This window comes from Fusarium falciforme, chromosome 2, assembly GCF_026873545.1.
Source record: "Fusarium falciforme chromosome 2, complete sequence".
Lineage (NCBI taxonomy): Eukaryota > Fungi > Ascomycota > Sordariomycetes > Hypocreales > Nectriaceae > Fusarium > Fusarium falciforme.
The window spans coordinates 1,531,232-1,659,232 of NC_070545.1; the positions used below are offsets into that span (position 1 = coordinate 1,531,232).

The window sequence follows — 128,001 nt, forward strand, 5'->3', positions numbered from 1 at the left end:
GACCCAGTGGTTGTGCGTATGAGGGCACGAGCACGCCTGTCCGAGTGCGCTGAGAAGCAGAAGCCAGTCTGAGTGGATTTTGCAAGGGCATGGATAAACGACAGCCACTGTGAGCAGCCACCACCACCACTACCAAGGGCAAGCAGAGAGGTTCTGATCGCACAGATCTTGGAATCTGGTCGCTTCAGTTGAATCCCCAAGTACGCCCAATCACGTACCGCCAGCGTGAGAACTCTACTCTTCTTACCCGGGGCTAGGGCACTCTCGCTCGCAATAGACAAGTCACCAACCACGACGACCAACCCCAATGACGACAAGGTGAACAGCAGCGGGATCGCTGCCGGCCTTCGGTGACCTTCGAACGGCAACGAAGCGGCCCCCCCCCCTAGGGCATGGCATGGCATGGGCGCGCTTTGCGTTCTGGGCGGTGGGGGGCACCATCAGCCCAGGTGCCAGGCGAGGAGGCACCTCCTGCAGCCTCTGTCGTTGCACTGGCGGCGGCTCTCCAAACGGGACACGGGAGACAGGCTCCCCGGGGACGGGATTCAAACCGACTGCGTTCCAGAGAGCCCTAGTGGACAGCCGGAGGACTTCGGCAATGGTCCAGCACGCACAGCTTTGGAGGGAGAGGCATCTTGACCAGCTCAGTCAAGACACAAGGTAGGAATACCCAGGTCATCCACCAAGCCGCTAGCTGGGATCACGTACCGTTGTCTTGGATGCTAACACCAACTCAGCTTAGATGGAGGACCACCTAGCTGCACGGGAATGGGGTCGTCTCCGCTGACATTCGTCCACACCAACAGGTTATCGTCAGGCCTTGCAGCATCTAAAGTGATTGTTTCTGCACAACCATGTTCCCGAGCATAAACAGGAGAGAGACAGACGGTAAGAAAAAGGAGATCCATCAAGCTGCAACTCTAGAGATGCCGGGATGCATGCTTGCCCAAGAATTGCCATCTCTCGTCAGCCGTATCTCGCTCGGTAGCGTGTCTTGGCTAAAGCTTCGATCACACGGCGTCCCCACACGACCAGGCCTCGTCTGTGTGACTTGTCTGCGACTTGCCTGTGACTTGTCCAAGGGTGAGGGAGCGAGTTGATTTGAGGTTGGCCCATGCAGGCCCAGCTCTTCTCTCCACGAGCCCGGTATCAGCTTGTCCACTAGCAACTCGTCGTTCAACATGTCAACTTGCAAGGCACCTTGTTTGACCGGTACTGTGGTGATCGATCATCATGGACGGGTATGTACTTGAACAAGGGAGTCGGCTTCCAGCATCGCGAGCTGCTCAAGGGAGCCGGCATTCTTGGGTTTGTCTGTGGCGGGACAGGGTCTGGACTGTCGAACGTGCGCGCCTGCGCGTCCTTGCATCCCGTTGATTGCTTCAGTTGCCGCCTCGAATTCCAGTGGCTTTTGGCTCTGCTCTGTTCTGCTTTGCCTTGCCTTGCCTTGCCTTGCCTGCTTGCCTGCAGCTGAGAGAACCGATCACGAGCCACGCCACTCGCAGGCACATATCCCTGGGGACTCGTGGGTCACATCACACAAACGGTATGCGTGCATGTCCAACAACGCGAGGCTGGGCATGCCTAGGCCCGGAACCTATCTGGGTGTGTCGAGTAGAGATTGCAACTGATGAATGTTCCTTGTGCCCCTTGATAACTCAAACACCTGTCTTTTGCCGTGGAGGTATAAAGCGAAGCCATGACTAGTGGAGATGCAGGCAACACGGCAGTCAGATTCATCAGATGTGACCATGTCTCAAAATGTCAACATTCGTACCAAAGACCCCTCCAGTTTGGTACCACTGAGTAGCCCAGTTGATTCGAGGCGATCCGACTGGTCCAGCATTGGGTCTCGGAGTCTCTCATGGCTGTCCGTGAACTTCTGGGCGTGCTGAGAAGCTGCCACGACAGCATGAATAAAACAATGCTAGACAATGCTGATGCCTGTGCGGACATTACACCGTATTCCTGTTGCTCGGTGAATGGGGGATGTGATATATACCACCCCTTGGATATCACCCGACCCCTGGCAGATGCTGTCCTCTGACGACTGAGAGAGTTCTCACTGGCCATTGTCTCGTTGTGAAACGGCACATCATCTGCCGGCTCTTGATTACAGCTTGCGCAGACTCAATCAAAAGAGCCGGCCCAGCACCCATGAAAACCATTACAGGGGAGAAGCAATTTAGTCTAGCAAAGGTTGCGTTCCTCAAGATCCTGGCCTGGTCTTGTACTGCTTCAACCCCTGCCCTGCACTCCCCGAGTTGGCATTCCCCTCTATCCGTCAGGAATGGCCTCATTGACTTCTTTCCTTCTCTCGCGTTAGGGGTTATATATCCGAGGCTTTGTCTACTCATTCACGGCGCCTTGTTGGTTCGGTCAAGCTTTCTGGTTACACATCCAGACGCTCGGCGTAAGGCTGACGCCGCAAAGTAAACGTCCACTCGCATCGGTAATGGGGCCTGTTTGCACATGCAGGTTTCTATGAGGTGAACTCGAGATTGTGTGTCATTAGTGATTATTATCCTCATTCTGTCCTGTCTATCCTTGTTGTCTATTCCCTTGTATCCGTACGCCTGTGCCTCAAACATCAACGATAGACTTCCCTCCTCCCATCATCTGCATACACGATTTCCTGTGTTGCCCCCCTTGGTTGTTCAATAAAGGCAATGTCCTCCCCACCTCTCATCGGCTGGTTGTAGTACCGCTCTAAGGGCGGACGCGCGCTGTACTCGCGTCTCACTGCCCCTTGTTCCACCGGCAAGGTGCCATATTCTCGTGCATAAGGCTGCGCAGCCTCACGGCGACTCTCCGGGTGAACACTGGTTGCATATTGACGTACGGCTCCCTCGGGGCGTACGCTCTGCACCCGTCCGTAATCTCGGGCAACCTCATACCACACGGGTTCTGCTGGTCGCACGCTGGCCGCCCTTGTTATGTAGTCTCTTGGGCCTTCCTCCACACGCCGCCTGCCTGGCGGTGCCATCAACTCCACAGGTTCCCCTGGAGGTGCCATCGGCCTTGTCGGATATTCACGTGGCCGATGGTCCCTGTAATCCTGCGAGATGTATTCTGGTTGTGTGACGACTCGCCTGGGTATATACGTCGGCGAAGGTCGCCTGTAGACCGTCCCCCCTTCTTCATATGTCTCCATGCCCGTCTGTTTGGGCAATGCTCGAGGCGCGGCTCGTTCGTAAATGATCTCGGGATCACCGGATCGAGCGGGAGGGGCGACTGAGTGCCGGATTACCGTTGGTCGTGGTGGTTCAATATACTCACGCCCAAAGGCATCTACAATAATCCGAGTCGGTGGCGGCCTTGGAGGAGCCATGAAGACATCTCCATCTGGCCTGGTCGATAGTGATGTCTCATAGGACCCGTGATATGGCCATGGACGTTGATGACCCTCGCTTGGCCGAACCTGTGAGCTTGCTCTCCCCACTGACGGTTCTCCTGGATGGTGAGCCGAAACGAGTGGAGGTTGCTCCACTGAATACGGGCCGCCGGGTGCGTAGCGATCATCGGTGTATTCCCTCCTATAGACAGTGCTGCCAGGAACCGCAGTGCTTACCGCACGTCGAGAAGAGAGGCTCGGTCTGTCGTACCCTATCGGCATTCGGTCATCTGTTCCTAGACGGCTCGAGAGGGGTTCTGGGGGGTAATCGCCAGTCTGGCGCTCATATCTGACATCTTCGTAGCTGGGATCCTCTGGTTGACGCTGTGTGTACCTTTGGCGCTTGTTGGGGCGGATGTAAGAGGGAGCACTCATGGGAGATGGAGATCGTGGCTCTGGCTTGATGTACGGAGTTGGCTCGGCCTCGGGCGCTTGCCTGTCCGCCTTCCGCTTCTTCTTCTTTCCCTTCTTCTTCTCGGATGCTCCTCCGCCTTGGGGTGAGCTTTCTGGGCTGGTCACAGTGATAGGCTCGTTTCTAAGAGCAGCAACTTGTGCAGGTGTACCTCTGGATGAGTTTGAAGTTGCTTCAGCGGCCATGGGCGCCCGTCTAGCTGCTGTCAATGGTGATGCTTGAGCAGACCGCTCATGTGCTCTCATGAGAGGAGAAGGGGGACGGCTGTCAATGTAATGTTCACGGGGCTGCCGGCGGGGATTGGATCTATTGCTGCCCCTATGCCGGTCGATCTCCGTGTTGCTCGAGTCCTCAGAATGGCTTGGCCCAGCACCTGTGTCCTGGGCTGAAACAATCCTGTCCTCGGCAAACGATGTCAAGCCCGGGACTCGCCCAACATGTGACGTATTGTTTATGCTCGAGGCACCATTGTTGGTAGATGGGTTGGCGTAGGCTTGACGCGGCCGTGTCGCGCTCGGCTCGCTCGTCTCCAGATCAACATCAATGGGATGGATTCGCGAAGTAGCGACATTGCGGGCGCTGCTCAGCGGCTGTGAATCGATAGTGTCTAGGCCTCGTGCCTCTTCGGACTCGTTGCGGACGCGGGACGTGAGAACCGAGGATGGGGTGTTGTGCTGGGACGAGTAGAAGGTGTTGTCGTCAAAGGAATCACTTGCAGTCTCGAGGTTAGTAGTAGCAGGATTGTCATCATCAGGAGCAGGCCCGGCAGTGGCTTCGACGAGTTTCAGAGCCTTGGTCAACACGTCATTAAGGTCGAAGTCGGGAATAGGCTCTCCCTGAGCAGCATTCTTGACTGCCGCCCGCCGTTGCTCAACCTCGTCCCTCAAAGTACGCTCCAGTCTCTGCCGCTGCAATTGAAACTCTGCCTTGACAAGATCGTCCGACTTTTCTAGGAAAATAGGATTGATCTCAACAGTCCCAGACCCGTAAGGTTTGCTGACTTTGGTTGTGCTAGGGGGTATGGCAGGCAGGCCAGATCTTGACGCGCCCGGCTGCTGGGTTTTCGCGACAGAGTACTGCGACTCGTCTGGCTGATAGTTGGAAGCACCATTTTCGATGGTGACATCTATTGGGTGGATGGAAGATTGCACAGATGCAATCAGATTAGCCGGAGGCTTGATGCTTGGGTGTTTACCAGATAGAATCGTGTCTGAGAATCGCACGATCTTCTCGTACTGATGGAATCGATGACGCTGGGCGCTAGACAGGCCGAGGAGCTCATCCCCGCCAGCGAGCTGCCCGTGAACAACATGTCCCTGTGCCATGTCGGCAAGAAACGAAAAGCACACGTCGCGTTACCCAGTGCCTATCCAAAGCAAGGGCGCCTTCAGATCGGCTATGCGTAAGCAAAAGATCGACGAGCAGCGGCGCGAGACGCGGAATTTAGCAGATGCTTCTTGAAATGCGAGATGGACAGTTGATGTTGTTTGGAGGGGAGGGATGGCAGCTCGTGGTCGGCTGCGATAAATTAATTTAGGCGGTGTGACTGGCCGGATGTGGCAGAATCGACGATCCCAGGTGGCACCCAGCCGTCACCGACTGCATCGAAGAGCTTCGAGGGCTTGATGTATCCCCACTGAAAAAAAAATACATAGAGATATGAGGAGCTCTTTTTGATCTAGGGCATATCGCATTTATATGGTTCACATATACTTAATCCAAACACTCGATTACGTGTCATTCCATACGCCATCAAGGTTCACCGTCATTATCACCTACAGGACTGTTGGGAGCCAGGCCTACCTACCTACACATCTCTCAAGGATAAAGATAAAGCCCCCTCGAGACTTGCAGTTTAGATCTTAGTTCCAAGGGCGCGAGATGTCATAATCTTGAAGCACGGCACTTAAAATGTTTTATGTAAGGGGGACACCCGGTCGTAAAAAACATGAGACGCTAAACCAGCCATGCCTCTGCAGTTATCACGGCAAAATAAACTAAGTCTAAGGCAGAAAAATATCACAAGTCATTAGATAGTATTAGAAAGCAATTGTATTATTATTTCCCTTACTTATCTCTCATTTTGCTTATGCTTACACTATTCAGTTACACCTTTCTACTCTCTCAGCTAAGCGCGGGCGTCTTGGTGTCTCAAGTTTTGTTACGACCGCGTGGGGGACTTCCTCACTGGAGATGACATCCATACCATTGACTTGACCATGGGAGACAGCTCCACAGTCGTACTCGGGCTCCCATTGTGGCGTCCCCTGGGAGCGAACCGATCATTGAATCCTTCTAGACTAGATGTAGAGCTATGTATCTATGCATATATGTCTTATTGCTTATACAAAGCATCAGCTATATTTCAAATGGGGCAAGAAAACCTATTTCATTTGTTTCTCTATCATGGCTCGTGCTCATGATGACTTGTAGTTGCATGGAGCCTCCGCTCCCGTCATCGGAGATCGGAGCTGTCCACGCAGGTACGGTGGGGATTATTCAGCTACGCCGAAAGAGTCATTGGTGGGCTACGACGTCAATATCGCTCCTATCATCGATTGAGCAAGTGCTAGTCTTCGCTTTTGGCTTGGATCGCCCTCAAACATTTAACTCGGCTTTTCTTGTTGATGAGCCATTCAATGTTGCAAAGACGACCACGTGTCTCAGCATTTATTTCACTCAATCCCGTCTTCAGATCTTTGGTCCTTCCCCCTTCACACCGTGTCTCATACCCGACATCGCACCTTCACTCTTCCAACGTCAACAGTCGCCTTACCAACACAAAGATCCGTGCCAAATCAACCATGGGCAGTACTAACGGCGTGAGCACCGGGAAGCCGGTTTTGTTCTTGTAAGTATCCCTTTGCCATGACGTTAAATGAATGACTTGAGCTGACACGTGCGCAGCGACATTGACAACTGCTTGTATCCAAGAAGTGAGTTTTTAGAGAAGGGTCTATGATGACCACAGGCTAACCGAGAATCGAGGCGCCAAGGTTCATGATCTTATGGCAAAGCTTATTGACGAATACTTCTCGAAACACCTGGAGTTGCCCTGGGATGAGGCTGTGAAGCTGCACAAGGAATACTACACCAGCTATGGCCTAGCCATCGAAGGTCTTGTGCGACACCACCAAATTGATCCTCTCGACTACAATGCCAAAGTGGACGATGCGCTACCTCTAGAGGGAATCATCAAGCCCAATCCTGAGCTTCGGGAACTCCTTGAGGACATTGACAAGACCAAGGTCACCATGTGGCTCTTCACCAATGCGTATGTGAACCACGGCAAGCGGGTGGTTCGTCTTCTTGGCATCGACGACCTTTTTGATGGGCTCACCTTTTGCAACTATGCCGATCAACCCTTGATCTGCAAACCTGACCCAGAGATGTACAAGAAGGCCATGCGCGAAGCAGGTGTGGAGCGAGTGGAGGATTGTTTCTTTGTTGGTATGTTTGTTATCTCGCGTCTCGTCTTATTGAAATTGTGCTAACGAACTATTAGATGATTCTGCCTTGAACTGCACACAGGCCAAAGAGTTTGGCTGGACAGCTGCCCATCTCGTTGAGGAGGGGGTGCAGGCTCCCGAGACCCGGGCATCACAATATCAGATCCGCCATCTCAGAGAGCTGCGTGACATTTATCCGCAATTTTTCAAATCGGCAGCAGGTACCGCGTAGGTGTTGACTGGGTTAGATTTGGACGAATGAGAAGAAATCGCACATGGAATATAGACAAAACCCTTGAGAGGTGGCGTTCAAGGCACTTCCCGGAATGAGATACCATTTGCGTTATGCATTCATTAACAAGCTCGACTAAGCCTGCACGGATCAAAGCCCTGACCTGTCGTTGCCCAACCTGAACTCCTCGCTATGTATGCAACCATAAAGATGTTGGCACGTGGCACCAGAGAAGCACGGAAACACTCAAGGACGTCGGATGCTGCTGATCACAGAATCCAGCTCGGACAATATTTGGTCCTTCTCCTTGATAGCTTCTTGGCGTTGGGCCTCGGCGACCTTCAAATCCTCCTCGAGTTCCTTGATGTATCTTTCCTGATCCATCTCGCTGTTGTCCAGGCCTGGGAGGGAGGAGATGAGCACTTCAATCTGCTGTTCCTTGAGAATCAAGTCTTGCGACAATTCGACCATTCCAGCTCGAAACTCGTCTGGGGGTAGGGAATCGACTGCAGATATGGTTAGTATCTAGGCGCATTTTATATGTAAAAATCGGGATGCCGCACCCTCTTTCGGGGCATCTTTAACGTCGCGAATCTTGTCGTTGGGACCGAAGGTTTCCAGATCATGTCGCTTGTTTACATAGTGCAAGCATGCAACGAATTGCTGCGCAAGCTGTTTTTATATGAGTTAGCTATAGTATTAGAGAGGACGGAGAAGAAGCGCAAACCTGATCAACAGCATCCTGAAGTTGAGTCAAGCGGTCGCCCATGGTGGTGGTTGTCGGGTTGCTGGACTCCCGCGATTGGCAGTCCACTAAAGTGCTGCGCGGAAAGTCGACGTCAGTTCACTACCGATGCGCTATCACGTGAAGATAAGCCGGAGGGCGGGGAATCAACAATTCCGGCCGGCAATTATTGGGGCTCGATCTTGGGAAAGTGAAGTGAACACCGTTGTCTCTGGGTGAGCTATGACATGATTGGCACAGTGTGGTCCAAGTGGCAGTAATATCATGTTCGCTCTTTCATAATAAACTCCCAACCCGCATCTCTCTAATTCACCACCGTGCTTGTTCGTTTTCCTCTTTTTCTAACTCTTCTCTACACTCTTTTTATTGAACACCTTGCACAATGTCCTCTCCACCCCCTCAGCCCGGGCCGGGCCAGATTCCCATGCCCATGCCTGGCCAGCGACCGACGCCCGAGCAGATCCAGGCCATGCAGCGCCAACTCGCCATCGACGCCGAGAAGGCCGGCATGACTGTGCCCGAGTTCATTGAGCACATCAAGAGGCAGGCGCAGGAGCAGATGCGAATGCGCGCCCAGCAACAGGCACAGCAAGGAGGCCACACTCACGGCCCCGATTGCAACCATGATCACGACCACGACCATGACCACGACCACGATCACGGCCACGGCCACTCTCACCCACAACAGGGTCGCCCTCAGCCTATCACTCCTGGACCTCCCAACCCCAAGGCCATCGCTCTCGCCAAGTTCCTGCGAGGCCAGGAGCTCAAGCTTCGAACTGTCATCTTGAACGGCGAGCGCAAGGACATGTTTCGAGGTAGGTTGGCTTGGCGCATGAAGCTATTCACATACTAAAACGGCACAGTTAAGCGAGCGCTCCGAGCCCTGCAGTCCCCTGCGTACGAGAAGGCCCGGAAGAAGAACCCCCTTCTGCCTGAAATCACCGACCGAGCTTCCCTCGAGAACACCTTTAAGCTGCTCCCCCTGAGCATGCTCGCCCTGCGGGTCTCCAAGATTGAGCCCCAGGCTGGTCCTAACGGCAAGAAGCCCAAGCGTGTCAAGGGTCAGTGGACTGTCAAGATCGAGCAGCAACAAGAGGCCAGAGACGACATGTACTACATTTGGCTATGGGAGGGTAGTCAGATCAAGCGCCAAATTTACGCTGGTCTGGCTCTTCTCGCCATTTTCGCTATCGTCCTGTACCCTCTTTGGCCGCTGGTGCTTCGCCAGGGCGTCTACTACCTCAGCTGGGGTTTGCTGGGACTGCTTGGTTTGTTCTTTGTGATGGCGATCTTCCGTGTTATTCTGTTCTGCATTACCTATTTCACCACACCTCCCGGTCTGTGGCTCTTCCCCAACCTTTGGGAAGACGTCTCGTTTGTGGACAGTTTCAAGCCTGTGTGGGCTTGGCATGAGGTCAGTAGAGGTCTAGTGGAGGCGAAATTAGAGGGAATGCTAACTTGACCACAGACGGAAAAGAAGAAGAAGAAGAAGAAGTCGGCGGCGGCTGCTCCCGGAACCAGCCCCAACCCTGCCTTCGCTGCTGCTACAGGACAAGTTGCGCCTACAAGTGCGACGACGACAGGCACAGATACCCAAGTCAAGACTGGTGTACACCAACGGCACTACGAGGCGCCAAAGGTCGAGGAGCTGGCGGACGACGAGTAGGTCTTGTACAAAAAGTTGTGAACCCGGGTGGTTGGCGTTTTCCGGAATTGTGTATCAACATTTCTTGCTATTTGTGCAGTCATTGGTAGTAATGGAGCAGGATGTCCTTGATATAAGACATTAGTCGATACGAGAATGCAGCCGATAGTCGTTGGTGCTGTGTTTCTTGATACCTACTTGGCGTTCATATTTCCCCCGAAAGCTGGCCTATATACATGAGTAGTTGAGCTTTCACGCTTGAGTGCGGTCACAGAAGGATTTGCTTCACTGCTGGCATAGACCTAATAGTAGGCTCATTTCACAAATCATTTTCTTTTCGGGATCTAAAAACAAACCAAAGCTCCTCGCCGGCCAGAATCCATGAGAACAGCAAAATCGAGTCGCCTCGCTCTCCGACCCCCTTTCCTGGAGGCTCTACAGTACTACCTATTGAAACAAGCAACAAACCAATTCTCGCGCCTACAGCTCCTCTCACAGGAACGCCCCTAGGAGCATCATGGCTCACAGTTGGAGATGCTTGTAAAAGAAGGTCCCGTCCTTGAGCTCCCCTGTTGGACTCAGACCGTACCTGGGGATCTGGCCGAGCTCGACGTAGCCAAACTTTCTATACACCTCCTCTGCGACACTTCCAGCTTCGGTATCGAGGAGCTGTATTTGAGACCAATCCGGTTAGAACGTTTCTTCCGACAACACAGGGGGTTAACTTGATCCAACTTACCAGTACCGTCCTGCCGCGCCGCGCCGCCTCAGCTTCGAGAGCGGAAACCAAAGTCCTGGCACCTCCTCTGCCGCGAAACGTCTTGTGGACAAGAAGTTTCTCTACGACGCCGCGGAAGGGTCCCGTCTCGGAGGAGGGCATGGCAAGCATGACAACGCCCATAACATCGGACCCCTTCGGCCGAGAGCCCGGCTCAGATTCGTTGAGGAGGATGAAGATGAGACGCTTGCCATCGGCAACCTCTGCAATGCGTTCCTTCCACCAGGCGAGGAGTTTCTCGTGGGATAGAGGGGGGAGGAACGTGGCGATGGTGCGGTCATGGGTGATGCAGGATGCGTGGATGGCGGCGAGATAGGGGATCAAGTGGCCGTGCTGGCTCGGGGAGAAGAGAGCTACCGTTCCTGCGCCAGACATTTTTAACAAGTAACTCGTACGAGTTGAAAGTATTTGGAACACAAGCTGCGTAGTAACGGACGTGGTAGGTGTGAATAAGCCGTCAAGGAAGGGTATAGATGGATGTCAATGCATAGCCCACATGGGGGGAGGGCTTGTGGTTGTCTTCAACTTGGGCCGCAACAAGTCTGGTTTCAATTGCCCAAAGGCGATATACAGCGAGTTGCAGAGGCTGGTCGAGCGATGTTGACGGTTGGTGAAGCTGATGCTGGGCAAGATTTTAGAGGCTTATTGATGAGGGGATATTGGTTCGTTCTCCGATCAAGCGGACCAAGACCAAGACATCCCAGGTTAGACTCAGATCCAGGAGAAGGCCGAGTAAACTCAACTCAATTGACTGGTAAACGACTGGGCAAAGTAGAGCTAGTATGAGGGAGAGGGAGAGGCAGAGTAGAGAAGAGACTCTGGTGTTATCAAGAGGTGACGGTTCGGAGAATATCGGCACAGGAAGTTAAAGGGTGAATGTCGACGGAATGGGTACTCCGTCAGTAGTCCAGAAATGACGGGAATGAATGAATTCACTGATGAATCCTCCGTCCAGCAAGAAGAAGAAGAATCACAACCCATCCACCATTTGCAAGGTTTCGTATGGAGCCGCCAGGAAAAAAATCATCCGAATTTTCAAGCCCCTGCAAGCCACTGCGGCGAGCCCTGGAAGACAGCGAGTGCCAGCACCTTCCAGCGTCTCGGCGCCGGTGCCGGGCCCCTGAGTCTGCTGCCCAAGGGGGACTCGCCAGGTGGAGTCGAGTTGCCGGCGGACGGGGGTGACTGCACCTGCCGGGACCCTCTAGCTCCCGCCGCAACGGCTCCGCTGTCCTGCCCTGGGCTGTCCTGCACCACCTTTACACGCAGCGCAGCCCTCCATCAACCGAGCACGACACACACCTTCAAACGTGGAATCCTGTCGAGGCAGCGGAACCGGGAGAGGGTTGCACGCCACCGTCGTAGCAGATTCACGGAATAAATGGCGCACCTACGAATCTGGCAGTTGGCAAGCTGTTGAAACGTGTGTGGCTTTCTTGGACGTGCGTGTCCTGGATCGTCTCTTGGGCACTGAGACGATGTCAAGGGACGAGATGGGCATCAGTTGCATTCATACAGTTGCTCATTGTCCCAAACATCCCCCATGAGCCGCAGGAAAAGACCCAGCGCTTTTCCAAACTACACACGGCCATGTACAAACACCGTTGCCGCTTGGCCTGTAAGACGGTGCTGCTGTGGCTACACGTTGAGTGTTGGGGAGAAGCAGCAAGAGGACCACGAGAGTCGGTTACCAGGACGAGGAGGACGCACGACAACGGGTTTCAGATATCAACATCCTCGGCTGTTGAGAGGTAAAGTCGGTGAAGAAGGGGCTAACTGGTCACCTTGCTCACTCGGGCCATGGTGGTCTTTAAAAGAGGGTGGTATACAGCAAGCAGCCTAAGTGCTGCATCCCGTCAAGTGGCGGAAGGCTTGGGGAGGGAGCCCTATGGACGAGCTTCCATGAACCCGGGAGCAGGGCCCGGCATTCGAGGAGGATCGGCCAGGATCCATGGATGCTCTTGCTGGGCCAGGCACGCGACAATCCGGGGCTTTTAGGTACAGCAAGTAGTGTCTATGCTTAAGAACCTGCCCTGACCGAGTTGTGGTGTTTTCGATAAGCGAGAGGCCGCTGGTGATGGAAATGTGGACATGGCTATGGATCCATGGATGGCAGCGGAACTGGTTGGTGAGTGATGAATGCTTGGCGACCAACTTAGATGCAACTAACAATTCAGCCATCATTCCTGTTTCAATTGAAGTTGAAGCTGCTCTGGATAGGTACCTACCTACCTATCTACCTACTTGATCACTTATTACTCGTCAGCTGTCACGGTTCAAGCTGGCCCTGTTTGCAGATTACGTAGAGGCCGTGATGCGGGGTCCAGAAGCTCTCAGGGTGTTTGTTATTGAGCGGAAAGTCTCAGTCAGGCACAGCCAGGCCTGGCCGGGCTGAAAGGCATGTGGATGCCCGTCTATGAATGGCAGCTCAGCTCAGCTCCAGTCAATTCGATTGATCGATCCATTGCTTCTCCGCTTCATGCATCTTCCGAGAATCATCATCTTCCTCCACCCGCTGACTTCGGGCCGTTCCATGGCGTCAGCTTGTCACTGCCACTGCAACCTCATCTCGTCATCTGCTTGATTACCTGCATTTTGGATAAGCTAGTCAGCTACAGCTCGAGTTGCATTTATCCTGTCATCTTGCCCCATCACCAACCGTCTCTTGATATCCCTCTCGGCCTCTGAACATCAGGTCGCGTGCCCCGTCGTACGACATGGACTTCTTCAAAAAGGTCGGCGAGCACGTCGAGGGCCTCAGCCAGCAGGTTGAGAATGTCTTTGGCGGCAAGGAAGAGCAGCAGCATTCTGAATCTCACGGCGGAGGGAGCCACAGCTACCACGCTCAGCAGACCGCCAACAACCGCTACCAGTCCTTTGCCCCAGAGTCTAGCGGCAACGCCAAGTGGTATGTTGATGGCGCCTCTTACTTCTGGGCCGTCTCGCAGGCGATTGAGCGTGAGTCGCAGCAGCCATCCCTACTTGCAGTTATCCAGAAGCGGTTATCTGACGCATGGTAGAGGCCCGGGAGAACATCTTCATCCTCGACTGGTGGCTGAGCCCTGAGCTGTACCTCCGTCGTCCTCCGGCCAAGAATGAGCAATACCGCCTGGACCGCATGCTCAAGGCCGCTGCCGACCGGGGTGTCAAGGTTTATATCATCGTCTACAAGGAGGTTGAGGCAGCCCTCACTCTGAATTCGGCGGTGAGCTCTGTCGGGCCCGACGGGCCATGAAGGTATGCTAACATGTCTGTTGGTAGCATACGAGGACCTCTCTGGAGAAACTCAGCGACAATATCCGCGTTTTCCGGCACCCTGACCATCTCCCTACTGGCTATGACCTCACCAAGGAGCTGGGCAAGTCGTTCAAAGCCTTGACCAACATGGATCTGGCCAAGGCTTCTGGTGATGCCATCAAGGCTGTCTACGGTACTGCAGACGGCATTGTCCTGTATTGGGCACACCACGAGAAGTTGCTCGTTGTAGACAATGGAAAACTGGCCTTTATGGGTGGACTTGATATGTGTATGTGCAATTACCAACTGCTGATTTTCATCAATTGCTAACAACAATCCCAGGTTTCGGACGATGGGACACCAGCAGTGAGTTACTTGGGTACTGCCCCTGCTTCTGTTACTCACATCAATAGGCCATCCGATTGCCGACGCTCATCCTGGTGACTTGGACGCTATCATCTTCCCCGGACAGGACTACAACAATGCCCGAGTTTATGACTTTGCCGATGTTCAAGACTGGAACCAGAACAAGCGTAGGGGAACCATGTGTCATTTCTGAGTGTGTCGTCCTGACCTTTGACAGTTGACCGTACCAAGAGCTCTAGAATGGGCTGGTCTGATGTGGCTCTGAGCATGAACGGACCCATCACCAGCAACCTTGTCGATCATTTCGTCGACCGATGGTAAGGTGCTAACCTCACTGTATAGAGCCCGTTGCTAACCCCTGTAGGAACTTCATCTTCAAGGAGAAGTATGCCAAGAAGAACCCAGGCAAGTATCACAAGCTCGAGCTACCACCGTCGAACTTCTCTGGTCACCGGGGTGGGCACTCGGGAGAGGACGATGACTACCTGGGCGGCTTTACGGAACATTTCAGCCGCGGCATGAACAAGCTCATGTCGTTTGGAGATGATGATGATGAGCCGCGTCACCGCAGACATCGGTCCCGCGATCGTGATATGCCTCGAATTCAGCTGACTCGAAGGTATGCTGAGGAAAATCCCACCTTGCTGCCCCTGCCTGACTTGTTGTAGCTGCTCTGAGTGGTCTTCTGGCCATCCTGTCGAACACTCCATCGCCAATGCATACACCGATGCCATTCGCAACGCCAGACACTTTGTCTACATCGAGAACCAGGTATGATGTTTAATACTGTTTCTCTGATTATGCTAAGTATGTCAGTTCTTCATCACCGCTACCGATGACAAGCAGCGTCCTGTTAAGAACAAGATCGGTGCTGCCATTGTGGACAGAATCGTTCGCGCCTTTCAAGAAGGACAGCCCTTCCACGTCTGGGTGCTCATGCCAGCCGTCCCCGCATTCGCCGGCGATCTGCAGGCCGAGGAGGCGCTGGGAACTCGCGCCATTATGGAATTCCAGTACAACTCGATCAGCCGTGGTGGCTACAGTATCATCGAGCAACTCCGCAAGGCCGGTATCCGTGACCCTGGCAGGTACATTGGATTCTACAACCTCCGCAACTATGACCGCATCAACACGTCTCGAACTATGGCTGATGTGGAGGCCCGCGCCGGTGTGTCATACGAAGAGGCTAGAAGGGAAAGGGACCAGGAGCTCGGCGGCTACCCCGACTCAGACTATCGTGGCGGCGACGAGAACCGTGGATACTCCGAATCCAGGGGATATCAATCCGAGTCCAGAGGATATCAAAGCGAGAGGTCTGGTGGTAGATATGATCGAGATGACGATCGTGGTGGATATTCCGATTCCAGATACGGTGGTAGGCCAAGGGATGATGACTACCGTGGAGGATATCAAGACAACAGACAGGGCGGTAGGGATCCATACAGCCACCCGAATGCCGATCCTCGGTTTGAGGGCAGACCTCAGCGTCAGGAGTACCAAGGAGGGTACTCTAGTCCTAGCTATGGCGGTAGGCCACATGATGACGATTATGGCCGCCGGCCCGACTCTCAAGGCTACGGCCGAAGACCTGAGCGTGACGACTACCGTCACCCCGGCGCGGACCCAAGGTTCGACGGAAGACCGGAGCCCGGTCGGTACCAGGGAGGACACGAAGAGTCGAGGTACGACAGTCGACCACAGCGCCAAGAGTATCAGGGCGGCGGATACTCTGAGCATTCGAGATATGAGTACTCGAGATACGAGCAGAAGACGACGACGTACGAGCAGCAGTCCGGCCACTCTCGCCCCTCGCACGATCGATACGACAGATATCAGCAAGAGGCCCACAAGGTTGCGGATAGGACTCTCGACACCATCAGCTCTTGCTACATGGACCAAGGTCCCAGGGTTACCGACCTGCGCTGGGACGGCAACCCTGAGGATGAGATCAACGCTTTCGTGACTGAAGAACTCTACATCCACAGCAAGCTGCTCATCGTCGACGATCGCCTCGTCATCTGCGGCTCAGCCAACCTGAACGATCGTTCCCAGCTAGGCTCTCACGACTCCGAGATCGCTGTTGTCATCGAGGATCCCACCCCCGTCGAGTCCTACATGGACGGCCGCCCCTACACGGCCTCCCGCTTCGCCTCGTCCCTTCGGCGCTACATCTTCCGCAAGCACCTCGGCCTCATCCCCGACCAGCGCTGGGATCAGCCCAACCAAAACTGGACTCCCGTCGACCGTGACCCCAACGTCTACGACTGGGGCTCCCCAGCCGACCTCCTGGTCCGCGACCCGCTGCACCCCAAGTTCCAGCAGCTCTGGACCGACACGGCGCGCGTCAACACCGAGACCTTTAGCCGGGCCTTCCACCCCGTGCCCAACGACCACGTCCGCACCTGGAAGGACTATGACGAGTTCTTTGCCCGCCACTTCATCATCCCCGGCAAGAAGGGCCAGAAGCCCGAGGAGGAGGCCAAGAAGGGCAAGGTCGAGTACGGCCACATCGTGCGCGAGGAGTTCCCCGGCGGCGTCAACGAGGTCAGGCAGTGGCTGTCACGCATCCGCGGCACCCTGGTGGAGATGCCTCTCGACTTCCTTGTCGACGTCGACGATATTGCCAAGGAGGGTCTGACGCTCAACGACCTCACTAATGAGCTCTACACCTAGATAGTTGGAGGGAGGAGGAAAGGGCAGATTGGATGTGGCACATGGATGGATTGGACGCGGATGGATACATCTAACGCCGGTACTTTTGTGTCTTACTGGATCATATCAGTGAATGCCACCTTGTTTCTCACTAGTTGTACTCTTCCATATTGTCGTCTCTGGCTTCACCCAAGCACCATGACAAGTTCCAGGCTGTTATCCCACACGGCCCGCCGCGACGGATGCAAGCTTCCAGGCCGTCGAACTGCATGTAACACGCACATCAATCAACGACTGCACAGCCGAGAAAAGAGACGAGAGAAAAGGGCCAACTTGTGTAGCCAAGCGAGCAACGCAACGCACAAATGAGCGGGCGAGCGAGGGAACATGGCATAACGGTAACTGACATATGCAAGCAGTGCGTTTCCACATCAACTAGTATACAGGGTGCCACGCATGGGGATCCCAAGCACCAAGCAAGGTAAATACCAAACCCAGAAAACTCCGTAATTCGACAATATCAACCAACTAATGTGAACCCGTCCATCAACCCCTTACTTGCTTTTTCACCAGGCCACACGACCTGACTGCGGCCACCGCCGTGACTCTCAACCCCGGACGCATGTCTCGGGACACGGCAACGGCCCAAGGAGCCACATCCTGAGCGTCCTGGTTCTAACCTCACACTGCTGTCATCCCTCACAGTGCCCCTTAGTCAGACTTGGCGTTGCCGTTCTGGCCAAGCAAGCCATCCTTGAGACCCAATGAATCATCCATGCGGAAAAAGGTGCCACGAGCCCGTCGGGTGCGGTTGCGGAACCAGTAGTACACGCCGAACACGATGGCAACGACGACGCTGCACGAGAGGAACGGGCGGTCGACAAAGCTCATCTGGATGTCGAAGAAGAACTTGGCGAACGAGTTGATGGTGTACTTGGGAGAGATGGGGTTGGGTCCATACACAATCTTGTCCAGAGTGTCCATGATGGACGTGTGGCTGATCATGATGTGGTTACCCGTGGGAGTCGTGTCCCAGAACTGGTGTCGCTGCATGCCGTTAGTAACTGATGCTATCCGAAAGTGTCAGATATAGAGAAATACTTACATCTTCCTCGTTGATGATGACACGATCGCCATCCCTCACATCGATGCCGTAGGTGCTGGCAAGCCACCTCTGCCAAAAGATTCCGTCAACCCAGGCGAAACCAACCTCTTTACGGCGAGTAGAATCCATATCGATCTTGATGGCTTTGGCATTGCGGAGAGCACGTTGGTCATCACGCTCCTCGGCCTCCTCGATCCTCATCTGCTTAGCGTCGCGGAGCTTCTTACGCTCCATCTGGAACTCCTGAACTTGACGGTCCATCCACTCGTTGGCCGCATTCTTGAGCTCAAAGATGGAGTTCTGGAATCGGCCCTCGTCCTCCCGGTTAAGGACGGCGAGCACGACGAGCCTGTGGTTCATGATCTGGCGGGCGTTGATGGCAGTCATCTCAGGGACGAGCGGCAGCCACGTCGACTTCATCCACGAAACCAGCTCATCAACGTTTCTCATCTCGTCAGGAGTGATGGGAGTGTAGTAGGTCGCACGGCCTTCTCTCGAGACCAAGAGCCTGGGCCAGGTCGTAATCTTGAACTTGGAGCAGAGCTCGGGGTCGCTCGTCTTGACAATCTTGCCACGCCCGATGAGGTTGAGCGGCAGAGCCTCCAGGGCCTTGAAGTCCTCGGTTGTGGTAGCATGGTCATAAAAGTAAACAAAGACGACCTCCTCGGTCTTCTCAAGCTCAGCGAACGAAGCAGCATCCACATCAAGGATGCCACCAGAAACCTCGAGCGCTCCCTCGGCATACTCAACGAAGTCACCAACACCGCGAAGGCCCTTATACTCCGCTCGTTCATTGCCCTGCATGAATAGAATGGTGGGGAACGCCGAGACGCCCATTTCCTTACAAAGCTTGTGATCGGCTTCGCAGTTGACCTCACCAATGCTGAGCTTTCCCTGCATCTTCTTGGCCAGCTGTTCCCAAGTAGGGGCCATCGCCTTGCAATGAGAGCACCAAGGGGCGTAAAACTTGATGAACCAGGGGTCCTTCGTGTTGGTGACAAGACTAGGGAAGGTGTCAGGAGTCAAGGGGGTGCTAACACCATCCAGGTTGTATTTTGGCGTTGAGTCCTTGGGCTTGGTCTTCTTGAGCATCTGGCCAGTGCTGGGGACCTTCCAATCATCGCCGAACGACGACTTCTCGCTTTCCTTAGCGGCGGCGGACTCCTTGGGGCTTTCCGGCGTCTCGTCCTTGGCTGCCTCCTTGGGGGTCTCGGTGATGTCGTCGAGCGAGCTGCCAGGGGCCTTACCAGCGGGCTCCTCGGCCGCGTTCTCAGCGGCCTTTTCCAGGGGCTTTTCGGTGGTTTCGCCGACAGGCTTTTCCTCGGCCGCCTTGAGATCCTTCTCTGGTTCCTTCTTCTCAGCATCGGGGAGCTCTGTCGTGTCCTGAGCAGTCTTGGGTTTAGGGAAGACGGTGTCGCCAGGCTCAGGGAGTTCGAGGATCTCAGCTCGACCTGGGTGTGGAACTGCAAGAGCCTTCTCGATCGCATTACTCAACACAGTCATGTTCTTGATTCCTCTCATGTTGTGGATCTCCTTTCCGTCTCCATAGAGGATTGTAGTCGGGTAGGACATGACATTATGATCCATGCAGAGATCATAGTAAGCAACGCAGTTGATGACGGCGAATTTAAAGTCGTAGTATTCTGAGAAGGACTTATCGACGCCGGCGGCTTGGGGTTTCGAGGTATAGTAGAACTCGTACAGGGTCTGATACGTCGGGGCAAAGTGGGTGCAGTGTTTGCAGTACGGGCTGGTAATAAGTGAGCAGGCGCTATATGATGATTGAGGAGCACCAAGTACCTGAAGTGCTTAACCATCAGAAACTTGTTCTTCTTCAGCTCCTCCTCCCAAGTTGTAGGCGACAACTCAAGCAGCGGAGGAACCGAGACTCCATTGAAAGTAGTGGGATCCGTGACCGGGTTGGTATCTTCCTCGGCGTGCGCGAAGGCTGTCAGCCCTGCGAACACCGCAAGGGTAGAGAAACGCATGGCGGGCAAAGCGCACCTTGTCGGTGCAAGGCTCGTATACAGCGGTCGGTTAAAGGAAACAGATCAGAACGCACGGCGTAAACGATCTAAGAGGATGCTGAGATGGGAACGGCGGAGTCGGCTCGTCGGAGCGTGGGGGAGCGATGATCAAGACGAGAGGGACAAGGTGGTGGAATAGGTACGTAGGTAATTAGTGGCGGTCGTATTGGCCGATGGTAGTCGCAGTCGCGGAATATTTGAAGCTATCGCGATATGGAAGAAAGAAAAAAACACCAGAAATACAAGCCCACAATCGCGCTCGCCAGGCGCAAAAGCAGATGATGATGAGAGGCGAAAGCGAAGATAGAGAGCGAAGCTTTGTAAGAAGACAAAGGGGATGAGACGGGATGGATGGATGGCATTCAGGAGGCGCATCTGGAGTTCGAGACCACGTTCCCCATCGGAATTCGACGCCACGCTGGGGCCCGCGCATAGGCTGCTGCGCCACACGGGGCTTGCCTTTGATAGTGATGAGTGATGTGTACCTGCCTCAGCCAGACACACGACAGAGGACCGTGCTTACCTTCTATGATGGATTCAACCAACCACATGTAGATGCCTGGACTTCCTTCTTCTCAAAGGCACACATGGGATTTCTCTTCTTCTCTCTTTCAAACACCCAAGAAATCTCCGGTGACTCTGTCTGAGTTATGCCTGGTTTTGTTTCACGTCCTACACTTCGTTCTCTAGCAACACAAGGCACCTGTATTCCCCGACCTTACACGAGTGCTCACAACAAAAGCACCTTGTCACGGATTCCACAGCGAGCAGCTCACTGTTTCACAACTTTCTGCTACGCACAGAAAAATCATTTGTCTATCAAATCAGGCAAGAATTCGATCTTCAAAGGGGAGATGGATCGCCCAGCCAAGCGCCAAAGGGTTGATGACCCTCAGGCCCATGTCCTCGAATCGCTGCAACGTCCTATCAGTCCTCCTGAAAGGAGGCGACGTGAAGTTTCAACGATTAAGTCTCCCTGGCAGCTGACCTGGATACAAGACTTACCAGAGGAGGACAACAGGGATGCAGTGAGCCTGCGAGACCTGCTTGGTGATCCCCTCATTGCAGAATGTTGGGAGTTCAACTTCCTCCATGATATCCACTTTTTAATGGATGCTTTCGACTCTGATACACGACATCTCGTCAAGGTGCACGTCGTACATGGCTTTCGGAAGCGCGAGGATGAGGGTCGAATTGCCATTGAGGTACGTTGCTCTCGAGCGAACCCACGGCCGGATCGCAGGAGCTCCCTCTCCTTGTTTAGCCGCCTCCCAAGTAGCTAATATCATTTAGCAAGCAGCAGCGGAGTTCGAAAACGTTCAGATTCACATTGCTCCTATGCCAGAAATGTTTGGAACACATCATTCCAAGATGATGATCCTATTCAGACATGACGACACTGCGCAGGTCATCATTCACACCGCCAATATGATCCCCAAAGACTGGACCAACATGACTAATGGCATCTGGAAATCACCTCTCCTGCCTAAGATGACGGTTGCGCCAACCACTACTACTTCTTCCCCTGAAGATCATCCCGTTGGTAGTGGGGATCGCTTTAAAACCGACCTACTAAACTATCTGCGGGCATATGACAGGCGCAAAATCACATGCAAGACCCTGACTGATGCACTCGTCAATTACGACTTTTCTGGCATCAAAGCGGCTCTTGTTGCAAGCGTACCTGGTAGACACAACATCCACGATATGTCTGATACTTCATGGGGCTGGGCTGGTTTGAAGAGATGTCTGCAGCAAGTTCCATGCGAAGACCAAGAGCAATCAGAGATTGTTGTTCAGATATCCTCGATCGCCACCCTGGGAGCAAAAGAAGACTGGCTAAAGAAAACCCTCTTTGAACCTTTGTCCAGTTGCAAGAACCCTAGCCTTGGGAAACCTAAGTTTAAGGTCATGTTTCCAACGGCTGACGAGATTCGGAGATCTTTGGATGGGTATGCATCAGGAGGTTCCATCCACACAAAGATTCAGTCGGCACAGCAAGCAAAACAACTGGAATATCTTCGCCCAATTTTCCATCACTGGGCAAATGACTCTCCTAATGGAGCCAGTGAGTTGACCTATGACAAGGAATCATTTGGGACTGGATCTAATGAACGACAGAACTCCCCGAGAGCGCTACGGTGAAGGACGGGGGCCGAAAAAGAGCAGCGCCGCACATCAAGACGTATATCAGATCCAACAAGTCATCCATCGACTGGGCCCTAATGACGTCGGCCAATCTTTCAAAGCAGGCCTGGGGCGAGGCTGCACGCCCTACAGGCGAAATGCGCATTGCATCTTGGGAAATTGGAGTTTTGGTCTGGCCAGAGCTGCTGGAGGCAGATTCAATCATGGTTGGAACGTTCAAAACCGATGTCCCAGACGCCAGACCTGAAGAGAGGAGCGAGAAGAAGCGATCACTAATTGGACTGCGAATACCGTACAACACGCCGTTGCAACGATACGGAAGCGACGAAATACCGTGGGTTGCGACGATGGTTCATAGCGAGCCTGATTGGATGGGTAGAGCGTGGGGGCAACGATGAACGGGGGCTAAGATCTGGCCCCTAGGCAACTGGTTGATTGATCCAATGGCATTATACTGTACAGCAGATTTGGCAGCTGCCCAGAGCTGCAGCAACTCATTTCATCAGCCTGTGAGCCGTCAATGACAAACGAAGAAGGGCACCTCACAGGCCACAGGCGGTCCTGGGCGACGATCCACCCCCGCATGGTTGGAGATCCACCAACCATGAGACACTGAGCAGAGTGCATCGGACTCCCCGCCAGCCGAGGTGGGTGGGATGCCGGCAGGTAGCGAAAGGTGCAAGCCTTTTGCCGAATCGAGATGGATGCTGGTCAGCGGAGGAGTGACTCAGTTTGGCCGGGCCGAAGATAGCAGAGACTCCACCTTGACTTGACGGACGCCCTTTGTGCTGTGGCTGGCGGGTCATTGTCGACGCTAACTAACCCGAAAGCTCTGCCGTCCGCGTTGAAAAGCAAGTTGATCCATCTCGCCTCTTTTTAGTTCGACTCTGGTGACTACCATTCCGCAACTACCTTACGACTCTATCTTACGACTCTATCTTACGACTCTATCTCTTCATTTTCACGCCTCGAATCATTGTCTACAGAGCCGATTGACTCGAGAGAGGAAGTCCCGTCAGTGTGAAACCTTGTACAACTCTCTTTTGATCACTCTTCTCCACGTCTGAGGCTTGAGTGGTGGCGTTCGTTCTCTTCCGTCACGCATTGAAGAAATCTGTTGCGTAGACTTGAGCACTTGATTGTTCTCGATTGAAGCTACATCTACACCTTATCCCAAGGACTCACGGCTGCACGAGCTGTTCCATGGATCCAATCGGCAGGGGCACCGGAGCCTCGCCGTATGGCACTCCTCATGGCCCCGGAGCGCATCCAGCCTTATCGTCATCATGGCGAGTTGGCTCGCCTCTGGCGGAGCAGTCACTGGCTCGAGACATCGCTGAGTGTTCAGATGACGACTTTGAGGACAACGCCATTGATGATGCCTCGGTATCTGACTTTGACGCGGGACCGACCATGTACCGTCGACCAAGCGGCGTCGCCTTTGGAGGCTCTCGACCAATTCTAAACCCGCAGGCATTCGCCGAGCCAGGCCTGACGGCTCTGGAGCGAAAGCAGTCTCGCAACGCTGAGCGCAGTCTGCTGCGAGACAACCACGTTCTTCCACCAAAGCACTCGCACAAATCGCAGGGCTTCTTTCCCAGGCTCTACCGCCGCCTTTTCAGCACCAAGGTACCTCAGGGCGAGGATGAAGAGACGCCCGCTGTTACGGTCCAGCCGCCCGATGAAACGGCACCTCTCCTGGGGGCCCAGAATGGCGGCGCCCTGCCTGAACATCTCAACGAAACATGGGAGCATGCCGTGGCCGAGCACCGGATCAAGACGACTTGGCAGCGAGAGGCCAAGACGATTGTGTCATACTCGGGGCCGCTCATTGTCACGTTTCTCCTGCAGTACTCTATCAACGTCACCAGCATCTTTGCCGTTGGCCGCATTGGCAAGATGGAGCTTGGTGCTGTCTCGTGTAAGTGCTTACCTATCATATGCAGTCTCTCGCAGTAACGGTCAAACTAACTCTTGCAGTGGCCAATATGTCTGCAGCCATCAGCTGTCTGGCCCCGTTCCAGGGCCTCGCAACTAGTCTTGATACGCTGTGTGCTCAAGCGTACGGGTCGGGGCATAAGCATCTTGTAGGTCTTCAGTTCCAGCGCATGACGTGCTTCTTGTTCTGTCTGGCTGTCCCTGTCGCCGTGCTGTGGTACTTTTCTGAGGGCATCATCGCGCAAATAGTTCCTGAGCCTGAGTCAGCTCGCCTTGCAGGACAATACCTCAGGGTCATGATTTTCAGCATCCCTGGCTTCATCCTGTTTGAGGGCGGTAAGCGTTTTACCCAGGCTCAAGGCCTCTTCCGCGCGACGACGTACATCCTCCTCATCGTAGCGCCGTTCAACGTGTTCCTGAGCTGGCTGTTGGTGTGGAAGTTGGAATGGGGCTTTGTTGGGGCTCCCACGGCCGTGGCCATCAGCAACAACCTACTCCCCATTTTCCTGTTCCTGTACGTCCGCTTCATTGACGGCCGCCAGTGCTGGGGTGGCTTCAGCCGAAGGGCTCTGAGCAACTGGTGGGTCATGATTCGGCTTGCTCTGCCGGGTATGATCATGGTTGAGGCCGAATGGCTGGCTTTTGAGATCCTCACGTTGTGCTCAAGCCGGTTCGGTCCCGAGTATCTTGCCGCACAGAGCGTTCTGGCGACCATCACAACGCTCTCGTATGAGATTCCATTCCCTATGTCGATCGCTGCTTCGACCCGAATCGCCAACTTGATCGGAGCCGGGCTTGTCGATCCTGCCAAGATGACTGCTAAAGTGGTGAGTTGCTGTTTTCCATGCTGGTGCCCAGGTCAGTGGATGCTAACAACAAGTTTCAGGCGTTTGCCGCTGCCTGCATTATCGGCATGTTCAACTTGACCCTGTACACCAGCCTCCGATACAAACTGCCCCTTCTGTTTACCAAGGACGAGGATGTGGTGGAGCTCGTAGGAGCTGTGATCCCGATTGTGTCTGTGATGCAGGTGTTTGATGGCCTCGCAGCAGGAGCCCACGGAGTGCTCCGAGGAATCGGCAAGCAATCGATCGGAGGGCCAGCCAATCTGATTGCGTACTATGTTCTCTCGTTGCCCTGCTCGCTGACTCTGGCCTTTGGTCTAGGCTGGAAGCTGGATGGGCTGTGGGCGGGTGTCACTGTTGGCACGTTCTCGTGAGTTTCCCCCAGTTGAACCAAGTCAGGTGAAGATGCTAACCGGACAATAGGGTCGCAGCGATCGAGTACATTTACCTGATGAAAACCGATTGGCACAAGGCGGCCGAAGAGGCAGCTCTTCGAAATGCGGCTGGTTAATGATGGATGTAGTGGCGTCCAGTGCTTGCTTACTTGGTTAGGTAGTCTTGGTCTTGCTGCACCTACAACGGGCCCGCTTTGGGTCCATTGCATGAGATGGGTTAAAGAGTTTGGCGCTGCGTGCTATCAAGAGAAGGGAAGGGATAACAAGGGACGGGCCCAGACATTCCTTGCAAGATTGTTGAGTCAAATGGGGTGTAATAATTTGTTTGCGTCGTGGCACCTTTGCATTGCGAGAAGGCAATCATTTGGTTAGCTATACAGCTCCTGGATAATAAAGCAAATCTAATCTGGCTGTCAAGATGGAAATTGACTTGTGTCGTGATGCTGTCAACCTTCCACACACACACCACCGGTACGGGTCACGTCACTGCACATATTGAGCCACGCGAGGACTATTGTGAGTGTTTAACCACATTAACCTTGATCCTTAAGCTAACAACAGTGCTAGTATTTAAAATGGGCCAAGACATCATGTCATCTCTGACAAGATATACGTTCTAGTCCGCCTTAGTATCTCCGAGACTAACAATCTATTGCTTTCAGCTCAAGCCACAGCCAACCAAAGGCGGTCTCGCCCTTCTCCCTCAGCTCGAAATGGATCTTGAGCCGTTTTCTCTTTACTGTAATTGGGCATGGCTTTTTAGTGAGCTGCCTGTTTTGTAGTTGCTAAGCAGTGTCGTTGAGTCGGTAGGCACACACACACACACACACTATATATATATATGCATATCTGGTCTTGGCTCTCCAAGGCCAAGACTTTTCAATTGCCAATATTTAACTACCTATACAACCACTCAATCAATATTCAGAAACCCTCAGTCATGGGTTTCTCTTACATCCTTCCCTTCCTGGGCTCCTCCGTCTGGGCCGCGCCGGCTCCGTCACCCTTTGACGATCCCGCTGTCGCTGAACTCGCCTGACGAGCTGCTGTTACCTCTGGTATCACTGCCACCACATGCTCCGTCAGGATCAAGGGCGATCCTGGTTTCGAAAGGTTCCAAGCCAATGATGTGTCATGAACCATGTATATCGTCAATGGGATCCGAGCCCCGGCGGGCAATAAAACACGTTCACCACGGCCATAAGTACCCTGAAAGACAACGTCTACGGTCCCTGGGGCCCCGTGACCACCTATTCTGCGACCGAAGGATACCTCGTTATGAATGTGACCTCGACGGGCAAGGATACTAGGAGCATCTATGGGACCATTTAGTTCTGGGGGTTTAATTATTATAGCTGGTATGTTGCCATTATTACTCGATCGTGTTTTGGTAACACCACTGTTCCGGCCATCATTACTACTTAGATGAGTTGATGGATCCTGAGGGAGGAAATATAAGTTGGGGCTGGGATGGATGGGACAACTACCATATCGTCCCATTTCTCTTGTAGCGAATGGTCAATGCCGAATGAAGGTCTAATTGTCAAAGGGATCTGAGTTGACTGTAGCTCCTGTATAGTTAGGCAAACCTAGTTGTCAAGATTGGACAGTTCTCTATGATATCAACTTTGGTCCTCTTCAACACCTCAACACACCGTACCACTGTCTCGGGTCACGGCACCATGTTGAGCCAGCCACGGAGTGACTACCGTGACTACGCTTGCTGTATCAGGCTTCATGCCAGAGCTATTAACGGTGCCAACACTTGAGACAGGTAAAGAGCTCGTGTCACAGGATCCAGTCATGGCACTGACGGAGTAAATGCTCCATACATGCCCCGGAGGCTATCACTCTTAGTTCAAGCCATAGCAAGCCAAGAAGGGTCTCGCCCAGTGCCTGGCTCACTTCGAGATACAGTAGTTTCGAGGTAGTCTACCTGTACTGACCGATATGTGGTAGTGACGTTGATTTTATGTAGATATATAAACATCTACAGTATCCTCCCCTAGACTGGACATGCCAAGACCCCCTTTCACAAACAGATACGCAACGGTCAATCCTTATTTACATACCGGCCAACTTACACAAAATGCGGTCCTCTCTCCTTCTTCTTCCCTCTCTGGTGGGTTCCATCTGGGCCTCGCCCGCTCCATCACCTCTTGATGATGCCTCCATCTTGGCCGACCTTGGCCGCCGAGCCGCTGCTGCTGGCCAACCCACCTACACCGTCACCCAGTGCGTGGTTCAGGTCAAGGGAGACCCAGGATTCGTCGGCCTCAAGCCATGGCAGGTGGACGGGACCCTGTGGCTCGCCCAGGGGGTCCCGGGCCCGGCCGGCAACAAGAATGACGGCAACTTCATCGACGTCCTCCTCCGCGCCGGGGGCATGTACATAGATGGCCCCGTGTCACCTACTGCCTTTATATATAGCGGCTTGGTCGGGGCCGTCCAGTTCGTCACCAACGGGTACCTGACCCAGCTTCCCAGCAACAATCCGCGTCCCAGCGTCGACTACGTGCGCGTCCTAGGCGACATGACCAGATTCGAGGCGGACCTCGACTTCTCCAACGTTCCCTGGGGGCAGCAGCCGCAGAGGTTCTCCTTGTCCAAGGCGCTGCAGTCCGGTGGCTATGGCCCGACGGTTTCTTATCCTGCCACTTCGGGGTGGCTTGGACTCACGTTCACACCCACGGGCAAGGACACAAAGACCCTTAACGGTGCCATCACGCTTATCAGCGATACTCCAGGTCAATACGGTCAATACATTGCCCTTGTTACTGGAGCGTGTTATGGAAATGTAACTCTTCCACTCAAGCTTGCTTAGGGGAGGGTATGATGTTGGGAAAGACACAGTCAGGTACTACGCTTGGTCTCAAGATACCTGCATTACATACCTACCTGGGCACCTATAAGAGACAGTTGCTACCATATCCTCCCATCTCTCTTGTAGCGATGGTTAATGCCGATGGGTGCCTGGTTCCTTGTTCTCATTGTCCATAGACAGTAATGATGTCAATCAATACAAGGCGAGCTTAAATCTATGGATGGTATTATGGCTGTTCCTCCCCCAGGAGCTATCCACTAGACCTACCCCCTTTTCTTCATTTTTGCATCTTCCATGTTCCCTTTCGCTCGCCCAAAAACTCCTCAAGTCCAACGTCCACATCTTGAAGCCCCCAGTGATGATGTGAACGAGAAACCCCAAAAAGGATATCTTGTCCCAAAAAAAAAAAAAAAAGGCAATTTAGCTAGCAGAATGATCCTAATCTATCTATCCTAGCATCGAGTGCGTGCGGATGCCCTTGGGGCCAAGCTCACTACAAACGTGTTAGCAAAGAACGTCCATGGTTTCCAAAGCAGACACAGGCAGAAACTTACTTATAGTCAACTCTGCTCAGGCTCATCAGACGCTGGGCTTCAACCGTCTGGGCGTCCATGTTGGAGTGAACGCAAAAAGCGATACGCGCCGCCACCTGTGCGCCGAGGAACATGGACTCCTCGAAGCCGTTCTTGGTCCATTCGCCAAGATACGACGGCAGAGTAGCCGTCTTGATGCTTGTCGGAGTTTGGCTGTGGAAGTGGTGTCCTGTGGCAGGGCCGCCGGCCTCGGAGGCGGCCTGGGGAGTCAAGGCATTGTTGGCGCCACCCGCAGCGGCAGCCGTAGCAGCCTGCAAAAGGGGGTTGACGCCACTTGTAGGGAGCTGGTGTGGCATGCCGGTGAAGGATCCCGTGGGCGTCTGCGCCCCTGTTCCAGTCGGTGTGGCCATGTTAGACGGCAGCTCCGAGGTGAACATGGTCGCCGTGGACGGTGAGACGAGGTGGCGGGCCTGCAAAGTCTGCAAGATGTTTTCTCTAAGACCGCGCAGCCGGGAGCCGTTGCCGACAAAGACAAGGTTGTCCCAGCAGGCAGGTCGCATGTACATGTCGTCAACGCCCTGGATGGTGCGGTAGATGGCGTAAACGATGCGGTCAATCTCGCGGCGCTGAGCAAACTTGAACCGCTCGAGGCCGACCTCGACATTTCGTTGAATGCGCTTTGGTCGACGCTCAGTGACCTCGTTGGCAGGAGGGGCTGGTGTGGGATTGGCTTCAGGCTTGGGCTCTACTGAAGGCTGTGTCTGCTCCTGGCCTTCTGCCGGTTTGGGGGCTTCTGTTGTCGCAGGGGCGGCAGTGGTGGCATCTCCCTGAGGTTGAGGTTGAGGTTGCGCTCCGTTTGTCTCGCCCTCCTTCTTCTCACCTTCGGGAACAGTCGCACTGTTGGCCTGCTTCTCGACACTCTCCTTGGGCACCTCCTCTTGGATGATTTCCTCGTACGAGAAGGAATTGTGCGATCGCTTCGAGTTGGGTAGACGCACCACCTTAGCTGCGTTATCAGCCTCCTTGTCGCCCTTGGGCTTCCGACCAGGCTTGCCCTTCTCCTTCTCCTTCTCCTTTTTGGCCAAGAACTCCTTGGTTTGGCCACTCGTGACAATGGCTGCCACGTCCAACACACCGTCATCATCCCCGTTACCATTGGTTTCATCGCCGTTGGCTGCTGCAGGCTTGGACGCTGATGAAGCCGCCTGCTGGCCAGCACTAGAACCACTACCACCAGCCTTCAATCCAGCAGTGTTTTGCTGAGGAAGCTCCATCAGGTCTTCAGCGGTGGCGACATAAGGTAGCACCTCGCAGATGGCGCTCTTCTTCAGCTGCTCGGCCATGTCGTAGTTGAATCCCTTTTCCTCCAGCAGCTTGAGCAGGCTGCGGGTGAAAACCTCACCTCCGCTAATCTCGCTGTCGCCCTCGGAAGCTCCAACATCCATGTGGTTCACGACGCGACCATCGTGGATGGCTGTCACGTCCACCTTTTGGTAGCCGATATCCACCACAGTCATGTTGGGCCACTTGAGGCCGTACTGAGTCGCGATGCCGCTATGGATTATGCAGAGAGCAGGCGTCCGCGTGTTCTCAAAGATGTACCGGGCGATGGTCTCGCAGTCGGGGCGCGTCCATTGTGGCGAGGCCATCAGCATGATGGGGGTGTTGTGGTATGTCGTCGTAAGAAGGCCGTGTACATGGTCGAGGAAGGCAAGAAAGGCGCTCATGTTGACGATGCGCCCAGCTACAATAAATCAGTAACCCATTCCACAGCTCGAAACCCAATAAATACCTTCAATTGGGTACACAGCGCCCTCATCCTCGTCCATGTCTTCCACCCACTCCTCCTCCTCAACACCGTTTACCACGGTCATGCGCTTCGTTCTGTGGTACGGCGCCCACTGGTCACCGTCCTTAAACATCCTCGTAGGCATGCGCCGCGCCGGGGGAGTCAGCTCGCTGCACCCCAGTTGAGCCATGGTAGTGCGACTGCCAGGGCAGATAATGAGCACCTGCTCTTCGCGCCACTTGCCCGCCGTGCTCGACATTGTGCGGTTTCGGTATCGCCTTGCGCTTACGCTTGCGTTGATGCTGTGAGAACGATTTTGCTTGTTCTGGTGTGGTTGTGGAGTCGAGAGAAGGTTGTCGTCGTCGTCGTCGTCGATCTGCCCTTGTGGTGAGTCGCGCCTGCTCCTGCTGCGTCGCGATGGAGTCGACGAGGGTTGAGCCTTCCGCGCGCGTAGCCTGTACCGTGGCGTGGGGCTTGTGGCTGGAGCTGGGCCATCTTCTGGTGTGGCTTGTCGCACGTGATCTCCCTTGTTATTCTTGGTGGGCGTCTTTACGCAGTTATGATAGGTCATGGTGTTGAGTTCAGCAAGTGATATAGCTCTTGTGGTTGACCAAAATGATTGCGGGATCGATGTCAAGAATTCAAAACGATTGAATTGTGGAAATATTTTTCAAAGTAGAAGAACTGAGTGAATGATAGGCATAAACGTAGGGGAAACCGAACAGAGCTGGCTGCCAGCTGCCCGGCACTGCTCACCACCACTTGACCACCCCTGAGGAACCCCAAATATTCACTCATTGTTTAGTCGAGCAAAGTCGTTCATGAACCAGTGGCAATTTCTCTCCTGGGCCGTATTGTATTCAACGGCATTAATGGTACTCCAGCGTAGTCTGCCCTCTTCCACTAGACACCCAAGCATGAAAGCAACAACCGCAACAACTCTCCCCTGAACAGACAGATCATTCGCTTACAAGCATTCCCTCATCCATATGTTTGGCTTTTGCCTTCTTTCATCCCATGACACATCCCAGTACATGAATAATACCCATTCCTCCCATCACCTGCACCTCGGACCGGTATCAGCTCTGCGCTGCCCGAGGATGCTGCTGTGCTGTGAAATCAATGACAATCACCCTCCGTCCTCCCAAACGCCACCTGGGGGAATGAATAGCCCGCCCAAGGATCCCATCATAACGTACACTTCCACCAAAAAAAAAAAGTATTGACAAGAAGAATGCGCAAAAGTCTCTCAAAAGCCTCTCGCAAAAACCCGGCAGAGTTCTGTCAAGTTGTTCTTTTACCATGAATAGTTCACGACGTGCGCCATATGCCATCTACCCGTGTAAAATCGTCGTCTCGTCTTTTTCAATTATGCAACCGTGATGGTGTTTGGGGTTGCTTCTTTCGACCCCATCTTGGTCAGTTCTTCATGCTTCTCGTTCACTTCGATGCGCTCAACCTCTCTGGTTGGCTTTCGGGGCGTCTCATCTTCAGTAATGTCGTCAACAACCGAGTACGGCCGGTCCGAGGTGGGAGTCGTGAGTGATGACCCATCGAAGCTCCATCGATCCTCGGTTGCGCCCGTGTAGACGGAGGATGTGTGCTTCTTGGCAACCGTATCCGAGTTGTCGGAATGCTCGATCTGGGGGATGGTGGGGGATGTTCCAATGCTCCTCGACTCAGTCTTGGCTTCGGTTTCGGCTTGAGTGGGCTTGGCTTCAACTGCGGTGGCGGCCTTGGCGTCCACCGTCTTGGATACTTCAGCCTGGGCCTCCTCAGTCTTGGTGATTTCAATCTTGTTGTCCACCGCCTTGTCCTCCTCGGCCGGGAAGAATTCCGTCTCCGAATCCGAAGATCTATCGTCTGTCGAGTGCTCCTGGATCTTGGGGGTTTCGGGCTTGAATTCCTCAGCCTTCTTCTCATCATATCTGACCTTCTCGACCTTGAGCTCCATAGGCTTCAGGAAGGGCGAAGGCTGCGCCTTTGCTGGCTGCTCATCATCCGACTTCAGGTCCTGTTCGTTGAAAGCATGTCGCAGAGGGCTTCGGAGGTTCGTGACATCGCCGATCTCACTCTTACTAGATCGAGATGTCCTGGCAGGACTCCTCATAGGCAGTGGAGGAGGAATCCTCTTGGGGATTGTCACCATGTTGCCCTTGGCGTGGATCACTCGGGATGCCACAGCCTGGGTCCTTGCCGGCTGCACGGCTGCCACTTCGAATACCACGGGCTCCTCTTCGTCGTCTTCCTCCTCCTCGGCGTCACTTTCCGAGTCGTTCTCGTCATCTGCATTGCGGCTGCTCCTGTCATCCCTGTCACTATCATAATTGCTCGATGCCTTGTCCGTGTCGTCTCTCGGCTCAACCTTGAGAGTGTCGTGCTCCACGGCGGTCGTACTACTGTGGCTGATTGCACTGGCAGGAGTGTGATTTCCACTGAGATGTCTTATGGGCGTCAAGTCGACCTTTGTGTAATCAATCTCCTCCTCTTCCTCCGTCACATCGGGAATTTGTGCTCGAGAAGCTCTGTCATGACCGTCTTCACTTTGGCCTGGGCTTGGCGTTGTCTCGGGTGTATCCTTCCCAACGTCCGTCTGGGTTCCTGCATCCGTCATCTGACTCTTGACGGTGCGTGACGACATGTAGCTGCCACGGTTACTCCGCGTGACAAATGTGTCTACGCTCTGTCTGTTAAACTTGGAGTAGGCCGGGCTAGTGGGGACGGGGTTGAAGTCGAACTGGCTGCTAGTAGGTCGTAACCGCGATCCGGCCTCTCTGATTTCCAGACCAGCCATCTCGAGGGCCAAAACACCGAAGGGATCGGGATCGTCGGCGCTGGGGATTCCAAATGGAGTGCGAGGAGAGGCTGGTGTCGAAGACTTGGGGCTTGCAATGACGGCGTCTCCTGGGGCGCACTCAATAGCGATCTTGCTAGTGATAGCAGCGTCGTAGTCTGTGCGGCCCTCAGCCATCTTGATGATTTCAAAGAGTGGCCTAGTCTCATCCACGTTCCGCGCGACGTTGCCGGCGAGAATGTCCATTTGTGTTAGAGTGCTGGCATAGAAGCGCTCGTTCTCGTTGCCCCTCTCGGCCAAGATGCAACCGTTCAAGTTCACGGCTTGGGTCTGACCGCGCGACTTCATGTATGTCAAAACGGTATTGCCCAGGTCCTTCCACCTGATGTGCGACTCGTCTGAGTCGAGAGACACCAGAGGACCGCTAGTGAGACCGACATCTTCACCTAGTGTGACACGGGGTTTCGTGATGGACTCGAGAGCGGCGAGATTGTTGACAACGAGGACACAGTCGTAAACATCGACGCCAATAATGAAGCTGAGAGTGGGTGTATGTAGCATGATTCCAGAAGGCGGCGACCAGGTACCGTCCGATTTGCGGGCAATGAGAATGCCGGAGCCGCCGGAGCCTGTCATCCACAGGCCACTTCGCATACAGGTAAAGATTGCAATCCCGGCGGCATTCTGGATGATGCGCCGAGGAATTTTCTTAGTGACTCGCTTTGGGGAGAGTGGTTCGCTAGTTGTCGACCGGGATTCGTCCTCTTCTTCCTCAAGAGGCACAAGATATCCATCAGCTAGCAGATGCATGTTAGCAGAGACGAGGGCGAACGGCGGGTGAGGCTGGCATACTACAGAACGACTTGAGGATGCGGGCAGCCTTCTCGCATTCGCGGTCAAGGGTCGCAGGCCAGAAGGCTTCCCGGTGGACTCGGCCATTTGCATTAGCGGCAGCCGTGTTTATCCTGGTTAATGAATTGGCGTTTGCGACGGATATGGAGGTGCTGGAGCGGTTCGAGGACCAGCCAAAGAGGCCCTGGCGAGAACCCGAGGACCTCTTATCCCAGGACGGGAGGAAGGAGGAAACTCGCTGCATGGCGGGCCGTCTTGCCTCTCCGTCGCCGCCGTCTTGGCCAGGCGGAGGCACGACAGAGAGGATGGGGATCGGGGGTGCGCTACTGGTATTGCTGCCGGTGCCGGTTGTGTTGCTGCTGGAGGTGGTGCGGAAGTGGACGGTCTTTTTGGAGGCTGGCTTGGAGGATGAGGATACAGTGGTGGCAAATGTCGACGTCGATCTCGGAGTCGGGGAAGAAGTCGAGGAAGCAGGTGACGAGACAGGTGTGGTGGTGGTGGGCGAGCCGTGAGTTGGTGTAGATGCTGTCGTCGAGGTGGAGGAGACTGAGCAGACAGAATTGGAGTCGGAGAGGGAAGCGAAGGAGACAGCAGGCTTATTCAGGGCCGAGTTGTAAGCTGAAGGGTGCGGCGGCGCCTGGCTGCTGGCGTGTTGTTGGTGGTGTTGGTGGGAGCGAAATGCGTGAGGGTGGTAGTGGGCATGGGCGGCGCTGACAGCAGTGGCCTTGGAAGTGGCAGCAGCTGCTGAACCAACCTGGACAGACACGGACACAGACTGGGTCTGGGTCGAGGGGGGTCCCTGGGTCGACGCCGAGGCCTGGGACTGGGACTGGGACGGGAGGAGATGATGCTAGTCGTAGTATAACCTGTCAGCGCGGGTGGGTGACGTGGGCCGTTGAGCCATTGGGGCGCCCTCTAGAGCGGCCCTGGGAAAAGAGCAAGGATGAGAGCGAGCAGGGGCAAGTTATCCGTAGGTAGTTGGAGGAAGAAATGGATTAGAAGGGGAAGAGGAGAGGGGGAATGTGAGACTGGACGATCCGCTGTGGACAAGCCTCCCCCAGGTCAAGATGAGACTTGATCAAAAGCTAGAATAATAAAAAAATCTGGAGGTTGTTGAACTGAGCTGAGTTGAGTGAAGACAGGCGTGAAGAGCTGGGTTTTGACGGGAATAGTGGGTGAGAGAAAAAGAGGCAGGAGGTGAAATTGACTTTTTTTTTCCTGTCCTTTCCCTTCTCTGCCCTTTTCTTTCCTCGAGAGCTCTCGTCATCCTCTGGGGGTGCTGTTGCTGCTTCTGCTTTGCCCGGTCTGGTCTGGTCTGATGACGGCACCGCGCGCACGCACGCACTTGAGTCCAACCTTGGGAAAGTCGGGGATCGTCCAGGTACAGTACAAAAGCAAAGCAAAGGACAAGGAGACAAGGACCACCCAGCCTCAGCCAGGGCGTTGAAAGGTACCGCTTTGACGGGGCCCTTCAGTTTTTGGGGGCGTGGTGCGTGTGGGTTTCCAAAGGTAAAATGGGAGGAGGGAGTGAAAAGTGGGCGAGATGCAGCAGAGTGGGCTGAAGGGATAGTATCTGTACCTTGACAAAAGATGAAGCTCCCGTCAGCTGCTCCAGGAGATGGGGAGGGAGAGTGTTTATCAAACTCGCTTAAGCTTCAAGTCATGATGTTTGAAATGATTGACCCATGGGAGAAGGTATTGAGAAGGGGGAATGGGAGATAGAGATAGAAAGATCTTCTTACCGTGCTGCTGCTGTTGCTGCTGGTGCTGCTTGTATTCTTCGCTGACACCCCCCAGCGCCCAAAACTCCAACCTCCTCCACTGCCTTTTCCACCCTTCATCGTGTCCTTGTCTCCGTTCTTGATGCTGCTGCTGATGCTGATGCTGCTCCCACTGCCACTGGCAGCGCTACCTCTCCCTCCAATACTACTAATACTCAACTTCTTTCTCCTCGTTGTCGTCGTGGCCGTCATGGTCCCCAGCCTGCTCGCGGCTTGCCCGCTTCGATTCGAGATTCCTCCCCCGGCCGCGTTAGCGCAAGCTCGAGCTGATGCGCTCCCGGGCAAGGATGACCAAGCCGGGCGTTCCCACTGCGGTTTGGTTAGCCCGGGTCCGCTAGCTAGGGAAAGCACATGGCCTTTGACCAGTCGTGATGGAGGGCTCGGTCGAGGTGGTGCGGGTGGCCCTGCGCCATGCGTGCAAAGTGTGCGTCCGTGTGTGTGACGATGCGTGCCGAGCCAACGCCGGGCCCTCGACGAGCCCGCTCCGAGTGGTAGATCTTTGTTTGGCCGCGAGGCGAGACGGGATGGGCATTACATCTGGAGGCTGGATGCAGGATGGAGGATGTAACGGGGAGACAGGAAGGGCAATGGGAATCAGAGAGGAGACGACGAGCAAGGGGAGAGGAGCAAAGAAGAACGCAAACGGCTCCCGTACATACATACCTGGTTTGAGCAACGTCGGTTGTGCTCCCAACGGCTAATACCATTGCCCGTCGTGTGCCCTTTTTGCCTTCGTCATTCCCTTCGGACAGCCTATCTATGCTCGAGATAGGCCCGATCGCGATTGATTCTCCAACGAGACAAGCAACAAAGAAAAGATCAGCCGTACAGAGAAGAATTGGTCGAGATCGCAAAGGGAAAGCAGCAGGATCGAACAAAAAGACAACGTGTGAAGGACGTCGAAGGACCAGCCATTGAAGCGCAGGGAGAGAGTGAACAGAAAAGAAGGACGAAGGGTCTGGTTCGCATTCCGTCCTCTCAACACGCCCCCCCCTTTTTTTTTACTATTGCTCGCTCTCGAAATAGCTTCCCAGCCGGCAGGATGCGACTTGGGACACTGGAACATGCAAAATGCCATGGCTCGATGAGTGTCTGCTTTGTCGCCTCCCCGACCTTTGCTTGCCTCGTCTTGTCTCTTACAGCCAGCCACAGCGACCCCTGCCCCACGGCGCGACCAATGCTGCGATATTAGGTCGACGAGACCGATCCTGATAGATGGGGAGGCGACCTATTAACTGCTCCATGTGGCCTTGCAACTGCATTCCAGCAGTGTCTGGCATTGCATTCTGCTGCGTGGAACCAAATTGGCCGTCTCCCCGTCTGAGACCCTGCTTGTGTATGCAGCCCGGTCAAGTCACATATCAAAAGGAACCGCGTGCGGTGGACAACATTTCTCCGATGCAAATGGAATCTCGACGAGTGAGCAAGAGAGAATGAGGGGAAAAGACTCTGTGCCGTGGGTGTTCCCGCGCCCCGTTGATCCTTCTATGGCTGCTACGCCTGACTCGAGGAATGCAGTCGTTGGATTCGCAACAGTCTCATCGACTAATAAGCAGCGTCTACGTTGACGGACTAAACTCAAACCATGCAGACGGGATCTCTTAGCACAACCGGTCTGGATGTACAGTACAAGCCAAGAGGGCAAAAAGAAAGGAAGACGGCTGGAAGCTTCTCTTCCCCGTTGGAGTGTGTGTGTGTGTGTGTGTGTGTGTCTAGTCTGGTTTCATGACAGATGCTCGAGTTGAGTCGAGTCAAGGTTGGCGCCTCGTCCGTTGACGCATGGCAAAAGCGGGTCAGCAACTAGCAAGATGCATAGTAACGGTAGCTGAGTAGCAGACGGCACGAATGTCACTCGTGTCAACCCGTGGCTGTCAGTCAAAGTCAAGAGTTGAGAAAACCTTGACAGTGGTATCTGCTGCATGTACATGTAGCTGTAGCAGCGGGAGGCCACACTATTTGCTGCATATGCGCCCTCCCTCGCCTCAAACGTGAACGGCACCGTCCCAATTGCCCCTTGAATGGTATTCTACTCGCTGGCAGAAACCCATTCCGCTTTCATTCCAATCGAAACCTCAAAGGGGGGGGTTCCATGTCTTTCTTTTGTCGGGTTGGACCGCCGGCCGGCCCTATGTATGTACGCCAAGACGTTAAACCACCAGAAAAAAAATAATACGCGTACATTGAAATCTCGGGTTTTTGAAATTGACCACGCGTCGATTAATTATCAAGAAGCGGATCTCATCTCACATGCAAAAATATCCCGTGTTTATCAGCATCAGCATCAGCAACGGGGCAGGGGTTCCTCGTTGTGGCAGTGCCGTAGAGTGGTCCTGGCCAAAGCAAAGAGCGCAATCCCCATCCATTCCCAGATCCGCGGGTCCAGGAAAAAGAAACCGTGGTCAGGTCAGGTCAGGCTTGGGAGGACAGGGCAGGGCTATAGTTGACTACGTATCTTCTGGTTGTCTACTTCCACCTGCGATAAACAAAGCCTCGCCTCCAGCTACTAGGGAGTAAAATACGGAGCATCCATACGGGGCATCCATTCGAAGCACTAGGGAGAGATTCAGAGATCAGATGAAGTCATCCGGGATATCCATCCTATCCCGTTGCTGCAGGGGGTCCTATCCCGGTCAGTGCATGGATGGATACACAATACATGCGCATCTGGGGCTCATTTCGTGCTCACTTCTCCTGCATAACGGTTTATTAGCACCGTCATTAGCCTCATCTCCTGCAGCCAAAGCTTTGTTGTGCAACCCTTCCTCCCATCGCCCCCTCAACCATGAAAACATTCATGTAGGTCGTGAATAGGGTCACCCACGGACCGACCGCCTCCTGTTTCGTCGCCTGTCGTCTTGTTCCCTGTCCGTCCTTGACTTCTGAGCTGTCAATCATGATACGCATCCATCCATCCATCCATCCATCCATCCATTCTTTCATGCGGCAGTTGTGCTAGCCACGTGTAACCCGCCTCATCACGATGCCCTGCCCTGCCGTCTTCCCTTGACATTCACTACCGCCATCATTCCGGCACACGCCTTGAAGAGGAATGCCTTCGAAACAAGGGCTGCAGAGTCCCGGCATAACGTGTCTTGGGCCAGACCAGCTACGCCTTCTCCCAACGGGACTTCGGTCAGCCCAATGCCGGTTCCATTCTCCACCGTGATTGATGTCCTGCACGCACGGCACTTTACGGCAGTCCGCTGCAGGCACTCGAGGCTTTTTTCAAACAACTCACATCACATTGCATCCATTCATCCCGATGTCTGTATTGCATCTCGATCGTCCAACGGCTCAAGAGCTGTCACGTCCGAGCCAGCAAGCCGCTTGTGATATTGGGCGGGCGGGCAGAAGCAAAACTGACTCCCTTCCTTTCCTCCTTCACTTTGCCCGCTGAGATGAGAGGCCTGGGCCTCATTCTGCCATGGATGGATGTCTCTGTTCTATCCTTTTCGCCACTTGATGTCTCACTCAACTCCATCACCCCTTTACGCGGTATGCTCTCCCCTCAGCTCCGTGTGCCTCGATGTCCGAACATGCGCCTTTTCTTGCCCATGGCTGGCGAAGTATCAGTCTCCAGTTGACGCTATTCCCTAGAGTCACATCTACGGACTATTTGGCCTAGGGCGATGTCTTTCCGTGCTCGATCTCTGGGACATCGTGATCACATCTTCATCGATAGTCTCACTTCGGCTCAGGTGTCCATCCCCCGTGGACTATGAAGTGACTCTCCAGCAGTGTCTTGAATCCTCCCTCTCCCCAGTTCCTCTCGTAGACCGGCCAGTTCCGGTATCAGAGACCCAAAGACACGTGACGTCTGTTCACACGTAGATACTAAGACATCACAAGAGTTAATTGCCTCCGTGAAGAAGTGTGCACCCCTCGCAAAGGACATTGTGCCATTACACAAAAGTTAGACGCAGCAAGATGAAAGCTAACCCGGTTTGATATGTATCAACTCAAAGCATGTTCTCATGTTGACACAAAGTCAAACACATGCACATGATGAGATGAGCCACCTTCACTCCTTGAGCATATCCAAGTAAAGGATTTGTTGATTCCGGTGCATGATTGCAAATCTTGTGAATATACTTTGAAGCTGCGGGTATGTCCATTAGAGTTACTTAGGCACCCATTGTTGAGCATCATGTGTTTCCCGACCTCACATGCTTTCCCCAAACGTGTTGCTTGATCTACCCAGGTTAGAAAGCAGAGATCCCAAAGTTATCATGGGATGTGTTTCCCAATACCAAAGGCAGGGCATGGAAAATCGGTGCTTGTATCCACCCTAGATCATTCGATAACAAATGCCGGGTGTTGATCTTGAAGTGTTTCTGACTCCTCTGAAACACCTAACTTCCAGTATTGGGCTCGCCAAGTTCAGCGATCAGCATTGGAACTACGGCATTTTGGCCATGCTAACAATCGTTTTTTCTCATCTTACCTAACTAATTGTTTCCCAACATTCGAGAACAATCCCATTGTAAGCGCGTTCTCTTTCCTCTAGCCACACCGTCTACTCGAGCTCCCCCATGGATACACGGGAACATCACGAACTGGCAAAGAACACAAGGTCTTGTCATTTCGCATATTATTGGTGCATGTTGATCATTAGTCATGAAAAACGCCTCTTTGGGATCCTCTCACGGCCTCTATGCCTTGTTCCTAGTCCTTTCGTCGGCCCCAAGCGGCTGGCCAGAGAACCCAGAGACACAACGATGTCTCTCCTTGCCACAAACCCCGGATGGGAATGTGCTGGGGGCGATTAGGCCATTAGTTAGACGACTTCAATTACTTGGCCATAGTTATTGTTCCTTAGTATCTGTTCGGACTGGATACTGTAGCCGAGGGAAACGTGTGGGTAATCATGAGGGAGAAGAATAGCCTAGCGAGATGCCACACGAACAACTATCCTGTTTGGCGACCACCTTCCTCTCTTCTCTCTCGTCTTGGTTCATGGGTGCTTCTATCCAAGAGGGTGATAAATCAGTATATCACACGTTCATAGCATCGCTTACCCTTTCATTCACTCATGGTGCTCTTCCTCAAACTAACGAACGATGATACTCCATTGTCTCTACTTTCTCGATAAACACATACTCCTGTCTTTGCTTTCATAATAATACTGTTCTGTCGTTGCCATTTCAGCTGATAGCATGACATTGTCATTACCTTCATGATGATGCTGTCCCGCGTTTTCGCTGCCCGGTGATATAACCACATTGCTTCTCAATCTGATCGAATGCTCACCCTCGCAGTATCCTCGCTTTCCTAACAAAGAATGAAACAAAACCATCCCTTCTTCATATTTCCCCAGCTTAATACCTGTCGGGGGATGGTGTAAGCAGTTCCCGGGTTCGCTTTTTCGCATTTCGGTCGTGTTGTCGGGGATACGCAACACTCTCCAGATTCGCCAGCATACAGCTCTCGAGAGGTGCGAACTCATCCCTCGAAGAGAAGTGGCGCAGCTCACGGGCACGTACACCAGAGCCGTTCCGTTTGAGGAACACCTGGTTTTGACCAGCATCATTTGTAAAGGTCCCGCTAAGGCTGATCCTCTGCAGGGCCGTCAAACTGTCTCTCATGTCCAGCAACATATCGTCCCAGCCGAGATTCCATTTGCCGGCCGGTTCACACCACAAAAACAGATTGTCCAGGTTGACCCGTTTGATCGTTGATCCATGATCCGAGAAGAACTTGGCAAGCGTGCCATATTTGATTTTGAGGCAGGAGAAGTCGATACTTTCCAGATGTCGCAGTCTCGTCTTTGTGCAAAAGTCAATGCCGGATGCTTCATCCTTGGCCGACCAAGCGTGGATGCTCAGATGATGGATGTTGGGCATCAGGGATATGAAATAGTTGAGATAGTTGGGCTTGAATACGGAAACACCGTAGTCCAGTTTGAGTGTCAGCCTGGTAATAGACCCAAAAACAGTCGAGACGGCTGGATCAAAGGATGAAAGGGCAAGCACGCATTGAGGCATGAAGGGTTCCAGCGTTAGGCTCTTGAGAGGAAGGTTGCGCTCTCGTAGCGCCTCGATAATGGCCTGCTGTGTCTTGAACACCTCCTTGCCAGCTCTGGCCAGTGATTCCTCCTCGAAAGAGGGACCGTCAGCCGCTATGTGTTTCTTCCATGGGCACTCAACCCAGGTGAAGGTGACGGATTCGAGGTTGGGTAAGTCCCTCAAGGCGGCAGCAACCAACTTCCTTGGGAAAGCAACCGGCTCTGTGGCTTCGCCCTGACTTGAACGGTAAAGTAAATTTGACTCTGCCCGTTTCTGGGGATCCTTGATGTCAGCGAGAGCATTCTGGAACATGTCCTGATCCACGCGGGTCAGGTTAAACTTGACAGAGCGGATGTGTGACGCAGAGCTTGGTATCTTGGATAGCTCGTGAAGGCGTAGCCCGTCGTCCCTCCATGCCACGCCATCGAAGTGGGAGGTGGCGAGCCCATGGCGTGTGTATTCTTCGATTCGCCTGTCCAGTCGATGTTGGTAGTCACAGTTGTCTCGTGAAAGATGGTCCGCTGTGTAGTGGGTGAGCTTGCGCGGAATGCCATAGAAGCGGGACCTCAATGGCCGGTGCGAGATGCATGGTTCGGACATTGTTGTCTTGAGCAGCAGCTTTGCTTCAGAAATGGACGAGTTTTGTTTGATGTGAGTGTTCGATGTAAATGTTCGATGTAAGTGAAGAATAACAAGGCCGGATCGATTTCGAGCGGCGCTGATGGTGCTTAAATAGAATGGATGGAACAAGCATTTGTTGGGGAATAGGGGAGGCATCCATGATTTAAGTTAAGTTGCATCAAGTTACTTCCGCTGCGCTTTCCTCCTATACTTCACCTGCCTTCATCCCAACGTTCCCGGGGAAGGAGCCTTTGAGCTTGAGGTTCACTCGCTATGCACACGCCCGCCGTGCCCTCAACTCAATCCGCCCCGGCTTCATTTTTCCCCATCTTCAGTCAAACTCAGTCAAACTTCAATACCTTTGACGTGTGCAGTCTCGCGCCCTTTAGTTTTGGCCTTGAGTGAACCGGCTGTTCAATATCAGGCAGCAGCATCTCCTATCAACTCAGTCCGCCCTGCCCTTCTTTCTGTTCAACTCACGCCATCGCCATGTTCAGGTACGTTTTTCCTCAATCATTCTTGCTTCAATCATTCTCACTCCACCGATGCAACCGAAAACCATGGAAGCTCACACACATAAACTCAGGGCTTACAAGAACCTTTCTCCAAAGACCCGTCTCGGTGTCGGTGTGGCTATCCTCGCCTGGGGAGCCGGAGGCCTTATGTTGGCCGACACAGTTGAGGAGACACTCGGCTTTACCCCGACCGAGGAGGACAAGGCTAGGCTGGACAAATACACGCCGAAGATCATTACCGTCGAGAAGGATGAGAAGTCGGAAAACTAAATATTGATCAATAGCTATTGAGCCTACTTTTGCAATGAATACTTATCCATTTCCCAATACCCAGCTGGTCTAAGAGTCCACACCAGTGAAAATGCTGTCCCAGTCATTCAGCAATACAGCATGCCAATTCGCACGAGTCTACACAAGTCACTTCACCAATCACGATTCACAAGCGAGGCTGAGACACACAAAGATTTGGCAAACATCATTAACCAGCCCAAGCCATGAAGTCATGATGGTCTGCCGGAAGACCGTTTAACCGGCTAGACCTCCCTCTCTATCTGGATCAAAGTCTAATAATGCAGCAACTCCTCTCCCCGTCTAATTCTCAACAAATGCATTGCACAAAAATGCCGGTGCCGACCTTGGATGCGTATGAGACCAATCCAGCCGATCCGAAGAGGGCCATCACTTCGGTCGAACCCAGTGACCCAGATACAAAGAAAACAAGAAAAAAATCAGAATGCAACGCCTCCTGATGCAACCCCTACCCCTCCGAGTGCTTTTTTTGGTGTGAATAGGTAAGAAAGTCATACTGCCGTTCCTGTGTCGAGTTCCGTCTTGACAGACGCAGTGCCAGCGTCTTCCACCACCTGTGGAAGAGGCTTGAATAGTTTTGCCATCTCAAGTGTAAGATCCATCGCTCCATACTGATCATCAATCTCTCCGACTGATCCCAATTCTTCTCCTCTTGACGCACCATCAGACATCACCCATGATTTGACCGACTTCAACAGTTGAATGACCTGCATGAAACGAGCGTCCGGGGACAGTCGCAACTCAGAGGTCTGTGTGTGCTTGAGCATGTAGTTGGCTAGCCAATAGAAATGCACACCGTCCCGCGAGAAGCCATGTCGCCGAGGGTTGCTTGATCCCGGCAGTGTTGGTGGAAACTGATTGGCCATGTCGGTGTCCCAGTTTTGCTTGAATTTGCCCAGGGCGATGGTGAGTGCTTGCAGGCTCTGTGGGTCCGTGTTGGCAGCCGCCCCATCCACAGGAGTTGCCCGTCCGCTGTTGGTACCGGTCGGGGTCATCCAGTCACTTGGAGGAGGGGTTCCAAATTTGGAGAGCTGTGCAGCACTACCGTCTACATGGGCCCGTCGAATCAAAGCCAAAATGCCGTGGATCAGAACGAACTTGCCATAGAGATTGGTGCTTCCTGGTTGGATCTGATACGATGGATGAAGGAGAGCTTTGAGGGCCCAGTCCATCTCTGGTTGCTTCGCTCGTTGGGTACCACAAGGGTTCGTCTCCCGCACAGCATTAGCACCCTTGAGACCAAGTGCCGCAGCACACACCTCAGCCTTGTCAGCATCCCAAGCGGCATCATCGCAAGGCAGGGGCAGATGGATCTCAAACACATCGAAGAGTGGATTCGAGTTGAAGTAGAGACCCATTGCCGCATCCAGAAGGAAAACACCAAACATCAGGCGGTTGCGTCGTTCTTGGTCAATCCAAGTCTCCCAGGCGAACTGCCTCGGGTCGAATTCAGCTGGATTGAAGTCAATTCGATGCAGAGGGGACATCAAGGCGGTGTCATTGGGTGGCTGGAAAAGATTCAGCTTCCGGGCATGAGACGCGAGCACAGGATAAATGTGTCGAGCCCGCTCCCGTTGTTGAGGCGATCCGTTCCAGAGCAGAAGGATACATGTTAACAGGACAGCCTGCAGCTCTTCGATGTCAGTCCGAGATGCAAATCTCGGTTCGCCTGTCTGCAGTTCAGCATTGGACATCATCTTGCAGTCGCGCTGAAGCGCGACAACGAGAAAGTCCATCATTTCGCGAACATTGGACGACGTGACACGGTCTGAGTAGCAAGCGCCAATGCAACACATGCCTGCGAGTAAGCCAGTGTATGCCTCCATGACCTTGAATGTTGTGACGTGGAGAAAAGGCATATGGATGTGGAAATGGGTGTACTTGTCCAAGAAGTCTTTGACGTTGTCGGGTGAAAAGTAGAGGTTCATTCCCGCGCTTTGGGGATCGATGGCCTGGTTAGGAGGATAAAAGAAGTTAAGGATCTGATCAGAGAGCTGGTTGTATGGATTCTGGAGATGGGATGGCATTCCCCAATTCGACAAGAGGGGGTCGGTGGCACTGGCACTGTCGCCTGTCGTTCCGGGCCCGGCATTAGGTTCGGGTTTGGTTCCGATCTGCGTCTGTCCAAGATTAGGATTGAAAGAGTTGTTGATATAGGTTTGATGCGCACCAGCCTGGAACATCTGAGACCAATCAAGGCTAGATTGTTGGTTGTTTGAACCGCCATACATGGGCATTCCGTTCTGAGCCGGGGGCATGCTGTAGCCGGGCATCTGCTGGTTGCTCAGGTTGGGGTCGGTAGCGTAGGGTTGAGAAGCACCCATGACCTGGCCGTTCATTTGGCGTCTGTCAGCGTTGTTACCATTGTCAAGACGGCCGAGCGAGCTGGATCGGGACAGCTGGCTCTGGTCCTGAGCCATGTTGTTCATGCCGTCATTGACAGGGACCATGCCAAAGGGGTGGACCATGTTGTCAGCGGGCAGATTGCTCAAGCCGTTGAGGTGGTTCAGGTCGCCCTCGTGAGCGAGACCAGCAGCCTTCTGGGCCTGGGCGTTCTTCTTGACGTGCGCTTGAGGGTGGGACAGATGGCTAGCTCCGGTGGGGTTTCCACGGCGGATAGAGCACTTTTGGAAGTGGCGCTTCAGAATATCACTTCGAGAAAACGTATCGCGGCAAAGGACACACATGTATGGGCGATCGCCGGTGTCTGCCAGGTGCATGTTAGTAATTACTGTATGTGTCAATAGTGCTTTCAGACTCACGTCGCAGAAGATGGCGCTTCAAATGCTTGGCGTGAAGATAGGTCTTTGTGCAGTGAGGGCATGGGAATTTGCCATCAGCATCCTTCACTGGAATGACCGTGTTCTTGGTGCCGCCAGTGCCAGCGGCCGGGGCAGCAGGCCGACCGGGAGCACTTGGCAAGATACCGCGTCGTCCCTGTGACCCGACAACGTGAGTAGGCTGCTCGCCTTCCTGAAGAACCGAGGTAGGCTGCATGAGCGAGCTAGGGCCATAAGGCGAAGAGACACCAGGCTGGGACATGATGCCGCCGGGAGGCATGGGTCGCAACACCGGAGGCCCTCGGCCACCAGCGGGCGCGGGCGCGATGGGCTGTGGGTGAGACGCGGTTGTGGTCGCCTGGGGCATCATGGCCGCCGAGGTGCCATAGGCCTGGGGAGGCGGGTATTGGTTCGGAGGCATTGAGTAAAGACCGCCACGGGCGCCGGGTTGCGATGTCTGCTGCTGGTAGCTAGGCAGGTTGGAGGCAGATCCAGGCGTGTTTGGGGTGCCTGGAGTCCGCGGCGTGTGCGGGTGGCTACCGTAGATGTTTTGCATGGCCGACGTTGGGGGCTGCAGCGGCGGCAGTGTCTGAGGAAGAGGCGAGCCGGTTTGCAGTTGGTTGGGAGAGATTGCGGTAGGTGAAGGATAAGTCTGACCAGAAGAAGTCGTGTTTATACCATTGGAGGGGTACTGCGAACCGTCCATGCTACCCTTGGGAGAGGTGAAGTTGGTGACAAGGGACGTGGTGTTGAAGAAACCGCGACGCAAAAACTGCCCGGGGTAGAATGGACCTTGGCGGTGGATGACAAGTCCAAGTCGAGGATTGCGGAGAAGAAGAAAGAGGGGTCGAAGGGATCCTCAGAAGTTTGCAAGCTTCGATGGCAAACAGAGATCAAGTACGAGGCCTTGTAGAGCTCCGCAGATGAGGTTCCCGGATGGTGGAGGATGAGGCTCGTGGCAGGTCCCTCTTCTGAAGGTGGTGCTTTGGAGAGGGTGCACAGAGTGGAGAACTGGGTCTCGAACCTTTTTATTTTTTTTCTCCTTCAGGCGGGCAAGCTGTCAGGGCAGCAAGGTCGGAAAGGTGGGTTGCGGTGGGTGGATGTTGCGTGGGTGGGAGGGAGGGCGTGAGTGCGAGAGGCGCGAAGGAAGGGGGAAAAAAAAGAAGTGGGCGGGGGTGAGATAAAAAGACAGTGTTGCGGTAGCGGACACTAAGTAGCAATTTTTTTCTGCTTAGTACGCGATCGCAGGAGGGCGCGAGGCGGCAGTGGAAAGCGGCAGCAGAAGAGAGAACTTCGCAGCAACAGCGGAACCGTTGAAATGCCTTGGCTGGCACGCACAGTACGTAGTAGTCGGTCTTGCACGCTCACAATTCACACACCTGGGTGGTGCAGTGAAGAGAGTGGGAAGTGGATAATGCTGGAAGGGAAGTGGGCCCACGGCGAGGATGAGGAACCACAACGAGGATAGCTGGGGCTGGGATCTGGAGCAGAGGAAAAAAAAAAAAAATAGGTCGCGGGTCGCGGACGTGTCTGATGGGGCCAGGCGCCAGACGCGCAAATCTTGCGGAGATATCGCGACAGTGAAGTCGGGCGAGTTGCTCAATGGGAGTGGGGATGCAAGAACTGGAATTGATGTGAGGGGATGTTGAAAAAAGTGAGAGAGGTGAGCGAGAAAAAAAATTCGGGGGAGATCGAGGAAGATGGAAGATGAGGGAACGGGAGAGAGGAACAAACCGAGAGAAGGAAGCCTAAGGTACCTCCTACCTCGCCGTACCTGCCAACCTCGCCTTGCCAGACAGAGGGCAGACAGTGAGAGCGCGCGCCAAAATGAGAGACGAGTTGCCCACCTGCCTTGCCTTCTCTTCTGTTACCCCTGTCGGCCAGTGAGAGACGACAACGGGAGAAAACGACCTACCAGTGCAGCCAGAGCCGGAGTAAACACCGAAGTACCTGGTACCAGCGACATGTGCCAAGCAAGGACGACGCTTCAACACTGGACGCCAGCTGTTTGCAGCATCCAATTCTCTCCCCTTCCCTTCTTGTTCCGACACTCGCTCTTTTTTTCTCTCGTTTTTTACTCTCTACACACCCGCATCTGCTCTCGCCTATGTACTAGCAATCACCCTTCGTCTTTCTTCTCTTTCAAATCGGGTCTACGGCGAAATTTCTGGCTTGTCCCAGTTGGCCGCTAGCGTGGGTGCCATTGCCGCTCTAAGCCGCCAGAATTGGGGCCTGAGAAAGGCACTGCGGTTTGCGGTGAATCTTTCAATACTTGCTCGTCACCTACTGGCTGTAGCCACGTCCAGCGAGTAGCCAGGTACCCTCGTCGTATCCACAGAAACGATCAGGGTGCTTCTTTCCCTTCCAGCACCGCCTTATCACCAACGCCTCAACGCACTGCAATTCTCCAGATGCCGAGAGGATAATGGATGGGGGTGATGTAATCTTTTACACCTCCAAGAGATACAGACACTGGCAAACACTGGGCATGTCCTCATTCAGGTTGCCGCCGGCCATGACGCCTCCCTAAAAAACTCTGCATCCCGTCCGTCCTCATCCAGCGTATAAGGTACTTGATGGAAATGCCAAACACGCCAAACCGATTTGGGCGTATCGGCCAAGGTGTGCGAGAGGCGGCGACCTGACATGCAAGCCCCTCGCTCAGGCACCATCCTGATCTGATGAAATGCACCTCCGATCCAGAGCAGCCTCCAGCGTTGAGGCCATGAGGCAACTGAGGCGCTGGGCGGCATCGTTGGCAGCAGCGGCAGCGATAGCGGCACCGGTCTCGCCGTCCGACACCGCCCGGCAAGGGAGGGAGGAACCCTGGGGCAAGAGGCGCGGGCACGCACGTCTGGGGATTCGGCCTCATGACAAAGGCCCGCCAAAGGTAACCAAACCCAAGGCCCTGAACAACCATCTCTTATTCCAACGTCGTGGTCAGCATCACCACATCACTATTTATCCTAATATCACCCAGTGTCAGGCGGCCCTCCAATGCCCGTGTCAAGTCAGGGATCTGGCGGCACTTGCACAGATGCTCGCAATGCTGGCTCGTCTCGCCATCCTGGCCCTAGGCAGGGAATCGTTCTGCACAAGAAAGGACAGAAACCAGGATGATGCACAACGCGTCGAGACACTTCACAAACGGCCTCTCGGACAACGGACTTTGCACGGTCGGTTGGTACGGTGCGCCAAATGTGCTCGGGCCAGGGGGGTGGGGGTGTCCTCCGCGTGGGAATTGTTGGAGGTTGGGTGATTTCGTAACAGGTACGCTTTGCCTCCCTACCTGTCAAGCTGTCCGGGCTTCCTGGACCGTTGTACACGATACCTCGTACTCCTAGTCTCCGGTGCGCGCTGCCCCATCCGATTCCCGGTGTCGTAGCCGGCCTCGCTACACACCCAAAGGTCACGATGCTTCACACCAAACCGAGTCCTCTCACCGCATTACCTCATACACGACTCGGACGCCGAGTTCGCGCCGGGATCTCTCGACCAGATCATGCAGCCCTTCTCATTTCGATTTTTTTTTTCTTGCCTGATCTTGTGAGCAACTTGAGCGACTAGTGTCGACGCTACGGGACTAGAGGATCGTGTTTTTCTCGACCGCCTTCAAGCCGTCGATATGTCCTTTGCGCTGAGACAGATCTTAACCAGATGTTTCATGCGTACCAGATGCTTCGAGACATCGTCCGGGGCTGTCTCGTGCATCTCTTGCAAGTCCCCGTGGCCTGTTTACGGTATTCTTGACACTGGCGTTGTTAATGTGATTCAAGATTCACAAAGGTGTTTGGCCAACTCACCTACAATTTGATATCAATACCATTTCGGTCGAGGACCAATGGCAGGCCAGAGTTCCCGACTGCCTTGTTCGACAGCGGCAAACTTCCAAGCCCTGGTGGCTCCTGGACATCTCAACGCCCGTCCTGGGGAGGTCAACTTGCTTTGCTCAACCATGCCATGGCACCATCCCTAGCCATGATACGTACGGCGCGCTTGTCGTTGGCCTCAAGAGCGGTTTAATAACGGGATCCCATGCCAAACTCAGGCGGCATGTCTTGGCAACAACCGCGACCAGGTCTGGCCTGTCCCTCTGTTGGCACTACACTGTACGCCGCCCACGCTGGTACGTAAACTGTTCCGGCATCGTGACCTTGGGGGCTTGCCAAACAGACTATTAGTTCCCTGAAGCCATGTGCGCATACGGGCAGGCGCTCGGCTCGTGACTCGAAGACGCCAGGATCCCAAGATGATGTGCAGGATCCACGAGTCAAGCGAGTCTCAAGCATGTTCCCTGTCCTCTGTCTCGCTCAAAAGCTGACAAGGAACAAGGGCACTGGCCGCGGTGTGATCCTGGAACCCTTTCATTCGAACCTATTGATCGGTGAACTCGGCCAAAAGTTCCCTTGGTTCGGGGGACAGCTCCCTGGGGGAATACTTTCGGCATAAAAATTCCACGGACGACGAGACATTGGCTCGGTACGAGAGAGAAAGCTCGACAAGTTAGCGCCGACAGCACTGACGATTCAACGGACCCCTGCCAACCTAGAGCGAAAGAATAGCAGAGTGAGTGGGTCAACAGAAGCAAAAAGGAAGAGAACAAAATTCGCCGAATCCTGTTAGTACGTGCGAGGGACTCCGATCACTGCGGCGGACAGTCCGCGCGGAAAAGAAATCACCCTCAGTGTCGGTCAGACGGTGCGCCTGGTTTGTCGTCCCTGAAACGCAGGCACGCGCGAATTGATTGACACGAGGCACTTTGCTCCAAGGGTCCTCGGATCTCCTTGTCGTCAACGCCAGGCACTGCAACGGGGCCGTCCAATGGCTCCCGAAAACACCACGCCCGGCTGTTCCCACCGAGGCAGATCTCAGTGGAGCCAGGCCCCTTGGAACCCCTCACCTTCCCGCAATAGCATTCTGCTCGAGGACGAACGAGGGAGGGAAGGGAAGGCTTCGATTCTGACTCCAGAAGCTTGTGGTGGAGTCCTTCCCGTGAGGAGGCGTACTCCATAGTTGGAGAAGAGTTGATCTGAGCCGCCCACGCTGGCCTGTTAAGAACCCGCCCATGTCGCAACCACCATGCTTCCCTCAGACCACGCACGATACAAAATATATATCACCTTGTCACGATATCACCATGTCCTGGTCCAGCAACCGAGTTAGGCATCTACCCGCCAGTACTGCCCGTTGAGGGCTTTCCGCGATCGGACGATGACCGGGCAAGCTCGAAACAAAGGGACTTTGGGGGAATGTCAACCGCCTCCCTCTGTGCATGCATAGCGGCGGGAACACCGAGACAGGCGTCATTCCCGAGAAACAACCATCAACGAGCCAAGCTGGTTGAGACTTGGGGGATTTTTGTTCCCCTGCCACTGAGAGAGCTAGCAAATCTAGCATCAGTCACCCCTGCCTCTGTGGCGGCGCCTCTTGGGCCCTCTTTTTACCAGGGCGCGGACGCTGTGGGACATTGTCATGGCCAGAACGTGGGACAGAACAACTGCCAGAGCCGCGATCGTGCGGATACACACCTTGTCGTTTATCAATCTCGACGACGTCCAGCATGGGATTGAAATCAATTACAACGGCGTTGCTCAAGAGTCGTCCTGGGTGTTTTGTCTCTTCACCATGGTCCTTACCGCCATTGTCAGTACCGGGCCGGGGTCGGTTACCCCTGGCCATTGCGTGGCCTGAGGTATCAAATTTTCTTCTCCCATGACTTCTTATGACGTTCTTTTTCTTTTTTCCGAGACTTCACCGACTCGAGAAACACCACCGCCGTTTTGCCTACCGTACTCGCGCTCCACCCAAGCTCACGTTTGTTTTAGCCAACGTTTGACAGGCAAAAGCTTGCTGGTGGCTACCCAGGAGACAGGTCATAAACAGGCCAGGCAAATTGCGATCCTGCACTTACAGCAGTTCCTCACAGCACATTGATTGATTGCCATGGAAGATATTCGCTGACAAATGGCGTAGTAAGTGTGGCATGTACGAATCTGGCATGTGTGCCCGGCACCAGGGTCTGATGGTGGTGGCGGGCGCGGGTGCCGCCGGCAAGCTGTTCAAGATGTCATCGGTTGTCTGGTCACTAACTGTGACTTATTCTGGTCGCGTAGGGATGATGCTCGCAACCTCAGCTGATAAGTGCGCAAGAGACACGCCCTTCTTGGAGACCCCTGCTCCGACAGTCGGGACTGCTCCATCGGGGTATCCGATGGAATTCAGTGGCTGACATGGACAACAGGGATTGAGGTCTACCTCTGGATTTTACGAAGGTGAGGGCGGCTCGGGCTCCTGGAGGGTGCCCGTTTGACATTCGAGACAATGATACAGTTTCGTCGACGTAAGGGGCGAAAATTCTGGTCAAAGAAAACTGGACGCGGACAGGAGGATCTCGCCCGATATCGTCGGAGATGTGGTTCTCGTCCGGTAAGCCATGCACACCATCATGGTTTTCTCCAGTGCACCACACCAAAAGAGGGCCATGTTCGGCAATCGTTGGAGAAGCGGGCCTGGTGGAGAGGAGCAAAACTGCCGTTGGTGGTGCCGGACGGAGGCATGTTGAGCCTCAAAGCACCAAAGCTCCTCCTGCTGGGTCCCTCCCGCTCCTTGAAGACCCCGTCAGGGCCACATCGTCCTAACGCACAACATTAGGTAGGGAAAGGGCACGTCGCGATGGCTTCATCTCTACGCCATGTATGAACTGCTCGCCGTGGGCGTCGGCAACACAACCGAGGAGGATTCCGTCCTGTATCCCTCCCTCCATCAACCCCTGGCGTGCTGTGCGTATCGACATTTTCCGCGCAATCAGCAAATGAACGGACCGCTTGCAGCGTAGGCACGGCTGCACGAGTCATAAATCATTAGCCTCGGGGTTTCGAATTCCCTGATACTGTACTGTATCGTGACGGCCAGAGAATTAAATCGCTCGCTCTCTCAACCGCACATCAATGTCCGCACGTCATTTGTTCAGCCGGGCCGGACTAGTGATGAGCCACCGAAATCTACTCTGACTACGCCGTACAGAGAGATGAGCTGCACGTCTGAAGCGACAGGTGCGGAATCTTGAAGGGTGCACGGCCTCGAAGGCCTCCACCCCCGACCCGTTTCGGCGACAAAGAGAGCATCAGTCGAGGGTATCGGAGCTAATAGGGTAATGCTTATTTGGCCAGCGCCAGCTTGGTTTTTCCCAACCACCCACAGCCGCCGGTCGGTCATGTACGTCACGAACGCCCAGCCTGCAACAATACGCCTTTCACATCCAACATCCAACATCCCACCCATCATTAATCACCACTGGCGTCGTCTAGTGCGGAACTCTGCCGGAGAGGCGTCGTTCTTGGCTGGCCGCGGTGTCCGTTTCACCACGAGGCCCCCCACCAACACCAACTGGCGGCGTCGCTGGCGAGCCGACTCGGAAAGCAAAATGCTGGTTAAGACTTCCAAACTTGGTCTACGGAGTGCTGGGGAGGGAAACTTGAGCCGGCTGTAAGATGACCTTGCAACGCGGGTTAACTGCTATCGGTGATCAATATCAAGCAAGATACGATGATGACGATGGGCAGCCGATGCTCGCACCACAGCTGCGACACATGCTTGACCCTGGCGGTTTCTCCAGGTCCGTACGTACGTACGTACGACACGGTACAGTACGTCTTCACCGCGGGAAGTGGGAGGGGCGCGCTACGAACCCTCTGCGAATCTGCTGTGCGTTGACTGGCTGTCGAGGTCAAGTACTCGATACCAGTGCCTCCCACAAGCCCCAAGGTTTAACCACCGGTGCACACTTCACTTGAAAGGATATATGTTTGACGCTAGCAGTTGAGGCCAGAACGGTTCTCGAATTTGCCCCGGGCTACCTGTCAAAGGCAAGATTGGTGAATGAATGGATGGATGACGACGGATTTGTGATTTGAGAGGCTGCGAAAAGCTCCTTTCGCCCGCACCATTCCTCGGAGTTTCGGTGAGCGAACAACTTTTTCCTGACTTGCTTTTTGGCGCCTCTTGAGGCGTAATCTCCTTTTCCCGTGTCCCGTGTATGTATATCCGTATTTCCTGTCCCTTGCCCGTTTCACTTGACTCGAGCTATGGACTCGGGCGCTCACCTGCCACTTGTTTTGTCTCGAAGAGCCCCCAGGTACCTGGTTTAGGGAGATTCGCCTCGCCTCGGTTGAAAAAGTAGTTTGTCGTTGGAGAGGCGACCAGAGGCGACCAGAGGCGAGCTACGCAGCTGGCAACTGGATCCTGCTGTGTTGAAGCTCATGATTGTGATGTGTCGGCTTTTTTTTTTTTCCTGCGGGATATGCCGCGATAGAATGGTTGGCAGCATTATTTGTCCGATACTGACTGCCAATGCCAATGCCAAACAAACCCAGAAATGTCTCTGGACAATTACGGCAGATGCCCCCTTGTTGGGCGCCAAGTTGCGCTCCGCTTGCAAGCACCTGGGTTGCAGTCACCCCCCGAACCCTTCTGACTTGCATGGCTTGCATGACCATCATTCCCTGAATCGGGCATTGCGAGTTGGAAAGATGGCCGAGGAAGGCTGTGCAAACCCCCACGCGCCAGACGCGAGGGGGGGTTGCATGTTGCATTCACGTCGAGCCGCCCGTGACAGGGTTGTGAGCCTGTAGCCTGTAGCCGCTGGCCAAGGCTGGCTGGTTGGTGACGCATGGATGAGCATCCTATGCGACGAGTGCGTGTCGAAGGAATACATCAACACATGCACACGTGTAATGGTGCCGACACAGGCGGCACGGACATCTGCGGCCTTGGGCGATTATCATCACTTGCTCGTCACACATGCCGGGTGAAGTGCGGTGCAGTGTGGATTTACCCTGGAGGTGACATCGTGAACGAGGCATTTGCTGCCCGGCTCTTACATACGAGGACGATGAGCTTTGCTTTCTGTGCCGACCTCGTACAGTATAGGGTGAGAGAGGCGGGAGACTTGCAACTGCCCTTCTCGGTGCCTAGGTGCAGTACCTATGTTTGGAATCAAGTCGGTGGTTTCTATGTCCTGACGCGCGTCTCATGTTGTCGTAAGCACCATCTCGCCGCAGTTTGGTGCATTGAATTGTTTGCATGAAACTGTCGTTGCTCAGAGGGCTGATCACGATAACGTCCGTCCGCTCGACGATGGGTTCAGAAACGTGGAGACGGCGATGGAGTCCCCAGCTTCATGCTCGTCCGTTCCTGACGATGAATGGATAGGACCCGCATCCCGTTTGTGGCTCTGGTGGTCTTTCTAGCCAGGAACTGGCAACACCCTTATTTTTCTAGAAGATGGCTATGAGATGGGGCATCTGGAGTAGTTCCCCCGCATCACCCACCCCAAGGGATCATGTACTCTGTACTCCGTACCAGGCTATCCGTGCTGCAAGTGCGCCTCCATCGAGGAGGAATCCACTGATGAGATCCATCTCTCGGTGAGCCTCGGTGAGCAGACCTGACACGTGACCTCATCAGCGGCGCCGGCCTTACAATCAGCCGACACCGAGAGACAGCGAGCTGTGCCCCAAATTTTGCTGCGTGCTATTGAGGTGGGTTGAATAGCCTCGTCTAAACGTCCCGACAGGCCATATATCTGCCAATGGCAAGCCCAATTGCGCTGCGGTCCTCCTCAGGCCGAATACTCCAGGCCTGCACCCCCTCTAGAACATCATTGATCGGCAAGGCCTCCTCAGCACCTCGAGCCACCGCCCACTTCTCAACGACCGCACCACAATGCAAGCGCAAGACCAAGGACAACAACCCGAAGCGTGGCGTGAGTAGCCTGTACGGCTCAGGACCTCGCGAGCCTCTCTCCATGTCCAACGTCCCCCTGCCCAAACCCCGCGACTTCAAGCCCGAGGTCAAGGTCGACCCTGACCATGGGCTCTGGGGATTCTTCCCCGCGCCGGGCAAGCTGCTGTGGACGCCCAAGGAGACAGAGGAGCACGGACGAGCGTGGACGGTCGAGGAGCTGCGAAAGAAGTCTTGGGAGGACCTGCATGCCCTGTGGTGGGTGTGCTGCCGAGAGAGGAACATGCTTGCTACGTCACGGGCAGAACTTCTTCGATCCAAGCTGGGATTCGGCGAGCGAGAACTTGATACACGAGATGAAGAGGTAAACACAAATCCCAACGATTCTATGCCTGAACTGGAGTATCGGAGTGCTGACTCGGGAATCATAGGTCATGAAGACGCAACGAGCCATCAAGCATGCGCTGACGGAGCGATTCTATACCTGGCAGGATGCCGTTGAGGTTGCTGCGAATGATCCCGAAATCAACCTGAAAGGAGCCAAAGGCAAAGTCTACAACCCCTCTGCGTACGAGGACGAGATCGAGGCCACAGAGTGGACACAACCGGAGACGGAGGCGGAAGCCAAGGCTGACAAGGACACCAAGGACAGCCTCCCAGCAGACGCCGTTGCAGCGGAAGCACAGCAGGGCAAGACAGATAAGCCGCTGGAACGATAAAGACCTGTTATCGATGAAATGATACCACGCATAGTCGGGACATGTCTGGGACGGGAAAGGGGAAAGGATCATGATGTCTGGTTGGAGCTAGGTTGACTTATTCGTCGTGTACATCTAGGGCATGTAAGATACAGTAGACGAAACAAGACATGTGTGTGTATGATAAATGTATGATATACAACTGTGCAGCGCGGATATGAAGATTTGGCCAGGTCATGGCTGTCATGGCTCATCATGAGTAGTGCGGTCGACCAACTATGGATAGCATGAAGTTGCTAAACATGTCAGTCATGCAAACCGATAAAACAGGGCATGAGCTACACACTCGCATATGCATTCCGCATTGAGCAAGCATTTATAGTTCAAGTCACCGGGATTCCGTGTACCGGGATGGTGAAAAGGGGGCACGCAGGTCTTGTTGAGGCAGCGGTGACACCGGGGCCAACAGCTCAAAGAGACCACGTCCTCGTCACCTCTCAGGAGAAGACGAGAAGGAAAATGGCATCTCATTTACACATTTGGCGAGCAACCGGCGCCTCAGCGACGGCGGGACCCTGCATCGTACAATTGAAGCCCACATGCCAGCCCAATCATATGACGGTGAGTCTTCTGGGGATCATCCCCGGCTCATACTAGCTACCTAGTCGAATTGGATTAAGCGATCTGGCAGATTAGTAGCCACGACGAAACGGGCAATACATAATCAATAATCAGTGATCGGTCTCGTGGGAGCGAGATGATGGACTGGACAAACTGGGTAAGACGTTGCTGTTGGAGGTGTCAACCACAAGGTTAGGTTGAAGTTGGAGTGTCCTTTGGCAGTGGTCCTCTAAAATAATGAGGACGGTCCCCACACGGGCTACCTAAGGATTGACCTTGACCGATGCTTTCATCCCCTCCCCAAACCCCGCCACTTTCTTCGCACCTCGCTCGAGCTTCATCCCGCTTCTTTTGCTCCTCTCCTCCTTTTTTTTCTTAACCCTTCCTCACCTTCTCCCTCTACTACACATTCACATTCAGTCATCGACGGATAGTCACCATCGTGCATCATGGATGAGATTGCAAAGGAATACGACGTCATCGTGCTGGGCACTGGTATGTCGCTTCCCCCGCCTCTGCTCTGCTGTTCGAAACCCCCCCCCGCATCCAGCCAAAGCTTGGGACTTTATGCGATGGACGGATGGATGGGGAGTTTGGTGTCTCGATTCTGTTCTGACCGTGTTTTTTTTAGGACTGACCGAGTGTATTCTCTCTGGGTAAGTCGATGAGTGGACAGACACAGCAAAGCTGGTGCTACAGCGCTTCGTCTTGCGACCCTATGCGCTGGCGCTTGATGGTGCTGGTGCTGCTTGATATAAAGGCGGTCGGCTGATGGTTCCCCCAACAGTGTCTTCAGCGTCAAGGGCAAGAAGGTCCTCCACATCGACCGGAATGACCACTATGGCGGGTTAGTCTCCCCTGCACCGTGATACACCCCCCAGAGACAACCAAGCTGACCGTGTTTCCAGAGAGGCGGCATCCGTGAACCTCGAGGCGGTATGCAACCCCCCCACCCACTCCTCTACCCCCCCGACCAGCGTTCCTCCCCTTGACCCGACATTTCTAACGACGACCTCACGCAGCTCTTCAAGAAGTATGGCAACTACCGCGAAGGCGAGGAGCCCTGGAAGCAGTATGGCCGCCTCAACGACTGGAACATCGACCTCGTTCCCAAGTTCCTCATGTCCTCGGGCGAGTTGACCAACATCCTCGTCTCCACCGACGTGACACGATATCTCGAGTTCAAGCAGGTTGCCGGCAGCTACGTCCAGCAGGGCTCTGGAAGCAAAGCTACCGTCGCAAAGGTGCCTTCTGACGCCCCGGAGGCTCTGAAGTCCCCCTTGATGGGTATCTTTGAGAAGCGACGCATGAAGTCCTTCATCGAGTGGGTCGGCACTTTTGACATCAACGACCCCGCGACACACAAGGGTTTGTATCCCCGAGCGCAGCACCGAGAGCAATGCAGTGACTGCTCGCTGGTTGAGACGATTCTGGGCTGACTCGTAGCTTCAACTAGGTCTCGACATCAACGGCTGCACCATGAAGGATGTCTTTGACAAGTTCGGACTTGAGACAACTACCAAGGACTTCATTGGCCACGCCATGGCCCTGTACCTCACTGACGACTACATCACCACCCCCGGCCAGGCCCCCGAGGCCATCGAGCGCATCCGCCTCTACGGCAACTCGGTTGCTCGATATGGCAAGTCCCCTTACATCTACCCTCTCTACGGTCTCGGCGAGCTCCCCCAGGGCTTTGCCCGTCTGTCCGCCATCTACGGTGGCACTTACATGCTCAACACCCACGTCGACGAGATTCTGTACGAGGGCGACAAGGCTGTTGGTATCAAGGCCACCATGTCTGGTGTTGAGGAGATGAAGTTTGAAACCAACGCCAAGCTCATCCTCGGTGACCCTTCATACTTTGTCGACAAGACCAAGGTTGTCGGCCACGTTCTCCGTGCTATCTGCATCCTGAAGCACCCTCTGGCTGGCACCAACGACAGCGACTCGGCCCAGCTCATCATCCCCCAGTCCCAGGTCGGCCGCAAGAACGGTATGTGACCCCATATGTTGCCCTGTTCATATGTGTTTGCTGACAAGTGCTAGACATCTACATCGCCTGCGTTTCGTCCGCCCACAACGTCTGCCCCAAGGGCTACTGGATCGCCATCGTCTCCACCATCGCCGAGACCACGGCTAACCATCACCTTGAGCTCCAGCCCGGTCTGGACCGCCTCGGAAAGATCGAGGAGCAGTTCATGGTAAGTTGCCTACATCAAGCAGGTATTCTGCAGAGTTGAGCTGACATATCTTTCAGGGCCCTCCCATCCCCATCTACGAGCCCAACTCGGACGGCACCAATGACAACATCTTCATCTCCAAGAGCTACGACGCCACCAGCCACTTCGAGACCACCACCGACGACGTCAAGGACATTTACCGTCGCGCGGCTGGCGAGGAGCTCAAGGTTGAGGGCTTGAGGGACGGCATCCAGGTCGCCGAGGATCAGTAGAGAGCTCGCGACCACGGGTCTGGGCTGGGGCTGGAGAAACCAAAGGAGAAGGTGAGCCGCGCAATGGAGACAACGGCGTGCGTCAGCTTTGTTCTCATGACTGTAATCATCATTATGACAACGGTTGTTGTGGCGACCCACGACAAACCGAGGGTGAAGAAACTGTCCCTGTAGACGACAAGCAACCCTTGAAATATACCTTTTTTTCGATAGTGTACCTCACGTATGATCCAATAATCAATCATATGGGAAAGATGGATACATGTGTAATCAGGCATTGTGATATCTTTGATTATCAACAGTCAAACTTTTTGCCTCGTAAATCATAAGTACTTAAGTTAAGAAGAAGGTAGAGTAGCCCCTTTCTTTGCTCCAGCAAGGGACACACCCGTGATATCTACTATTCTAGCCGAGCTGGTTTGAAACCCCCCCCAGCAACGACGCCACACGCGCAATCAAGTGCGTGCACAACAACTCAGCGATGGGATCACAATTCATATTCTCTTTTTTTTCCATACGCCCCAACTCCCAGGCAAAAACCACGGCCCACGAACCCGCAAAAATATGCCAAAATGAGAGAGAGAGAAAGACAAACAGACGTGGAGGGAGACGAGCCCAGAGATCTGGACTTGACTCCTTTATCGACGGTTTGTCTTGCCCATGCCACGCTTTCCGGCCACCTGGAAGAGTCAAAGTTAGCAGTGGCTTCACGGATCCAACACAGGGACAACTTACAAGATGCTTGGTCAGGGAGGCGCTCGTGTGTCGGTCTGCCTCGCCCTGGCGGGCCATGCGGTTCATGCGCTTCTGGTTGAGCTTGGCGATGCGCTCGGCCTTTGTGCGGGTGACGTCGTCCTGGACGCCGTCGTCGCGGCGGCTGCTGGTCGGGGCTCGGCTTCGGGCCCGGCTCATGGAGCGCATGCGGTCGCGAGGGGTGCTGGCACGGTCGACGTCCATGGCGTCCGGGTCCTCGGTGCCGAGGCGGCTGCGGGACATGGAGCGGCCGCGGGGGCGCGACTTTGAGCGGGCTCGCTCGGCGATATCGGTGGCGTCGACTCCAAGGGCGTCGATGGCGTCCTCGAACTCGGAGAGGTTCTTCTTGGCCAGCTTGCGTGGGATGATGGCCTGGTTCTTGAGGCGCTTCTTCATGCGGGCCTCGTTGCGGATGAGCTGCTGCTTTTCGCGGATCAGCTCGGCCTTGCGCAGCACCTCGGCCTCCTCGTCGTCCTCGACATCCTCATCCGACTCGTAGAAGCCCTCGGCCTCGAGCTTCTCTTCTTCCTCCTCGAGAGCCTGGAGCTTGGCCTCGATGTCGGGGTCGATGAAGTCGTAGACGTTCTTGCCGTCAAAGATCTCGGGGATCTTGTCGTACTTCCACTCAGGGTTCTCGAGCAGGTAGTCGGCCTTCATGTCGACGTTGAAGACGCCGGCACCGCCGTTCTCAGCCTCGACATCCCTGGCCAGTTTCCGGCGCTCAGGGTCCTCCTTGTCGTACTTCTTGCGGTCCTTGACGCCCTCGGGGATGAATGTCTCAAGGGCCTGACCGCCCATGGGCTGGGCGACGTGGATTCGGGACATGACATCGGCCAACCTGCCACCGATGTTGCCGCTGGCGCTTGTTCCAGCCTTGAGCTTCTGGTTCACGCGCTCGGCGATGAGACGCTCGCAGGCGGCGTTCTTGACCTCCTGGACACCCTCCTGGGTGTTGCAGGAGAGCTGGAGGAGCTCGACCTCACCAGACTTGAGGATGGACTGGAGCTCGGCCTGCAGCTCGGGCTCGAGGTCCTCGGGCTTGGTGACGTCGATCTTGTTGACGACGACAAAGACGAGCTTGTTGGAGAAGAGGGGCTTAATGCTCTTGAAGAGAGCGATCTGGGCGCTCACTGTGTAGCCACACTGCTCCGAGAGATCCATAAAGTACATGATGGCGGACCTCAAGTGGGCGATGGCAGTGATACTCTGCATCTCGATGGTGTTCATCTCCTCGAGAGGGTGGTCGAGAATTCCGGGGGTGTCGATGGCCTGGAAGCGGAGATACTTGTAGTCAAAGTGACCGACAAACAGACTCTTTGTGGTGAAGGCATAAGGCTGGACGTCGACGTCGGCGCGGGTGATGCTGCGCAGGAAGCTCGACTTTCCAACGTTGGGGTAGCCGCAGATGAGCAGGGTCCTCGTGTTGGGGTCGATCGAGGGCAGACGGCCAAGATGCTGGCGGACCTGGTCGAGGTACATGAGGGGATCCTTGAGGCGCTTGATGAGGGTGGCCATGCGACCGAGAGCGGCCCTCTTGAGCTGCTTGCACTGGAAGAGCGACTGGCCGTACTTGAGCAGGCGGACATAGTCGCGGGAGATGGTCTCGATCAGGTGCTTGGCGGTGGAGAGCTGGCCGAGGGCGATCTTGAAGTGGTCGGCATCGTAGAGGGTGTTGAGGAGATCCTTGTGGAACGGGTGGATGTCCTGCAGTCGGGGGAAGCTCTCGAGGATGGCGCCGAACTTTTCAGAAAAGGTCTCCTGGGTGAACTTGACCTTGCGAGTATAGAAGGCTAGACGTGGAAGTGTGAGCGACCTATATTGGGTGTCGTGGTTGTTTATCAATGCTCACCTCGAATACGGCTGATTTTGAAGCCGGCGCGAATCTGCGTGGGCAGCTTGCGCTGAGTCCGGCTCAGCACGATGTCCAGGAACTCCTGCTGAGTAGGAACCGGGGGGATATCCTTCCAGGTCGTCTTCATGATGGGCGATCTGTCGGATAATTCGATATGATTTTGTATTGGAGCGACGGAGGAGGAGACACTCGACGCTTGAAGGAGGATAATGGCAAATTCAGTTGGGCGGTCAATTTTTTTTTTACTCGTGTTATCGATAAGTGGGCGTGCGTGCGAGGGGAAGACGGGGGCTCTTATTGGTTGAGGTCAATTGGCATCTGGATCTCAACCCCGCTAAACCCCGCCGCCATACATTGAGCGCCAGCAGGTGAGGGTCAACACCAATCGAAGCCATTTTGCTTTGGATGGAGGGGTTATCGCAACTGTAAAAACTTTGATCTCTACCATATCGACCTACAAGAGATTATCTTCTGTTCATCAATTTCGCTCCTCAACATGTCTCAGCTCGCCCCCTACAAGCAAGACTTCCTCCAGGCCGCCATCGCTGGCGAGATCCTCAAGTTTGGCAGCTTCGAGCTCAAGTCGAAGCGCATCTCGCCCTACTTCTTCAACGCCGGCCTCTTCCACACTGCCCGCCTCGCTGGCGCCATCGCCACCGCGTTCGCCAAGTCCATCGCCGAGGCCCAGCAGCAGACCGGCCTCGACTTCGACATCATCTTTGGCCCCGCCTACAAGGGCATCCCTCTTGCCTCGTCCATCGCCGTCAAGCTCGGCGAGTTGGCTCCCGAGAACCTGGACCGCGTGTCGTACTCTTTTGACCGCAAGGAGGCCAAGGACCATGGTGAGGGAGGCAACATTGTTGGTGCTCCCCTCAAGGGCAAGAAGATTCTGATTGTCGACGATGTCATCACTGCCGGCACCGCCAAGAGGGAGGCCATTGACAAGATCCGCAAGGAGGGCGGTATCGTCGTTGGTATCGTCGTTGCTCTAGACCGCATGGAGAAGCTCCCTGCCGCCGACGGAGACGAGTCCAAGCCCGGCCCCAGTGCCATTGGTGAGCTTCGCAAGGAGTATGGCATCCCCATCTTTGCCATCCTGACCCTGGACGACATCATTGCCGGCATGAAGAGCTTCGCTTCCGAGGACGACATCAAGCGCACTGAAGAGTACCGCCTCAAGTACAAGGCCAGCGACTAAACACCATGGGAGTCAAGCAATGGGTTAAAGGAACGATGTTACGATACTAAAAATGGTCGCCGGGAAAGAGAATTGGGCAATCAAAAGGGAGATAGAGTGTGAAACGCAAAAAGTTATAGACCAGCTATCTCATTATTTTTAGATGACTCGGTTGTGCGAGCAATTGGCCGTGGTACAAAGATGAGCAAATACCTGCGGCTTCTCCTGAGCTGATACTCTGATTGTTGCCTGTTGATGGTAATTGTATGCAGACAAGCCACGAGAGATCCATCATCATGTTGAGCTCCCGGGCTTCTTAGCCACTTGAGTGGGTTCTTCCTTGGTCTTTTTCTTGGGACCGCTGAGGTCGAGCACCTGTAGAAGCAGGTTTAGCAACGGATTGGATCAGACGGCGAATAGACCACCTACCATGGCATGCCAGCCTTGTCCTGCAAGGGCCTCGGTGCTCAGGCCGATATCTCTGAAGCCAAAACACTTGTAGAATGGGATCGCGTACTAGATGCGTTAGAATCTAGAAAGTTAGGGGGAAACATATGGTAGAACTTACAGGTTGGCAGATCAATGCAACTCGATCAGCCATGCCAGACTCGTTCATGAGCTGGAGATACGACGTCATCGCCGTCTTGCCAATGCCGACACCTTGGACCTCGGGGCACACGACAAAGGAATGGAGACAAATCGTTCTCCCCATCGACTGATGGCCCAAGGGTGAACCTTGACAGGCCGAAGGATCTCGCCAGTTCTCGGGCATGGCCATGTCGGCGTCGGTGACGACTGGGTGAGTTCCGAGGGTAGCTAGGATATGGACAAACATGACATGCTTGGCATGGTCATAGCGGCCAGATTCGACAGGTCGGCTGTGCTGCAGGGTGGTGATGGTCCAGTCCTTTGCATCATTTGGTCTGTATGTGTTGAAGAGGCCGTAGCAGACCCCTCCAGACTTGCGGATGCGATACTCAATCTATGGCAACTGGTCAACGGTGGTTCTAGAGGCGCCATGACATGGAGGGCTGCGTGAAACGGGCATATGCTGTCTGGCTTACCTTCTCGGGCAGCGACCTGTGTCTTGGGTCGGAGATCGCAGCGTTCTCGAGCGTGACACAGGTTGCAATGTCGTTCTCGGTCAGGGGCGAGAGCATCGGGGCCCAGTGGAATGGGATGACTTTCTTCAGAAGACCGGCTTCCGAGTTTCTCTTCTGGATTCTCAGCTGGGCAATGTTCCTCTTGGACGTGACCATCTCCTCGTCTGCGTCGCACGAGTCGTCGATGGCGCCACCATCGTCGTCCGTGTCCCTATCATCCGTGGCGCCTCCAGAGAAGATCATGTCTCTGGCGGCCGTGGCGAACTCATTCTTCTTTTCCATGCTGCTCATCGGGACGGTTGTGTGTGTGTGTGTTCCGTGGAATAAGCTCCTTGGGATGAGAAGAATAAAGTGACTTTCCGTAGAAGGAGTGCAACTAAAGGCACGGGCTTGTAGGTATGGGATGAGAGTCGGCGTTGGTGAGCCTTTTTCAAGGGTCAGGTCAGATCTGTTGCCGGGGTGGGTCTCTGATTTCTCGATTAACTCGTGCTGAGGCTGGGTTCCCCGTGGTCGAGGCTGTTCAGCTGGTGATATGATGATGTGATGAGAAGAAATGAAGCTCGCCCGTGCGCTCGGTGGTTTACACAGGCTGAATGGCTTTGCCCTACTTGATATTCCCGGGAGCTGGGCTGGCTGATTGATGAGATGACCCCGGCGATAGGGACCCAAAGGGGTGTTTGCCGATTGTATTGAGTCACTGAATCACGGCCTCGTTTGACTGGTGAAAGTGAATCAGCGTCATGGGACGGGAAAGAACTCTTGGGAATCCTGTTTGCTCGTCCACTCCAGGTGGACCCACGGCTACCGAGAGATCGGACGATGAGGCCGGCGCCGAGATGGACCAAGTGGAGTCCAAGCTCTGGTCGAGCCGCCGAGCCCGGTCGGAGTATGAGATGATGAGTTTGAGGGTTCTAAAAAGGGTTGATGCGATGCGATGGATCTATGCGGGGGTGGCCGAGGAGCTTTGGAGTTTGAACTATCTTGGAGGGGGGTGTCGAATAATTAATTCTCCGTCTTCTTGTCGGGATGGGTTCATGAGAGCGGGGAGAAGATCCATTTGTTGCTCAAGCACATGACATAGCTACCTAGCTCAGAGTCATTTTCACCATGGTCGCGTGACTGCGGCGAAAGTAGGAGCAAACAGAAGGCGGCAGTTTGCAGATTCTGTAAACACAAGGCACCAACTGACAAACAAGATTGTTGCAGCGACCCGGTGACAATTGTGATGCTGTTGAGCTGGCCATGTAATCGGCCACGAGAGTCTAGGGTAGACGGATTAGGTCACCTGCACCAGCTTCAGCTGGGGCCGACTTTCTGACGTCGACACAAGCAATGTCATGTCTGGAGCTCACCAGATTGCTCCACGACTTACACGCCATTCTGAAAATTGAGGTCCATGGATGTTATGCATCTCGCCTAATATTCGTTGAGACTCTGGTATGCACGACACGAGCTTCAAGATCCAAACCACCAAGTCTCGCTTGTGACTTCAGGGTTTCAGTCCAGTTCCGGCATAACTGATGATACCCCGTACACCACCAACACCAAAGGCAACATAAGTCTGACAATTCCAGCTCTCTGAGTCCCCGGCCCTTGAATAAGATGGACGGGACCGCATAGGCAGCTCCAGCAACAAACGGCAAAGCTCGGCCAAGACTGAATCAAGTCTTGTCGAATCGACAAGATGCCCGAGTGACCCGGATAACGGGAACCGGGAACACAAGCCTCCAGCCTGCGAGGAGAGCTAGCGCTGCAGGAGATCGCTGTGCGCGTCCCCAGGACTCCCTGTCAACCTGGTCGATCAGCAGTTGGGGATCCCTGGATGGGGGAGTGTGACCAGGAGGCTCCCTGGAGCGGCAGCATCCGCATGCGATCTCAAGCGGCTCCAGTTGCAAATCACCAACAGCCGCGGGAGCGTACGCAACGGGCATTGGACGCTCGCACATGGCCGGGCATCGACGGCTGCGAAGTGTACCTGATCTGGTGCCCTGCTCCGCGGCCGGCTTGCACGCGGCAGGAGGGAGGGTTTCTCGGGACCACCTGTGAGGTTGCTGCTGTTGGCAATGACTCTGGAGTATGGGCCTCGAGAACCCAGGGGAAGACGGGGTTCATGCCGAGCCGTCCTGCAGCAGTCACAGCTGGCCATGTAAGAGGCTTCTAGGCTGCGGCCGTGGGACAGGATACGACGATGCGTACGAATGCCCGGTTCTGTGAGGACAAGGGACCTGGGCGCAGCAGGGTGAGTGATCTGTTGCTGGGCAGTCTCGTCAGCAGTGACCGACCTGACCTGCCTGGAAGTCAATAGATGACCGAGGGCCTCCGTCGATTCGTCGTCAGCATCATGGCGGCCTCGTCGACGCTGTCGCAGCCTGGTGCTCCGCTGTCATGCTCGCCCCCTGGGATCTGGGATTCGTCCATGAGCATCGGCTGGCTTCTGTCGGCTTCCAGGATCGGATCCGTGGCTGCAATAACGTGCGTGCAGGTCGACGAAAAGGTACAGTATATGCATTTGCGGCCGTCCACAATCACGCCGAGTGGCATGGATACAAATGAAATGTTTGTTTGTATAGGTAGCAATGTTATTCTTTGGGGTTGATGAGCTGGACAGGAGGGAGCTCTCCAGCTGCTTGCTTACTTTAGTACTGCATCTCGAATGTGGAGGTTTCCTTGCTCTTGGCGATAAGAGTAGAAAAACTCCGCCAGCATGACATTAAAAACATGACGTTATCCATGCAATCTGACTCGCAATGTGCATGCTGTATTCTGGCAGCTCCTCCAACAGCACCGTCTCAGTGACCTATCCCCTAAAGGTTAGTGGCTTCTATCCCTAACGTTAAGCCGCGGGCGCTCAGACGCTTCTGTCGTCACCGCCGCTCGCCCCGAAAATCCGGCGACTTCTTGCCCAAAGTTGCCCCTCCGGCGCCCCTCACGACCTGAACGTACCTACCTTGAACCTCATCCAGCTTCCCCCGGCCAAGCCAGCTCCATCTGCACCTGCATCTACATCTCCATCTGATCTCGGGGGCGGAACAAACCAACCAACCTCCTGCAAAGTTCTCAACTTTTTTTTTCTTCTTTTCTTGCATCCCCATCCGCACCTTGTCCGTCTTCCCCAGGCCCCAAACTTTGGGTCTGGCTTTGTCTTGCTCTCTCTCCCTCCCTCCACGATATCTACCTACCCTACCCAGTTACTTACCTAGGCAGCTGGGCCCTGTTAGCCACGTTCACGCAAGCACTCCTCACGAACCAGCCACTTTGCGAGTTACGTCTTTGACGTCTGCCTTGTGATTTCGACCGCACCTCAACTCCCCCAAACCTCGATCTCACTCGCCTTGGCTAGCATAATCACAACTACGAAATCTAGCGACAATGTTGGTGGTTTCTCATATATCTCTCCATTAATTTCTCAAGAGGCTAACTTCTGCTCGCAAACAGGCGCATCACCCTCAATATATTTAATCCCCAAGCTGGGGAGCAGGACAGCCTGCTTACACTCGAAATCTTCCCCGACATGACCTTGGCCACCCTCCGCGAGTCTATCCAGGCAGAATCAACCATCCCTCCGACCTCACAACACCTCTACCATAATGGCCGCCTAATCTCCGACGATACCCAGACGATGGAGCAACACCAGATCAAGGATGGGGACATGCTGGCTCTGCACGTCCGTGATATGCGAGGCAGCACAGGCGTACCAGAGCAAGCTCGGCGTCCTCAGCCTCGGAGACGAGGCGGCAATGAACAAGACCCCGAGCTTATTCGCCTTCAGATTTTGGGTCAACCTGCAGTGAGGGCGCAGCTCCAGAGACAGCACCCTGAGCTGGCCGCGGCCGTGGACAACCCAGCTCGCTTTGCCCAGATATTTCACGATAGCCAGGACCGAGAGCAGCGAGAGCGTATGGAACGGCAACGGGAGATTGAAAGATTGAATGACGACCCCTTTAATGTCGAAAACCAGAGGAAGATTGAAGAAATGATCCGTCAGGAGCGAGTTATGGAGAACCTGCAAAATGCCATGGAGCACAACCCCGAGGGTAAGTCATGTTGGGACGAAAGGGTCGAAACCGGATGACTGACAAATCCATTTAGTCTTTGGACGAGTCCACATGCTCTACCTCGACGTGGCTGTGAACGGTCACAATGTCAAAGCCTTGGTGGACTCTGGAGCCCAGGCAACCATCATGTCTCCTGCTTGTGCCGAGGAATGTGGAATTATGCGTCTTGTTGATACCCGATTTGCTGGCGTTGCTCGTGGTGTGGGAACGGCCAACATCATCGGACGTGTCCATTCGGCGCAGATCAAGATTGGAAACCTCTTCCTGCCCTGCAGTTTCACTGTCATGGAGGGCAAGTCAGTCGATCTGCTGCTCGGCCTCGATATGCTGAAGCGATACCAGGCCACCATTGACTTGGCCAAGGACAAGCTGATCATCCAAGGCGAGGAGGTTCCTTTCCTGGGAGAGGCAGAAATCCCCAAAGAGGAGGAGGCAGCAATTGTACAGGAGCCTACCTTGCCTGGTCCCGACGGAACAACCATCGGACAACGGTCGGGCGCTGTTCTTCCTCCCGGTGAACAGCAACAGCAACCTGCGGCAGCTCCTCCTCAGCCCGCGCCAGTCGCTGCACCCGCTGCTCCCCCTGCTGCGCCTCCAGCTGCGGCCCCAGCCCAGCCTGCTGCTCCGAGGATACAGATTTCGCCGCAAGCTATTGAGAGCCTGGTATCAATGGGAGCTACGAGGGAGCAAGCGATCCAGGCACTCCAAGCAGCAGACGGCAACGCGGACGTGGCTGCCAGTTTGATCTTTTTCTAAACCCAACTTGATCCATGACATTTTTCAGAGCGTCACTACTAGCATGGGAGGGTATCAGGACCAGGATCAGGCCAGGACCAGGATGGAAAAGAACAAGCTTGGGCGTGGGCAGAATAATAATAGATCGAGGTTAAGCAACTCGCCGCGATGGGGGATAGATAAAGTCCAAGCCCACGCTCCGAGGGGGTTAGCATACAGACTTTTGATGAACTCTGTGGCATGGCAGTCAGGAGCAACAAGAAAGGAAATGAGATTTATACGCCGTTTACGAAGAAATAAAATTGCACGATAGCTTTTGGTGCGGGTATCCCTCGCTGTGATAACTGTGATAACTGTATACAAGTCGTCTTCAACCCCCTTCTATCTTGTTCCTCATCGAATCTTGTAGACGCATGGCTTCAGGATGGAAGATTCGTTGACCTCTGGCTCCTCATCCACGGGGTCTATCCTGCGGATAATGCCCCTCTTCCCCTTGGGAGGCTCCTGGGGTTTCACACCCTTGCCCTTTGTCGGCGATGCACCCTTGATGAAGTGCATCTTGACAAACATCTTGTTGGATAGGTCAATAGCCGCGCGGTCCCCCTGAAGGACGAAACCGCGCGACTTGAGAACCTCGACGAATGCCGAAACATCAGTCTCCCGGCGGCGGTCATCCGCACCGTCCACCTCGACAGCCAAATCCTCGTCGTTGTCGGCATCGTCATCACCCTTGCCCTTGCCCTTCTTGCCCGCGGCCGCCTTCTTGCGATTTCCGACGCTGTGGACGACGGGGGCATTCTTGTTCCGGATGGGCCCGAACCGGCTCTTGATCTCGGCAACCCAGAGCTCGCCTTTCCAGTGCAGGATGCGGTAGGCTTCCTCAATGAAGTCGACCCAGTTGGTGCCCATCAGGGCAAGGCAGAAGACAGCGATGTTGACGGAGCCATCAGCAAGAGGCAGGTTTGCAATGTCGGCCTTGGTAACAAGAGGACTGGGGCTTTGCAGATCGAAGCTCTTGACGTTGACGCGGAGCTTCTTGCCATCGGCTTGAAGAGCCTCAGCGAGGCGGGCGTCGCCGCAGCCGAGGTCGGCGATGGTGCACTCCTGCTGAGTACGGGGCAACGGCATCTTGGCGAGGGGCGTAGGAGGGGCGCCAGGCCTTCCCTTGCCCGGCTGGCGAACCTTGCCACGGGAGCGGATGTCTTGGAGGAAGCTGTCGACGGGGTTCTCGGGCCAGACCTTGACCTGTCGGCGGAAGCCCTCGTGGTATTCGTCAAACATCTCGGGGGAGTCCTGGAAGAGCTGGTACGCTTCTTCTGATGGCTTCGTGTAGAGCGTCTCGTTGAGGTGTCGGAACCGTGCTGAGATGAGCTTCTCTCTCATGGAGGCTTGAAGGGGAGTGAGCTTGGGAGGAGCGGGAGGCAGAGGTGTTGCCTTGACGATGGCGTCGTTCTTTGCTGATGTAGGAGCAGGCTCTTCTTGGTTGGCATCCTTGTCTTCTGCGGGCTTCTTCTTTTGCTTCTGCTTCTTTTCCTTCTTGCTCTTGGGTTGGGCATCTCCATTCTTTTCACTCTGCTTGCTGTTGTCCTGAGGTTGCTCATCGTCACCGCGCTTCCCCTTGCCATCCTTCTTCTGCCGCTTGGCAGACTTATCGGGCTTGGGAGGGGCTTCAGGCTTCTTGCCCTCAATGACTGATTCCCACAGGTCGGCCACGGTTGAGGATGTGACATTTTCCGTAGCTGCAGCAGCGGCCGCGGCAGCGTTGTTGCGCTTGCGCTTCTTTGACTTCGTGCCGGGGGCGCTGTTGTTGTTTGCTGAAGGCGCTTCAGCCTTGAGCGTGTCTGCTGACACGGACCATCCTGGCACCGCGAACATTTTGAAGGCTTGTTGGTTTTGATGTTGTTCAAGATGAAGTCGTGGTGAACAAACGGTTTGTAGGAAATTTGACGTCTGAACTTTTTTTGCTTAGAGGTACGCACCCCAAGCTTACCGCAAGTAGGCATCTCACTGTATCAATCTCAAGTCGGCACCTGGCCCGTGCGCCTTAACCTACAACACCACATGAACCTTGAGTGGGAGACAGAAAAAAGACAAGATGAGAGTTGAATAAGTATCATGTTTTATTTTAAGAATTTGGCATAATTACCATAAGGGATCATTTTGAAATGGCAATTTTTTGAAACTTAATCTAGGCGTGTTTTAATTATCGTGTTGGCCTGACCCTCATGAGTCCGTTTGTTACAAGTACTCTCACATAGTTCCAGGCAGGCCAAATAGCAACATAAGCATAATGGTCCCTATCAACTGACTTGTGTATATCTAATTCATCTGATATTTTGAGTATCTTTGCATTGGCATACTGGATTGTCCACTTGCCCTCATGGGGCGTCTCAATTTTGAATGCATGGCTTGCATCACATTAGCACATGCTAGGCAGTAAGAGAATAACTTCTCTCTATCTCATATTCGCTAGTTTGGTTAGATACTTTTAATTCTTCTCAGACTGGTTTTGGTTATGCTATGACGACTTGATGAAGATGACTGAGTGTATCATGCTTGTCTGTGAGATGACCTGGAGGGACTGTATCCCTATTCGCATTCCATGGTGTGTCGTGATTATGACCTTCCCTTGCTCCTTGTGTATCGAGAGATGGTGGTTTATTATTAGTTCAGGGCTCCAGTTAAGACACCTGACTTCTCAGCTCAAGGCCGTTGACGTGAAGGGACAGGGAAGAACATTGAACACACGGAAAAAGGTGAGCTGACCAAGCCAAAAAGTCAAGTAAGCTGGGTGATGGTCTTCACGCACCTGGGGTGACAGGTTGTCGTACAGCTCCAGTTCCTCTAGGAACTTGAGACAAAGCGCATAATAGCCAAGAGCTTCTCGATGCTCTCGACCGTCTTGGCCTTGAAAGCCCGTCCCTTCCCCGAAATAGACTGGCTCCTTGGTGAGAACTCGTCACACCTCCATATGCGGTGGAAATGCCATGAGCCGCATGGCTGTGCTATTTAGGACAGCGGGTGCGTGCAGAAGCCTGCTCATAGCGGGCATTGAGACATTATGTAAAAGAAGGAGTCACTGGAGGTGGGAGGATCAGTCGATGAGCCCTGATAAACGATCGCGAGCTGCTGGCGATCGAGAATCCGATCGTAGTGTGAAACCCCCGGACGCCCGACAAGCCATGGAGCGACTTGGCTTGCTGCGAAGTGGGAATGGCACCAACACTCGAGGAGCAGAGGGTATCCGCCTGATGCATGGTTCCGGATCATGGGCGTGACTTCCCGCGAGCAGCCATGCTCTAGGCGCTTCATCTGAACACGAGGCGCGACCTCAGCTTATTCCTGGAGCATGTATGAACGGGGGTGGCCTCCGAAGCCCTTGTCCGGACACAACCGTTATACAGCTGCCACAGCGCCACAACACGAGGACTTCACAGTACTTGCTTGAAGCAACTCAGTCTTTGGAGCTGGAAGCCAGGAATACCCTCTGTCTTGCAGCATGGCGGTCTGTAAAGATGGCCCCCAAAAGATACGACATGCAAACTGGGCAATCCCAAGTTGCAGAATTGGAGTTAGTTGCTCACTCATCAAGGTCCATCTCGAAGGTTGTGGTGCTCTGCAGCTCTCTTCCTGGGCAAGGGCTCGTACTCGTGGAACAGGCACGCAACGTACGGGGCACAGGTATACCTGTTGGTAGGCCTCCAAAGCTCTTGCCTTGCCACATCCTTCTTCAATGGCGGCGTCTGTACTACCGCGGCTTGATAGATGAGGCAAGTTTTTGAGACTAGCGACTGGGTTTAAAACATGTCTTTGCACTGTTCGTCGAGAACTTTCGAGCTCGATCGAGATGGAAATATCAGAAGCGCAGTTCTGCGTCAAAGAAACGGCGGCATGCCACTCCAACACCGGTTCACGGCATGGTGGCTTGCCGGGACAAGATCCCAATGGCGGGCAACGCCGGGGCTGGGATGAAAGGACCTGGGCTACACCTTCACGTCCTGACGATCAGGCAGAGAACCGGGCAAGGGGGGCCTTTTGGTGTTGAGTCGGGTTGCTCAGAGGCAGTGTGTTTGGTGAGGTTGCACATTGTGCGTGAAAGACATGATGCGTTCAAAGGATCTGGGCAGGACTAGAAACGAGGAATGTGTAACGGGATGTTTTGTTTGTGTTACACAGGTGCTCTTGAACTGGTACTGTAGCTGCATTCAGACTTAGCGCTCGAGTAGGAGGGCAAGACTATGAGGGCGCATAGAAGCGTTGGTTCATGGTGTACAGGAACCCATGGCAGGACGAGGCGCAGATCAACAGGCTAGCAATGCCCCGGTCAACAATAGATTCAACAACGGTTGATATCCATCAGAAGCAGCGGATGAGGGAAGTGAACAAAGGTCAAGAACTAGCATACCATCGTAGGTAGGTAGTTGAGGTAGTGCAACGCAAGGAGGAGGTTGCTAATAAGGTTTTGGCAGCCGTTCGGAGGGCCCCCGGGCGGGAGGGGAACCCGTCCGAGAAGGGCCCGACCGACGGTACTGTAGGTGGAAGGAGCTCGGCCAAGTCACTTCCGAGAAAAGGCCCAAGATTTACGAAAAAAACCATTCGTCAATCTTTTTACGTACTGTAACGTTAGTTGGGGCAGTCGGCCTCAAGCTCGAGTTGAGAGCAGCGGTCTAAGGGCCGTGGTGGTGTGGTGGGAGACGCCCAGTCCGTCATCGAGCCTTATTTAGGGCTGGAATTGCCAGAAAAAGAGCCCACAGGGCACTGTGTATGAGCAGAGGGGGAGCCAGAGGGGTGTCGTGCTCACCGACGGGCTTGATTTGGGGCTTGTGGCTGCATTGCATTGCGTGCTCCATGATGAGGGCAGATATAGCACCGTTGACTGGAGGGAGGGCACTGTCCCGCGCAGTCAGTGCTGCTCATCTCAAGATACGGGCCCTGCCCTGCCCTGCCCTGCCGGCTCTGATACCTGCAGCAACCATGTGCGTACGGAGCCTTCGGCAGCCAGCAAGCCCCAGGCGCAAGGAGAGCGGCATCTTAGATGCCGGGTCCTAGATGGACGAATGGAGATCGGCATGGTCGGGTTAAGGTTGGGCCAGGGAATGCCCCAGGGTGTCGCACTGGGCAGTGGCGGCGTCAAGCTTGTGATTGCTAAGCCTGACAGCAACCGCCGGATTGTATTGTTTCCCCGTGCGTCTAGGGTTTGATGATGGCTTCGACTGGGTTGTCAATGCTCTTTACTCTACAGGTAGACCGGTGTCAGCAAAAGGCGTAATCTGAGACGGTCTTGCTGGTTGGCAGGGCAAGAGAGAAGCAACAATGCCTTTATCTGCATCACTCTCCGTTGAGAAACGGGAAACGGATACTTCGGGGTCTGATGCCGGCCGGGGGTGCTCGAACGATAGGCCCGCCTTAGTACTGCAACGCCGCCAGCAGGACAGGGTTGTCCTTAGACTTGAAGGACTGTCTCTCCCCTCTCTGCAATGCAATGGATGCATGAGGAATCCACTTCCACGTTAAATGAGTGGCAGTTGTGATGCCGTCGAGTCGGCGGTACCTGTCTCTTGGAAGCTTTGGGGTCGTGCTAAGGCGAGCGGTGGGAGTTTTAGTGCCTTGGCCCTGGCGCGTCTGCAGATTGTCAAGCGGCAGTTTTGGCCCAAGCTATCCCCATGTCTTGTCCATACTGTATCTGGGTTTCCCATCCGGTGGTGCATCTGGCCTGGTGGTGATTTTCAAGTTTCATCTGCTGGGGATAGCGGCCTTTGTTACTAATAGGACTGATTAGCGCATGTACCTTGGGTTGCAGAGGCTCGTACTGGCTGTGGACTCAACTATGCCTCTTGTAGTTTGCCCGTCTTGATACATCGAGTACTGATGGAGTAGGATTGAGTCTGGATTACGGATATATGGCCTTGAACCGAGGCATCTCCTCTTTCATAGACGAGAGAGACGAATTGCTTTATTCCCCTCTTTCACTCCACCTAATCCCACTTCCTCTCCTCTCTGCCTGTTCCATGGTGGTGTCTCTCAGTTGTCTTTCCGTGACACCCACTGCACTGCGCCGCTGTGCCCCGTCCTCCCTGGTCTGGCCGCCTTCCATTTCAATTTTGAGCCTCGAGGCGGTAAATAAAGTCTGAGAGTGGGAAGGAAGGAGGTACCCTGCGTGCCTGAGGAGGTGCCTCCCGCTCTTGCCCACCTCGTCGAGCCAGCCTGGTCTGAGAATAGCCGGCCTTTCCCCTCCGCATTAACACGTCCTTCCTCTTCTATCCTTGATTTTGAACATCTCCTTCGCCTCCAATCTTCACTCTCAAGGCTCCAGTAACGCCTTTCTTACCAACACGAGCTGGTTTTCGTCTGTGGGCTTGAACTCATCCGGTGTCTGGCTTGACACTGTGTACCTTCCCTATTCGGGACGCCATCACCATCACCATCACCATCGCCGGAGAGCCCCCCCCACAGTTTCCGGCAAAAAACCACCACCCTCATCTCCACACATCCCAACATCCCGCTAAGCTACCTTTACAAGCGGCGGGTACGGTGCCGCCCTCAGGACCCGGGGCGCGTGCTGCCCTTTCTCGGCCCTTTCTCGTTCTCTCATCAGTCGCCTCGCAAACTTGAATAATTGGGCCGTACTAGAGGCCGTTCATTATCAGCCGGACTCTTTCAACGCCCCGAGGTTAAAAGAAGGGTCCATCGTCTTGGCAACAAAAAGAGAGAGACACGGAGAGAGCAAGAGCTAAAACAAGAAGCTTGCTCAGAGACATCCCGACTAGACGACCAGGCGGCTCAATCAACAGCAGACGGACAAGACAAAACACCGAGCACAAGATCGTCATCCTTGCTGCGACGGCCGCAGACTTGACAGGAAACCCATCCATCTCCTCGCTGAGCTCAACTGGCAAACCGCCGACTCTCAAGTTACACAAACATGTTTCAGTTGCTCTAGCACCTGCCGCCAGAAGCTTCCTTATAGTAGACAATCCCAGATCCTTGGCTGTTGTCTTGCTCTCCCCCCGTCCCCTCCCGCGCTTGAGAGCACGACTCTATCACTTCCCTCCCTCTCCTTTATCCGCCTATATTGCATGCGCCTTCCCGTCTCCTCTAACCTATTGGACTCGTCAAGTCATATTTGCGGATACACCTCCTCTTATCTTCCCTCGGCTGTTTCTTCGTCCCGAACTGCTCTTGGTCCCGCCTGTTCGCTTTCATCCCAAATTTATCATCCGAGCCGAACCCGTCTTGATTTAATTGTCCTGCTTATCGGCCCCCAGTCCACACAGCCGGTGTGTTCTAATACTCCTGTCTCGGACTGTGGTTTTGCTCCCGACTTAACGGCGAGGAACCGCCATGTGAAGCCGTCAACCACATAGGACCGCGTGAACCGAGAGCTTGTGAAGTCTGCACCTCGGCGGCCCTTTCATCATGGATCGAGATTCTGGAGTAGCATCAGCTTCTACTGCTCAGAAGGCACCTGATGCCTCAAACCAACAAGATGATGGCAAAGACGACCCGGATCGCAAGAGGAATAACATCCGCAAGAGGACAAAAACTGGTTGTTTAAGTGAGTCTGCAAACCCGCCACTCCTGCATGTTTGCTTCAAGAGCTACATTACTGACGTATACTCCCGTAAAGCTTGTCGCAAAAGGCGCATCAAATGCGACGAGGGCAGGCCGACGTGCAATAACTGCATCAAATCCAAACGCCAATGCGAGGGCTACAGCCAGCGGGTCATCTTCAAGGACCCAATGGGTGCGATACAAGGTGGTCCTTTTGGTCCTGCTTTGTATCCCCCGGGGTCTTCGCATCTCGTCAGTCACTTACAGGCAAAGGCCTCGTCTCAAGGTCCGTTGCCCATGATAGCCCCCAAGCCGCCCTCCTTCAGCTATCATGGGCATCAACATGTGCCCTATGGGCACTACGCCCATGGACAAGGCCCGATGCCCCCTGGCGCATACGATTTCAACGCTCCTGCTGTTCCGCATTCATACCACCAACCTAATGGCATGATGCCACCCGAACCTCGTACAGGATACGCCGGGATTCCACAAGAGCATCGCCCGCACCATTTCGGTCCTCCGACTAATGGACAGAGCAGTGAACCCTATGCCGATGAACCATATGCTAGTGGCAGCCAAGCGAATCCTGTTCACATTAAGAAAGAGCCACCCGAACCGGTGAGGTCAGTACCGGAATCCGCCCTTGATTACGACTTGCCGGAAGACGATGCCTCGATGGGGGAATCAGACGATGAAACTCGAGATCCCCGAGAGGTTCTTGGACCGGTGATGAAGCACTTCAATGGTACATGGGACTCGAATGGGACTCGAGTTCGAGCTTTTTCCACGTTTGCCCAGTGCAACATACTCTCTGACTATACCGCAACAGCCCGGATATCTGAACTCAAGGATCCTAGGATGCTGGCTATATTCATGCACTTCATTCAGGTGACAGGTCCGAGCATGTCATTGTATGAGAGGCACCCATTCGACCATACTGGCGAGAACTCGTTCGAGGCTACTCCCAAAGGAGCCAATAATCTTTGGAGCTGTAAGCCTTTCGTCTCTCTGATATACGTCCTGCCAAGAGCTAACCGTTGATAAGACACCTTTCCTGTCATATCCTTGAACCATCCCGCGCTACTTCATGCCATGCTTGCTCTGGCGGCCTTGCAGATAGCAAAACTGCAAAAAATTCCAGCTACTGCGGCCATGAAGCACTATCACCTGGCAATACGTAGGATTGCTAGAAACGTCAACACACCCCTCAGGCGCACACAACCTGCAACGGTCGCAGCAACACTCTTACTAGCATACTTCGAAGTTTGGTCATCGGATCATACCAAATGGTGCAACCATCTGTTTGGTGCCAGAATTCTGTTTCGTGAAATACCTTTAAGGGAGATGTCGCGGAGATATCTGCCGGTGAAGCGGCTGAAACAGGCAGAAAGGGATGCCCGGAATCAGAACCAAATGGACAGCTTCTTTCCTGGTTTCCTGGTAACACCACAGAGTGAACTCAACGACCTTGACTACAACCTCCTTCACACACTCTCGGGTCATGGAACCACGCCAGATGACTATGGACTGGGCAAGGAGCAACCGGCTGACTCGCCCAACATCACTGTGACTGACAGGGATATTGAGCAATACGAAAACGTGCGGGACTTGTACTGGTGGTACTGCAAGATGGATGTGTATCAAAGTATGCTTGGAGGCACCAAGTTATTGTGAGTTATTCATGCGTGTGATGGTGACATAGCTAACCGGCCTAGCATGGAATACGAGTGTTGGTCTCAATGTCCGCCCAGAGCGCCCATCTCTAAACTGGAAGCTATGTTAGTTGACCCGCTAATGACTTGGGCTCAGATGGGCTTCTAACACTGAAGATCTAGATATGGAACATATGATCATCTCATACTCTTGCTTGGGCGCCTCGCGGAATTTTCCTCCAAAGATGTCTCACGAAAAAGAAGAGTAAGCCGTGCTAAAGGCCCTCCACCTGGAGCTGGCAATGGTTCGCCGCCTGCATTCCCTGGCATTGTACCCACGACTGGGAATTTCAAGGTCCCAAGAGGCTTCACACCCCCGGCTGGGTCATCGCCACAGAGCGACTCAACTGATGAACATGACCCTGAAGCCAGCTTCCAAGCTGCCCTCCAAGAGTGGGAGGCCATCAAACATGCATTCGAGGTTTTTGAGAACAGCCTGGGTCCTGAGTTCCAGCCTCTTAGACCGGAATACTCGGATAAACGGGACTCACCGTTTGGAATGACGATGCAATACCGGACATTTTCAGTGGCCGGGATCTGGATGAACTACTATATGGGCATGATCCACCTCTTCCGGACTCACCCTTCGATGCCGCCGGCCGCGATGCAGGCGGCTGGAATGTCGGCGCGGCAGACGGCGCAATATTCAAACAAGCTGGGTCGAGTGGCAGCTGGTCTATCAGACGACTGTTCGCAGATGACAGAGATAACCTGTTTGGTCAGCGCAGCATTCATTGAGAGCTGCTTTTGCTTGTTTGTAGCAGCTATCGAGGTACGTGACTGCCACCTGGAGGAAAGGCACTGGACCCTGAACCGGAGCTAACAATGCTATAGTACCAGGATGATGGGCAGCGGCGCTGGGTCGTTCGTCGACTGCGTGATATCGCTCGACTGACGGGCTGGCAATCTGCAAGGCGGATTGCTGATGGATGCGAATCGTCTTGGATCAAGGCTGCGCAGCTCGGCCGCGGCGCGCCATATGCTCGCACGACCGAAGCTGGTGTTGTGCCCATTTCGGTGTGGCAGAATCCACGACGTATTGACCGAGTGATTCAAGAACTTGAGCCGAACGAAGACCAGCGGATCGTTGTGGCCAAGTCAGAACGAGCATCATATGCTCTTGGTTTGTTGAGCGTCGAACGAGATCTGGAGCTCCTAGAACTCAAGGATGATGGATAGGGGAAAGACATGGTCTTGGATAGGGAGTAAAGAGGTGGGTAGGACCTGGGGTGTTGTTTATATCTTATAACGCGACATGAATTTATGGATCGCATCTTTAGTGCAGATGGCACTTGGCAGATAGAGTAGCTGCATGGAGAAGTAGGTGGGATTGAAATGATAGACGTGATGTGGGTGGTAGGAATCGAGATTTTTGGTGGGATCATTTCTGGGTACCTGTTGGATCCATACATTAATGATACATAAGAGGGGCCTTCCTCAGAAGGCCATCCATGGGCGCCTAGATATTTGTCTACAACTTCTTCCCTGGATGCCTTGGTAACTCGCGGTTGCACGCCGACCCAAGATACGCCGAGATCAAGATTCTCTGTCTGTCTATTCGTGGATTCTGTTCATCATTAAGCAACCTCATCAGTTGGCGGGCAGCCGCTCTACGACGGTGGCCATCTCTTCGTCTGTGTATATTCTGAAGCCCTTCTCCCGGGTTACGCTGGCCAGCTGCACGTTCTTGGCATCTAGCTTCTCCTCCATGACCTGCTTCAATGTCTTGAGGACAAGAGTCTCTGCGTCTGTGAGAGTCAAGGACTATGGGAGAAGTGTTAGTTGGTCACAGTTCAGCTGCGCGGGGTCAAGAAGGGAACCCACCTTGTGGTATTCGTTCTGAAGCTCGGCCTGGGCACCCTCCGAGCCAGAGCCAATAGCCTTGGCGTCGTAGCGGTAAAAGGTGCCACTGGGCTCAGCGTGGAACAGCTGGGGGCCGTCCTCGTCGAAGCCAGCGATGAGAAGGGCAACGCCGAAAGGACGGCTCATGATGGTCTCTTCACCGTCGGCACCCTCGCCGAAGCGCAGGGCAAGGTCGCAGATGGCCTGGGTGCAGCTCTCGACACGAAGGGGCTCGTTGTAGTTGAAGGAGTGGGACTGGCACTCGACACGGGCATGCTCAACCATGGAGCGGGCGTCGGCCTGGAGGCCCGACATGGCGCAACCAATGTGACGGTCGATCTCGACAATCTTCTCGACGGACGAGGTCTCGAGGAGGGTCGAGGTGACACGCTTCTCGACACCGAGGATGACGCCCTCCGAGGTGGCGACGCCGATGGCCGTGGAGCCGAGCTTGATGGCTTCGAGGGAGTATTCGACCTGGAAGAGACGGCCTTCGGGGGAGAAGGTGTTGATTCCCCGGTCTGGCAGAGGTTAGCGTTGCTCTGGGGAGTGAACGATGGCTGGGAGAAGAGAGGAAACGGTCGACATGCCGTATTCGGATCTTGCCATAAACATCTTGGCGGTTGTGATGGACGGTTGGTAGCTAGAGAGGGCGGGGAGAGGGCTCGAGGGGGAGCAGATGCGAGGTGCAAGACTGGTGTTGAGGCGGATGAGCAAGCTTGCGTGAAAGAGCTTGCCAGACGGTAAAGGGAAGAGCTGGTGAGAGGGGCTGAAAGACCAGAGCGAAGATGGATGATGGTTGACGATGCGGAGGATGCGAGCTCTGGTGGAGTTTAGAGCAACATGGACCTCAGCCAGGCAAGCACTCCGCCTACGTAGTAGCCGCGCTGCGGCGTTAGTGGCTAGAGGCTTGCAGCCTGGATTTTTAGTGGACGGGAGGTGCTGAAGCCACACCTACACGTTTTCACCGCCACAGTAAGAAGCTCAAGTGCCGGACGAGGCTGAGGCTTGAATGCTTGAGCATATAAAAACAATGCTTCAGTTATACAACGACAGCAAAGCCAATTAATGCGAATGAATTGATTTTCTCTATATTTCATACTACATCAAATACACTCATCGCCTTGTTCCCAGTCACCACTTTTACGTAGTAACACAAGCTCATCCATTTATTTTGACGCGACGAAACAAACCCCACGTCACGTCGTCGCGCGATTGGGCACACACACTTACAGCTTCCCCAAGCCGACCAGTTCCTCTATATCAACAACCCCCGGCCAACATCCGCAACCGCACACCCTAAGTCCCCGGGCTTCTATCTGGTCGAACGGCGCAGGGACGCCCTCTCAATGTAGGACGACCAAAACATGTCATCCGGTGCACCCAGAGCATCGGGCCGAGCAAGCGCCAGCGAGCACCGCGAAGAACGGCCCCGCGTCTCCGCCAGGCATACCGATAGCTTCAAGAGCGAGCGGTCCGAGTCTAGCAAGGGACCGTCGCCTCATCCGGGGAGCTTCCCGGGCGTTCATAAGCGCACGGCGTCCGGGAACCCAAGGCCGACGAGCCGCAACGTCGAGGAGAGGAGATATGAGGAGAGGAGGGTGACGGAGCGCACCTATGAAGCTCACCTCGAGCGTGCGGTGCCTCGAGCGACGAGTCCGGATAGGGCCACTCGACGGAGAGGCCCCTCGGAGAGCAGGAGTGCGTCGGAAGCACCGAGGCACAAGGCGCCCGAGGCGCGACAGCGGGATTCAAGGGCTGAGACCCCTCAAGGTATGACGACCCGTTGGACATTCGATAGCATCAAGGCTGACCATGCATGAAGCACCATGGAACCCAGAAGCAACCCTCCTCCCACATACTACAGCACCTCTAGCTTCTCGAATATCCATCCCGCCTCTCGCATCGACCGTACCACAAGCCCCTCAGCCAAAACCCTTGGGGGAGCTGAGCCTCGAGCTACAAGAAGCCGCCATCGTCGAAGACCTGCTCTACGTCTTCATGGGATATGAAGGGCAGTACATCAGATTCGCCAAGGGATACAACCCCAACGAAGAAAGGGATAGGCTGTCTGGACCGAGCTTCAGGACGCTCCCCGGTCTTGACCCCAGTCTACAAGACCTGACGCTGTCGATGCTCAAGATGGCGACCTACTACTCTGCCCTTGAAGCCTTTGTCGATGTCCAGAGTCGTGAGGAGTTTGGCGCCGTCAACCACGCCCTATGTGCGTCAATACGCAAGTTTCTACACGACTACCTGGTCATGATTGCACAACTCGAGACACAGTTTCTCACCAGTGACACATTCACGGTGCATGTGCTCAATATTCACACCCTGTCCACGAGACAGATGATGCTGCAGCTATACATGTTGGCTCACGAGCTCCTCAAGAAGAACGCCCTGCTTGATGAGGAGACGGACGAGTCCGAGGATAGTGCCGACGACTTTGAAAATATCCTGGAAACACTGAGAGATGGCGGTGAGCTGGTGCCCAACAACATGACGGGAAAGAAGATATGCAAAGGCGGAATTGTTCTTGGCTTGATCACGAAGCGCCTCGAGTCCCTATCGGGAGACCCAGCAGCCCGAGCTCTACTGACAACACTATTGCGAGATGCGAGCAAACCTTACATGGTCATGCTCAACGAGTGGCTTCATCACGGTGGGATTCATGATCCCCATGCAGAGTTCCTGATCAAAGAACAGAAGAGCATCCGCCGCGAGATGCTAGAGCAGGATTATACGGACGACTACTGGGAGCGACGATATACTATTCGGGAACAAGATATCCCCCCTCAACTCGAGGGCGTCAAGGGCAAGGTCTTGCTTGCCGGGAAATACCTGAACGTCGTCCGCGAGTGTGGCGGCGTCGATGTCGGCAAGGTTGTGAAAGACGTACCCGTCTCTTTCGACGACAGCCGGTTCCTCGAGAACGTCAATAACGCATATGCTCATGCTAACGAGTCTCTCATGCAGCTGCTGCTCACAACACATGCGCTGCCGGCTCGTCTCCGCTCTCTTAAGCACTACTTCTTCCTCGACCCGTCCGACTACTTCTCCTACTTCCTCGAGCTGGGTGCCTCGGAGCTGCGCAAGCCTGTCAAGTCTGTCAACACGGGCAAGCTGCAGTCTCTGCTGGACCTGGTGCTGCGTCAGCCGGGAAGCATCGTCTCCCTCGACCCCTTCAAGGAGGACGTCAAGGTCGAGATGAACGAGACAACCCTCACGAAGGCTCTGCAGCGCGTCGTTAACATCACGGGTATTGAGCAGGGTGAGGCGTTGCAGCCCCTGGCCAACCAACCCATCGACAACGACAAGAACGCCGTCGGCTTCACCTCTCTGCAGCTTGACTACCTTGTCCCCTTCCCAGTCTCCCTCGTTATCAGCCGCAAGACCGTCTGGCGATACCAGACCCTCTTCCGTTATCTCCTCTCCTTACGCTACCTCGAGTCGCAGCTCTCCACCACCTGGCAGACGCAGACGCGCGGCATCAGCTGGGCGCACAAAGGTGTCCTGCGTAACTTGGAGATCTGGAAGCGCCGCGTCTGGACTCTCCGCGCGCGTATGCTTGTCTTTGTACAGCAGCTGCTGTACTTTTGCACCGCCGAGGTCATTGAGCCCAACTGGACCAAGTTCATGTCGCGACTGCGGACCAACGAGGATGCTACAGGCGTGAACTCGGGCCCAGGGGTATCTACGCGGACTGTCGACGAGCTGATGCAGGATCACGTTGACTTTTTGGATACATGTCTCAAGGAGTGCATGCTCACCAACAGCAAGCTACTGAGGGTATGTACACATTAATCTACCCCCTGGCGTGACACAGTTACTAACTTATCGTCAGATTCACTCCAAGCTCATGCAGACCTGTACCATCTTCGCCGCCTACACAAACTGGCTCACCCGCGAGCTCGAAAAGTCAGACCCCGACCTCTCCGGCGCAACCAGACCGTCCACCATGACAGCCGATCAGTGGAAGCGCTTCCAGGCCACAAAGGCCACCCAGCGAGGTTCGGCGGCCCACGACACGTCCACCGTCTCGGCTGCCGGCGCCGGCGCTGGTGACGCCGAAGCTCGCATCGAGAACCTCTTTGAGATCATCCGCAAGTGGGAGGGCAATTTCAGCCGTCACCTGCAGATCCTACTTGACGCCCTGAACCACTATGCGGCCACCGAGACGGTCGTTCTCCTAAGTCTGTGTGCGAGATTGAGCACTGCCAACCAGGGGACTGAGTATTCTGGCCTGCGCCACGAGGATGAGTCTGCTTAAGGGCTACTAGCAATATGATTCCTTGCCGGTAGTAGAGTGATGGTGGATGGACCAAAAGGGGGGCACGAGGCTGGCGTTAAGGGGTTTCAAGACTGGGATCATTGAGAGACTTAGATACCACCAAATCGATCAATCAATCAATCAACCGCATCATGGTTGACTTGTCAACTTGAACTCATTTTCCCTATTCATTGAATGAATACCTTTGAATACCCGCTGTCTATATGTCATCACCCCTCTATCATTAACCTTGGCTGCTCATGACGTCCATGGGGCAAAAGCCCGTCAACAACAGCAACAACAGTACGCCACGCCATACGCAATCCCAGAACTGCCTGCATTTTGTGGTATCGGAGAACTGCTCAACTCAACGCTCATGCCATCCCATTCAACCCCTTAGTTATTCCCATGACGCAAAGAAACCTCTCGCGAGAGCCAGGTGTATGCCCCCCCCCCCCTTGCCAACCAAGTAGCGCACAACGAAACGAAACGAACCAAAACGAAATCCATGTATATATGCCTGCGCGCTCACGCTCCAGGATGATGCTAATTGAGCCCGAACCGGCTCACTGTGAGTGAGCAGAGAGAAGAGGAAAAGGCAGAAGAAATGAAAGAAATCAGAGGTCAAAAAACACACCAAAAACGCCTGCCCGATGCAGCGTCCGTCTTTCCATCCAGTCGTGCAACCGACTGTGCAGTGCAGTGCATGTCGTGACTCATTTGAAAAGACTGCGAAGGTCCATCAACTTTTGCCGAGCCGCCTCGGCCTTATCCAGCGTCTTGCTCTGTCCGTCCATACTGAGGCTGGCAAGCTTCATCTTCTTCTCCTGAAGCTCCAGCATCTTCTCCTCGAAACTATCGCGCATGATGTACCGAACTGTGCGGACAGGTCGCTTCTGTCCCAGTCGATGGACTCGGTCGATAGCCTGAGCCTCTGCCGCCGGGTTGTACTGAGGCTCCATCACATACACGTTGTTGCCTGCTGTCAGGTTCAGACCCAGTCCACCAGCCATGATGGACACAAGGATGACATGAACTGTGTTGTCCTCGCGGAACTTGTCCATGGCCGATGTTCGGAGGGTGCGGCTCATACTGCCGTCCAGTCTCGTGAACTTGATTCCAGCGGCATTGAGGGCTAGCTCGATGAGATCCAGGTGCGAGGTCCAGCCTGAGAAGACAACAGACTTGTAAGGCGGCTCAGAAGGATTGGCCTCACTGGCCGCTTTAGCCTGCAAGAGCTCTTCGACCAGAGCCCGTGTCTTGGTATGAGGACCATCGTACTTGTCGAAATTCTTGACCGAGTTCCGTGACTTGGTCTTGGCTGGACCATCATGCTCCGCGTCCACCTCCCTACGGTGAAGCTGCACGAATGCATGCTTGACGTAGGCGTTGCAGACTGGACAGTATCCAGACGTCTCGCCTGGTGCCATCAGAGATCTCACCCGGTCCTTGAATGTCTTGATGCAAGATCGGCAGATGACGTGGAAGCAGGGAGTCATGTATCCTAGAATGTCATCCTGACCTTCAGCTTCGATGTTGGAGCTCTCGTTAGAGCCAAGCTTCCTGCTGCACTCGATACATGCGTCATTGTTGGTCTCTTGCATGAGAGTAAACATTTCGTGCGCCTTCTGGTCCGACAGAGACGGCTTGTCATCTTCATCGTCGTCATCGTCAATATCGATTGCCATTTCTGCCGACATTCCTTGCAGGGCATCTAGATCAGCGTCATTGAGCAGATCTTTGCCGTGCGCGCAAAGCAGTCGGAGTCTCAGGATGGCCTTCAGAATATGGATATACGTGTTTCCGCCAAGGGCCTTTCCATTGTTAATTCCGGCCAGCACCTTGACTCGATCCTGGGCGTTTCTTGCGAAAAGTTCGTAGATGCTGCGCTCCTCGGGGCTGAAATCAAGCTTTATCACAAGATCCTCTCGAGGAGGCAGGTTAATCTTGTCCTTAAGTCGGCGTAGTGTGATCGTGTCGACGAGGACTCGTAGCTTGGGCACAATTTCGGGGTCGCACGCTTTGAAAGGCTCCACGATGTAACGGAGAAACTTGCTTCGATCGTGGAAAGGATGGAGGCGGAGGAAAGCGAGCAGGGCTGCCAGATCGTCAAGTCGATTCTGAACAGGGGTTCCGGTGACGGCCCAGCGTCTATCGGCTTGCAGTCGACAAATCGCCTTGAATTGTAGAGTTGAGTGTTCACGAATCATATGTGCTTCGTCCAACACAATTCTAAACCACCCAAGTTGCTCCAGCGGGTACAACCCATCCTTCTTCTTCCGGCGAGAGCTGAGCTCGTTCGAAACGGAGCCGTATGTAGTAATGACGAGGTCAAAGCCGGCCAGTCTTGCAGGATCCTTGATTCGGTTGGGCCCGTGGTAAATGTGGTAGTTGAGAGTACCAGGCCGAATATGCTGCTTGATCTGTTCCTCCCAGTTGGTAACAGTGCTCAGAGGGCAGACAAGCAGAGTAGCCTTGGAGTTTCGCATCAGAGGTGTCAAGGCAAGGCTTGGTTGCTGGGCGAGAACATCATGCCTCGACTGCCTTTGCTCCGGAGCTTCTGGCTGGATCGGAGCTCGTTGCTCCCACTCGAGTGCTTTGTCGGTCGAGGATGTGATTAGTGAGAGAATACTCAACGTCTTACCAAGACCCATCATGTCAGCCAGGATTCCACCTCGAGTTTCTGCCGGCGGCCTGGATTGGGTCTGTCCAGTGATGACATTGAGGAACAGCCTTTGTCCGGCCGGGCCTATCTTGTCCTGCCAGAATGATACCATGGTCTTTTCCTGCGCCTGCACGTCTCGGGGCTGCTCCCTGGTTGACATGAAGAACAATCCTTGCTTCTGATGCTTAAGCAGAGGTGTGAGGATGTTTGAGGAAGGTTCCATTTCTGGCAGATCGTCGTTTCGCGTGAGGGAGTCGAACACGCCCATAACTTCTGAACGAATCTCCTCAACGGTACGAGTAGTGACGGTGCTGGTGAAGGAACCCCCTTGTCCATCGGCTGAAGAGGTGGTGGAAGAATATGATCTCGGGGCCGGGGGACGATATTCGAGAACGTGAGGATTCTGAACGCGAATGCCCTTCTGGACCAGGTAGGGGGCTAGCAACTTCTGGTTGAATTTGCTCAAGTGCGCGCCCACATTGCGCGCATACTTGACGGGCCCGTACATGACAATGTCAAGAGTGTAAGATCGAGAAGTCGGCTGGCCAGGTTCCTCACCGGGTTGCTTGGGTTGTGGCGGGATCCGGCATTCTGTTCTCAAATGAATATTCGAGTCGAGAAGAGGAGCAACAGCACGGGCACTTGCAGCTTCAACGAGACCAATGATCTGCCGCGTGTGGTCGTATGCTTGTATTTTGAACGATGTATCGCCCACCTGCCTCTTGAGTACGACCTTGATAGCGGGTTGGTAGCCTGGGCCCCAGAGGCTCTGCACAGAGCCTGGCTTTGGTGAGGGAACCCGGCTGCAGCTCAGCGCCGCCTTGATCATACCATAGCAAACCTCCTCGTCGCGAGGGTCTTGTATGACTACCTCTTCATCATCGTTTCCTAAGCAGGTTAGCAAAGAAGTACAAGGGATGGCAAGCATTTAGACATACCACTGGTGAGGTCGACAGTCATGGCTGGCGAGGCAGTTGAGCTGTTAGCCTCTTTGCGCTTCTCCTGGACATATCCTCCCAAAATCCCGCTCCCGCCACGGACCGTAGGAGCTTGACCATCATGAGAGCCTTCTCTGTCCTCCACTCGTCGTCGCTTGGCCTGTGGAACTACCGAACGATACTGAAGGTTGTTCATACGCTCAATGAATGCACCGGCGCCATTGGTTCCGTTTGTGTAGCTGCTTCCTGGGGTGGATGATCGACTAGATGGACCGGCAGACGGGGTATCATTTGGACTTGCGAACTGAAAGACGACGGGGTTATTCGCCTGCGGTCTCTGCAGATTTCTTTGAAGGTTCTGGGATGGCGAAAACTGCCTCTGGGCAGTGTTGGTGAGATCTGGACTCGAGGGCGCCTTGCGATTTGGCTGCAGCAGCGCGGCGGGATTCCATGAGGGAACGGCGTTGGCGGAGCGAGATGACTGGCCTGGACATAACGTTAGAGGTTAGGACGGAGTAACGGACGAGATGAAATGAAACAGATCGCTTCACTTAATCTAGCCTCATCTCCTTCACGAGCTTAACATACCATTTGTAGCCATCTCTTTATCAAGGCCGCAGGTGGCAGGCGGCAGGTTGCAGAGTAAGAGTCAAATTCGCGAGAGGTGTTTCGTGGGTCGGGTTCATGAGAACAAGTGCCGCTCTCATGACAAGAATTACTGTCACGTGGTTGCGGGCGCAAGCAGGTAGCAAGTGTGAGAAATGTGCGACGCAGAAGGGCAACGAGCGAGGTGCAAACACTTGGGCGCAGAGGCGAGAAGTGCAAGGTGCTTTTGGAGGGTTCAAGGTTGGTTGAAATGGAGGCGATGATAAGCGGCTCGATATCAAATGGAAGGCGAGCGAGGGGCGAACAAGGAACAAGGGAAGGACCTCAAGGCCCGGCCCCACGGGTAAGAGGAATAATGGAAAGCCGGCAGTTGAGAGCCTATGCAAGGTCTCTGTTCCCTCGAGCCGCCCTGGGCTTTGTCCCTTTTTAATAAAGAGGTGCAGTGAGAGTGAGAAGGAAGAACGAGGTGAGGTTCTCAAGGCAAAGTGTAGATTTAGAGAAGCACGTCCCTCGGCGCGTGACAATGCGTGACTTGCAGGCTGCATCGACGGTGGTCACAGGGTGGCTACCTATCCGGGCTTAGCCCAGGCGGGCTCTGCGGGGCATCTGCATCGAACAGGAGCACATGATCAAAGAAGCATTCGAGGCTTTTTCCCAAAGTCTGACAACGGAGCGTACGAGCCTGTTTTTCTGGCGCCAGAGACGCTTGTTGTGAATGAGACGATGGTGGGCTGTGACAGGGGTGCCTGGAGGGGTGATGGATGGCCTGAGATGGATTCAGTCCCTTGATGCACATTGTCGTCCGTATTCATTCACTATTAGCCTCAGGTGTGAATTAGCTGCTGTTGACACAATGTAAGACGGATTCGGTTCTGTAATAGTGGGATACCCAATCGTCGGTGCCTGGAATTGGGTTATTGACTCGTGCTGACCAGGCAACTTGAATAAGAAGTATACTTGCTATCAGCAGCTGAATGGTCCCTCACACTCACAATGCCCATCCATCAATATCTACAATGGCACATGACCGCATTCCGCAGGGGCCAGCTAAACTCTGATAGCTGCCAGGAAGTCAAAACAAATTAATAGCTCAAAGACTCTCCACGTTGTCATAGCTCTCCCCTCCAGAAAAAGAGCTTTTATCCCTAATTGATTTAGCCAGGAGCAAGCATGTGTTTATCACCAGTCCATCATGAACTCATACTTATGATGAGGATGGCGATGATGCATGCAGCCGCGCGCTTATGTAATTTCAATTTAGAGAATTTTCGAGGCAGCTGCTGCCCTGACTGATGGCAGATGCCCGCCCGTGCCGCCCTCCAACCGCTCCACTAACAATTTACCGTCCGTTGTGTGAATTTTTGGTGCCCCACCATTTGACAACACGGCCCATGAACCCCCGCTACTGAGCTAAACCTCCACGTCGAGCCTCATTCAGCCTTTATCGCCTGGAAACGTGACCTCATCTTTAGCCGTCACCCTTGACATTGCAGCTCCACAGGCCCCTCCGAGCCTTCACCACAGGCATCTCCATCCGTCGTCACCGCCACCGCCGCCATGGACATCACCAAGTTTGTTGTCCAGGGCCGCGACCAGGCGCTCCTCTATGGCGACTACTCGTCCTACCACCAGAGCCTGGCCAAGCGGCTGTTGAGCTGCCGCAAGAAGCTTGGGGTCGTAACTAAGAATCGCGGAAAGTTCCAAGGCCCCGTCAAGGTCACTGCGGAGGAAGTCGCCAAGAACAACGAGTGTGTATTACTTGGAGCCTCAACCCGAAGCTACTAACCCACGCTCCAGATATGTCAACCTTCTTCTCCTCACGAGCGAACGAGCCTGGGCTCAGGCCATGAGCATGAAGTCGAGTCGTTGGAGCGACGTCAAGAAGCGATCCCACATCGTCTCCCGACTCGTCAAAGCCGCCCGCACCTCTGATGAACTTGTCGAGGCTCTCTCTCAAGCCGATACCTCTGGCGCCACTCCCACCGACATCCTCGAGGCCAAGGCATATTCTTCATTGATCCACGGAAGCGCTGCTTTTGAAAAGAAGGCCTGGGATACTAGCTTGCGAAGCTATGCGAAGGCTCGCGTCATCTACAGCGCTCTGGCAACTATCACCAAGGGTGATATCTTCAAGGATCTCCTCTCCGAGACTATTGACCCCTCTATTCGTTACGCTGCGTATCAATTGCAGACGCCCCGAACCGTTCCGATTCCCACCATTGCTCGAAAGGCCTTTCCCGAATCCGAATCTGAACTCGCCAACGAGATTAATCAGATCGATCCCAGCATTCTCAGGTCAGCAGAGGAGGCAGAGGATGGCGTTGCCAGTGCCGAGGGCGCGCCCAAGACCTTGACTTGGCGTTCCAGAGAAGTCAGCATTGAGGATGCCCAGATCGCAACGGCTTGGGGTGCCATGCTCGCTGCAAAGGAGAAACTCGCTCAGAATCTGGCGGAACCTAAGGGACGGGAGCCACATGAGCTAGCTGCTGCCTATGATGATATCCTAATGCTCAGCCAAGATGCTGTTGATGCCACCAAGCAGGCCATCGAGGAGATGAAGGGAGAGGGCGTGGAGCAAAGCGATCCCCGGATGCAGAGCCTGCAGATCACGAGAACCGCTGTCAACTTTGAGACAGTCAGCTGGAGAATTGGCCGTAACCGAGTTCTAACAGGACACCACGACGGCGCACCTGAGGAGTACGGAGCGAAGAAGAGAAGGAAGGGCAAGACTGCCGAAGAGGCGGCCAAGCATGAAAAGGAGCTTCCCCCGGGAAAGAAGCTGGCCAAGCTCAAGGAGAAGGTTGCTCTATACGACGGAACGCTGCAAAATATCGAGTCCATCAAGGAACTGCCAGGTGTGGCAAACGACCAAGAACTGGCTGACCAGATTGACGGTTATGTCAAGTACTTTGAGGCCCTCAAGTAAGTCGTGCGTCAACCCTCTTGACGATCACAACTAACAACATTATAGGGCCCTGGCAATTGCCCGCTCTCACGCCATCACTGGTAGTGCTGTTAACGCCCTTGCCCTCATCAACCATGCAGATGGACTTGTTGAAGATGCTCTGTCCAAGGTCCCCAAGGCCGAAGATGCGGCTGCTCTGAGCTTGACTGTCTCATCCACAGCTGTCGAGTTCCTGCAGACAATCCTCAACGGCGAGCTTCAGCGCCATCGCGCTCTTGTTTACATTGACAACCTCCGCAAGAACAGCAAGCAGTCCAGTGGCGTCCAACGACCGCTCATCGAGAGCCTCCATGAGTACCCCTCTGCAGGCGTGAACCTATCGCACATTGTCGAGTTCCCTCCCAAGCTGGCCCTCATCCCCGTGAAGCCCATCTTCCTGGACGTGGCCTGGAACTACATCGACTATCCTAGCAAGACGCCGGCAGCAGCGGCTGAGCCTGCAAAGGAAGAAAAGGCTGGCACGGAGGAGCCAGCGCCTCAGCAACCCAAGAGGGGCTGGTTCGGTTTCGGAAGATCTTAGTCAAAATACATCAGACCAAAAAGTGATACATCTAGGTCGCGGCTTTTCTAAGCACTCCAACCACATGCCTCCCTTTACAAATAGCGCCGTATCCTAGCCCTCGGTGTCTCGGTGCAGTTCTATCAAAAATGCCTTGTCACCCAGTCGCCCGGTCTGCCTCCATTCCAGTCTAGAGATGGACCATCTCGGTTCTATCAGCGCCGTGTCTTGGCGCAAATGATGTCGTTTGTTTACTTTCACCGCCTCGTGTGCCTCTAAGCTGTGCCCTTTTTACCTAGCTAGCTCCTCGTCTGTGCTCTTCTCTTCTTGTCTGAACTCTCATCCTTCTCAGGATCCTCGTCATGCCTTTTTGTCGGGCGGGTCTTCTAGTAATAACCCTTCGAGTTCTTCTATCCCTTTGCTGAGGTTGACCTCATCCAACATGAACCACGATTCGGTCAGCGCAAAGCCGCCACGGCATTGGCAACCTCAGCCACCTCCCTCATGGCCAGGGCTGGGTCGCCCAGCTCCAGCAACAATCGTTGCCATGGCCATCATCCTCCTCGTCATATCCATCTTCATCTCCGTCCTCCGTCAACTTCTCGAACGCCGCCTCGCCCAGCGCAGAGGCTGGTTTCTCGAAACCCCATCTGCACCCTCACCAACCACCAAAACGAAGCGCAAGAAGAAGGACGACCGCAAGGTCCGTCCTGTATCCGAGCTCGAGATCGAAGGTCGCCAGCTCCTCTTTACAGACACAACCACCCCCGGAGAGCGAGTGCCGCTGCGCGATCCCAATGCGCGGGGCTCTCTATATGATACTTTTCAGCTGCCTACAGAGCACGCATCACGATTAAAGCACGCCCGGTCTATGATGGAACTGAATGGAGGAAACCCGCTTGAAGGAGCTGATGAGAAGGACGGTTCTAAAAAGGCCAAGACGATTCATTTACATGGAGTAAACAGACTCAACACGGCGTGGGCATGGATGTCATGATACGCAAACATACAGTCATTTTTCCTTTCCTTATCTATCATACCAAATAACATCACATGAGTACATGCATCACGATCACTATGACTTGACGGACCATCAACTTCATCGAAAGCATCGATTGAGGGGGGATGTGTTATTATTCTACCTACAACAGGTTCGTCATTGTACAAGTATATGCAAACACTGACCCCCTTTCCGTACCATCATCTCGTAAAACGTCCCAAGTGATCTCTCAATAGAGGTTTTAAAGCTCCAACGCCTGTTCCGCCAACCCGAAATCAAGGTCATGGGTAAAAACTACATACGGCCAGGGCGGGATATGAATACAATGGAATACATGGAGAGAAGGGTTCTAAGCCGCGTACCCCTCACTCCTCATGATATCTTTTTTCTTTTGTTTTGTTGTTTTACAGCTCCGAGATGTCATATCCCTTAGGGCTTGTTCTCGTCCTTCTTCTCACCCTCCTGAGACTGCTGCTGCTCGCCAGAGGACTGCTCGCTGCTCTCGTTGCGGGCCTTGTGCATCTTGTCGAAGAGGTTGAGGGAGGCGACCTGGAGCTCGTCGACCTTCTCCTTGATCTCAGCAGCGGTGGCAGTACCCTCGCCAGAGAGGTTCTTGGCAACGAACTCGCGGAGAGTGGTGACCTTCTCCTTGATGGAGTCGGCCTCAGTCTTGTCGAGCTTGTCGGCGTACTCGTTGAGAGCACGCTCAGTGTCGTTCAGGACGCTGTCGGCACGGTTGGCAGCCTCAATGGCACCCTTGCGCTCCTTGTCAGCCTCGGCGTACTTCTCGGAGTCCTCAACCATCTGCTGGATCTCGCTGTCGGAGAGACCGGAGCCAGAGGCGATGGTGATGGACTGGTCCTTGTTGGTGGACTTGTCCTTGGCGTGGACGTGGACAATAGAGTCGGCGTCAATGTCGAAGGTGACCTCGACCTGAGGAACACCACGGTGGGCAGGGGGGATACCGACAAGCTGGAAGTTTCCGAGAAGCTTGTTGTCCTTGACGAGCTCACGCTCACCCTGGTAGACCTTGATCTCGACAGCGGTCTGGAAGTCAGCCGCAGTGGAGAAGACCTGGGACTTCTTGGTGGGGATGGTGGTGTTGCGGTTGATCAGACGGGTGAAGACACCACCCAGGGTCTCGATACCGAGGGACAGAGGAGTGACGTCAAGGAGGAGGAGATCCTTGACCTCACCAGACAGAACAGCACCCTGAATAGCGGCACCGATGGCGACAGCCTCGTCAGGGTTGACGGACTTGGCGGGGTCACGGCCGAAGATGCTCTTGACGGACTCGCCGACCTTGGGCATACGGGTCATACCACCAACGAGGATAACCTCCTGGATCTCCTTGGCCTGGAGGCCGGCATCCTTGAGGGCCTTGCGGACAGGCTCAATGGTGCGGCTGATGAGAGGGTCAACCATCTTCTCAAGCTGAGCTCGGGTGAGCTTCATGTTGATGTGCTTGGGGCCGGAGGCATCAGCAGTGATGAAAGGAAGGTTGATGTCGGTGGAGAGAGAGGAGGAAAGCTCGATCTTGGCCTTCTCAGCGGCCTCACGGATACGCTGGATAGCCATGCGGTCGCTGGACAGGTCAAGGCCGGAAGTCTTCTTGAAGTCCTGGACCATGTGGCGGACGAGGTGGATATCGAAATCCTCACCACCAAGGTGGGTGTCACCGTTGGTGGACTTGACCTCGAAGACACCGTTCTGGATCTCGAGGATGGAGATATCGAAGGTACCACCACCAAGATCGTAGACAGCGACGACGCTGTCGGTCTCCTTCTCAAGACCGTAGGCGAGGGCAGCAGCAGTGGGCTCGTTGACGACACGGAGGACGTTGAGACCGGCGATCTGACCGGCATCCTTGGTGCTCTGACGCTGAGAGTCGTTGAAGTAGGCAGGGACAGTGACGACAGCGTTCTTGATGGGCTTAGAGAGGTAGGCCTCGGCGGTCTCCTTCATCTTGTTGAGGACGAAGCCACCGATCTGGGAGGGGGAGTAGTTCTTGCCCCGGGCAGAGACCCAGGCATCGCCGTTGCTGTGCTGGATGATCTTATAGGGGACCTCCTTGATGTCGCGCTGCACCTCAGCATCGCTGAACTTTCGGCCTATTAATCGCTTGGTAGCGAAGAGGGTGTTCTCTGGGTTGACGACGGCCTGACGCTTGGCAGCGACACCGACAAGTCGCTCGCCATCCTCGGCGAAAGCGACAACTGAGGGGGTAGTTCGGGCACCTAATGCGTGCTGGTTAGCGGGGGGTCCAGTGAGCGAATTGATAGCTGAAACTCACCTTCCGAGTTCTCAATGATGCGAGGGACCTTGCCCTCCATGATGGCGACAGCCGAGTTGGTGGTACCGAGATCGATACCGATCACGGCGCCCTGGACCTTGCCCTCAGAGGAAGTCGACTCATAGCGAGCGAACTTGGAGGCGAGAGGGGATCGGGCGAAGGCAGCCGAGCGAGCGACGATGGGGGAAGCTCGGGGCAGCTGGAAGCGGTGGTGGTCAGTATTGATCAAGCGATTGAGGGGCAGTGATAAGACTTACAGCTCTCGACAAACGCGAAGCCAACATCTTGATTATTGTAATGGGGGTATAGAAGACAGGAAAGAAAAAAGGATGAAGGCGCAAGTCGGAGATTGAATGGGGGAGAGAGGTGTTTTACAAGATGGATGGAGGCGGAGGATTGAGAGGGAAGGGAAGCGAATTTTTCTGTCCCGAGAAAAAATGGATGCTCAGGTTTCTTCCACGGTCGGCCACTGGTCAGTCATAGAAGCCGAAGGAAAGAGGCAAGCGGCGTCCCCACTGGCCGGCTAGGTTCGGACCATGGTTATTCCCTGCGGAGACCCACTTTCAACCTCCCTGGAGGCTCTGGCCGAGTTTTTTTACTTGATCGGAGGACCAGCCGATGGCGGTGAATGTAGAGCATTGAGATGCGGGAGCAGGGAGGAAGTGCATGGCTGCAAGATGAATATCTGATCTTTGCATATCCCAATTGAGGTTTCTGCTCATATCTTGGAGTTTTGGCCCTCCGCCGGACATGAAACTCCAAAACGCAGGCACTGCAAAGTCCGAATGTGCGGGGCCAGAAGCACCCATCACCAGCATCGGACTCGGCGATGAGGGCCCGAGTTGCGCGCGCTAAACAGCCCGCCGAAAGCGCTTCCACCCCCAGCCACCACCGAAGCCCATTGCCCCGGAGTGGAGCAGAGAAAAGAAAAGCTGCACCGCACGTGATACCGTCCGTGCTTAAAGCTCGCCCCCCGGACAGGGAGCTTCGGTGCCACCGGGTTTGCGACAGGTTCATGCAATTGGCCTCTGAGATGGATCTAAGAGGAAGTTTGGCCTCGGCGGAAGAGACAGGACTCTATGCTTGACTGGGCCCGGCGTTGAGCGATCGATTGCTTTGCTCTCAAGTATCGGTGTCATTGAAGCTACAGACCTTAGAGATGTCTTGGTTACCTCTACTATTTGCCATAGAAAAGAGTTTGAGGAGGTACCTGTCATAAACCAAATTGCTGATGCATCATGATGTAGCTCTCCAGCTGCCAGGGTGCGCTTATCCCACTTCCCGTTCAAAGACGCAACCTGTCTCTGGATAAGCAGGCTGAACAAAAAATCCATCATTGGCTCTGTTGCTGGACCAATAATCTTGATCCTGTTCTTTTGCTCATGTCAGCACACCTAGCGGGCGCCATATCCATATCCCAGTGCTGTGGTACTGTACTTTGCTTTACCCCGACTTGAACTGGCAGCCGCTGAAGCTCCATTTGGTCGGGTCTGGATTAACCCAGTCGCTACCTACATAACTTCACCACCTTCATCACGCCAGACGTCATTCGCACGCTACATAAACCCACTGCCATCAATCGCACGACCCTTTGCCGCCGACCCTCGTCGCTACTTCGCCTCTCTTCATCGATTCCTCGACCATATACGCACCTGAATCACAGATACCTCCCCATCTCTTCGACTCCGCCTCCAGCTCCAGCTCCAGCTCCAGTTCTCTCGCCCGTTTCGCCTGGGCCCACAACAGCTCGCCCGCCCGTTCCAGCATCTGACCGTTGGCCATTTCAGGAGCTTAAACGTCGTCATCGCATCTCCTAGTGCCGCAACATCACCCCTATCGCCGGGTGGCCAAACGCCCGTCGACCTCTCAACTCATCGCTTTGGCTGAGGGGCGGCTTGGGTCAGGATGGCGGTAGACGAGAGCGAGTATGACTCCCACGCCGCCAGATCGCATCGTGGCATTACTACTATTCTCTGCCATCATGCCTTCCCGTGCAATGATCGCTAATAGCCCATAGGATCTATCCCACCGAGGCCCTTGTCTCGAAGCAGTCTCGAAAACATTACCGCATCCCCGTGCGCCCGCAGTACGTCATCATCATACATCCCCTTCTTGCGCTCATGCTCATGATACATGCAGGCACTGGCAATTACGCTCCCTCGTCAGCGCCGAAAAGAAAAACATTGTCTATTTCCCGGGAGGCAACGGCAGTAACCATGTCCAACGCCTAAACACCACGACACGCGAATGCGAAACCATCAAGCTTCTTACCTTTGCGCCCCGATGCCTCGTCGCCGAGAAAGGATGGCTATGCTGTGGTAGTGAGAACGGCGATTTCGTGGCGATGCGGCTCGACGACGGTAATGATGACGACAACCAGGGCTCTTCTCTCGATCTTGATCCAGAGACTCGGCTTAGCCTTGGGCTCGATTCGACCCGTGAAGGCTCCCTGTTTTCTCTGATATCACGAGCCAGACGATCCAATAAGAGCCTCATAGCCAAAAGCATGAAACTTGCCAAAGACCGAGTCAACTGCGTCACCCTCTGGTTTCCGCCAACTATTCTTGCCGCTCATGAAAGGGCCTACACCGAACCAGTGGCAATATTGGCCAACAACGACAGAACCGTGATCCTAGTCAGTCTTCGTGATTTCGACCAGAAGGAGAAAATCGAGCCTCTGGATGTAATCACGTACCCCGACTTTGTAAACCGCGCCCTCATATCTCCAGACGGCCGCCTGCTGATCGCCATCCTCGACGACCCGTATCTCTACGTCCACCAGCGAGTGAGGAAGCCCTCGGAATCATCGTCAAGGTCGAGGGAATCCACAGGATATCAGTGGGAGCAGACTCAGAGGATACTTCTCAAGAGCCAACGCAAGGATGACAAGACTGATAGTCGAGGAAGCTTTGCCGCTTGCTTTTCTGAGTCCGGCGCATACCTTGCTGTTGGCACCCAGCACGGCACCATATCAATCTTCAACGCTGCCCTCCTGTCGAATCCTGATGCCGATCCTCTCATAACGTCCTTCCAGTCTTCGCGGCCACACAGTGGCCCAGGCGCTGTCAGAGACATGGCATTCTGCCCAGGCCCATACGGCATACTAGCCTGGACGGAAGATCGAGGACATGTTGGGATAGCTGACATGAGGAGTAACTTTACAGTCCGTCAAATTGTTGACATTGAAGAGCCAGGCTTCGAGCACATCAACATCCTTGACCGAAACACAATTGACCCACGACTTTTGGAAAACCGCCGCGATCGACGAGATAATACCACTAGTCCAGGAGGCAATGAGAGTTCAAGGCGACGACTAGAGATGCTTGACACACTCAACAGCCCCCTCACCGCAAACGAGACTTTGGTTCTCGAAGCCATGCAGCTCGGTCGCCGCAACCGAGAAAGACAGAGAGCGACCGGGACAGATGATAGGCCAACAGCTGCGACGAGCACCTTGTGGGCAGAGAGGTCGACTCGCCGACCCACCAACGACGATTCCGGGAGGCCTGAAGAGCGGCGGAGCAGTAGTATTGGCCGTGCTATGGGAGACTTGTTGGGTACCTATCGTGCTGGTGATCGCCTTCGCGGAGCTCGACCAATCGCGCGGGATACGTCTGACACCCCTGAGAATGGGAGAAGGTCAGACCAGCGGTGGATGGAGAGTCTTGGAGAGACTGTGGCGATGCTTCGGGAGCAGCGCCAGAGGCAGGACTCGTCCTATCTCACCGTCCTCGAGATCCTTCAGGCCAGAGAACGAGGCGGCGACCGTGACCAAGATGACACTTCCATCATAGTTCCTTTGGTCAACCAGGTCGTCACACGGTGGGAGGACGATCATGGAGGCCTCGGGATGCCGCCTTCGCCTGACAATACTGCCGGACTGGCCTGGAGCGAAGACGGCCGCACCCTGTGAGTATTACCTCGTGTCCAAGTCGGTATCCCTTTCTAACTTTGAAACAGCTTCGTTGGTGCTCAGAACGGCATCTACGAACTCCACGTCGACGTACAGAGCCGAAAGTTCTGTCCTAGTGTTTCGATGAGGTGAAGGAAGGAGGAGGACATGACATGATTTGCTGGCGTTGGCGGCTTTTCTTGCGGTCTCTTTGGGAAGACCGATGCGCTTGTTCCCAAAAGTGATGATGACACATGACGACGATGGTTGCTTTGCTTTGCCTTTGCTTTGCTTGTATGGACGTGGGATACCTTTGAGAAATATCATAGTTCCTTCTGGCGGCGTTTTTGATTCTCGCCTCGGCCAGCCGACTACCCTTCGCTACCTAACCTATGGTAGGCTGTCGTTCTATATACCTTTTTGAGCATGAATAGGATAAATCGCAACAGCTTCCGTTCCTTCACAGTGACTGTTCCTTGCCGTACACGAGTCCTTCGACCTCCTCCGCGATGGCCAGCGAACTCGTCAATCCGGGGCTCTCGATGCCCAGCAGGTTCACCCATCCCTCGTAGCCCTCCTCCCTACGGATCACAAAGTCGTGGAACCCCTTGCCCTTGAGCACGGCGCCCTGATCCGCCAGCTTGGGTCGGATGCCGGCGTAGTCGGCTACGAGGTCCTCAGCCTTGACGCCGGGCAAATACTTTTGAATCTCGGCTATCGCCTGCGGGAGCCGCGCCGCGTTGACGGCCAGGTCATCGGGTCGGTCGACCCACTCGACGTCCGGTCCGAAGCGCACGCGGCCCGCGAGGTCGAGCGTCAGGTGCGTGCCGAGCCCCGCGGCGCCGGGTTCCGGGGCCGGGTAGATGAGGCGAGAGATGTGCGGGTGCGACGCAGAGTAGGAGAAGTAGTTGCCCTTGGCGTAGTACAGGCTCTGCTGCCGGTCTGCCGGCACGATCATGTTGTGGATGGTCGCGGCGCCGAGTCCAGCTGCGTTGATGAGAGTCTCGGCTGTGATGCTCGACGTCTCCCCGGTCGAGGCGTCCTTGACTTCAATCTCCCAGCCTTCGCTGCCGGGCTGAGCGCCGAGGGGTTTTATACCCACGACGGGAGAGTTGAGGGCTGCCACACCCCCAGCTTCCTCAAACAGCCCCAAGAGACACATCATGAGTCCATGAGAGTCGACGATACCCGTGGTTGGACTATCAAGAGCACATGCTGCTTTAACCCCCTCGCCATCGCGCTTCACCTCTTCACCGCTCACCCACCGCGTAGGAACACCAAGCTCATTCTCGCACAGGGCATGAATCTTCTCAAGGGCCTCCCGCTGAGCCTCATTCTGCGCGACGATCCACTTGCCGGTGCGGCGGTGGCCGACGTCGTGCTTCTCGCAGAGCTCGTACAGCAGGTTCTTGCCGCGGATGCACAGCTTCGCCTTGAGGCTGGAAGGGCCGTAGTAGATGCCCGCGTGGATGACCTCGCTGTTGCGCGAGCTCGTCTCGGTGCCCACGGCGTTGTGGCGCTCAATCAGGACGGTCGAGTTGTCGCCGCGCTGCGCGAGCTTCCGGGCTATGGCGAGGCCGACGACGCCGCCACCGACAACCTATCGGGATATGGTTAGTGCACGTGTTGTTGATATGGGCAATTGGCTATTCTCTGGCAGGCAATGTCTAGTTTTTTCCACTCTTGCTAAACATCTCATGATGGGGTCGTCGGGCGGGATGTATCGGGAAGCGAGGGACCGACGCCGGCTCCGGACATGGCATGATGAGGAACGGCACTTACAGCATGAGTGAAATCCGCTCTAGCTACTGATGTCGAGCTAAAGTTGAGTTTTTGAATGCCTCGCCAGCCAGAAGGCGCAGATCTCACCAGTGGTCGTAGCATCATGGATATTGTTTTGTTGATGTTGTTGAGTTGTGAACTGCAGACTACAGCTGATACTCGGTCTACATGATATATCTGCCGAGCTGGCCAATGACGCCATGTCAACGGCGTATACTGCCCCTGGGCCGACAATACTAGTGCAGGAACACGGCGAATTTTGCATCTTATCGTCCATCAGTTCGGTCATGGATGCTTTGTTTTGTTATTCTCGATACCATTTTGGCCCAGTTCGTGAATAAACGCCGCCGTGAGTCCACGCACCGCCCAAGCCCAGCCCCAACTCCAACTCCAACTCCCACAAGATGTTGCTATTCACAACTCGTCGTTCAACCATTCATTGCCTCGTTTACCCCTTCAATCCTTAATTCCATGCATGAAAAACACGCCTAAACGCCACGGTGGATTTTTCGCACTGGCTTGATTTACCTCGTACGCACAACTGAAGTCATCTGCCTTACCCTGAAGCAAACCCGCTAAACTCCCCAACAATGATGCTTAATGCCTATCAGCGTCCCAATCGATTGAATCACAAGTTTCAAATTCAGGTTTCCTTTGGTGCTTCAGTTGAAGCCTTCTCCTCCTCCTTTTCAGCCGTGGTGGAAGATCTGGTCAGGCTGGAGTGGTGAGGGGGCTCATGGGCAGTGGGGGAGCCAGTGCCGAGATCAGATAGTTGTTTTTCTAGTCACAGCATTAGTACACATAGTCCCGAGCTATCATCCTTGGCCAGCGCTTACCTAGCTCCCGAATTCGATGGCGAAGCATCTGATTCTCCCGAACTAGCATCTGAGTCTCGGCTTGGTAGAAGGCGCTTTCATCTCGGCCGCCAAGGACCCAGTCCCCGCTTTCACCGCCGATGGACGTCGAACGGAGACGCGGGGAAGCACCGCTGCGACTGGGCGTTCTAGATCGTCGCTGAAGGTCGGCGCGAGCCATGTCAAAGGAGCTTCGGGGATGGCGATGAGTGGCGGACCGGGGACCCGAGCCGGCGGACGGCAAGGAGGGAGGGATCGCGATCTGGGAACTCGAGGCATGGGGCGTCCCATGGGCCGACCGCTCAGAGATGGCGCTGCTATCGTCAACAGCAGAGGTCTGGTTTACGTTCTGTGGCTGACCGGCCTGGAGCCGTTGAAGCTCAAGCTGCTGCTGTCGAATCATCTGCAAGAGGCGGTTCTGTCAACCGTTAGTCAATATTGTTGCACATGACACCTGGCTCACATACCACATGAGCTTCCTGCTCCGCCTCTAGTTCCTGATGGAGCTCGCCCAGACTGGGCGCTCTATGATGATGAGGGTCAGCCAACAGGGGCGAGCCAGAAATCGGTCGCGGGCTCGCAGTCGTGAGACCGGATTCTTCGCTGACCATCTCGCCAGGAGCTGGTATAGATGGGTCGTTGAGCTGGAGGTTCATGAGGACGGCAGATCGACGGCGGCCGGCTTGAGGTGAGGATCGATGTCGGGAAAGGGAGCTGCTAGACGACCCTGGTTTCCTGTTAGAGAGATCCAGACCATAGAAGTTTCCAGATGGGGTCGTACGTCGTGTGGGCTCGTGCTGGAGTCCCGCATTCATGGTCGCGGCTGCTTGCAACGATATCGAAGCTGATCGCGGAGATCTGGTCGGCGACTCGTTGCGGGGAACCGCGGTGCCGTCTGTTGGAGAGGCCATGATAGAGGGTGGTACTTGCTGCTCTCCTGAGAAGTGAGGTGATGTACAAGCAAGGCGTTCGAGGCAGTAGAGGCGAGCTGGGTCGGTGAAGACGTCAAGAGTCAATGGATATTTGCTTGCTTGTCAAGGTGACGACGATTGGCTGGGTTAGGTCGACAGTTTGGAGGGGTTGATGTGGGTAGCTACAAGCTGACGGGGACTGCAGGTTGACGGGATGCGTGCTAGAGCAGATGCTCAGGTAAATGATAGGTCTGTTTGCTTGCTGAGGGTTGATAGCAAAACATCTAGGGTCGTGGAAGATGATAGAGAGACGAGGCTATTTGTTAGGGATCATAGAGTCCATGATGAGGATGCGCCGGAGTTGCTGAGTGAGGATGTGGCCTGCTTCTGTGCCGATCACGACCCCTCAGAGCTCTGCCTGTCAGTGGTCACAGGGCGCGTCAGTCGATGGCGGGGGCTTGACCAGCCCGCTACAGCCTTCTGCACCCCGCTGAGCCTTGGAGAAGGCGCCCTGTGACGTCTCTAGGTCCCCGGATGACTTGGCCTCTGTCTCTGCCCTCGCCTCCTAGTGACGTCTCGTGCCCGGCTTCGAGTTCATGATTTCCTGGTCGTGGCCATGATTCTGACTGACCGTGACGGGGCCTCGGGCTTGACCTTGCGTTCGGCTCGGTATTGTTACTGATTCCAGCGCCGACACGGTTCCGTTTTTTTTTTGGTTTGCCTCGCCTTTCGGCGACTAGGTACCAACTGTCTGTTACACCAAGCACTGCAAAGTCGGGCCAAGATCCCATGTAGATAGGTAGGTGCTGGATCCAGATAGAAGAGCCTGGACGCTTCTTGTGTCACCCGCAGCGTGCATGCAGGCTCTGAACCATGGTCTCCATCTGCTTCTCCGGGCACAAACCCGCCGCCAAGAGTTTCACTCACCAGCAGTGACTACAAGGCCTGACGACGCCATACGAATGGTAGGAGCCACAAGGAACCCATACCGACATCGCTCAACCAAAGTGTGACAACTTTCTCACCGCTCTCGGAGCGCCATGGACCTACATCTGCTCGATGATCATGACCAATTGTCCAAGCTTCATCTTCACGTTTCGCGATTCCTTTGCACACGTCCCTCGTCCCGACATCTGGACGAACAGGCCTGCACCTCGCATGTGTCAGACTGATGATTATCACGCTGCATCTGGCTCTGATACCGAGATAGGTTAGCCCATCAGCCTCGGCGGCTCATCAGCCCTTTCAGATGCGAGAAACCAGGACCTCGGTCCGATCTGAGCTTCCTTTTCACCACATACACTCTGTAGGTCGTCAAGGCCAGACGAACACACAGACAGGGGACGAAAGCAAGGCCCTCGGGAAGGCCTCAACGCCCGGGGTTCCGGGGAAATATGTGCTCCTGAAACGCCTTCGCCCAACATCACCGAGCAGAGGTGCTGAGAACAGGCCATCTTGGTGAAACTCTGATGTGCCCAGCCCCAATCACCTATCCTCAACCAGTGAGAGGGCCCAGGCCAACATGCAGCGTTGCGGGCGTGCGCTGCGCACATGGATAGGAAGCGAATGGGCGAAAGGCAAAAAGAAAAGTTAATTAAACCCAGACACGTCTGTGGCCGATGGCGGAGAAAAGGGAGGGTCTCTCCCGTTCGAGGAGCTTCCACTCGTCCATGTTCGACGGATGCTCTTGCCAGAGAACATCTGGCCATAGCGAGTTGCATGCTCTTCTGCCTACTCAGGTAATTACACTCATCTCAGTGTGGGGGGCTGTTGGTTGGTGGGCGAAGTAAAGAAGAGCCCGAAACAACTCCGTATTTGTTGGAAAAAGCAAAAAGAGAAGATGAACGCAACTCGACTTAGCTTGCCAGCGTGTTGGGCAGCTTCATCTTAAGCTCATCTCGTTAGCTCCGTTCACCGCTGAGGACGTTGATTAACAACGCAGATCCTTCGACGTGTCCATGGATCTCACAACTAAGGTGACATTCCGCAACCTCACCCTCAGTCTCACCGTCTGATCCGAATAGTCCAGCCATTCTGTGCCAGCGCCCTTGTCGTTTACGTAGCCCCCGACACCAACTACCGCGGCCGCGGCCACAACACCCGGCACTAAGAAGCTCCTGTCTGCTCTCTGCAATCGCTTACCATGGCCGATCCCAAGTTGATGAGAAAACCGGGCCTGGAAGGCTCCAGAGATGCTCCACAACCCAGGAGGAGGAGCCTGATGACCAGAGAAAACCTGTCTCGGCCCTGGCCTAGCCCACATGGGTTTGGATGGATCCGAGACATCCTATATGGAGCAGACTTGGCTGAGAACCGCAAAAGCCGGACTGATCCAACGTTTACGGATCGTCCAGTCTCGATCGCAAGTAATGTTTGCTTCCTGGATAATTTCCACCACACGAGCGGCAGGGAGGAACTCGTTACGGGGAAATAGGTTTGTCTTACGGCGCCATCCTCTCAGCTCGCCCATATCCAGGTCTGCAGCAGCGCCCCTCCAATCAGGGCAGACATTTGGTCCCGTATCAACGGTGGCATTGGCTCAGTGGCCAGAGAAGCGAAATCCGAACCAGACAGCTCCGAGTTTAGTCGCCCACTACTGCAGGAACGAGGCCAGCCGATCTGCATCTTCTGCAGAGCCCGCAATTCAAACCCAAAGGCGCGAGTTCCCGCATCAGCTTGCGTGCATGAGTTCCAGAGGCTCAAGTATCTTCAATGCCAAAAGGCTAGTGCCTGGTGCGATACTGTCGTGGCTGGATGGATCACGGCTAGGCAATTTAGGCGAGCACACCGATGCTATTTCGATCGATGACCCAATTTGCCGGACCTAGGAATACCCGGGATGCCTGTGGGTGCGTAGAAGAGTCTAGCGATGACGGCTCCTTGGTGCTGACGAGTTGGAAAGGGTGCCCCCGGACTGGATATGAGCGGAACCGCACATGGCCCAGGCCGTTGGTTGTGTCTTGTATTTCCAGAACCACACACGGAGTACAGGCGTACTGGCTTGCACAAAACTGCGAAGGACAGCAGACGCTGTGTAGCTCGACGGTCCAACATGTGGGCATAGGCTCGCTTGATGAATGAGACGAAAGAACCGGCCCATTGAGAACCGTCGCGGAGAGGAATGCCTAGTGCTTCCTCTGTTGATGTGATTTAATCATCGGATCGATTTTTCAAGTGCCGAGAAAGCCTCTGCATCATGCAGGAGGCCTATAGTCTGTCGAATTAAGACTCGGGGATCTTGCGATTAGTATGTTCTATGTAGATGTTGAAGTGCACTTGTTATCAACCGACGTCACTCAAGCAAACAAGAATGATCCCGGCACTGAACTGCACCGGCTTCTCCTCACGTGCAACCTGTGCGCTGTGTGGAGAATGAGATGCATTCGAGCTGTCCAAGAACTTTTGGATTTCGAGGCAGGGAACCCAGCACAGACTCAAAGACGTCCTGTTCTTCCGAGTCCGCGGTATGGAGATGGGCAGCAAATCGTGTTCGCTAAATGGTGTAAGATGAGAGGGTAATAAGGCGAGTGGAAAAATAGCCCCTGATGTTGGATAGTTTTCGCTGTTGGCGCCGCGGCAGATGCAAGCTCGAGGATACAAATCCGGCCCCTGTCACACGTTTCCTCCGAATGACCAGCTGAGGTTGAGAGCGAGAATGGAATCGCTCGTTTTGTGCCGTTCGCGCGCCGATCCCGAAACAAGAGCCCTGTTATTCTGGCTTCTCAGCTTGATGAGGCTTGTCAGCGTAACGGCCAAGACCCTTTCTGTGACCCTTGTATTACCGATTGACTGCTGAGGCTAGCAAAAATGGCAGCAGAAGGGTAAGGGTTGCAAGGTTGGCTTTGGCACGTTCCCAGTACTAACACCGGCTCCCGTGCTCGCGAGACACTGGTCTGGCAGCGATTGAGCCCGGACTGTAGGTTGTGCTTCCGTGATGGCGTTTGTGAAGTCTGGCTTCGGCGATACTCTCAGAAAGAGTTGCTGTGCAGCCGCCTCGGAGGATCTCGCATGCGCATGATGCCCTGCGGGATGCCGAACCTTGGGTTGGAAGATGAGAGTCGACAGGAAGGCCATATCATTTTGGCACGGGAGACAAAAGGATCGGCTTGGACCATCGAAAGATCGTGACTAGAGCCACCGTTACCACCACAGCCTCCGAAACGCGCGTGCAGCCTGCGACACAACGGTTTTCCTTGCTATTCGCTGTGAAGGGTGAGCTGCAAGGATTTCCATTCCTGGAGTGGGGGTGACATGGGGGATTCTAAGCCGAGATGCTAGGAAACTGGGATTAATAGATGCTAGACTTGTCACAAGTTGAAAAACTCCCGCTCAACCCTGCCCATGGCTCAAGGGTTTGGGCTAGGGAGGTGAAGACGGCTTGCTTACCCCTGGCCCCCGGGAGGCTAGGTTGGTTCCTCGAAGGCCGTGGCACTTTGAGCCGACGGCGAGGCTCATCCCGTTTGGGAGAGGACAGAGTTCCTCCAACCCGTCTGGGTGCCGTGCGCAAGTAAACTCTTTGAAAATCGATCCAGTGTGCCGTCTGGCGTCGCATCGTGTTGTGTCGTTTTAAGCCGTGTGTCTTGTCTCAGCCAATTACTGGGCCGTACAAAACCGTCGCGTCCGTTCCTTTTCGTCGATATTGCGTGTCCTGAATTTTTTTCGCTGTGCGGCACACGTATGAACATCGTCATCTGCGTCGGGCTCGCGTCCATGTTTGCCGTGAAACTTGTTGGCCCAATTGACAAGGCTCAGACTGTGCTGGAGCAGCTGGGGGTTGGTCTCTTCCCCATGTGTTCCAGGCTCCTGGGCCCTCAAAGGGCCGGCCACTATGATGATCGAGACCAGCCTTCGAGACGAGGGAGGGAGGAGATTCGCCCTACGTAGTAGCTCCAGCCTCATCAGCCCATGTTCGGATAATGGTACAATACAGTTGTACGAACTCAGTGGCTCTGTCTCGGGCGAGAAAGGTGTCCTTGAGAGGAGCGATTCCCGGGCTGCCAAACCGTCTCCTGGTTAGCACCCCGTTCGCCAGGCTGGCTAGGTATGGTTCGGTCCCTGGCAGCCGTTTTGCAGGTTGCAGGGGGTCACCCCTGTCTATTCCCTCATCCCTCTGCTGCTGGGTCGTCGCTCGCCTCGCTGGGCGTTCGAATTTAGCTGTTCTTGGTCATCAAGATCAGGTTCCACCAGGCGAGGCCCCATGTTCTGGCCGCGTCGCTCACTCCAGTGGGATGCCCCGTGTGGGTGGGCTTTGTGGGCGCCCTGTGCGTGCTTCTTTTCGCATGTACCCCGTACCTGCGTGAGGCTTGTTCTTCCAACCATCTCTGGCAGTGCAGGGATTCTTGACCCAGCGGATCATGTTGTTGCGACTTTGACTGGATGGATGCAGTGCCTTGACGCTCTGTCTTTTTGAGGAGCGAACGAGAAGAGTAGGTACTTCATCGTCCAGTAGAAAGAGGGTGTAGCGCAATGTCACCTTAGACACTGTTGTTCCCTCTGGAAGCCCCGTGGCGAGGGAGAGTCGAGTTGATGACTCGAGGGAGGACTTGATGTCGAGTCGAGTCGAGGATGTTGCTGTGCTGTTCTTGCTAAAGAGGAAAAAGTTCAGATAAGAAAAGAATTCAGATTTCTTCCTCGTTAAACCCCCTTGCATCCCGTCGCTCCTGTCTTCCGTGCTTGAGGTGAAGTTGGTGGGCACGTTGGGTGGGCTTCCTTCCTTCTGGAGGTCCCCATCCCCATGCCCATCCCCGTAAGGTAAGTGTAAGTAGGCCCTGCACCTTCCCCGATACGTAGTCGATGTACTCACTACATCACGACCCAGCACCACACCACCCACCTTCTCCGTACTGGGAGCCGTTTCCTCCATCCAATACAACGGGCCTCCTCCCGCCCCCTCCCGCGTCTCGCTGACTTCTCCTCCTTTCCAATCCAAACATCTTACATTACCTCTGTCTGAATACGCGCCCTCTTTCTGGCGTGTTTACTTTGCTCGCTTGCTCATTCTTTACGGCCAAGTAGGCTTCACATTCTCTTGTCTTGTCAACTTGCGCCGCTCTCTCCTCTCTCTTGTTATTCCTCACTACCTTTACTTTCCATTCTTGGTAAGAAGAAACAGCCGAGCCTCTTACAAGTTGATGCCGGCGCCATCTCGCGACGGAACCTTTTGATATCAAGTTGCGATCCACCAGATCCGAGACGGGAGCCCACATTCCAATCCATCAATCCCCATTATCCTCGCCATCTCCCGCTCCCGCTTCCCGCCTGTCACACACTTGGGCGCACGAATACATCGTCCCGCGCATAGTCCCAACCGAGGTGCTCGCAGTATTATCCTCAACTTGTCGTCATACCAGTATTGTTCGTCGCCTGCACCCGGGCAGCAAGGTAGCCGATTCATGCCGCCCTGTCCTGCGCGACAGATATCTTCCACGACGACGCCCACCGCTCGGCTGTCCCCTTGGGGGCATTCCCTTGCAAACCCTCCACCGTCCTAAGCATTCGCTGTCGGCTTCGCAACCATGCCTTACAGAGATTCCCTCATGGCCCATAGCGGCACCTTAGAAGCGTTCCAGAGCCATCATACACCGTCGCGAAGGAGCCGCCCACCGGACATCGACGTTATGGCAGCAGAAGAAAACCGGGTTCCCTTGAAGCCAGAAAAGGTCAACAAGAGGGAGTCTAGGTTGGGATTGAGGAGTCTGTTTAGTCGATCCAAAGCACCAAAAGAGTTGGCGATCCCAGAAACGCCCACATCGATCGGGAGTCACACGTCCGTTACCGATATGAGCACCTTTTCCAATGGCCAGTCAGCTGTTGTGTCTGATCATTCTCCCACAACACCACGAAGCCCGCGCCCATTATCCACTATACTCGACGCTCATCATCAGACTCCATCTACTCTCCAGAAATCCGTTGGTGCCGTCAGGGTTCAAGGGCCAGTCAAACCCGCGCGAGGACCAATTGCAACATGGCATCCTCCACCACTTTTCAAAGCATTTCCTCAAGCTATCAAGCACATGACATTGCCCGCTACGTCATTGGCCCCAGAAGTCGTTCTGCGCATGCATGAGCGCAGAGTTAATGCATCCCGCGAGGACTTGCCTGCGGCAATTGACATGGAAGCAGGCACTATTGAGAAGGGCAAGGTCAAGAAGAAGCACCGACGCAACACTTCTGGTCCCGCCCCCAAGTTTGAATGGACGAACAAGATCTACGTCCTGGTAACATCGGGCTATCTATTACAGTATTCAGCAGAAGGGCCCTTTGACCGATTGCCCGAGAAGGTTCTCCATCTTGGAAAAAACTCGGCGGCTTTTGCCAGCGACGTGATTCCTGGTCGTCATTGGGTGATACAGGTTTCTTCAGTTACAGAATCCGACGGCACGCTGACTACTGACTCCTCACGATCACTCTTCTCACGTTGGAACCTCCGGGTTACAGAACGGCGACAAGCGTCCAACTTTCTGATGATTTTCGAGACTGCTGAGGATATGGAAGGCTGGATTACGACACTACGCCGTGAGATCGAGAACCTGGGAGGCAAGAGGACGCTTACCGAGACGGGGAAGCCCAAAGCTGAGGATGAATTTGTGCCCCTACGAGAGCAACCCAGCCAACGAACGCTAGTGGTGAGGGATCCAGATCGACTGTCGCGCGTCATGAGCCAGAGCACCCAAGGATCTGAATGGAGGAGAGCGAGCGATGCCGATGACTCGGCTACTACCACGGCTGAACCTGATACAGCCGTTGACCAGCCCTTGGACGACATTTCAACCACCAACAGCTTCGTATCACACGATGGCAGACAGCTGGATAACCTACGAGATAGCTCGAACCGCCTTTCCTTTATATCCTCTGGACAGCGGACAGTTGTGACATCCACTGGATCGTCCCCAGAGCCGTCACCGACTGTGGATACCTTCCCTACGAATCTTGAAGAGAAGCCTCAGTTGCAAGAAGCAGCTAGCCAGCCGGAGGCAAGGCCACGACCAAACGCTGCAGCGATCCTCGACCGAAGGCAATCGATGCAAGTGTTGGGCCCCTTCGTCGAGCTTCGCGGTGGACCAGCAAATGTGCGACCGCAGTCGACGTACGGATCAGGGGTGATTCACGATCTGAACACGCCGCCACATTCCAAGGCACCAACACCAAATTTCAGCGTTCCTAACACGTCGAACAGACGATTTTCGTATGTGAGGAGTACAGCGCAGGAATTTGGCATGATGACGCAGTCAGGTATGACTGAGTACCAGACACGATCGTTAGGTCGCAGAGCACCACCGACCACTCTGCCGATCGCGCGACCGCTGTCAATGGTAGCTGACCAACCCTCACCGATGGAGGAGGTGCACGAGCGGCCGGTGACTCGTCATGGGGACGAGACCCAACCGCTTGACCCCGACGATGATGATTTGATGTCCCTGCCGCGGATTCCCAACACATATGATGTGCCATCACGACGATCAAGCCTGGCGCCTGTCGATGAACCTATCATCGAGGTTAACCGGCCAGCCAGCTCACGCAGATTTTCGGGGATGCGGCAATGGCGCAAATCTGAGAGTCCTCATCCAATGGTGCGCAACTTTACAACACCGGTCCGGCCTGGGCCTCCTCAAAGAACTCGATCTCGGTCGTCCCTAATTGGGTCTGACGAGATGGTCAGATGCCGTACCTCAATGGACACGCATGGCGATGGCCGCAGTGATTCGGTGTCAGCGAAGGCACGCTCCCAGAGGCGAGCGAGCATGCAGTCTATAGTGTCGGATCGAGCATCTCAGTATAGCGCCTCGGCCGATCTCCCTCCGCCCATGGCACCCGAGTCACTGCCACTGCCTGCACCACCGCCTACGGTGCCTCTTCCTCCGATCCCCGCATCCGCCAGCAACCCGCAACTGAGGACAGATACGGGCAGCAAGGGTTTGTTCATCCGGCGAAGTATGCCTCAACTGAGCGAAGGCCCTCCACCAGCTCCACCACCTACATGTGCACTGCCACCACTTCCCCCGAAGCCACGAATCAGAGTATAAAGGTTCTGACTCTCTTGAATTTCATTTGTTTGCTTTCATATCTAATGACCACGACGGAGCGCCTGCCGCAGATTTCCTTTTTCGAATCGGAACGATACTGGGACCAGTTTCTGGAAAAGTTGACTTGAAGAGTTTATTCCTGTTTCTTTCTCTTTTCTTGTACTATATTAAACAATGGAGCATTGGCTGTAGGGGGGCGCATTTCTGGATATGCGACCACGGCCTTGGATGACTTTGATGTAAACGTATTAGGGAGCGGGATATTGTATGTTAGATCTTGAGCGACTAGGGGCTCTTTGTAGCGAGTAAAAAGAGAGGATCATGTCCAAAATTTAGATAAGATTATATGTACTCCGTATCTCACTATGAACATGTTGTCGAGTGACTACTACAACGCGAGAGCATGTGAAAACCGTTCCGACTTGCGAGACAACGGGGCCGGGCCGGGGCTGAGCCGGGGCCGAGAGTCTCCACTTTTATGCCGCGCGGTCGCCGGAACCCGAGTTGACTCTATCGGATGCTCAAATAGGATAGAAGTCTGCAGAAATTGGTCTAATGCGTAACGGCAAAGGGTTTATTCGTTTCGAATTCTTTTAGAGAGGTTACAATAATGCCAAATCCAAAATTAGAGGTCATGCAATTACTTGCCCGTGTCTAGCTAAGATTACCGACCAAAAAAATGGTGTGGCTGGGACGTGCGTCTAATAAAGAGAGTGAGAGAGCTCTGCGGTAGTTTCCGAGCGCTGCTACTGCTGCATAACCAGCCTCATCCTCGCTCCTCCCGTCCATCTATTTAATTACCTTTTCTGTTTCCTCCATCTCATCCCATCCTCGTCGCTCGCTCGCCGATCATCTTCCCCCCCCTTCATCGAAAGGGGAAGCTAGCTTAATTGCTTCGATCGCTCCTTGCCGACCCCGTTGCCATGCGCTAAGGGTAGGTCTCCCGTTCTGCGACCTGCCTTTCTTTTCCTCTGCGCGCGCGCGTCCTTTTGGCTCCAGTCGTAGACGCAAAACGTCAACAAAACAACAAACAACGACGACGATATTCATCGACGACAAAGAGACGAAAAGAGAAAAGAAGCCATTCGAGAGAAGGAATCGCCGAAAATGCCCGTCCTGCCTTCGAGAACGATACCCTCTGGGAACCGGCTCGAGGTCCGGCAAAACGATCCGTCTAGCACGTCGTTTGTCCCCGTGCCGTCGACATATGGCAATCTCGACAACTCGCCTCACCCGGGCGTCGTGGCGGGCATCGTTCTCGGCTCCGTCGCCGGGTTCCTGCTTCTGCTATGGCTCGTGTACGTCATTCTACACCGGGGACCCGTTGTGATGGTCGAGGAGTCTGGCGCGCCCATGAGCAGCGTTACTGGGGGCGACTCGTCGACTTTTGCGAGTCGGAGCGTCGTCACTTTGAGGAGCAAGAGGGGGAGGAAGAGCCGACGGCCAAGGAGCAATGGATCGCGGAGGACGACACGGTCAAAGGCTACGACTGTGCGCTCGCGCGAGAGGAGCCGGAGGAGGGTATCGCCTGTGATTGTCGATCCCCCGGCCCGTGAGCGCATCATCGTCGAGCCTCCATCTCTGACCCCCTCTCCTCTCTCGTCTGCGCCTCCACACCCGCGCTTCGCCCAAGAATCCGCCGTGTCGGGCTTATCATCGGACAATGAGATAGTCGTCGAGGAGGAGCACAGCCCGTCGCCGCCAAGAAGGTCATACAGCCAGCGATACAGCCAGGAACGGTACCGACGAGAGTCATACAGGGATGATGGGTACAGAGACTACCCACCGAGAGACTACTCGCCGAGGAGGGAGAGCAGGCGGTATAGCCGGGATCGATGAGGGATTGTTACGACGACTTTAACACGTTTTCTTCTTCCGGTTACGACTTTACGAAATTCAGCACAAACAGAAAGGGTTGATGGACGGGGACTTTTCCGTCAATGAACGTTTTGGGGGAAAAGCGCTGGAGTGATTGATTATAGATAATGTTGAGTTGGATGACGAGGAGGGTTCTTCAGCACGGGGTAATAGGAGTTAGTGGTCACGGCAATCTAGGAGGGATGAAGCCAAGTAATACGAGAATGACAGAAGAAGCAGACGACAGGACAGAATGGGCTCGAGTCTTTGGAGCAGAGGCCCAAGTCATTTCCATAGATACCCCCCTGAACGGTCTCGTCATGAGAGCTATATATACAGACGATTCGGCCTTTTCAACTGTCCCTTGATCCTGCGCAACATGGCTGTTTTCATGTTGTATGTGTCTTCCTCTCCCCCCTTTTCTCCCATCTCTTTAAAGATCATGGCCTAGATACAACCAGCCAGGCCAAAGGTACCATGTCCTCTAACCGCCTTCCAACTTTTTTTTTCTCTTCTCACTTCGACTGACAATGACAACAAGTAACAGAGGCGGAGCCCTCGCCCTCTGATGCAGATCTGAGCAAGTATAGACTAAGATATAAAAAAAAATAAATAAAAAAAATAGACAAGAATGCCACCCATCGCTTGACAGACTGCCTGACGTCTGCAAGCTAGCCCTCGCGCCAGCACCGGCAAATAAAGATAGATAGATAAAGTAAAAACAGAACAGTAACCAATCACTCACTACTCACATATTCATCCCTCCATCGTTGCTGGACCCGTTGCCGTTGGCACCTTGGGGCCCGCCAAAGAAGAAGGTATCGAAGGGGTTCATCTGGGGAGTCTCGCTAAAGTCGTGATGGAGCCCTTCCCAGTTCATACCCATGCCGAGGTCGATCTGAGACTGGTCCATCCTGCCGAACTCGCCGTTGGCCGAAGCACCCAAGTTCTGCAGAAACTCCATCGTCTGCGCGTCGGGATAATCAACCGGTCCCGGCCCGCTGAACTGCTGCTGAGGGTGCTGTCCAGTATACGATCCACCACCCGTGGATGGCTGGGATGTCACCCTCCTGGGAACACCAGGTGATGGCACCATGCCCGATTCCACGGGCGATCCCTCCTGGTTGAGCTCAGAAGGGCTTGGGCGATTACGCGACTTGAGCATGTACCCCTCAGCAGTCCGCGCCATCGGGGGAGATGGCTGCGCGTTTACCTCGCCCGTCACGGACAGTGTCGGGGAGGAGAGCGAGTCGGACCGCGACATGTCAAACTGATAAGACGCCTGGTCGGAGCTCTGGTGCCGGTGACGGACCTGTGCCGAGCCCTTGGATGAGTCAGGGGGCGTGTTCCAAGCCGAGCGCTGTCTTCGAGGCTGAGTCGTTGGGGACCCGAAACCTCCTGTAGAACTGGCCATCTTGATAGTGGCCTTGGCTGTCCGGTCAAAGGCATCTCGGCATGTCTCAGCAGGCGGGCACTTGTCAATCATATCGGTGAGGACCGACTTGGCCGCGAGGATGGTAAAATCCACCTCGTCCATGGTCTAATCTCGTGTTAGCTATCAGCTCGTTTTGCTGTGTGGACAAGTAAACTTACAAGGCGGCTTCGCACAATTGGCGAATGCCAGATGGCATACAAGTACGAAATTCCTGCCATGAAGAGGTGGTGCGTGGAGAGGTAGGTGTAGCTGACCAGACCACTGAGATGGAGCTGTCGATAGAGACGAAGAATCTTTTGGCCAGCCTCAGCAACCTTGAGATAGATACGATCCTCATCCTCACGTAGCTCGGCTTGGTAGGCCGTGGGACTGTTGACCTCGTTTGACGAGTTATACTCGCCCTCGAACATGGCGGGCACGCTCAGGCTCTGGCGGTAGAGCATGATGATGGCTTGCCAATAGTTGAGCTCAAGGAATTCAGTCGAGAACATGACGCCCGTCTCCTGCCTCGTGGGTGCCGACGTCTTCCACCGGTACAGTCTCCTGTCTATGTCGATGCGCCATGACCGGAACGAATCAAACTGCACCAGGAAAGGCGACGGCAGGTGCATATGCGTATCAGAATGCTTGTTTGAGGCGCCCGCCTTGGCGATCTGAGCCTGGTTATACTGCAACACCTGCAAGATCTCAGATTGCAGCAGCCGCAGGCGGAAGTAGTGATGGGCGACATGCTTGTAGCTGGGCTGGATCTGGTCTGATGGTGGATCCAGGAGCCCCGTCGGCGTGATATAGTCGTCGTCCAACGGCGAGGGGAACTCGGTTGTGATGACCTGATCGCTAATGCCGAATGGTCTTCCAACACATGTGCTCACCAGCCGATCAAGCGAGTACGTGCACCACCACAGACGTCGTCTCATGTCACGCGTCCACAGCTTTCTTCCACGAGCCTGAACACCATTCTCGCGTGGCCCAGCACCCTCAGTCTGATCCGACTCGGTAGGCTCGGGTATCGACACTTCCACGTCTCTGTCGTCTTCGTAGTGAAGGCCAAGGTCAACCGCGAGTCGCACAGCAACGCCGATGATGTACCTGATACATGTTAGTCCCCTCCCTCAGCAGTTCACTGATCCATCACTCACCAGAGTCCAGGGGGAACAGGGCGGAGGAGGGCAAAGTTGGCCAGGAGAAGAACGGCTTGCAAAACTTCCAATCCCCCGCCACTGTTGCTCAAGCACGATTCCAGGTGAACAATGGCGCTCGCATGGTATTCTTCAGGCTCACACCGGCTCCTGGCCTCGGCGCCCGTACTACCGCCCGACGATTCCGTCTTTACGGGCTCGCCCACTATGACACCGCAGCCGATAGCAAATACCATATTCAGCAAATACAGCTCGCGCGAACCGCGACCGGGGTCCTGTGTGGCATAGACACGCTCAAAAGTCTGCATAAACTCTCCTCGGTGGAGAATTGGAATCTGAGGGTTAGAATGCTCAAAGTAGAGCCTCACCAACCGCAGGCCGACTTCCTTGGGAGGGAAAGCAGCAGGCTTGATGGTGGGCCGTGTGTGAAGACCAAAGAAGGAGTCGCGCAGCGAAGCTCCATTTCCTGTAGGTTGACGTGAGCCTGATCGATCATTCATACCCGTCTGACCAGAGGTAGAGTACTGCACAGCAGCGTACACGACCCTGGCAAACGAGACACCAGACGCCGAGGCCAAAGACCGGGGTTTCGAGGGGCTGACAATGTTGAGGAAGCCGGCCTGGCCCGGCTTCTTGGGCTTCAGCGATTCAACTGCCTGGCTCTGAGGCCTAGTGATAGTGCGATCGCCAGCCTCGGACTGACCCGAGTAGCCCGTCTCTGTCGTCGAATTGATGCTGGCGGTGTCGGTGCCCGGGCGAGAACATATCTCGAGGTTTTCGGCTGGGGGAAAGGCGATGTTATTGGACGATAGCAGATTCTCGAGCTGCTCAACTCGCGTCTCGAGATAAAAGACATAACTGCGCGACAGGTCAGCAAATCATCCACCACCCAACATTGACGGCGCGATATGATATCCAGCACGCGACGTCGAGCGAGGCACAGAGGCTCTCGCTCACACACCGCCGCGCGTCCAGTTCCTTGTCGTACCTGCGTGGGATTTCCTTCTTGGTGATGGGATCGTAACCGACACAGGCGACTCCGGCCTTGGCGCAACTCGCGCAGCTCGGGAGCTTCTGGTCGCAGCGGTTCTTGCGGAGGCGACATCGATTACAGGCGCTGACGTTGCGGAAGTTGCTGCTCTGGCCTGGCTTGGCAGCTACCGAGGCAGCAGCGGAGGCAGGAGCAGAGGCAGAGGACGATGCGGCGTCGGCTTGCTGTCGATCGTTGGGGCTCGGCTGACCGTTGCGCGGCGATCCATCGTCAAAGGAGTTCTGCCTCTGTCGCTTGGCCGGTTGGGAGGTCGGAGATGGAGGGCCGCGCGCAGGCATGGTGACGGCCCGCCGGGCGACGGAGGACGGAGCCGATGGCTGCGGGCGACACTAGGTGAGACGCTGGTGAGGGGACGGCGATGGCGATGGGCGGAGCGGCACTTGAAGCGATGGTTTGGACGAGGCGACACGCGGAGGAAGGAAGCCCGAGGGGGTGGGAAGTGGACGGAACGGAGACGGGGACGGAAGGCGGAACGGCAGCTCGGGTTATCCGGCCGGAGGCTAGTACCTCTATCTCTTTTTTCCCCCCTTCCTTGTCGCGAAATGATAAGCACCAACAATGAGCTTGAAAAGAGGAGAATGAGAGCAAAAGAGACAAAATACACAAAGCCCAAGACCAGGCGGGAAACGATCAGCGAGCCGAGGCAGCTGCCAGAGGACAGGTCGGATGTGAATTGAATGTTTCGGGGTTGGAAAAGTTGGAGCAGGTGTGAAACGAGGGGATGACAGATTGAGATGGATGAATTGGACAAGGCGAGCGAGCTTGACCGGACTAGACTCGACCGAGTCCAAGATGATTGATCAATCCCAGAGAAGCTCTTCAGCCGGTCACTTTGGGCCCTGAGCTCTCTGTCCCCTCTGCCACCGCCTGTAACAAGCGCGGTACAGCGTCGGCGTGTGTGTGTGCGGTGCGAGTGGTAGTGTCCTGGTTCAGTAGTGCTGCGGACCGGCGTGGCTTTCTGCGGGGAGGGGGGGCGGAGATGGATGGGAATTGGATCCTATCGTGGAGCTTGGGCTGCGCGACCCATGACCAAAGAGAGAAGCGCAATGATGAATTTTTGCATGTATGTAACAAGCGAGCGAGAGGGAGAGCGAGAGTAGGTAGGTAAGAGAGGGAGGCGTCAGCGGCCTGGGCGGAGACGGCGGGAAACGTTAGCGGCACCAAGCAGCGGGTGCAGGTGCAGACAGGACAGGGAATGGAAGCTAGCTAGCGCAGGCTCTGAAGCATTAGAAATGCAATAAAGAGCTTGTTTGTTTCTCTCCGTAGCGTATCGTAACGCGCGTGTGTGTTGTCTCTATCTCGGTCTCGTTTTTTGGGGGCAGAATCAAGTGGCGGCCGCGGTGGTTGATGGCCGCTCCTTCTGGTGGCAATCAATTATGACCAAGGTTTTTTTCCCCCTTCTTGTCCATGTCAAATTGGTCACGTTTGTTTCATGCGAGATGGAGACAGGCAAGGGTCCTTGAAGTTGCCAACGCAGTCAAAAGGCGACACAAGAGGCTCTAGGAGTGTAAGCAGAGCAATTGAGCCCGGGTTCCCGTCAGTCAGGTTTAGCTTGTTCGTTGGCCTGCGCCGTTGAGGAAAATTTCAATGGGACAGACCGGGGGGGGGGGTTCTTGAGCACAAACCAAGCAGAGAGAGAGACTTGAGACACTTGAAAGAGGGGAAAGCCAACAACAGGCAAAACACAGAGAGGGAAGAAAAAAAAAAGAAAATATTGGATGGACCCTCTTTTTTTTTTTTCTCTTTTTTCCCTCTGTTTTTTTTTTCTTCCCCTCCTTACGGCGTCCTTACCCAGATCCAGATCCTCAATGGATGTTGGATGCCCGTCGAACAAGGGTTCAGGTTCCAGACTTGGTAAAGGGCCTGGAGTGCCGAAGCGCGAGCACAGAGCACGTCGGCTGTGATCTTTTTTTTTATGGCTTCGAATTGGGCCGGCGGATTGGCTAGATTCTCCCTGACTGGGTGGGATAAAATGGCATCCGGCATGGGGGTTTCTAGGGGGGGCCTTGTCAAGTAGTACCGTACCGGTTGTTGATAAGCAAATTGTCAACATATCATCCATCCATCGCAACAATCTTCAAGTTTTCTCTCCTCTTTTCGCCTCGCTTGGCTTGACCTGAGATGGTCTGGTTTGACGGACGGAACTATTAGTCGCCCTGACGATCTTTTTCCAGCCTAGACTTGGTGATTGATCACAAATTGGAGAAGCCTCGCAACACCAATGGCATGTCAATCCCAATCACCATCTTCTTTTCTTTTTCTCTCCGCCTCGCCTCTTCCTCTTCGCCTTGAACAAGGCGTTGGTTCCCACTGCATCTGAGGTTCCATATCTCTGTTGGTTTCCAGGCATCATCATCATCATCATCGTCACCATGACCATGGCCCGGCTATTGACGTACAGGATCCGGATCTGACGCCCTCGCTTCGGTTTGTTTTGTTTTCTTTTTCCTTTTACCTTGTCTTCCAAGATGCTGGTTCCTTCTCCCCTTGCTACAAATCAGTCAAGTGCCTTGGGCCAGCCGCCCGCCTCTCGGTGCCACTCCCCAAAACGGGCATCCAGGGACACACACACATGTACGGCACAGCATCGAATCGCCCGCGTGCGCGTCTTCATCGTACATGATACGCACTCGCGCGCGCACACATACGCACATGCCGTGCTGTACTGTAGCAGCTGTGGCACCGGGAAAGAAGCAAAGTTGAACTAGACGGTAACAAAGTCGCTCACAACTATCCGCAGCCTGATCGTGTTTGTCCGTGTAAATGTCGTTATTTCACGCGTTCCCGTCTTGTCTCCACACTGCTATGCTGATCTCACTCTAAAACCTTCTGTCACTATCGTCACAACTCCTGCAGGCAACAAAACCCGTGTCTGACCCGGCTTCCCATCGCCTGCGCCCTTGGGCCGGGTCGGATGCGCAGGACCGGGTGGCTGCAGCACAACATCAAGCGGCGGAGCTCCGATTCCCGAGTCGAGATGCCGGCGCCGTATTCGTATGTAAACCTCCTCCTACATCGTCATTGATGGACCAACCGACCAGCATCCGTGGTTTGATCCAGGTTTCTTCTGGTGTTGATGGTTATCCATGGCTGCTTGCCTGCTCTCAGCCTCAGCCGCAAGTATAGCCGAGAGCTAAGATGCTCGTCTATCTATGGAGATCTTGATTCTTTCTCTTCTTGTTCCCAGAGCAGTATCAAGACACGCACAACTTTATCCTCAATATTTATCTCCTGCTCACCATTCTTCTCCATCTTGCAATCGCTCTCCTTCTCAACTCGCCCTTCAAAAGGTGTACAGACTTGTCCTCCAAGCAACAAGGGTCCTGTCTCCTAGTCTCCCCCACACCACCAACCTCCGTCAAAAGCCACGCTTCCACGGATACAGATGCTGCAGATGCTCCTCTCCTGCTGCTGCTGCGGCGGCTGCGGCTGCATTTCTTCAACCTACCTAATCCACCAGGAAAGAGACCAAGCGTCCCGAGGAAGGGGGCGTGCTCGAGGGAGAACCCACAGGCGCTGCTCTGTTGTGCAACAATAGCCAGGACGATGGGTCAAATATTGGAATCCATCTTGTTAGCTGCCCTCTCTACCCTCATACGATGTAAGCTTTTGCCCTCTGCAAGATCCCACTGTGCAGTCCAGACCCGAACCCAGCAAGCATCCATCCATCTGTCTTGCAAGGACCTCCTCGTCTTCCAAGAGCCGATTCGATTCCAACCCTGCCTGTTCCCCATGCCAGGGATCAAGGGATTAGCCACCCCGAGGCCCTTCCATTCACAGAAATTTTCCTCTTCTCTTCTTCCTCTTTTCCAGACCGGTCAAGGTGGGTAGCACAACCAACAACACCATAGCGCGCGCTGCATCTAGAGGGCTGACATGAAGGTTCGTGCACCCCTTGTATGCGACATAAAAAAAAGCTCAGTCTGCTCTGCTCTTTTAATGTGAAACTTGACCCCGAGGCTCTCTTTATCCATCCCCTCCCCTCTCTCTGCCTGCCTGTGTCTCCACCAGGGATTGGATGCCGACTTGACCGCCTATGCCTGCCATGTCGTTGCTGTCGTTGACGCTGCGCTGCCTCTATCCCCTGTTTCTCCGTCCCACCGGCCCCGGCTTGCTTCAACGGCCACCGTCTTTTTGCCGGGGCCTACTACTTCATTCAGGTTGGAGATAGGTAGTCTCGGCATGGCATGGGCTGCTTGCTTGCTTGGAAGTTGACTCCCTCCATGTGAATGCGGAATTCGACATGCCTTCCCTGCTCGCCGAAACCTGGCCTTCATGTAGCTGTACGCAATGTGACCATGCGCACAACACTTTGTAGCGAGTCCTTCTACATATGAAGCACATCAAGACCAGGCCCCGATGCTCGGTTGCGCATCGGCAGCAGATCCGCGGCCATGTCGAGTTGTTATACCTGGTAATAGGGAGGTAGGTTGCGAATAGACCGCCAACTACCTACGGATACAATGCTATTCACCTCACTATTCACCACTGCACAATCATCGACGTCTTGCTCAAAATGAGGCCAGGCCAGTCATCAGATTACTGCCAATTAGATACACCATCTACTTCGTACACCGCCAGTCTCGGTCCCGCGAGGTAGCCAGACTTGTTCGAACTCTCCATAGATCCATTCCCAAGCAGAAAGAAATAAGCCAAAGCCGTCGACACCTCTAGGACCACCATTGTGCTCGTACTCATACATCAACGCCCCCGTCGGACCCCCTGGGTCTCATCGTCGGCGATGCAGGTTGCGCATGGTGCTGTCGGCCGTACAGCGAATCCATTAAAAAAAAAGACATTGTTCAAAACCCATCACTCCGCCCATTTCCCATCCTTGCCTTCTACTTGTCGCCAATTCCGTCGCCGAACCCAATCCGTAAGTCTATGTTTCATGAGAAAAGGGAATCTTCAAATGTCCCAAGCAGATCAATCCTTCTTTTTTGTTTTGCAAAAACGCCTGTTCCATGCTCCGTCGTCGTCGCTGTCTTGAAAGGGGTATTATTCGACGTAAGCGTGCGTGCCCTTTGTACAATCCATCCAATGCAATGGATCTATCCCGGGAAAAGAAATGTCGCCAAAGTTTTCGTCTCGAGTCTTCCTTCGCCTTTTGCTTGCTTGCTTGTTTCGAAACGTTTAAACGCCGGGTGTGTAAATAAAATCGTATGCCGCTGTTCCATGTCGATCGATGATGATGGATGATTCTTCAAACTCTGTCGTCGTCGCCATCGTAGTCCGTGAAGAGACCCTCATCCATGAGCGGGTCTTCCTCCTCTGGCATCACCGCCTCCTCCTGGGGTCCGCCCTCGGTGATTTGGGAGCTCAGGTACGCTCCCACAATGGTCACGAGTCCACTGAACCACCATGCAAGTCCCGAGTATCCAGTCTGGAGACCCAGCGAGTACAGGAGTCCCGACAGGGTTGGCCCTAGAGCGCGGCACAGACTAGCGGTCGAGGCCGCAATACCGTTAATAGTGCCGAGGACTTGCTTCGAAGGCGCCGAGTTCGCCAACAGGATAGCGTTGCTGGGGTAGGCCATGGTCGAAAAGGTACACTTCCAGATGACGAGCAGGTAGATGGCCGGCATCCTCATCGGCTCGGGCAGGAGAACCAAATACGGCGTGACCAGGTACAACGCAAAGTAAGAAAACGCCAGAAGTCGGAAGAGGCGCAGAGAGCCCAGTCGCCGGGTGACCGGGGGAACGATCAGGTAGTTGGAGAAGAGCGAGTAGAGACCCTGAACCGACATGATGAATCCAATCACCTTGGTTTCGAGTCCGAATCCATCAGTGAAGCGGAAAGGGAGGTCATGGACAGGGTGCTCGGGTCGGGCGGTACTGAGGAAGACAGGGAAGAGCTGATCGAAAGTCATAGTGTGGCTACGCGAGAACAGATTAGACACAACACCAACAATAGGCAGCGAGAAACACTTACAAAGCAAGAATGCCGTACGAGATGATGTTCATGATGACGGGCTTGGTGAAGGTCTTGGGCTTCTCCTGCACAATAGGCTCGAGGGGTTGGGACTCCAGAGATCGAGTGTCGTCCATGGGAGCGAGTCGGGGCGAGCTTTCCTGGCTTTGATAGGCGGGCAAAGCCTCATCCTCTTCATCAGAGCTCGAAGAACCGTGACGGCTACCGTAGCTGACGTGACGCTCTCCGTCGAGCAGAGCCTGCTTCTCGGGGGCACGTCCTCGTCCGTTGCACTTGGTCACTCGGCCAAACAGCTTGGCAAGATAGTCGCCAATCTCGCGTCCACGGTCCCTCTGGGTCTTCTTCTCAGCATGAGTTTCGTCGAGGTAGAGGAGTCCAATAATGACGCCAACAAAGACGGTAGCGGCACTGAAGAGGTTAGGAAGGAGGTAAGGGTATCGGTCCCAGATGGTTCCGCGGGCAAAGATCTCGGGGTAGCTGATGCAAGGTCTGGCGAGAGCTCCTCCGATCATGGGGCCAATGATAGATCTAGATGCCTGAGTTAGTCTCGCAATCCCAAGAGGCTTCAGTTTTCTGCGCTTACCCAATGCACCAGACCATTGGCATGATAGTATAGGCGCGTGCTACGCGAAAGTCAGTATCAAGATTCCACAGCTGGTAAATATGAACTTACGTTGTTGTTCTTTGACAGTGACAAGTTCAGCGACTGTAGTTTGGAGAACACCAATGTTACTGGTCTCAAGTCAGCTAGCGCTCTCAATGGCTTCAAAAGACAACCCACCCGTTGAGAAGACCACCCAGAGCACGGGCGAAAAGAGCCACGGGCAGACTGGGGGCAAATCCAAAAACAAGCACGCTCAGAGCAGTTCCAAGAAGGCCAAACAGGAGCACAGGTTTCCGTCCAATCTTGTCGCTGAGTCGTCCCCACAGAACTCCTGTCGAGAACTCGGCCAAGGTGAAGGCAGAGGTGACCATGCCGGCGTAGACTGAAATCTTGCTGGAATCATCGGTAATGTTGAAATCTTCAATCATGTAGTAGATGTAGGGAAAGATGGACATGAACGCGATGGGCTCGCATATCCTGCAGCATGCTGCTCCTTGTCAGTCCAAGAATCGCCAAGGGGCTAGATGTGCGAGGCGTCATACCTAGAACAAACATCTGCTTTGTCGGAAACGGAGGGAGCTGCTTCTGGCCGCGGTTGGCCGCGGAAATGTGACGACTCCTCCCCATATCTGCTTGATTTGATGCAATTGACCCAAAAATTTCTGTCGTCCTACACGAATCCCGTGGTGGATGTGATCTGTCTCCTTGCGTGACAGAATTTCAGCCGCAAGTTGTCTGTCTGAGTCGGTTTCGTGGTGTATATACTAGAGCATCAAGTGCCCTTGTAGATGTCGTCGTCGGTAGGGTGGATAACTGGTTGTTGGTGGTGGGACGGTAGAGACACGAGCAAGCTGGCGAGGGGTGCTTGTTGTATAGACTGAATAGGAGACTCGTGCCAGTCAAGAGGTTGAAGAGAGAGCAACTGAGCTCGAGGTGGCGGGGGGAGAAGGGAGACTAATAAAGCAAATGGTCGTAGAAGGTTCACAGAAGGAAAAGAGAAGGATCCAAGATGGGGTGGATAACTTATAAGAGAGCGGTAGTAGCAACACCCCTCGACCCGGCCAGACAGACTGGGGTACATGTCACCATGGAACATCTTGGAGTGAATTAATTACCTACCTAGACCCAAGCTTGGAACGAGCGGTGACATGAGCACAAGAGGGCAAATCTCCTGTCCAACACCAAGGCGATGCGGCGAACGGCTCCAAATTCTTGGGCATGACATGGACAGTGGGGCGTCAGGGCACCGGGACGCCATCCTGCAAGAGGCACCCTGGTTGACAGGGCGGACTGGCCTTGCGAAGTGAATCGGTCGTCTGGCGGGCTGGGTCCCAAGGAGATGGGGCCCTCCGAGTGTCCGCGAGCGAGCGTCCACCTAGCCAAGCCATGGATGTACCTCGCAGGTACCTCGCCAGGGGTGCCTGTTGTCCTTGGAGGCTTGCAGGGGGCCGAGCACTCGCCGGTTCGACAGGGCGGAAGCCGGACGGGGACGTGTGTCGAGCAAAACGCCATGGACTGACGGCCGGGTTGGAGCTTAATTATTGGGCGCGACATTCGGAGCCTACACGGCGCTAAGCGTACTACCCCGGCATTTCCGTCGCGTGGCTATGAATCTCGCAGTTGCTGTTGGCTTTTGTTGGCTTTGTTTGGCTCTGGATGGATCATGTCTTGTCAGAAAGGCAGCCAGGGAGATGCTGCTGTTGCTGATGATGAGCGAGGCCACCGCTTCATGACTGACACAACTAAGACGCGCAGGGTCGATGCGGTCAGTCAACCTGTTCACGGCATTGGCTGCTGGAAACGAGGCTGACCTTTGCACCCGCTGACAAAGATGATGGGTATGGGAGGCGGTGAAAAGTGAACAACGGTCCCAGCGGCAAGCCTGTGGTCACACGGAAACGTCCCCCGGAGTCGCCTCAGCCCAGCTGTGGAGCAACAATAGGGAAGACTTGCCCAAAAAGCCACCCTCCTCGGTGACGGCCAAACTCCCACACGGTTCTCAGCGATACACAGAGCGCGAGCACCACCAATTGTCAGGGCACATGGCGTGGCATGGCCCGTCCTCCTGGCCTTGGCGGTGCGACGTGTGGTGACGTCGGCCTGGGCAGAGATCCCTTTGAGTAGAGATATCGGTCCAGGACATCCGATAGGAGAGGTCGACTATCCTGTGGTTTTCTCTTTTGACTGTAGTATATTCCCCGCGGCCTCGGACAACTCACATGAACTAGCAGCCCATGGGGATTCCGACTCCATTCATCGTGTGTTGTTCACCTGTTGTTGTTCTTGTTGTCATTCTCGAGTCTGTCATCTTCACTCGCATCGACACTGCCCGACGTATTCGCCAAACAAAGACCCTCCCTCCCACTCCGAGTCTCATGCTATCCCATCCCGCGTGGGTACGGTACGTTTGAATCTGCGGCGCGACAAAGTGCATGGTCAGCAGATGACTCGGATGCACATGGGAGTCATTCGGGATTGGGCTGCATTGCCAGCACCGTTATAGCACAGCAGCCTTGTCGCACCGCTGACATGTTTCACTGCTTGTCACATCCGAACACGGGAATGACAGGACAACAGGACGAGCAACAACTGCAAAGTGCTTTTTTGCTGCAGTACGAGAACTTCCATGAATAACCTCGGAAGACCAGGCTGGGTATTATTAGCGATGAGACGCCTGCCTGCCTGCGCTGCGCTGCGGGGCTACCCGTTCTCTGACTTGTCACAAGACGAGGTTGAGAAGCACGAAATGATCTCGGAGCAGATGCGTCCTCTCATGTATCAGTCGGCCGAAAAGGACGTATCTAGGCCGAGATGCCCGGGTTGGGGATGGCCGCCAAGCTCAAGAAAATCCTCATGCGGATGATGTTGCACCTGCCCATGACTGATAGGGACATCATCCGCAGCAAGGGCGGGGCACAAGCCTTGAAGACTTCCAGGCTCCTTGACGACAATGGTCTAGAAGTGATCCGCCCGGGAGGCGGAGGCAGCTTCTGGCCATGCCATGACAATAAGGTAGGCATAGCAGGAGAAGCATGGCGTATGCCTGATTGACGTGTTGTCCTCATTGACCGTAGTTTCCCCCGTCAACACTGAAAGAAACGGTGTAGATCTACTCCCCGATCAGTTACACTGCGCTCGGTCAGAACCAGAATCCTGGAGAGGCGGCAAAGAAGGCAGAATAGAATGCATGTCCATAGTAGCACTGGCACGTAGTAAGCGAGGCGGGTGAGCCTGCTTGACACCCCGAGCCCCATACCAGGAGCGTTGAGGAAAGGGAGCCGGGTACGGGGAAGCAAGGGGTCGCGGTTGAAAGTGAGGTGTATCTCATCAGGAACCCGAGACATTGTCACCGCCAGGCCCTACCGGACCCTTCGCCTACTCCAGGCACGTGGAGCCGGTGGTGCGGCGCTCCAGCCACCCATCTGGAACCCAGCTTAGAGCTGAGACTGGCGGTGATGGGCTGGGTTTGTGGTTGTGGTGGTTTCAAGTCAGGGCTTCGAGCCCGGAAATTGGGCAACACGAATAGGCCCACGCCAGCACCTATGGCCTCGCTGACTCGTTTCTGGAAGTGATCCAAAGGCCCACTCGCACCCAACCCGCTGGGCCGTCAGCCCCCATCTCCGAACGACAAGAGTGCCGGAAGCGCGCTGCCGACTCCACAGATACAAGACCTGGTCTCAACCAGTCGAGATGCTGGATGCAACTATCTGTGCCTTGTAAGAGGCATTTCACCTCTCGGGAGTCGCCCTTTGCTGGGGATCGTGTCTCCCCATGCGAAGCCCGCCGGTATTGCGTACACATGGTCTGAGTTTGACAATGC

General features: G+C 54.5%; 36 protein-coding genes across 36 annotated transcripts; 18 read left to right on the plus strand and 18 right to left on the minus strand.

Moving 5' to 3' along the window:
• Nucleotides 1-3,368: 3,368 nt before the first annotated feature.
• On the minus strand, nt 3,369-5,131 carry NCS54_00244200 (Hypothetical protein; the record flags this gene model as incomplete). The annotated part of the gene is made up of 2 exons (XM_053148040.1): nt 3,369-3,453; nt 3,498-5,131. 2 exons carry the CDS (start codon nt 5,129-5,131, stop codon nt 3,369-3,371), a joined length of 1,719 nt encoding a protein of 572 aa, XP_053004015.1.
• A 1,299-nt stretch (nt 5,132-6,430) lies between these two features.
• Nucleotides 6,431-7,487, plus strand: NCS54_00244300 (Hypothetical protein; the record flags this gene model as incomplete). The annotated part of the gene is made up of 4 exons (XM_053148041.1): nt 6,431-6,657; nt 6,714-6,742; nt 6,795-7,256; nt 7,312-7,487. Exons 1-4 carry the CDS (start codon nt 6,434-6,436, stop codon nt 7,485-7,487), a joined length of 891 nt encoding a protein of 296 aa, XP_053004016.1. The 5' UTR covers nt 6,431-6,433.
• A 246-nt stretch (nt 7,488-7,733) lies between these two features.
• Nucleotides 7,734-8,256, minus strand: NCS54_00244400 (Mediator of RNA polymerase II transcription subunit 21; the record flags this gene model as incomplete). The annotated part of the gene is made up of 3 exons (XM_053148042.1): nt 7,734-7,993; nt 8,051-8,159; nt 8,215-8,256. 3 exons carry the CDS (start codon nt 8,254-8,256, stop codon nt 7,734-7,736), a joined length of 411 nt encoding a protein of 136 aa, XP_053004017.1.
• A 358-nt stretch (nt 8,257-8,614) lies between these two features.
• Nucleotides 8,615-9,901, plus strand: NCS54_00244500 (Translocation protein SEC62; the record flags this gene model as incomplete). Its single annotated transcript, XM_053148043.1, has 3 exons — nt 8,615-9,050; nt 9,099-9,649; nt 9,704-9,901. 3 exons carry the CDS (start codon nt 8,615-8,617, stop codon nt 9,899-9,901), a joined length of 1,185 nt encoding a protein of 394 aa, XP_053004018.1.
• Nucleotides 9,902-10,402: 501 nt separating this feature from the next.
• Nucleotides 10,403-11,033, minus strand: NCS54_00244600 (N-acetyltransferase domain-containing protein; the record flags this gene model as incomplete). The annotated part of the gene is made up of 2 exons (XM_053148044.1): nt 10,403-10,549; nt 10,620-11,033. The coding sequence occupies 2 exons, from the start codon at nt 11,031-11,033 to the stop codon at nt 10,403-10,405; spliced, it is 561 nt and encodes a 186-aa protein (XP_053004019.1).
• Nucleotides 11,034-13,372: 2,339 nt separating this feature from the next.
• NCS54_00244700 (Phospholipase D) lies at nt 13,373-16,931 on the plus strand (the record flags this gene model as incomplete). The annotated part of the gene is made up of 9 exons (XM_053148045.1): nt 13,373-13,613; nt 13,676-13,860; nt 13,917-14,181; nt 14,235-14,258; nt 14,306-14,425; nt 14,476-14,575; nt 14,623-14,877; nt 14,927-15,029; nt 15,075-16,931. 9 exons carry the CDS (start codon nt 13,373-13,375, stop codon nt 16,929-16,931), a joined length of 3,150 nt encoding a protein of 1,049 aa, XP_053004020.1.
• A 690-nt stretch (nt 16,932-17,621) lies between these two features.
• On the minus strand, nt 17,622-20,003 carry NCS54_00244800 (Hypothetical protein; the record flags this gene model as incomplete). Its single annotated transcript, XM_053148046.1, has 3 exons — nt 17,622-17,957; nt 18,016-19,765; nt 19,816-20,003. 3 exons carry the CDS (start codon nt 20,001-20,003, stop codon nt 17,622-17,624), a joined length of 2,274 nt encoding a protein of 757 aa, XP_053004021.1.
• A 689-nt stretch (nt 20,004-20,692) lies between these two features.
• Nucleotides 20,693-22,588, plus strand: NCS54_00244900 (Hypothetical protein; the record flags this gene model as incomplete). The annotated part of the gene is made up of 3 exons (XM_053148047.1): nt 20,693-21,247; nt 21,336-22,110; nt 22,164-22,588. 3 exons carry the CDS (start codon nt 20,693-20,695, stop codon nt 22,586-22,588), a joined length of 1,755 nt encoding a protein of 584 aa, XP_053004022.1.
• An 805-nt stretch (nt 22,589-23,393) lies between these two features.
• On the plus strand, nt 23,394-25,484 carry NCS54_00245000 (Hypothetical protein; the record flags this gene model as incomplete). Its single annotated transcript, XM_053148048.1, has 4 exons — nt 23,394-24,111; nt 24,171-24,955; nt 25,015-25,343; nt 25,397-25,484. The coding sequence occupies 4 exons, from the start codon at nt 23,394-23,396 to the stop codon at nt 25,482-25,484; spliced, it is 1,920 nt and encodes a 639-aa protein (XP_053004023.1).
• A 1,973-nt stretch (nt 25,485-27,457) lies between these two features.
• Nucleotides 27,458-28,192, plus strand: NCS54_00245100 (Hypothetical protein; the record flags this gene model as incomplete). The annotated part of the gene is made up of 1 exon (XM_053148049.1): nt 27,458-28,192. One exon carries the CDS (start codon nt 27,458-27,460, stop codon nt 28,190-28,192), a length of 735 nt encoding a protein of 244 aa, XP_053004024.1.
• A 447-nt stretch (nt 28,193-28,639) lies between these two features.
• Nucleotides 28,640-31,085, minus strand: NCS54_00245200 (Hypothetical protein; the record flags this gene model as incomplete). The annotated part of the gene is made up of 3 exons (XM_053148050.1): nt 28,640-28,685; nt 28,747-30,469; nt 30,518-31,085. The coding sequence occupies 3 exons, from the start codon at nt 31,083-31,085 to the stop codon at nt 28,640-28,642; spliced, it is 2,337 nt and encodes a 778-aa protein (XP_053004025.1).
• A 798-nt stretch (nt 31,086-31,883) lies between these two features.
• NCS54_00245300 (Ysc84 domain-containing protein) lies at nt 31,884-36,133 on the minus strand (the record flags this gene model as incomplete). The annotated part of the gene is made up of 3 exons (XM_053148051.1): nt 31,884-34,105; nt 34,161-35,010; nt 35,903-36,133. The coding sequence occupies 3 exons, from the start codon at nt 36,131-36,133 to the stop codon at nt 31,884-31,886; spliced, it is 3,303 nt and encodes a 1,100-aa protein (XP_053004026.1).
• Nucleotides 36,134-41,259: 5,126 nt separating this feature from the next.
• NCS54_00245400 (Hypothetical protein) lies at nt 41,260-42,546 on the minus strand (the record flags this gene model as incomplete). Its single annotated transcript, XM_053148052.1, has 1 exon — nt 41,260-42,546. One exon carries the CDS (start codon nt 42,544-42,546, stop codon nt 41,260-41,262), a length of 1,287 nt encoding a protein of 428 aa, XP_053004027.1.
• A 510-nt stretch (nt 42,547-43,056) lies between these two features.
• On the plus strand, nt 43,057-43,352 carry NCS54_00245500 (Hypothetical protein; the record flags this gene model as incomplete). Its single annotated transcript, XM_053148053.1, has 2 exons — nt 43,057-43,064; nt 43,154-43,352. 2 exons carry the CDS (start codon nt 43,057-43,059, stop codon nt 43,350-43,352), a joined length of 207 nt encoding a protein of 68 aa, XP_053004028.1.
• A 530-nt stretch (nt 43,353-43,882) lies between these two features.
• NCS54_00245600 (Hypothetical protein) lies at nt 43,883-46,877 on the minus strand (the record flags this gene model as incomplete). The annotated part of the gene is made up of 2 exons (XM_053148054.1): nt 43,883-46,098; nt 46,154-46,877. 2 exons carry the CDS (start codon nt 46,875-46,877, stop codon nt 43,883-43,885), a joined length of 2,940 nt encoding a protein of 979 aa, XP_053004029.1.
• An 8,883-nt stretch (nt 46,878-55,760) lies between these two features.
• Nucleotides 55,761-56,631, plus strand: NCS54_00245700 (54S ribosomal protein L4, mitochondrial; the record flags this gene model as incomplete). The annotated part of the gene is made up of 2 exons (XM_053148055.1): nt 55,761-56,276; nt 56,344-56,631. The coding sequence occupies 2 exons, from the start codon at nt 55,761-55,763 to the stop codon at nt 56,629-56,631; spliced, it is 804 nt and encodes a 267-aa protein (XP_053004030.1).
• A 1,049-nt stretch (nt 56,632-57,680) lies between these two features.
• NCS54_00245800 (Rab GDP dissociation inhibitor) lies at nt 57,681-59,686 on the plus strand (the record flags this gene model as incomplete). Its single annotated transcript, XM_053148056.1, has 8 exons — nt 57,681-57,726; nt 57,863-57,887; nt 58,019-58,078; nt 58,140-58,167; nt 58,254-58,599; nt 58,688-59,227; nt 59,281-59,435; nt 59,492-59,686. 8 exons carry the CDS (start codon nt 57,681-57,683, stop codon nt 59,684-59,686), a joined length of 1,395 nt encoding a protein of 464 aa, XP_053004031.1.
• Nucleotides 59,687-60,324: 638 nt separating this feature from the next.
• On the minus strand, nt 60,325-62,418 carry NCS54_00245900 (Nucleolar GTP-binding protein 1; the record flags this gene model as incomplete). Its single annotated transcript, XM_053148057.1, has 3 exons — nt 60,325-60,366; nt 60,422-62,229; nt 62,289-62,418. The coding sequence occupies 3 exons, from the start codon at nt 62,416-62,418 to the stop codon at nt 60,325-60,327; spliced, it is 1,980 nt and encodes a 659-aa protein (XP_053004032.1).
• Nucleotides 62,419-62,787: 369 nt separating this feature from the next.
• NCS54_00246000 (Orotate phosphoribosyltransferase) lies at nt 62,788-63,489 on the plus strand (the record flags this gene model as incomplete). The annotated part of the gene is made up of 1 exon (XM_053148058.1): nt 62,788-63,489. The coding sequence occupies one exon, from the start codon at nt 62,788-62,790 to the stop codon at nt 63,487-63,489; it is 702 nt and encodes a 233-aa protein (XP_053004033.1).
• Nucleotides 63,490-63,762: 273 nt separating this feature from the next.
• On the minus strand, nt 63,763-64,862 carry NCS54_00246100 (N-acetyltransferase domain-containing protein; the record flags this gene model as incomplete). Its single annotated transcript, XM_053148059.1, has 4 exons — nt 63,763-63,843; nt 63,898-63,984; nt 64,037-64,450; nt 64,533-64,862. 4 exons carry the CDS (start codon nt 64,860-64,862, stop codon nt 63,763-63,765), a joined length of 912 nt encoding a protein of 303 aa, XP_053004034.1.
• Nucleotides 64,863-67,940: 3,078 nt separating this feature from the next.
• NCS54_00246200 (DNA damage-inducible protein 1) lies at nt 67,941-69,382 on the plus strand (the record flags this gene model as incomplete). The annotated part of the gene is made up of 3 exons (XM_053148060.1): nt 67,941-67,942; nt 68,007-68,605; nt 68,661-69,382. Coding segments are annotated over 3 exons (1,323 nt in total).
• Nucleotides 69,383-69,754: 372 nt separating this feature from the next.
• Nucleotides 69,755-71,266, minus strand: NCS54_00246300 (Ribosomal RNA-processing protein 8; the record flags this gene model as incomplete). The annotated part of the gene is made up of 1 exon (XM_053148061.1): nt 69,755-71,266. Exon 1 carries the CDS (start codon nt 71,234-71,236, stop codon nt 69,755-69,757), a length of 1,482 nt encoding a protein of 493 aa, XP_053004036.1. The 5' UTR covers nt 71,237-71,266.
• Nucleotides 71,267-76,777: 5,511 nt separating this feature from the next.
• NCS54_00246400 (Zn(2)-C6 fungal-type domain-containing protein) lies at nt 76,778-79,803 on the plus strand (the record flags this gene model as incomplete). The annotated part of the gene is made up of 5 exons (XM_053148062.1): nt 76,778-77,903; nt 77,958-78,582; nt 78,628-78,690; nt 78,748-79,396; nt 79,459-79,803. The coding sequence occupies 5 exons, from the start codon at nt 76,778-76,780 to the stop codon at nt 79,801-79,803; spliced, it is 2,808 nt and encodes a 935-aa protein (XP_053004037.1).
• A 411-nt stretch (nt 79,804-80,214) lies between these two features.
• Nucleotides 80,215-81,081, minus strand: NCS54_00246500 (Proteasome subunit alpha type; the record flags this gene model as incomplete). The annotated part of the gene is made up of 3 exons (XM_053148063.1): nt 80,215-80,388; nt 80,449-80,987; nt 81,057-81,081. 3 exons carry the CDS (start codon nt 81,079-81,081, stop codon nt 80,215-80,217), a joined length of 738 nt encoding a protein of 245 aa, XP_053004038.1.
• A 752-nt stretch (nt 81,082-81,833) lies between these two features.
• NCS54_00246600 (Spindle pole body component) lies at nt 81,834-84,736 on the plus strand (the record flags this gene model as incomplete). The annotated part of the gene is made up of 3 exons (XM_053148064.1): nt 81,834-82,239; nt 82,292-84,255; nt 84,311-84,736. The coding sequence occupies 3 exons, from the start codon at nt 81,834-81,836 to the stop codon at nt 84,734-84,736; spliced, it is 2,796 nt and encodes a 931-aa protein (XP_053004039.1).
• Nucleotides 84,737-85,452: 716 nt separating this feature from the next.
• On the minus strand, nt 85,453-88,940 carry NCS54_00246700 (SNF2 family DNA-dependent ATPase; the record flags this gene model as incomplete). The annotated part of the gene is made up of 3 exons (XM_053148065.1): nt 85,453-88,289; nt 88,340-88,825; nt 88,928-88,940. The coding sequence occupies 3 exons, from the start codon at nt 88,938-88,940 to the stop codon at nt 85,453-85,455; spliced, it is 3,336 nt and encodes a 1,111-aa protein (XP_053004040.1).
• Nucleotides 88,941-90,502: 1,562 nt separating this feature from the next.
• On the plus strand, nt 90,503-92,430 carry NCS54_00246800 (Signal recognition particle subunit SRP68; the record flags this gene model as incomplete). The annotated part of the gene is made up of 3 exons (XM_053148066.1): nt 90,503-90,693; nt 90,743-91,867; nt 91,917-92,430. The coding sequence occupies 3 exons, from the start codon at nt 90,503-90,505 to the stop codon at nt 92,428-92,430; spliced, it is 1,830 nt and encodes a 609-aa protein (XP_053004041.1).
• A 421-nt stretch (nt 92,431-92,851) lies between these two features.
• On the plus strand, nt 92,852-93,406 carry NCS54_00246900 (Hypothetical protein; the record flags this gene model as incomplete). Its single annotated transcript, XM_053148067.1, has 1 exon — nt 92,852-93,406. The coding sequence occupies one exon, from the start codon at nt 92,852-92,854 to the stop codon at nt 93,404-93,406; it is 555 nt and encodes a 184-aa protein (XP_053004042.1).
• Nucleotides 93,407-93,838: 432 nt separating this feature from the next.
• On the minus strand, nt 93,839-95,986 carry NCS54_00247000 (Hypothetical protein; the record flags this gene model as incomplete). Its single annotated transcript, XM_053148068.1, has 3 exons — nt 93,839-95,646; nt 95,703-95,901; nt 95,960-95,986. The coding sequence occupies 3 exons, from the start codon at nt 95,984-95,986 to the stop codon at nt 93,839-93,841; spliced, it is 2,034 nt and encodes a 677-aa protein (XP_053004043.1).
• Nucleotides 95,987-97,607: 1,621 nt separating this feature from the next.
• NCS54_00247100 (DUF2415 domain-containing protein) lies at nt 97,608-99,747 on the plus strand (the record flags this gene model as incomplete). The annotated part of the gene is made up of 4 exons (XM_053148069.1): nt 97,608-97,627; nt 97,720-97,788; nt 97,842-99,611; nt 99,663-99,747. 4 exons carry the CDS (start codon nt 97,608-97,610, stop codon nt 99,745-99,747), a joined length of 1,944 nt encoding a protein of 647 aa, XP_053004044.1.
• A 307-nt stretch (nt 99,748-100,054) lies between these two features.
• NCS54_00247200 (DAO domain-containing protein) lies at nt 100,055-101,499 on the minus strand (the record flags this gene model as incomplete). The annotated part of the gene is made up of 2 exons (XM_053148070.1): nt 101,377-101,499; nt 100,055-101,194 (listed from the first exon to the last, which is right to left on the minus strand). Exons 1-2 carry the CDS (start codon nt 101,479-101,481, stop codon nt 100,055-100,057), a joined length of 1,245 nt encoding a protein of 414 aa, XP_053004045.1. The 5' UTR covers nt 101,482-101,499.
• A 520-nt stretch (nt 101,500-102,019) lies between these two features.
• Nucleotides 102,020-103,141, minus strand: NCS54_00247300 (Hypothetical protein; the record flags this gene model as incomplete). The annotated part of the gene is made up of 4 exons (XM_053148071.1): nt 102,020-102,156; nt 102,213-102,648; nt 102,698-102,957; nt 103,012-103,141. The coding sequence occupies 4 exons, from the start codon at nt 103,139-103,141 to the stop codon at nt 102,020-102,022; spliced, it is 963 nt and encodes a 320-aa protein (XP_053004046.1).
• A 6,515-nt stretch (nt 103,142-109,656) lies between these two features.
• On the plus strand, nt 109,657-112,164 carry NCS54_00247400 (Hypothetical protein; the record flags this gene model as incomplete). The annotated part of the gene is made up of 1 exon (XM_053148072.1): nt 109,657-112,164. The coding sequence occupies one exon, from the start codon at nt 109,657-109,659 to the stop codon at nt 112,162-112,164; it is 2,508 nt and encodes an 835-aa protein (XP_053004047.1).
• A 1,107-nt stretch (nt 112,165-113,271) lies between these two features.
• Nucleotides 113,272-114,003, plus strand: NCS54_00247500 (Hypothetical protein; the record flags this gene model as incomplete). Its single annotated transcript, XM_053148073.1, has 1 exon — nt 113,272-114,003. The coding sequence occupies one exon, from the start codon at nt 113,272-113,274 to the stop codon at nt 114,001-114,003; it is 732 nt and encodes a 243-aa protein (XP_053004048.1).
• A 766-nt stretch (nt 114,004-114,769) lies between these two features.
• NCS54_00247600 (Zn(2)-C6 fungal-type domain-containing protein) lies at nt 114,770-117,924 on the minus strand (the record flags this gene model as incomplete). The annotated part of the gene is made up of 4 exons (XM_053148074.1): nt 114,770-115,561; nt 115,615-116,545; nt 116,596-117,453; nt 117,584-117,924. The coding sequence occupies 4 exons, from the start codon at nt 117,922-117,924 to the stop codon at nt 114,770-114,772; spliced, it is 2,922 nt and encodes a 973-aa protein (XP_053004049.1).
• A 4,925-nt stretch (nt 117,925-122,849) lies between these two features.
• On the minus strand, nt 122,850-124,808 carry NCS54_00247700 (MFS domain-containing protein; the record flags this gene model as incomplete). The annotated part of the gene is made up of 6 exons (XM_053148075.1): nt 122,850-123,522; nt 123,578-124,105; nt 124,161-124,200; nt 124,251-124,309; nt 124,359-124,668; nt 124,724-124,808. 6 exons carry the CDS (start codon nt 124,806-124,808, stop codon nt 122,850-122,852), a joined length of 1,695 nt encoding a protein of 564 aa, XP_053004050.1.
• Between the last annotated feature and the right edge of the window lie 3,193 nt (nt 124,809-128,001).